Source organism: Oncorhynchus kisutch, linkage group LG2, assembly GCF_002021735.2.
Source record: "Oncorhynchus kisutch isolate 150728-3 linkage group LG2, Okis_V2, whole genome shotgun sequence".
In the NCBI taxonomy this organism is placed as follows: Eukaryota; Metazoa; Chordata; class Actinopteri; order Salmoniformes; family Salmonidae; genus Oncorhynchus; species Oncorhynchus kisutch.
In genome coordinates this window covers 23,422,687-23,566,268 of record NC_034175.2, presented here as the reverse complement: position 1 = coordinate 23,566,268, position 143,582 = coordinate 23,422,687, and the positions used below count along the sequence as shown (strand labels likewise).

Genomic DNA, 143,582 nt, shown 5'->3' with positions numbered 1-143,582 from the left:
CAAAACAATGCTGGAGAAGTATAACAAAAGGAAACGTCTTCACAATTCTTTAGTATGTTCTAATACAGTATTCCAATCATATTTGTTATGCAGTCTAATGGGGCTCATAAGGTCATTTAGCAAACGGCGACTGCATGCCAAATAGAAGCAGAGTGGAAATACGTGTTTAGATTTCTTGATTTCATTAGTTCATCATGCTACTGAAAAAGATACCAAATGTACAAGCTTCTCCATAATGGATCTCTCCACTCGTTCCAACTGAAGCACTCTCCCCCGCCTGTAGATTTCAAGGAGCATCTGCCAAGGAGGGGGCTGTGATGGGGGGTAATCGGCACGCTTGAGAGGGGACCCCCCCCACCCCAAAAGAAAAAGACCCAGTAGGGCTCCTTTGTGCAGCTGTTCAGTCGTTTTAGCACAAACCCCCAAGAGCCACCTGTCACTGCAACTAGAAAGGAGCGTGTGTGTGTGTGTGTGTGTGTGTGAGTGTGTGCTGGTGAGCAAGGGGCTTGTGTGTGTGCTGGTGAGCAGGGGGCTTGTGTGTGTGCTGGGGAGCAGGGGGCTTGTGTGTGTGCTGGGGAGCAGGGGGCTTGTGTGTGTGCTGGGGAGCAGGGGGCTTGTGTGTGTGCTGGGGAGCAGGGGGCTTGTGTGTGTGTCTGTGCACATGCTTGATTGTTTGTTTGCATATCTGCCAGTTCATTTTTTGAGGAGGGAGTTTCAAATGAAAAGAGAGGAGACAGAGATATTCAGTTGGACTTGGCTTGGGATGAATCCAGAAACCTATTCAACAATCTTTCATTTGTTTTATGATTTGGTCCCAGTAGTATACCCAAGAGCCTTTTACAAAGATAGGAGATGAATAGGAGCAAATTAATCACTTTCTGTTGCCTGTGGAGGTCTTTGCCACATATACGAAATGAAGATGAATTGAAGACAGATGTGAAAAATAACCTATAATAGGATCGAGGGAAGAGCATGACGTTTCATTTTCAGGAGATGAAGAGTAAATTAAGAATGTATATCCTTCTGCCTTGCAGTCAGGCATAGATTCATGTACAGTGGAGAGCAATATGCTTATAAACGTGTGTGATTACTATTAAAAATGGGACAAATACTTTACATTTGATGTTATTAATTTGATATAACATAAGAGCTCATGTTACATAGACTGGGCTGGAGATGCTCATAGCTCAATGTTGCACAGTGCAATAACCTAACAACCATGTTGGCAAAACAGGTTGACTTCGTATGTTCTCTTTCTGTATACTAGAATGTGCTACTGTGAGTGCTGCAAGCTGGAGCCCTAGAACATTGTACAGTTAGACCTTTCACCATGACTTCCCTGCATGCAGTATTTGGAGAGATTTGGGGGTTTAGTGCAACGGTTTAAAAGGTTTATTCACTACCTTTTTAGAGCTCCCTGCTTTGGCTTTGTCATTGTAATCCCAATGTTTCTGCCAATCTATCAATTTTTCTGTACTCGCACAGAACAGTAAAGAGCAACTTGCAATGGGTAATTAAATGAGGAACAATGTTTTCTCAATTAGCTCTCTCCGTGATAAACTACTCTTTATACTTTGGACTGCGTTGTAACTCCCCATGGCGAAACAAGGATGACTAGCATGTGAACAATTCGATCAACAGTACAAAAGCACTCTTTGCTTATTTCATCCTGTTTATTCAACTTGAGAAAACTTTTAACATCCGTGACTGTTTCACATGGACTGTAGCTGAACAAATGTAACATTTTCAAAACATAGCTTTATTTGTCACATGCTTTGTAAACAACGGCTGTAGACTAACAGTGAAACGGTTACTAAGGGGCCCTTCCCAACAATGCAGAGAGAAAAAAGAGAAATAGTAGAAACAAAAAAAACAAAAAAAATGAGAAGATTAAAGGATCAGTGTAGAGTTTAGCACACAGAACAACATTGTGTTTATGCCATTTGAAATGTGTCAATCTTTGCACAGGAAGCAAAGGAAATCTGGTCCCGGATCTGTTTGTGCTGTATAACCAACTTATGGTTGTTATCAAGGCTATAGAGCACAAGCAGATCTGAAACCAGGCTAAAAGGAACTCATTGGTTTCATCACAGATTTCTCGGTTGTGATGACAAGAAAAACACACTTTTAAAGAAAGGTTTGTAGATTTGGCCATTCTATAGGCCCATAATACATAACTGTGACAATAACAGTCGAAGTAATATAAACGTTTTAGATGGTCTCCTACCTGGAAGTTACTGATTAAGCTTTTTCATTTTAAGAGCCTTTTTCTACTGCCCTCTCAAACCCAAGCTTGAGGGAGAAAAGCAGTCCTTTCATTCTATGTGCTGGAGCACACTTCTTTTTAGATCCCCTTTTCAAGAGATCTGTAAATGCACCTAATCTTTTGTACCCCCTCTTTCCAGGGTATTCAGACCCCCCATCCTTTCATCTGTCTCTCAATGACCCCACACACGCAGTCACGCACAGGATTAATATTTTGGATAAATCTTTTGAAAAACACACATTTGCTACAGCCTTGTAGTGCCAGTGAACTTATTGCAACTGAATTATCTTGATAGATCCACTGCACACCCAGGGCATGATGTAAAGTCCTCACTCTGTCTTAAAGAACATGGGTATGACTGTTTCTCTGTGCGCTGAAGTAATGGTTGGTGATAAGGCTACACCAAGGAGTCAGTGACATTTGTTATAAAGTTGGCCTCCAAAAATACAGTACCAGTCAAAAGTTTGGACACATCTACTCTTTCCAGGGTTTTTCTTCTTTAAAAAAAACAATCTTTAAAAAAAAACTATTTTCTACATTGTAGAATGATAGTGAAGATCAAAACTATGAAATAATACATATGGAATCATGTAGTAACCAAAAAAAGTGTGAAACAAATCAAAATATATTCTACAAAGTAGCCAACCTTGAATGAGTAGGTGTGTCCAGACTTTTGAATGGTACTGTACATGAATAACAAATGAATACAGAGTCATTTTGTGCAAGATTACAAAAATGACACATTCACAACTGTGTGTAAAAAGCCAGATTCTTCTCTGAGGAAGAAACATTAGATTAATTGGCACAAGTGCAAATTATGATTAGACACCGTCCCAAATGGATTAAGTGTCTTCCTACAATGCCCAAATCTAATTTATCTTGGGGTAAAGAAGGCAAAACACTGTTTGAGTAGCTCTAACTACTGAACAGCGAAGCCACCTGATTGTTCCAGAACACCTGTAAAACAGAAACACAAGTTGTCCTATGAAAGAAGCTTTGAACAATGAATAAAAAATAATTCCATGGTTGAATTACATTGGGTTGACTCGATTACATTCAGTAGACTCACCTTATTTTGGTGGAACACCCTCAATGTACTTTTAAAGGTAGTCTCATCCGTGGTCCATTCTATACAGCAGTATACTTCTGGCGTTCTCTCTCTTTATTTGCTTGAGCTGACAGCGTGATAGGAAAATGAAAGGGCCCAGAAGAAAGCACACGGTTGGAGGAGTCAGGAGGCCTATGTTCTTATAGAAAGCATTTCCATGTGGTGGTAATGAGCCATTGGAAACAAGGTGGGGGTAGAGAGGGAGGAAATGGCCTGACATGAGGGCTTCCATTAGCTTTCTGCATGTAAAGGGGTCAACATAGAATTCGCTAGCAGGCCTGGCAGAGCTTAGCGCAGTGTCGCAATGGTCGTTTTTCGTCACACGTTTTAGGAAGCGTCTGTGCAAACTGGTGAGACATACGAGAGCCTTTACAACCACTCGATGCAGTGCAGTTGTATTCGGACAAACACGCAAAAGACAACAGCTGGAAGGAGATATCACGGATATCACATTTGATCACTGATACTGATATCAAAGAAACATGGAGAAAGATTTGGGACCGGTATGTTCGCAATCTGAAAAGGGTGAAGGAGATGAGGAGTGGGGCTGCCGCTGGTGTGTGTGTCCCACCGATTGTCTGACACCTGGATTGGTTTCGTGTTCACATGAAACACCGTCAGACAGACAGCAATAATATGCCAAATACGGTATGTGCTCTTGTCAAATCCAATCTAATTGCATTGGTCGCATACACATATTTAGCGGATGATATTGTGGGTGTAGCGAAATGCTTGTGCTCTGTCATGCAGCCGGGTCCTTTTGTACAGTGTGTGTGTTTCCAATCCTATGTAGATAGACATAGTTAGATCGTGTGGAATTTGCTCTTTTCTGGCTGGGAGAAATTGTGAGTGGGAAATATTCAGTGTTGTTATCATACTGATTATCAGGGCTAGTTCAACAATCTGAAATAAGACAGTGTGGTGTGTATGTGTGCCAATTAGACTGAGATGTTTAAAAAATCTGTCATTTTGAGTAAGCACTTTAACACAAAAGGAGCCTATGAAGATATTTTAAGATTGCTTGCAATTTTTGCCAATGTATTCACCATCTGCTTGTAGGTGGTGGAGTGGGGTGGTATTTTGGACAGCCCAGAAACAGAGTTGAGCCCTGATGGCCCATCTACAGGTGGTTCATTGCCCTTTGGTTCGCCATCGCTCTACCCGGCCTGGTTCGTCACCTCCTCGGCCCTTTTCCCCAACACCCAGGCCCTTCTCACCAGCATGTTTTTTTTATATAGACTTATTTCCTAATTCATTTCCCCTTTCATCACACTTTTCACCTGTGTATTACATTGTTTCTAAATAAATATCAAAAAGGTCTGCAAATGTATTTGTCTGGTTATTTACACTCAAATATTACTGTTCTGAATCAGTAAACTTCTACTGCTTTGTATTGTACATGATCTATGTAGATGAGGTTATTGTATTGGGGGTCTGTCCTTATTGCCTACAGCTGGACACTCATTCTCACCACTGTGCCATAGCAATAAAGTAGCGTGTGTAGCGTGTTGATGACTGCGTCGTCAGTGTCTGCAGTGCAAATGTAATTGTGGAGGGCCATGCAGGCCTTCACAATGGTCTCAGCTTTCTGTGGGGCAACCTCAAGGGCTCGTTCCAGGGTCCACCATCTTGCAGCAAGGATATTGTGGATATTCTTGGCTTCATCAAGGCCTGAAGAACCTTTGAATAAAATAATGATTTCCATTAGTATTGAACAACAACACGATGGCTATCAAATGTGTTCTGTAACAACCGTGTGGCCTATGCTTTGAACATAGGCCTTTATCCTTTTACTGGGAGAGCCAGATCCCTTTTATGCGAGACATATAATTACAATGTCTTTAATGGTATAATTGTCACATCATACTGTATGTACAGTACAGTCACATGTATTTAGCATATCTTACCTGGATATGGTTGCACTAGGTTCACCATCAGAGGGGAAGCTTTGTCACCTACAAAGACATATGGGCTCAGTGTTTGGGTCCGTCGGCAAGCACTCTGGCCTCGGTAGCGGCAACTGGCTGAACTTGCTCCAGACTATGCAGCAACGTTGATCATGGTGAAGCCCATTTTGCCAAAGAGGGATAAGCAACAAAATCCTCCTTCAGGACATGCATCATGGCACAGCGCACTTCCGTGACTATGATACAAACTGTTGAGATTCCTAACTTACAACAATACTTTGCTGTGTGCTGCCAATCGCCAAAAGCCGAAGGGTCACAGACAGCCTTCCTGCATTAATTACGGGCAAGCTGTGAGTTCTCTCGCATACACGATGTGAGGGGCAAGCCGCTGAAGCGAGCCGTCAAATCTGGCAACAGAGAGCCAAAAGTATTGATAATGTCTTTCCTCGTCAATGCTTTGCAAAGGTTGGACAAGAGTCTTGTATTCTCCATCGTCCCCTCTTGTAGGTTTTCAGTTTTTTCTCCTCCTGAGTAATAAGAGCAGTTCAAGCTCTGGCTGTTCAAACTTTAGCAACTACAATTCATAGAGAGACATGTTTGCTTCTGTGGCTAGCTAGCTTTCGTAAACAGGCAAATGACACCAGGTCCCGAAGTTCAAATGTCGTTGCTAGCTAGAGTCAAAAAGAGTGCCTCGAGGGGCCTCCCGGGTGGCGCAGTGGTTAAGGGCGCTGTACTGCAGTGCCAGCTGTGCCACCAGAGACTCTGGGTTCGCGCCCAGGCTCTGTCGTATCGGCCGCGACCGGGAGGTCCGTGGGGGTGACGCACAATTGGCCTAGCGTCGTCCGGGTTAGGGAGGGTTTGGCCGGTGGTAGGGAAATCCTTGCCTCATCGCGCACCAGCAACTCCTGTGGGGGGCCTGGCGCAGTGCGTGCTAACCAAGGTTGCCAGGTGCATGGTGTTTCCTCCGACACATTGGTGCGGCTGGCTTCCAGGTTGGATGCGAGCTGTGTTAAGAAGCAGTGGTTGGGTTGTGTATCGGAGGACGCATGACTTTCAACCTTCGTCTCTCCCGAGCCCGTACGGGAGTTGTAGCGATGAGACAAGATAGTAGCTACTAAAACAATTGGATATCACGAAATTGCGGAGAAAAAGGGGTAAAATTCAAAACAACAAAATCTAAAAAATAAATAAGAGTGCCTCGGCCACGGCTTGGTAAGCTACTCTGGCTTACCCCAAGCCCCCTAGTGGATATACACTACACAAGGCAGACTTATTCTCTGGGTGTAACGCAACAAAAATAGTCTACGCACGTAAACCATGTAGCCTTTAGACTTCATTGCATCGCACACACTTCACACTGCACACAGGAAGAGGGGTTCCACCCTCCCTGCACACAGGAAGAGGGGTCCCACCCTCCCCTCTCTCATCCCTCGCTTATTCACTCACTGCTCAGGAAAGGGCTTGATTTGAGAGTTGCAGCTGCACTCTCTTCACCCAAACACACAAAGAGAGAGGGAGAGACCCTCAAACTCAGACACATGCACAATCACTAACAGGAACAAGTAAACAAGAAAGCAGGCCAGTAAGCAAGCAGAAACACACACATGCAATCACACATCGCTCAATAAATTGCTACTGATTGCTTTGAGAGGCGAAGGCCCGATGCCCAGCAGTTAATTAAGGAAATTGGGGAATAGGGGGGTAAATAAATGCCACTGAGATTTTGAAACTATCACTGAGGAAACAAATGAACAACAAACAAACAATAGAAAAGCAGAGTAAATACAGATGATACATACTAATAGCAGACAGACAGATCACAGATCTTGCCATGAAATTATGGAGAGCCTTTGCAGGGAGGCTGAAAAGCGACTGATACCACAAAGAATGAAAAAAAGCCACACAAGATAACTTATCTACAGACAGATAACACTCGAAACTCGCCTGATCTGATTATTTCTTTGTACAGTTCCCATTTGAGCATTATAGTCTTTGAACATATTGGCTATGGTTGTCCCTGATGGGTAATGATATAGGCCACAAGCAGGGTTGGGTAGGTTACTTTCTAAATGTAATCTGTTACAGTTACTAGTTACCTGTCCAAAATTGTAATCAGTAATGGAACTTTTTGATTACACAAGCTCAATAACTTAATCTTTCGTTCAGTTGCTTTTGGATTACCTAAAAGAAGACAAAAAAGGTTCCAACAAACACATTTGGTGTGTCATCATAGTCGTCTCTGGCTTGTGGTCAGACTCACTCAGGTAGAACAAACTTAAACTTGCACCTTTTTCCAATACTATATAGAATGTAATTGAGGAAAGAGAAAGGTGTCAATGTATTTTTCAAACATCCTTTCTGAATTTAAAAGTAATCCAAAAAGTATCTGTAATCCAACTACAATATTTTCACTGGTAATGAAACTGATTACAGATACAGTTTTTGTTGTTGTTGTCAGATTACATGTAACTGATTACATGAAATCAATTACTCCCCAACCCTGGCCAGAAGATAGTTAAAAAATGCTGTCATTTTGTAATGTGTTTGTGTGTGTCTGTCTGTGTGTGTGTGTGTGTGTGTGTGTGTGTGTGTGTGTGTGTGTGTGTGTGTGTGTGTGTGTGTGTGCAAGTGACTGAGAGGGCACTTGTTTTAGAGGGCGCAGTGCAGTGGCCACAGACCTATTCTGGTCTCTATTCCACAGAGCCTAGTGTCCACCGACACAATGAGTCTGGACTCTGAAGGTCAGCTGCTGTGAATGGCCGAGGTCATCAATGGCCCCTTAATGAAATAACAATAGCAGGAATGTCCAGAATGTCCCTGGAGAGCGTACGCCCAGCCAGCTCGTATAGTCTACTGAACTTGCTATCTCTGAATGTTGCCAATGCTTTCTGTGATGCGTGGGTAGAGTAGCATCAAGGAAGCTTGGTCAAGACAATAGTTAGATGTCAGCCTATATGCTGGATTTCATGGTGTCTGAATTGATTTTCATGCTAACCTGAAAAGCATCAATTGCACAATTGCTGCTATACAAAACTATTGGTCAGAATAAGTGTTTGGTTAAATGTTTTTTTATTATGTGTTATAACCTGTAATACAACCCTGAAATACTTACGAGCAATAGACACTGATGTTTGTACAATGCCTTTGAAAATGATAAGTATAATTCCACAATAGCAGTCCATTGAGCATGTTAAGACCAGACAGATACATACGAGCTGAGTCATCCGAACACATGAGTTTGCTTTTAAATTACAGGTCTAGACGTGCAAAATACCCATTTTGTCCTGATATTTACTCTGGCTGCCCACCTCTGGAAGTGTTCCGGAACAATCAAGTGCAACGTGTCTCCAGTAATGTTTCCATTTTTATGTTGTGAGAGGATAGCCTAAATATCCTATAATTCACATTCTATACTATGTGTAAAACCGTGCAGGGGTGGGCAACTCCAGTCCTCGAGGGCCTGATAGGTGTCACACTTTTTCGCCATCCCTAGCCATTACAGCTGATTAATCAAATTGCATTCTAAACTGAAGATCATGATTAGGTGATTATTGAAGTTAGGTGTGTTAGCTGGGGCAGGGGCAAAACTGTGACACCAATCCGGCCCTCGAGGACTGCAATTGTCCACCCCTGTAAGAGCATATAGTCACAGGGCTCCATACTAACATTTTCAGTTGGTGACAGGGCTAGCTTTCAGTAGCACAGGGAGATGGCACGCTGGTCCAGTGGAATGCGGAAGTACCGCATGCATAGATGCTATCTGAAATACTCTAAGAAAATAGGAGATGCTAATCTGGTTAGCATCAGTTATAATGCCAATTAGAATGCTACGGGCCAATCTTTCCCAATTGAAAGCAGTTCAGCCAAGCCTGAATTAAAGCAATATTGATACACCATAGTTACATTTTGGGAGGTATTATGACTGGATTATAACTCCCGTCAAAATGTTGTGAATGATATATATTCATGTCATTACACTCAAAAGTGACTTCGTCTTCAACCAGTGAATACTAGCGATGCTAATAGCACAACCTGCACAGGAAATGTATATTTTTAAGGAGTATGCAGTAGCTTGGTAACGATACCGACCAAATTATGTTGTATCGGACATATCAAATAACATTCCCAGCTAATGAGAAAACAGTCATGGTATTTAGTTTGAGAGAATGAACAAGATTTAACAAGGCAACCATGGGGCTAATTTGAATGGTCTCCAATGCCATATTTTTAGGGATTTTTACATCCGTACACTATTACAACCCATGTGACCACAGTGAAACGTCACTCCGTGATAAGGTATAGTTCCTCACGGAATAAAGTTTCAGTGGCAGGGGAGGCTCCTCAGAGGAGGAAGGAGAAGATCATCCTCCTCAGTGAATTTCATGATAGAACATTTTAAAACTTTAAAAAACGTATCCTTTTTAGATAGAATTACACTAAATATAATCACGTCACCAAATTATTGATTAAAACACACTATTTTGCAAAGCCTCAACAGCAGTCTGTAGGGTAGCACCATGGTGTAGCCGGAGGACAGCTAGCTTCCATCCTCCTCTGAGTATATTGACTTGAATACAAAACAAAGTGATATGAATATATTTAGTATAGTTTTATCTAAAAATAATAACTTCTTTAATGTTTCACTATTTATATTTTTATTAAATTCACAGAGGATGGTCCTCCCCTTCCTTCTCTGAGGAGCCTCCACTGGTGGATGGATGGCAACCTTGTTGTGAAACAGAAGGAGAGATGCTGCTTATAAACATAGCAAGGTGACTGGGGACAATTGTATGATTAAACAGTACAAATACGACCTACGCAGATCGATCAAGATGGCGAAACACAAGTATAGGGACAAAGTGGAGCAATTCAGCGGGTCGGACACGAGGCGTATGTGGCAGGGGCTTCTAACGATCATGGATTACAAAAAGAAACCAGTCATGTCGCAGACACCAATGCCGCCCTAGAGGACATGCTTATCACCTTTTTCTCATGCTCCGAGTATAACGACGACTCTGAGCTGCCAAGGAGAGCCCTTGAGGACAACGAGGGTTACGTGCTTATGGTTTCCATGGAGAACGTATGTAAGTCCTTCAAACGTGTTAACCCTTGCCGGCCCAGACAGCAACCTAGCTGCAGACCAGCAGACATTTTCTCTCTCCAACTCAAGTCATTATCCCCCATTATCCCACTTGACCCTCTCCAATTCGCTTACCGCCTGACAGATCCACAGACGACGCAATCGCCATTGTACTGCTCACTGCCTACACTCACCTGGACAAAAGGAATGCATATGTGAGGATGCTGTTCATTGACTACAGCTCGGCCTTCCATACCATAGTGCCCTCTAAAGCTCATGGCCCTGGGTCTGAACACCTCCCTATGCAACTGGGTCCTGGACTTCCTGACGGGCAGCCCCCAGGTGGTGAAGGTAGGGAACACTACCTCCTCCACACTGATCCTCAACACGGGGGCCCCACAAGGGTGAGTTCCCAGTCCCCTCCTGTACTCCATGTATACCAATGACTGCGTGGCCTCACACAGGTCCAACTCCATCATCAAGTTCGCTGACGACACAACAGTAGTAGGCCTGATTACCAACAATGACAAGACACACTACAGGGAGGAGGTAGGCACTCTGATGGCATGGTGCTAGGTAAACAACCTCTCCCTCAACGTCAGCAAAACAAAGGAGCTGATTGCGGACTTCAGGAGTAACCAGACTGGGCATGCTACCATCTTCATCAATTGGGCCACCGTTGAGACTGTCAAAAACTTCAAGTTCCTCGACGTACACATCTCCAAGGAACTGAAATGGTCAAACCACACAGACACCATTGTGAACAAGGCACGCCAGTGACACTTCAACGTCAGGAGGCTGAAGGAATTTGCCCTGACGCTGAGAGCCCTCAGTGTTCTACAGTAGCACCATCAAGAGCATACCGTAAGATTGCATCACAGCCTGGTACGGAAACTCCACCACTGCCGCCCGCAAGGTGCTACAGAAGATGGTACGCTCAGCCAAACGTACAGTACCATTGGGTGCACACTGCCTACCCGCCAGGACACCTATGACACCAAGTTTCGCAGGATGGCTGAAGAAAATCATCAGGGACCTCATCCACCTGAGCCACTGCCTGTTCTCCTAGCCTCCATCACCCCTCCCCCACTCCCCCTGCTGCTCCCCCCATGGACATTTACATCCCCACCCCTCCGTAATGAAATGGCTACCCGGACTATCTGCACCGACTCTATTTTGCACAAAGTCCATATACACTCACAGGACTCTATCCACATACTCACGCTGAGACACTCTTACACAAACACACACACATGTACACATTCACAAATGTTATACACTGCTGCTACTACCTCGTATTCCTGCACATTGATATGGTACTTGCTCTCCCTATATATAGCTTCCTTCTTGTGTTTTATTTCTCTTGTTTTTGTTTTTCTTATTCTAACTCCGCATCATTTGGAAGGGCGTGTAAAGCAAGCGTTTTCACTGTAAGGTCTACACTTGTTGTATTCAGTGCCTGTGACAAATAACATTTGATTTCACATTCAAACTTAATAAATAACCAGTCCTTAGCTAGCTAGTTATTCCAAACTACATCTGTTCTGAAACTATGTCAAGATGACACATATGTTCCCAAAACACTGAAAGTGTCCAGTTGTGCAGAGGATTCTAGAATGTTCATTTTAGTTTGCAAAAAAACATTCACCTGATGTTACAAGAACATTCTCAGAAAACATTTAGTCTGTTCTTTAAAGTTTCCCAGAACGTTTCTTTAGGTTATGGGAACATCGTGGGGACATGACAAGACATGTGCTGACATTCAAATTATGTTTGTATCAGGGAGCAAAATACATTCCTATGATGTTGCAAGAATGATGACAGAACAGCCTTACTAAGTTCTTTAAAAGTTCCCAAAACATTTAATTAGGTTGTGGGAGTTGTTCCCAAAACACAAAATATGCTCAGTTGTGATGACATTGATACAATGTTTAACATAGGTTGCACAGGACATTCCTAGAATATTGTTAGAATGTTGACAGAACACCAGGTCTAAGTTCTTTAAAGGTTCCCAGAACATTTCATTAAGTTATTGGAGTTGTCTGAGATGTTGCAAGAATATTCTTGTGATTTTCACATAGGTTGCACAGGACATTCCCTTTATGTTGTAAGAATGAAATAAGTTGTTATTTTATGACATGTATAGCATATTTGTTTTAGGTTGAACATAATATTCCATTGATGTTCACGCAATATACATTTTACCTTGCAGTTACTCATTCACACACAACCATCTTTTTTTTTACACTTCATATGTTGACAATCTGCACATGTGGGGTTAAACCTTCAATGTTTGGTTCCCAAGCAAGGTCTTTTACCTTAGCCAATGTTATGGGAATGTTCCCGGTTTGCTGGGTTTCCTTTTATTGGAGAACTTGTTCTGTGCAGCCTCCCACAAGATCTTCACCCCCTCCCCCGGATGCAGACACATTACTTTATATGAAAAAATACAAGAATGAAATAACAGAAATCAGAATAGAGTATGTAATGAATCAGTAATTTAAAGAAAGATAACTGAAAGCCAACATTTCATTCAGTGCATTCAACAAACTCACCAAAGATGGCATCCATCCTAACATTGTCAAGCTGCGGTGCTGGTGGGAAGTCAACATTTGACTGTGATGACTTTGACACAAGCCCAGATAGTGACGACCGTAGCTAACGTGGCCAATGTATTCCCTCCCACTTGAGTAGGATAGCAGCCTTTCTTTTTTTTAACTTTCTACTGCAGGTCCTCAAATATCGCATATGTGATGCCGCATTACGTCACTAAGTAGATCGGTATTATAATGCAGTTAAAAATATGCAATGAAGTCATTCTTTATAGCAGTGTGTTTGTCTAGAAGTTGAATGTGGTGGGCGGTAGCAAGCTATCCGCTTTAGATTTCGACATGATCGATCTCTGTCATGGGAAGAGGAGCTGGTTTTATATATTGTGTACATTTATTTCTTCTAAGCACATTTCTGTTTTTTGGCAATGTCTGACAAACTGCTATCAGTTATTTGTAATCTAATGATTCAGTTATCGAAACGTGATACCATCAATGCAAGCTGTAAAATGACTCCCAACTTAGAACACAGCAACCTTAGCAATGTGCAGTGCCTTCAGAAATGTATTCACAACCCTTGAACTTTTCCACATTTTGTTGTATTACAGCCTGAATTTAAAAAGGATAAAATTGCAACTTTGTGTGACTGGCCTACACACAATACTCCACAATGTCAAAATAGTTTATATATATATATTTTTAAATGTGCTTAACAAGTCACATAATAAGTTGCATGGACTTATTAATAGTGTTCACCATGATTTTTGAATGACTACCTCATCTCTGTACCCCCACACATACAATTATCTGTAAGGTCTCTCAGTCGAGTAGTGAATTTCAAACACAGATTCAACCACGAAGACCAGAGAGGATTTCCAATGACTCGCAAAGAATGATATCTATTGGTAGATGGGTAAACATCAAAAAAGCAAACATTGAATATCCCTTTGAGCATGGTGAAGTTATTAATTACACTTTGGATGTTGTATCAATACACCCAGTCACTACAAAGACACCGCCGACCTTCCTAACTCAGTTGCTGGAGAGGAAGAAAACCACTCAGGGATTTCACCATGAGGCCAATGGTGGCATTAAAACAACATTGTAGTTACTCCGCAATACTAACCCGAAAAGAAGGAAGCCAGTAGAGAATAAATATATTTCAAAACATGCATCCTGTTTGCAATAAGGCACCAAAGTAAAACTGCAAAAAATGTGGCAAAGAAATTAACTTCATGTCCTGAATACAAAGCATTATGTTTGGGGCAACACATCACAGAGTACCATTCTTCATATTTTCAAGCATGGTGGTGGTTGCATCATGTCATGCTTGTTATCGGCAAGGACTATGGAGTTTTTTTAGGATAAAAAGAAACGGAATTGTCCCGGATCCCTCCGGAACTTTCATTGCTCACACCTGTCCCCTATTCCCACTGATTGGTATTTGTATATATGTGCCCTTTGGATTCCATTGGGGGGGTCGATTATTGTTACAATGTCCATTGGTGCGTGTGAGTACCTGTGCTATGTGTTTTGGGCTTTCATGCCCTTGTGGATTGCGCAGATGATTATGGGTCTCGTCCCATGTGTTAATCATTCTGCGTGTGTGTAATTTATTCGAGGTACTCATCGCTCTTTTGCTTGGGTTTCAACCCTGTGTTTTTGTTACGTGTTTGTTTGGTCTTTGTCCCCTGTGCCTTTACACGGCACGCCATAATAAAAAATAAAAAAACTATTACGCATTCCTGCGTCTGTCTCCCGATCCTTCATGCCAACGTGACAGGATAATCGACCATTAAGGGAGACAGCGAGAATGGCCCTTCCGACAACGCTGCGAATGGTCCGCAACTTCGGCAGCGGCAACGAGCCCGTCCGACAACGCAACTTCGGCAGCTGCATCGGGTCCTGATCGACCAGCACTGTGTTCCTGTGATCGTCAGCGAGGCAGGTGTCGTCCCACTGCAGGGAGCACATTGTGTGGGGGGGGAGGTCTACGTCACCGGCCTCTAGGAACTGAACTGTGTCATGATGCTCACCTGGTCCCCATATTCTCCCCTGATTAGTAACTGTATAAGTGTGGCCTTTGTTCACCATTGTCTTGTCGATTATTGTTCCAATGTCCGTTGTGCCTGTGAGTACCTGTGCCTTGTTGTTTTGGCTTTCGTGCCACTTGTATTGCGCAGATGATTACGGGTCTCGTCCCATGTGGTATCATTGTGCGCTTGTGTATTTATTCGAGGTACTCCTCGCTATTTTGTTTGGGTCTCAACCCTGTGTTTTGTATATTTGTTTGTTTGGTCTTCGTCCCTGTGCCTTTACATGGCACGCTGTAATTTGGGTCAATAAAAAAAAACTATTACGCATTCCTGCGCCTGTCTCCCGATACCTTTATACCAATGGGACAGGAATACAACTATGCACAGGCAAACTGCCTGTGCACAGGCAAAACCTGGTTGTTCAGCTGCTGGGTCAATTTACCAACCCAATTTGCTGGGTTTATGTCACAACCCAACACACTGGGATTTTTTAACCCAGTAATATAGTCTAATTTCCCCAGCAGTTGGGTCAAGCCCTCAACCCAAGGTGCTGGGTTGAATTAACCAAATTCTGTGTTTGTCCAATATTGACCCAGCGCTGGGTTGTCGAAATGACCCAAATTGGGTTATTTGTAACCAAGCATTTTTTAGAGTAACAAAATATATATATTTTTAATAATATGAATCGTCATGTTAGGCATAACTCAATTTTTTACCTTTTAAGATGCCAAAATATAAATATTTTTCAGTAATTCTTTTCAGTATCCTAATTTTGTTTTATTTTGATTGTTTCAGTGCATGTGTTCAACAAGCTTTGGATGAAGGAATTGGCCGCCATCTTCGAAGTTCTCTCAAAAAGACAATAGTTCTGAAATGGGTTTGATTTAGTTTTCGTTGTTGAATCATTCATATTTTGTTAATTCTCTTTTAAACTTCCATTGGTTAATCTATTGCTCAATTATCACTTGGCACATGTAAATCATTCTGTAGTTGTCCCTTTAAACATCCTAAGGTCAACATCCCCATAGTGTTCACACTTCTCTCATGTAAATGTTGTAGTTACATTTACTTGTCTTTGCTATTTTCTTCATTATCATGCTAATGATTTCAAGTTGTATAAAATGTATGTTGTAGTAAATATATACAGTATATTTACTATATTTAGTATGTTAAGTTTTTAAAATTTTAAGTAAGTTAATTAATTTAAAGTTATGTGATTCGGTTTATTTACATGTATTTCAATGTTGTTTAACACGCATTAACGAAAAACCTGATCTAATTTGCACATTCATACTGAGTTCGTAGGAAACAAAATGTTCGCCACAAGTTTCTCAAAATTGTTTGCCAGAAGTTCACAAGTTACCCCAACAGTTTGCAGCAAAACTAATTTGCATGTGAAAATATGAGTTTTCCGCAAATTTGTTTGCCAGAAGCCATTTTTTTTGGTAAGGGTGTACCGTACTAAGTAAAGCAGTAGGTACGTGGGAAAAAAATTACGCACAGTTCAGACTAATGTGACACAATGCGACGCCGAACGTGTTGTCTGTTGGACAACAGGGTACAGGAGGCGAACACCAGACAACACGTGGTCCTGCATGGCTCCATGCACTCAGTCCACCTTGCCTGTCCTCAGGGTCCCACGCCATACCCACTTTCTACCCCCTTCTTCCCTCCATCCTTCTTCTGCTTCAATGCACTCCATGTTTATATGACTGCATTGCTTCATTTCACCAGACCCCCTACCCCCCTTCACATGCACACAACCCCCCTCAGCAGCAGGTTAAAGAGCCTCCCTCAGTGACTCCATTACCATGACAAACCAGAGAGAAAGAGAGAGAGAGAAAGAGGCAGAGAGAGGGAAAAGTAAATGAGAGAATGGCACCTCCTTCCTTTGACCTCTGGTCGCAGCTGAGTGTTTGGATTGTCCCTCCTCTCTTACTGTCCCTGATAGAGTATTCCTGAACCTCCATTGGTCAGCACATTTATGAATTGTTGTGCATCATGAAATGTAACTGCGTGTATTTAGATACGCTCTGAACAAATCATTTTATTGGAACGGGAGTATATCAGTGCTTTTCATCTACAAGGATGATCAAGAGAAGGACAGATTCATGTTAGGAAAGACAAAATGTTTTTTAAGGAATTGATGAATGTGCATCATTTTCATAAAAAAAAACGAGACAAGGAAGCATGGTGCACTGGGTTTATAGACTGAGCTATTAGGTAGGAATGCTCACATTTGCTTTTCCGTCTGCGGCCAACTGTTGGGCTTAGGTCACTAAGCCCCCCAAAAATGTATTGATTAGATGTCATATGGGCGGACAACTGTCAAAGTGTCACACAGGCACAGCAGGTTGAGATAACTAAGGGGAAAGGTCAAAAGGTCAAGCCCCGGTGACTGTGACTCCCCATTTCCAATTTCCCATTACCATCACACACACACACACACACACACACACACACACACACACACACACACACACACACAATGGGTACATTTGGACAGCTGGCAGATGAACACATTTTCAAATGGCAACGTCTGTAACAGCAATTCATTCTCTCTCATCACTGTCCATATATCATGCAATTGCCACCAACATGGTCATTAAAAAGTCCCATTCCCTGTTAACTGTCCGCCGCGAGACTCAGTCAACTAACTGAAATACGGGCCAAGGTCCCTCAACCATGGGAGTAATCACATTCTTATCATCGTAAAGGGAATGACGACACTGTAAGGAGGGAGCGCACACGCTGCCTGCCATATGCCCCCGCTACACAGTTATAGCGTACACACTCAGAAGATAAGAGTCTGTGCATGTGTGTGGAATATGGTGTCCGTATTAGGACCGCTTCCACCTTGGGATACGATCTCATTAGGAGTGAAAATCATGAGGATGATGTCCCTGACCTGGTGTGCATCACATACACACAAGATCTCAGTAGAAGCAATGTTAGTGATTTTGAAAATTGTCTGTTGTTTGCAGTATGATTTGGCAGATGAGTTGGTTATTTACCAGCTGTGCCCCCCAATATGACCCATGAGGGGTATGTACTGAAGTGGGTGCAGTCTTTCAAATACAGAGTACAGAATACTCTCCACTTTTATACTATTAGTCCAAACAGATGTTTACAAACAGTACACCAGAATTATCTATTTTAGGATAATCCCCCCCACCCCCCCCCCCCCCCCGTGTTAGTCCCCAGTGGTTTAGACCGGACTCTTAAAGAGATCCCAATCCCCATTGCAATCCCTTTGTTAGAGATTCTCATTATTCGCCTATCAATGGATTAGCCCCACCTTCCAGCCAGCACTGCAGAGGGGGAGGACGAGGAGAGAAGAGGATTGAGGAGTGTTAAGAGCTGTAGGTTATAAGCAATGGAAATAGAGCTAACCGTTGCCCTTACTTTACCTATAAACTCAGTACTGTCCTTGAACCTATTAATGGAATAAATACTGTATCAAATATGAGAGAAAGAAGAACGATGTAGGCCTAGTATTCTGTTTTCAGTAGATACAGACAGTCAATTGGGCCTGTCCAACAACCACTGGTGCAGTGTTGGCTGCTAAAATTAGTTTACAGAATGTTCCGTCACTCAGAGTAAATAAAAACCTTTGAAAAGGCCCCACTATCAACCAACCATCTTAAATTCAATTTCCTATCCGCTTTTCTGTAAATTAGTTGTCTGTCCCACATCAGATTGGACGCAATCATGTTACACAGAGAAACTCAAGATAATTCCAATACAATCCTACAGGAATGACTTCTGACGACAACAAACCATGTTTTATCCCATTAGATGGACATGCTTAATACCACTGAGGTACAAAGCCTGCTACAGCAGCGACTCAAGGGCTTCTTCTAACTTTGCATTCAAGTATCCTATGAGGAGTGCCTTTGAGATGACAGCTGCAGTCCCCTAAAATGATAAGACACTATAAAGGGATTATTCATGCTTATACCAAGTCTTACACACACTATGAAAGGTTTACTGAAATTAATATTGGAAAGTAGCAGACAAAGTTTGCCTGCTGACAACTTGGTCCAAGGACACAGCAGCGAACACCTGGCTTGATTTACTGTTTATTTGTATAAAAAAATATATTTTACCTTTATTTAACTAGGCAAGTCAGTTAAGAACAAATTCCTATTTTCAATGACGGCCTAGGAACAGTGGGTTAACTGCCTTGTTCAGGGGCAGAACGACAGATTTTTACATTGTCAGCTTGGGGATTCGATCTTCCAACCTTTCAGTTACTAGTCCAACAGTCTCCCGCCTCTCCAGCGCTGTCGGAGCCTTTCTCCTCTCCTGCGCTACCGGAGTCTCCTGTCTGTTCAGCGCTATCAGAGCCTTCCTTCCCTCCTGCCTGTTCGGAGCAATCAGAGCTGTCAGCCTGCATGGAGCAGTCAGAGCTGTCAGTCTGCATGAAGCAGCCTGAGTTGCCAGTCTGCAGGGAGCTGTCAGTATGCATGAAGCAGCCAGAGATGTCAGTCTGCAAAGAGCTGTCAGTCTGCAAGGAGCTGTCAGTCTGCAAGGAGCTGTCAGTCTGCAAGGAGCTGCCAGTCTGCAGGGTGCTGTCAGCCTGCATGGAGCAGTCAGAGCTGTCAGTCTGCATGAAGCAGCCAGAGATGTCAGTCTGCAAAGAGCCGCCAGTCTGCAAGGAGCTGTCAGTCTGCAAGGAGCTGTCAGCCTGCATGGAGCAGTCAGAGCTGTCAGTCTGCAAGGAGCTGCCAGTCTGCAGGGAGCTGTCAGTCTGCAGGGAGCTGCCAGTCTGCAGGGTGCTGTCAGCCTGCATGGAGCAGTCAGAGCTGTCAGTCTGCATGAAGCAGCCAGAGATGTCAGTCTGCAAAGAGCCGACTGTCTGCAAGGAGCTGTCAGTCTGCATAGAGCAGCTAGATCCGCCAGTCAGCCATGATCTTCTAGATCTGCCAGTCAACCAGATTCTTCCAGATCAGCCTGTCAACCAGAATCTTCCAGATCTGCTAGTCAACCAGAATCTTCCAGATCTGCTAGTCAACCTGAATCTTCCAGATCCGCCAGCCAGCCAGGATCTACTGGAGCCTACTACCTACCTGAGCTTCCTCTCAGTACTGGGCTTCCTCTCAGTACTGGGCTTCCCCTCAGTTCCGGGCTGCCCCTCAGTCCCGAGCTGCCCCTCAGTCCTGAGCTGCCTCAGTCCCGAGCTGCCCCTCAGTCCCGAGCTGCCCCTCAGTCCCGAGCTGCCCCTCAGTCCCGAGCTGCCCCTCAGTCCCGAGCTGTCCCTCAGTCCCGAGATGCCCCTCAGTCACGAGCTGCTCCTCAGTTCTGTGGGGTTCTGGGTGAGGAATATTAGGCCATGGTCGGCGGCGAGGGTGGATTATCCCAGGACGCGAAGGGGAGGAACTAGGACATTAATGAAGTGGGGTCCACGTCCCGAGCCGGAGCCGCCACCATGGACAGACGCCCACCCGGACCCTCCCTATGGTTTTGAGGTGCGTCCGGGAGTCCGCACCTTGGGGGGGGGGGGGGGGGGGTTCTGTAACGCCTTGGTCTTAGTATTTTGTGTTTTCTTTAATTATTTGTTCAGGCCAGGGTGTGACATGGGTTATTGTGTTGTCGTATTGTTTTTTTTGTAGGCATTGGGATTGTGGTTGATTAGGGGTGTTCGAGTGTAGGCTTGGCTGCCTGAGGCGGTTCTCGATCAGAGTCAGGTGATTCTTGTTGTCTCTGATGGGGAACCGTATTTAGGTAGCCTGAGTTTCACTTTGTATTTCGTGGGTGATTGTTCCTGTCTCTGTGTAGTTTCACCAGATAGGCTGTAATTAGGTTTCACGTTCCGTTTGTTGTTTTTGTATTTATAAGTTATTTCATGTGTCACTTTTCCATTAAAGTCATGAGTAACCACCACGCTGCATTTCGGTCCGACTCTCTTTCGACAAACGAAGAACGCCGTTACAATTAGGAATTTGGGGCACCACAGGAAAAGTTGTTTAATGAGTTACTATCTCCCAACTTAAACTCTAAAAGATATATAGATATCTCTTACATCAATAACAGTCACTTGTTAATCATTAATACCTCAGTCTCATTCTGAACATTGCATATTCCTTGATATCTGCAACAACCCTCGCCTCATTGATGAATCAGCAATACACAATTTGACTTAATTATTTATTTACTAACTAAATAATAACACCGAATACACATACACACTTACATGAGATAAAAGTCCGTAGAGGACTGACAAGATATGATGGCTTGTTACACATCTGGAGAGGGAGGGGTAGGTAAAAGAGAGGGAGAGACAATGAGAGAACACTTGGATACATGTGGAACCTATGCTCAAAGGAACAGTAATACCTTGCACATGAACCACCACTCATTCGGATAAGAAATGCAATATATATATATTTACGCGTAGATTACTTTCTCTGTCGTCTCTCTGTTGAAACCAATCGATCCGTCTATGGGGAGTGGCTCGATGTAAGGCTCTGGATGTCCAGCAGAGGCCACAATGGCCTTCTTATTTGTAGAGCTTCTCTGGTAGTGAAGCGTTTGTCAGAACAAATACTTCAGATGTACCAACGGTTGTCGGAGATGGGTTTCTCCTTCCCACCTTGTGTCTTTAGGCAAAGTTCTAGACTACTTTACATGCCAGCTGCAGACTGATATGATCTAGTGAGTTCTAGTGAGTTCTAGTGAGTTCATCTTCTTGTGTAGAGGTTGAGAGATTCAGTTTCTAACCATTTCAACGTGTGGACCACGGCCTCACGTCTTTTGGTCTTGTAGTGGTCTCAATGATTGATTATTCAGGGTTCAGCTCCCGACCACTTTACACACCAGTAGTAACCTGGAAATTTACTGGTCTCGTCATTTTCAGCCGTGTAGCCACCACTCCACGCTTTCTGGTCTTGTAGTTTTAACAATTTGTGATGTCCGGCTTACACCGTCCATCCGCTTGGTTGCACTGTACATCAACTGGTCTAATGTAAATTGTGTTACCAAGGTTTTATCCTCGGGTAAAAAGGGGGCGCTTCATCATGCCGACACAATGTCTGTGCTAAATTGGGCATGGGGACTGACTGGACGTAAGTTTATATGAAAAACAATTTTAATTTAGAAGGCTAAAATCGCATTGCTATCTTCACAAAAGTATTCTCATATTTAATCATATATTTTATACAACACTTAGATGTAAAGTTTATACATAGAATGCGTACACTTTCAGACAGTGACTTTGTAGTACCATCCTTAATGGCATCACAAAATAATAAACAATATGGCATGTTTATCCTTTAGATCCCCACAGACCATTCTTAACATTTGGATGTCAGGAATAATGTTCCAATGTTTCCCTTTTATTGATGTAAAAGTTTTGGTGGCAAAGAGTTTCATTAATCCCCCTCAACCAAACTTTACAGTTGGCACTATACATTTGTGCATCCACCAAACCCAGATTTGTCCGTCAGACTGCTAGATGGTAAGTGGGATTAATCACTACAGAGAATGTGTTTCCTCTGCTCCAGAGTCAAATGGCTCCGAGCTTCACACTACTCCACCCGATGCTTTGCATTGCACATGGTGATCTTAGGCTTGTGTGTGGCTGCTCGGCCATGGAAACCCATTTCATGAAGCTCCTGACGAACAGTTCTTGTGCTGACGTTGCTTCCAGAGGTCGTTTGGAACTCAGTAGGGAGTGTTGCAACCGAGAACATGATTCTTAACATACCACTTCGCGGCAGAGCCATTGTTGCTCCTAGATGTTTCCACTTCACAATAACAGCACCTGCAGTTGACCGGGGAAGGTCTAGCAGGTCAGACATTTTACCAACTGACTTGTTGGAAAGGTGGCATCCTATGACTGTGTCACATTGAAAGTCACTGAGCTCTTCAGTACAGGTCATTCTACTGCTAAGGTTTGTCTATATAGATTGCATGGCTGTGTGCTCAATTTAATACACGTTAGCAACGGGTGTGGCTGAAATAGCCCAAATCGACTAATTTGAAGGCTTGTCCACATACTTTTGGCCATGTAGTTTATGTTAGGAATCCAATATGCCCACCATAAACACTCAAACACCTTGGTCTGGATATATAAAAAGACAGCAGACTGCTTGGCATGGCAACACCAGGTATTCCAAGTGACAAGCCTCTTTGAGAATCAATGAGGCAACTGGGAGGCTCCAACAAATGGAAAGAGATTCCAACCCTGACACCCTCTCCCTAGCTCTACAACTTGCCCCCACTGTGGTATAACTTGTCCCTCCAGGATTGTTAACTCTTAATAAGTCACCTCCTTATCATTTAGAAGTTAGCTTTGATTCATTGCTTGTCCAATACGTCTGCCTGAATCCAACATGACCGTCTGCTGGCTCACTGCAATTGTGATGCATATTTGAATGTTCTGGTGCACTCATCTTGTTTGTGTTGAGCTGGCACATTGATTCTGCCAGACAATCATGTCCACCATCCTGGCTGTTTTATGCTGGGGTGACTCATACATTGGTATGGGAAACTGTGCAGTAATCCCAACATTATTATAAGGACAAACAAGAGGTAAAACCTGCTGTATGTGATAGTTTATGGTGGCTGGGGATTGACTGTGAGATAGTGGTCTTCGGTAACCATGCTTGATCAGCTCCACCTCCTCTGCAACCATTTTACTGTCCATCAAAGCCCATCTTCAAATGTATACATGTGTGGAGCTGTGTTATGTCCCTCACAACCAATGGTTCTTAGGTCATAGAGTGTAGCTAGGTCAAAGACTAACTAACCTCGAAGTAACCTGAGGTCACTCTCACCAGTTCTGTCACTCTTCACATCTTCTGGGTGAGCCAACCACCCACAGTTCATATCATCATATGTAGGACGTGACCTGCAGGACTTTTTGCCACATTCAACATAAAAAATCTTGACCCACAGGCCAATTAGGCATTGGAAAGATCTAAAGGCAAGTCTGTTGTGACAGCCCTTTCACAGACTTCCTTCACAACCAGACAACCAACCATTCCATCTCTGGAGTGTCCTCGGCATCATTCAGGCTTGGATAACATTCCAGTTAGTCAATGGGTCTCTTTGGTATGCAAGGTGCATCTGCTGACTGGCTATAGCGAACTACAGAAATAGAAACTGATCACCCCACAGCCCCAATACCCTGTGTGTCATACAGCAAGGATAATACCCTTGCCGCTGCAGCTTGCCCAGCATGACCAGTTAACTGTGCAAGCCGGTCAGGCCCCCAGAACTACAACCACGACTGGCTACTTTGTCTCCTCACCCTTAGAGGACTCACTCATGTCCTGGTCGCCTCAGACTTTGAATCAACCTTGCATACTTAGTTTTAGTGGAGAAAAGAGGGTTGTACATATACACTACTGTTGTACTACAAGTTGCTTTCCTGTAACGTGGTTACGCTACTGTGTGCTTGTGTCGTGAAAGGCTTGTTATTATAGTTTGTGGAATTGCCCGTTGATATGCTGTAAGTGTGTGAATGAGATTAAAATATGAACACACATTGAACAACTAGCTGGCTTCGGCTACTCAAACTCAACAGAGGCATGGCAGTACCACTCATAGTCCTAGATATACCAAGAGCTGTATGAAACAATTTAAAGACAGAAAAACACAATAGAAAATGAACAAGGGCTACTATATGCAGGCGAAGGTGTTGGAGTGTAATCCCGTTGGCTGTATTGGATTCAGAATCAAATGTATTCACACCAACAGTCTTTATAGGCATGACTGTTGTATACAATTCAATTCTGTGACAATTCAGATGATTTGACTTAACTCAAATTATGGCAGCCATATTGGATTTTGGACGCCAAAATATAAAGATAATCTGTGATTATTATTAATTGCAAGAGTAGGGGCTAAAAAAACAAAAACCTTTAAGGAACCTTGGACTCCAAAACATTTAATTTCGATGTCTGAGCCCACTTGTATTCCTTAGAGCCGATTACAATAGCCACAACAACATGAGAAAACATGCAACTGAATTCCTTTCTTTTCAGGCAGCACCATACAGATATTTCTGCTATAGTATCTGTGTGTTTACAGGTCTATATTTCCAAGATGCATGGAAAAACCCTAATGCTGTTTGTTTGTGTATGTAGGGCAGACAGCTGACTACCTGTATTCCAAATTTGAGCAATATCAGAGATTGCAATATTGGGCTACATTATTTAGCACTTTTTGAGTTAAGGGGTTGTGTCACAATATTTATCAATTTAACCACTTTTGCACAAAAATATTTTTATACAACCATTTGGTTGTGTTTGTTATACCTCGGGTAGGGGTATCTCAGCATTTTGGGGGCCTTGCCACTATCCTAAATATGAACTCATTCCAGATAATCAAAGGAAATGTATGCCATTTCCTAAAGACGCTCCTTCTTCTTTTTGATGCTGATCTTCCAAATCTTTTGAAGAAAGGACATTTTCTTACCCTTCTTTTTTTGTACCTGGTTTGGCTGTGGGCAGACTGGGATCGGCAACAGCCTCATCCCTGGAACCACTGGGCTGGTCACTTGGGTTGGGATCAGATTTCTTCTCCTTGGGAATCTTTTTTGAGAACTTGGTTAGTGCAATAAACAGTTTCTTTACAGCTCGGCATCAGGAATTAGCAGCCCAGCTGTCTGAGACAGTGTGTCTGCCACATGTTTAGCTATCGCTTGCATGAAGAGATTGACTACTCCTTGGCAGATCTTGGAGAGTGGCTTAGAACACCCTGAGCTGGCCTGGCCTGTATGTGAATATGAAGTGGTTGTCAGACTCGCAATGGGTCTGAGAAAGGGAAAGCAGAAGGCCACATCAGTATCTACTGGTGGAAGGAGGAGGACTTGGAGCAATTGCTCTAGAAGGGACTAGAAGAGACGGCTCTATGAAGGCATAGACTATCTCCCAGTATCCCTCTGCTGACAGCTCCCTCTGGATCTCACCTGCCTGCCTTCTGCTGGGCAGACAGGTCACTGAAGACACTGGGGTGCTGTTCTGCAGAAGGAAGCTGCAGATCTGGTCCACCAGGTGGTCTATGAATGTCCCGGGGGATGCCTGTAGATATAAGGATCTGAACGCTTCTCTCAGCTGAAGCTGCATCCTTCCCTGTAGCCAATTTATTTGCCATGAGGTTGGATACTGCCGTGTTGGCCTTATCGAACGCCTCTGACTGTGAGACTGAGCTGGTTGTGCCACTTCCTGCCCTTTTCTCCAGTGCTTCAATGACCCTAAGGGTTATATCCGTGAGTGAGTCTTACAGATGACGAGGTGCTTTAGACAGCCTGGAGAAGGAGCTGAAAGCTGTCTCTTCTCATTGTGTTGTCACAAAGTCCAACACTAGCCTTTTCTGGCTTAATGGTCAGGCTGCTACTGCCATTTTGAGAAGTGGCAATGGCCTTCAGGGTACCATCAGAAGAGAAGATCGTAATGGTGGTTGTTGGCTGGTCATATGAGATTATGGGCGTGGTGGAAGAGGTTGTACAACTCATGATAGATTTATCCCGTTCTTCAACAATTCTGAGGAACACTTCTTGTCTCATTCAGGCGCAACACAGGGGAGTTTTTCAGGGGTGCTTTGATGTATTTCTCGACAGAGGCATCATTGTTGAACACAGATTCCAACGCTGTAGAACATGGAACCCAAACCACTGTTTGTGAGCAGGGAATGATCTGAATCCCTGCCTTAGTCTGAGGTCAATAGTGTTTTGATCCACTTGCCTTTGTTGGAGTTGATACTGTAGTTGCATCACTAATGCAACTCTGCAGACTAACAGCAGGTGCAACTACCTCCATTGAGTCAAAAGCTGAGGATTTAGGGGGATGGATGAACTTGTCCAAAGCTTGTTCAACGTGTCGGCCAAAGCTCAGATGAAATTTTTTTTGCTCTCCGAGTTTCCAACATCCTAATTGTGAGCCTGGTCTTCTTCCGTAAGTGGTCTGCAACAGACATTCAAAATCAACATCATATTGTTTTGGAATAGGTTAGGTAGTTTAGACAGCACAATACAGCTCACTACCACTTCCACACTCATTTCCCCCAGGGGGCAGGAGCAAACTTGTCCCGGTGCTGAGCCTGGTTGATAAGCACACCAGGTGCTGTCAATTAGGGTGATTGTCAGTCAGTGCCCCAACTTGCATGCCGTGAGGCTGCTGGTTTGTTTGGTGGTCATGAGGCCTTTCGTTTTGTTTAGTCATACCCGTTTGTAGTTTTCATTTTTGTATATATTTGTTTCCGTCACCATCTGAACATAATAATCCGCTTGGACTCGCCGACCAAGAGGTCAATAGAGACAGCGCTAGGCCCGGACCAAGGAAAGGCACATGTACATTCAACACCCAAGCACATTATGCTGATTTCTCACATAGATGCACATCTTACAGACCAGTTAACTAGTCCTAAGACCCTAGACATAACGAGTGCAGCAAAATCAGTAGGCTGGTCATTGATTTTAGTAACAATATGCATACTTGTCAATAGAGTCCTCTGTTCAACCAGATGTTGGACCAGTTTATAACTTAAAAACAATCTACTTCTGTCTATTTGTGTTAGTTAGGAATAGAGAACACTTGAACTAACCCAGAATTTAGGTTATTGAGTGCTGAACAGAGGAATGCTCTATCCTTTGTTAGGTCTGGTGATTGGGAAGAGGATGAAGATATTTTGGTATTTTATTAGGATCCCGATTAGCTGTTGCAAAAGCAACAGATACTCTTCCTGGGGTCCACACAAATTATGAAACATGACATATTAAAGAACATTAATAGACAAGAACAGCTCAAGGACAGAACTACATACAATATATTTTTTAAAGGCACACGTAGCCGACAAATCAACACATACACACAAACTATCTAAGTCAAATAGGGGAGAGGTGTGCCGTGAGGTTTTGAGCAATATGAGATGGAACTGAGTTCCAGGCAATAATGGCTCTATATAATACTGTACACTTTCTTGAATTTGCTCTGGATTTGGGGACTGTGAAAAGTCCCCTGGTGGCGTGTCTGGTAGGGTAAGTGTGTGTTTCAGAGCTGTGTTTAAGTTGACTATGCAAACAATTTGGGATGAATGTTTCTTATAAAAAGAAGACGTGATGCAGTCAGTCTCTCCTCAACTCTTAGCCAAGAGAGACTGGCATCCATAATATTTATATTTGCCCTCTGATTACAATGAAGAGAAAGACGTGATGCTCTATTCTGGGTCAGCAGCAGCTTAACTAGGTCTTTCCCTGCAGCACTCAACCACACGACTGGACAATAATCAAGATAAGACAAAACTAGAGGCTGCAGGACTTGCTTTTTGGAGTGTAGTGTCAAAAAAAGCAGAGCATCTCTTTATCACGTACAGACCTCTCCCCATCATCTCACATAAAACATCTCCAATCCAAAGTTAAATCTAGAATTGGCTTCCTATTTCGCAACAAAGCATCCTTCACTCATGCTGCCAAACATAGGCCTCCAACACTCTACTCAACAAATTGGATGCAGTCTATCACAGTGCCATCCGTTTTGTCACCAAAGCCCCATATACTACCCACCACTGCGACCTGTAGGCTCTCGTTGGCTGGCCCTCGCTTCATACTCGTCGCCAAACCCACTGGCTCTAGGTCATCTACAAGACCCTGCTAGGTAAAGTCGCGCCTTATCTCTGCTCGCTGGTCACCATAGCTGCACCCACCCGTAGCACGCGTTCCAGCAGGTATATCTCACTTGTCACCCCCAAAGCCAATTCATCCTTTGGTCGCCTCTCCTTCCAGTTCTCTGCTGCCAATGATTGGAACGAACTACAAAAATCTCTGAAACTGGAAACACTTATCTCCCTCACTAGCTTTAAGCACCAGCTGTCAGAGCAGCTCACAGATCACTGCACCTGTACCTAGCCCACCTATAAATAGCCCGAACAACTACCTCTTCCCCTACTGTATTTCTGTATTGATTTATTTTGCTCCTTTGCACCCCAGTATTTCTACTTTGCACACTCATCTACTGTCAAATCTACCATTCCAGTGTTTTAATTGCTATATTGTATTTACTTCGCCACCATGGCCTATTTATTACCTTTACCTCCCTTATCTCACCTCATTTGCTCACATTGTATATAGACTTATTTTTCTACTGTATTATTGACTGTATGTTTGTTTTACTCCATGTGTAACTCTGTGTTGTTATATGTGTCGAACTGCTTTGCTTTATCTTGGTCAGGTCGCAGTTGTAAATGAGAACTTGTTCTCAACTTGCCTACCTGGTTAAATAAAAGGTGAAATAAAATAAATAAACAAAATAAAATCTTTACAACTATTGAATCTATATGTTTTGACCATGACAGTTTTCAATCTAAGGTAACGCCAAGTAATTTAGTCTCCTCAACTTGTTCATCAGCCATACCATTCATTACCAGATTCAGCTGAGGTCTAGAACTTAGGGAATGCAATGCTCTTAGTTTTTGAAATGTTCAGGACCAGTTTATTACTGGTCCTGAACATTACCCATTCCAAAACAGACTGCAACTCTTGGTGATGGAAAATCCTTCACATGGGAAACTGTCCAACATCATCAGGACATCTCGGACTTGGCTCCTCAAGCCTCTACTTAGAACTTGGCTCCCATTGAGGTACAATAGGACACTGGAAATGAAAGGGACACTATCTGTATAGAGAGCATCATTTATAACTCTTACATTGGTCATCATCAGTCATTGACTGAGAACACTTTGTTTACTCCAAAAAATTATGTTGGTTTGTATTACTAAAATGGTTATTCACCTGACTCGAAACATGATGTAAAGCCTAGCAACAAACCCTAGAGACACTATTGACCTGGACCTATCAGAGAACAGAGGCATACATTTTAATTGTGCAATAACTTCTCAAATATACTCTGTGCAGTCCTTATCTGCAGAACACTATTAGGTGACATTGTAAAAAAAAAAATCTGTGCTTATTGGGTTTGAGAATAGCCTAATTAGAATAGCCTCATTAGATGTGTTTGCCGAAGGCAAGAACAAGTATTGGAATCCAACAGCGAGGACAGCGGAGTCCCTGCCCATCTTTCGAAAGCACCTAAAAACCTACCTCTTCAAAGAGAATCTTAAATAATAACCCTCCTCACCTCGACCCACCCCCCCCAAAAAACGACTTCCTTCCTACACTTGAACTTGACTTCCCCCCTTTCTAGCTCTGACTTTGCTGACAATTACTTAATTGAGGAAAGGTGTACTTACTATGCCTGTGATATGTGGTTGTCTCATTTAGCATCATGTAAATGTACAATTTTTTATTCGTAACTAATTTCTCTGGGTGTTTTTAATCATGTACCCATGTGCCCTTATGTGCTACATGCAATAGCAAAAGGGTAAAACACTCATTAAGAGAAGAATAGAAAGGAGAGGACATAAACATTTATCTAAATAAACAACAGACAATACTGATATGCCATTGTGGGTATTATTCATACATTAAAGTGAACCAAGCCCATTGTGGGTATTATTCATACATTAAAGTGAACCAAGCCCATTGTGGGTATTATTCATACATTAAAGTGAACCAAGCCCAATCCCTAAATGATTTTAATATCCCTTATGACTCAGTGTTTGAGTAGATGTATACTTCACTAGCCCTCTAATATTTCCATCACTTATTGTAGTTAAGAAAATAATTGACTTCATTGTCCCATCTCACCAATTGCATATAGGACCATAGAGAATACTGGGGAATAATTACACAACTAAATGGATGAAACACACACACACACACACACACACAGTGTGTGTAGCCATATGGCCTAGGATAAGAGGAAGGCCCAAACACTTGTCTCCAAGGTGATGTCAACAGTATAATAACAGATGGGGAAGCATGTGTGGAATTTTACAGTGTGGGCACCACTGATTCACTTCTTCCACCAGACTGTGTGTTTGGATCTCTCTCTATCTGTGAGTGTGTGTGTGTATATGTGTAAGATTGAGTGAGCAGGAGCGTGTGTACACTCATACGTACACAAATATGATCCTCTTTCCTTCTATTGATCTTTCAGCTTATGACAGCATTTGGGTCTTTCTATAAACTAGGGTATCAGTGACTGTTTGGAGCTGTTACACAGTCAATAATACCCAGCTTTTTCTTCACGTGAATAAATTAAGATATAAATAAGGGAACTTAAAATCAGTTGATAGTTGATTAGGTACACCACCCCGTTCACAAAAAAAGTTTGCTCCTACAGACAGTGAGTAACGTGGCCATGGCTTGCTATATAAAGCAGGCAGATGGGCAGAGGCATTCAGTTACTGTTTGAACGAACGTTAGAATGGGCAAAACTAGTGACCTAAGAGACTGAGCGTGGTATGACCGCCGGTGCCAGGTGAGCCGGTCCCAGTATCTCAGAAACATCCTGGCTCCTGGGGTCATCCGGTGTCCATGAATCCATCCTGTCTGGTGCCAACGGTACCGACAGTACTAACTGTCATGGCATTATGTGATGGAACCATGGTAACACATGAGCCAAGTCATAGAATATGGAAGTGATCACACATCACAGGAGCTACCTATCAATCTATACTGAACAAATATATAAAACACATGTAAAGTGTTGGCCCCATGTTTTATGAGCTGAAATAAAAGATCTCAGTAATTGTCCATATGCACAAAAAGCTTATTTCTCTCATATTTTGTGCACAAATTTGTTTACATCCCTGTTAGTGAGCAGTTCTCCTTTACCAAGATAATCCATCCACCTGAATGTGCAGTTTTGTCACACAACACAATGCTGACTGCAGGAATGTTCACCAGAGCTGTTGGAGTTTAATTGAATGTCCATTTCTCTACCATAAGCTGCCTCAAAACATCATTTTAGATCATTTGGAAGTAGTGTCTAACCGGCCTCTCAAATGCAGACCACGTGTAACGACGGCAGCCCAGGACTTCCACCACCAGCTTCCTCACCCGCAGGATCATCTGAGACCAGCCAACCGAACAGCTGACGAGTCTGTGGGTTTGCACAACCGAAGAAACCGTCTCAGGGAAGCATGCTCGTCGTCTTCACCAGGGTCATGACCTGACTGCTGTTTGGTGTCGTAACCGACTTCAGTCGGCAAATGCTCACCTTCGATGGCAACTGGCATGCTGGAGAAGTGTACTCTTCACGGATGAATCCCGGTTTGATGGCAGACAGTGTGTATAGCGTGTGGGCAAGTGGTTTGCTGATGTAAACATCGTGAACAGAGTGCCACATGGTGGCGGTGGGGTTATGGTACGGGCAGACATAAGCTACTGACAGGACAACGAACACAATTGCATTTTATCGATGGCAATTTGAATGCTCAGAGATACCGTGATGAGATCCTGAGGCCCAATGTCGTACCAGTCATCTGCCGCCATCACCCTGTTTCAGCATAATAATGCACCGCCCCGTGTGGATAAAGGTCTGTACACAATTACTGGAAGCTGAAACTGTCTTTGTTCTTCTATGGCCTGCATACTCACCCATTGAGCAAGTTTGGGATGCTCGGGGTTGATGTTTACGACAGCATGTCCCAGTTCCCACCAATATCTAGCAACTTCACACAGCCATTGAAGAGTGGAACAACATTCCACAGGCCACAATCAACAGCCTGATCAACTCTATGCAAAAGAGATGTGTCGCGCTGCATGAGTCAAATGGTGGTCACACCAGATACTGACTGGTTTTCTGATCCACACCCTTACATTTAAAAAAAAAGTATCTGTGACCAACAGATACATACAGTATCTGTATTCCCAGTCATGTGAAATCCATAGATTAGGGCCTAATTCATTGATTTAAATGGACAGAATCCCTTATATGAACTGTTCAGTATAATTCATGAGTAGAATCAAAACCTGTTTAAACCCTTTGTCATATTTGGAATTTTTCATAGATTTTTACAAAAAAATGTGATAAAACTACCTTTCTTTCCTTACATTTATAATACTGTTTGTTGTTATATCATATACTAAGCGTTTAAGAAATGAATTACACATTGAACTTGATTCTGTAAAATTCCTGGATATTGCTGTCGGACACTTTTTTTGTATGGGGGGGAACTCAGAAGTGCACTGTAACCTCGTAACATTTTGTACCTCCCTGTGTTAGTGTGAAAACAGCTTTGATGGGCACACACACATGTCGAAAATAATGCATACGATTGCAAAATCAAATGCATTTAACAGAAAGAGTAACTTTAACATAATTACAGAGGCACAAAAAAGTATGTGAACCTTTTGGAAGAACTGGATAAGTTCAATTCTGCATAAATTGGTCATAAAATTTGATCTGATCTTCATCTAGGTCACAACAATAGACAAACAGTCTGCTTAAACTAACAACACAATTATATGTTCCCATATGTCTTTATTGAACACACCGCGCAAACATTCACAGTACAGGGCGGGGAAAGTATGTGAACCCTTGGATTTAATAACTTGTTGACCCTCCTTTGGCAGCAATAACCTCAACCAAACGCTTCCTGTAGTTGCGGATCAGACCTGCACAACGGTCAGGAGGAAATTTAGAACATTCCTCTTTACAAAACTGTTTCAGTTCAGCAATATTCTGGGGATGTCTGGTGTGAACTACTCTCGAGGTCATGCCACAGCATCTCAATCGGGCTGAGGTCAGGACTCTGACTGGGCCACTCCAGTATTTTCTTATTTTGAAGCCATTCTGTTGTTGATTTACTTCTGTGTTTTGGGTCAATGTCCTGCTGCATCACCCAACTTCTGTTGAACTTCAATTGGCAGACAGACAGCCTTACATTCTCCTGCAAAATATGTTAATAAACATGGGAATTAATTTTTCCGCCGATGATAGCTATCTCTCCAGGCCCTGAGGCAGCAAAGCAGCCCCAAACCATGATGCTCCCTTCACCATACTTTACAGTTGGGATGAGGTTTTGATGTTGGTGTGCTGTGACTTTTTTTCTCCACACATAGGGTTGTGTGTTCCTTTCAAACACCACAACTTTAGTTTCATCTGTCCACAGAATATTTTGCCAGTAGCACTATGGAACATCCAGATGCTCTTTTGCGAACTTCAGATGTGTAGATTTTCAGATGTGTAGATTTTTTTTTTAAGACAGCAGTGGCTTCTTCCGTGGTGTCCTCCTATGAACACCATTCTTGTTTAGGGTTTTACTTATTGTAGACTCATCAACAGATTTATGTAAGTCTTTAGCTGATACTCTAGGATTCTTCTTAACCTCATTGAGCATTCTCCTCTTGCAGTCATCTTTGCAGGATGACCACTCCTACCGAGAGTAGCAACAGTGCTGAACTTTCTCCATTTATAGACAATTTGTCTTACCGTGGACTGATGAACATCATGGCTTTTAGAGATACTTTTGTAACCCTTTCCAGCTTTATGCAAGTCAAAATTCTTAATCTTAGGTCTTCTGAGATCTCTTTTGTTCGAGGCATGGTTCACATCAGGCAATGCTTCTTGTGAATAGCAAACTCAAATTTTGTGAGTGTTTTTTAACAGGGCAGGGCAGCTCTAACCAACATCTCCAATCTTGTCTCAATGATTATACTCCAGGTTAGCTGACACCTGACTCCAATTAGCTTTTGGAGAAGTCATTATTTTTCCCCAACCTACACTGTGAATGTTTAAATGATGCATTCAATATAGAGAAGAAAAGTATAATAATTTGTGTGTTATTAGTTTAAGCAGCTTGTGATTGTCTGTTGTGACTTAGATGAAGCTCAGATCTAAATCCGGATAATTCCAATGGGTTCACATACTTTGTCTTCCCACTGTATGCAAAATAGTTGTTTGTTGCGCATTTGATGTCTAGCTGTTTAGTGTGAGGGGGACATTATCGCGCTACATCATCCGATTCAGGATTTGTTTTGTTGAACGACAGTCAAGCGATAAAGAGCTCCTGTTTTATCGCATGTGATTGAACAGCCGCCAAAGTGCAGGAATTACTGTTGATCTCGAGGAGTGACAGAACATGTCTGTGTCCATGTTGTTACGGCGGTCAAGATAATTAGCCTACTCCGTGGACAACATTAAGTCAGGATTCCTGAGATAAGAATACAGTCCGTGTACGTTTTGATCGTTTGTTTTACAGAGTTAAAATGCAGCAATTGGGAATCGGTCAATTGTTTCGTTTTAAAATTGAAAAAAAACATTTCAAATGACTTTTGGGCCTCCCGAGTGGTGCAGTGGTCTAAGGCACTGCATCGCAGTAATAGCTGTGCCGCTAGAGATTCTGGGTTCAAGTCCAGGCTCTGTTGCAGCCGGCCGCGACCGGGAGACCAATGGGGCGGCGCACAATTGGCCCAGCGTCGTCCGGGTTAGAGGAGGGTTTGGCCGGCAGGGATGTCCTTGTCCCATCGCACACTAGCGACTCCTGTGGAGGGCCGGGCGCAGTGCACGCTGACAAGGTCACCAGGTGTACGGTGTTTCCTCCGAAACGTTGGTGCGGCTGGCTTCCGGGTTAAGCGGGCATTGTGTCAAGAAGCAGTGCGGCTTGGTTGGGTTTTGTTTCGGAGGACGCACGGCTCTCGACCTTAGCCTCTCCCGAGTCTGTACGGGAGTTGCAGCGATAAGACAATTGGATACCACGAAATCAGGAATTTTAAGCAGGGCTATACATTATAGAGAAGTTGACTAAAGCACAAACAGACCTGGCTACTAGGCATGACAAAGAAACATGCAGTGTCCATGTTTCATGTGACATTTTGAATGACATGTAGATGTTTTGTTGTTGCTAGGTGGCATTAGTAATTATGCCTACCAAGACTTTTATTCCTGTAACTACAAATGTGAAACAGAGAAAAATCATATTTAAACATATTACATTTTTAACATGAACATTGGCCCCTTTCTTTATCGAAAGACCCATATACACCTATTACAGACACCACCAGTATGTGGTATACACCTATTACAGACACCACCAGTATGTGGTATACACCTATTGCAGACACCACTATTCCCACTTATTTAAATGACCAATCACCAGAACACATTCTCGCAAAAGTGTATATTTACCATCAATTACATAACTTTTCTTCAGGTCCTAGGCCCTGCGAAGAGCTCAGAAATGGTGTACATTAAAGGAGGTACATTTTGTTTTATACTACACACCAAACTAACAAATGAATGTGAAGTATCATGGAGGCACGGAGTGTCTGTTGAGATAAAAATATGACAGCTGTTGGCCCTAAATATCCCCCCTCTCCCCTCCGAATATCAGGGAATTGTCAATGGTTTAGAACCCCATTTCAGCCAATCAGATTGCAGATTTCTCCAAACCCGTTTTACAAGTACAGTTATTCACAATAAGAAATGACAGAAAACATATCCTTGACTGTTCATCCATCTTTCTGTAACCATTTCAGTTTCAATATAACATCTTTGGGGAAATACTAAGGTAGGTCCCAATTTTTATGACATGATTATCTTGTTCTCAGAAAACCGTACATGCGCACACACACTGACACACACACTAATTCCTGAATCTTAACTATGAGACAAATTCACAGACTCAGTAAATTTGTACCATGTTGTGTTTATAGGACCAGCCTATTAGTGGAACACGTAATGACCCATCAGAGAATGGTGTCCTCGTCCTCTTCAGAGTGTTGAGTGCTGAGCTGAGATTTGAGCTTTGACTTCCTCTGTGTTGTGATGGCTGCCCAGACACGACACAGCATCCCTCCTCTGTGGACGAAACAGTACCAGTAAAGAATACAACCATTACAGTACAGGACCCTTTATGTGTGTGGGTGGGCGTCACATCCATACACCCTCCTACTGCACAGATCCCTAGTCACACATTGACACATCTCAGCGATTCACAGTACTTTGAATAACGACATAAACATCCAAACAGAAAACAATGGGGTTTTCCTCATTAGCGTAGATCAGTTTCCTGTTTCTGCTTTAAGGATGTGCGAACATGATTGGAGGAGGAAGTTCACCTTATGGCACAGTACATCAAGTCATCCCTGCAGGCCATGGTGAGGAGACAGTCCAAGGTGAACTCGTGAGAGAGTAACTACAAACAAAAGCACAGCGTGAATTCTACTTGCGCAACATCAGTGAGAACAAGCCTCACGCAAACACGGACTGAAACCGAGCTACATTACTTCCTATTTTTTCAGATTTTTCGTGGTATAGACTTTTGTGATTTGTCATTTTATTATAATGTGCTTAAGGCACTTTTCACCAATTAGATGGTTTATTCCATGCATGTAGTTACCCATAAATCAATAGCCACACCATATTCTAATAACCAATCCCACATCATTAAATCACAAAGTCATTTTTGAAGTTCCTTACCTTGTCTATGGTGTCCTGATCTACTGGGATAGCCTTCAGCCAGCAAACCAAGGACTTGACTTCTGGGTTCAAACTTATCTGCAGGGACAACTCTGTATCTACAGGAGGATGAGAAGACAAGTCGGTATGATCTGGTCACCAGTTTGCACCATCATGCTACTAAGCTGAACATTGTTAGTATTTCAAATGCAGATTTTCAGATATGGTTAAGGTGTTCGACTGACAGTCACATGGACTGAGGTTTTGAGTCCCGGTCGGGGCTATTCGCGACAGTATACGTTAACATGGGTGTAAAGGAAGTAAACCTGACAGATACAAAGCAAAAGCGTTAATTAGGGTCTTATAAACAAAAACAGGCCAACATTTTCCGATGCCAGTTTCTAATCATTATTATGACTGACACATCTGGTTCCAAGTCTCGAATCTCAGCGGCAATGAGCTACACGCCTTAAACTCAAACCAGTAGAGCAGAAATCCACTGTCTGAGGGTGAGGTGTGGAGAGAGATCTAGAAACACAGGGTGTGAATCACAAAGCCTACAAAGTGTCTCAATGGCATTCCATCTCTCCATTTTAGGAACATGACAGTAGGCAGGCTGTAACTTGTGGGACCACTGTCATACCACAAGCTTCAACCTCCATTGTCTACATGTATACAAAAAACACACAGGATTTTAACGCCTGATATTCATTATTTATTAGGCAGAGTGCTCGGCCTTGCTACATACTAAGGTGTGGCAGAGTGACAGAATTTGGCTCACTAAGGTACTTCACCCAAACGTACAATGTTTACCAACACACTAGCCTTAAATGGGCTGACATTAGCAACAGTCAGACTGCTTTGGGACGGAGTGGGATCTGAAAACATTACCTGTGGGTTCTGATGTGTTCCTGGTAGTGTCGATCTGATCCTGTCTCCTCTGGACAGAGTTCCTCAGTAGCTCCTGGTATTCCCGCTCTTTCTCACTCAGCTGAGTCAGCAGTCTGAAACACACAATTAGTCATTATGGACCAGGCCTGAAGTAACAGTAAATTTTCCTATTTACACACATCACTTCACTGTCCATGTTGTAACTGGTTGCAATGTAATCCTTGGTTGTGTGCTGGCACTTTTCACTGAATCTGTAGGAATGACTATTTTCTTTACATTTTAAAGCCAATTATATTAAAGTTGAAATGAATGGAAACCCCAGGTTAAAAGGTGGAATAAAGAATAACATGACAATACAAATGCATTTTTTTTGTCATGCCAATAAAGCAATGTAATATAAACAGCTAAGTAAATGGCACTGAACCTGCGAGTCTCTAGCCGTAGATCTGTCAGTTCCTGGCTGAGGGGACAGTTAGTGTTGTACTGGAGGCCATTGGGTAAGCAGGGGCTTTCTGAAACTTCCTCTATGGTCTCTGTGTCGGCTGGCGCCGCCACCTGGTCATCTGAGAAAACTGCAGGCAAAAGCTTTACTAGCTCACTGGGCCGCTGCCCTCTCTCTGGGCTACTCTCCTCCGTCTCAAAGGAAGACTGCAGCTGGAGCTTGAGCTCTGAAAGACATTGAGGTGTGTGTGTGAGCAAGAGTGTGCATGTGGGCGGGGATTTGGGAGGTGGTGAAGCCTTTGAATGGCGGGGATGGACTCAATTCCAAATCCCAGAGTCATATCATGAAATTGAACAGGAGTTCTATGAGGAATTTGTATGTCCAATACAACAGATAGAAGTTGAGATGGAATTAGGCCTGACTCTGCTGGTTCTTACCTGGTAATAGTACAGTGATGGCGTCCTGCACGGCCTGCCTCAGCAGGTTATCCAGAGCAAACATCCAGTGAGGTTTCACCTGCTGCTGCCTCAACACCTTTTTCACCTGCACACACACACACACGCGGGAGTGAGAAGAACAGATTAGCACAATACTATTGGGTGTGATGCATAGCCTGTGGTAAAACTCCTGGCTATTTACACATATACGACTCCCCCTGTTCAATCCCCCGTCCACCCTGGCCTTGTGATTACTATCTGTCTAATACTTGAGGAACCGTGTTTGAAATCTATGGCCAATCCATGACAGTAAGCAATCTTTTACGTGCCAGGGAGAAATGGAAACTGGCAGGGCTACTGTCCTCAAGGACTGGCGAAGCAACTCCTGGGTAATGTTCATTAAGTACCACATGAAAAAGAACAGGGAGGGACTACTCCAATAAGATGTTTTGTAATGTTTTCTGTTGCATACCCGAATGAACACAACGGTGACCTCCAGTGACCTACCGCATCCTGGAAGCTGAAGAGCACAGCTCGCAGGTTTTTGAGAGGTACTGCGGTAGCAAGCAGTGTGGAGCGCAACTTCACCAATCTGTTGGTCAGGTGCCTTCTGTCTGGAGAGCGGATGTTCTCCCGCAGGCAGCCAATCAGCTCAGAGATGTGCTCTGAGGTCACGGACCCAACGTCTGTTTGCTTAGAGGCAAGGAGAGAGGAAACATTCTAAAATAATTATCGGCAAAGAAACCTACAAGTGTAAAATGTAGACATAAACACTCATTCTTTCACACCTAACATGTACAGCAGACTCCTGATAAGGGTAAACTCAGTTAAGTGCCTTGTGGCCCTGTGTAGCTCAGTTGGTAGAGCATGGTGCTTGTAACACCAGGGTAGTGGGTTCACTTTCCCGGGACCAACCATACGTAAAATTCTGCTAAGTGACATTTATTATTATTATATTATTTCACCATACATTGTCTTTAATTGCTCTGGATATATTCATGCTCCGATCGGTTGAGTGCATGCCCTCATAACCATCCTAAGCCATTGCATTTATCAGGAGTTGACTGTATTAGGGATAGATCCTTCTCAAGGCCCATATAAAAAAATTGTCAAAGAGTAGAAGTACCGATCTAAGATCAGGTCCATCCGGTCTTATTCATTATGATCTAAAAGGTCAAACAGATCAGCACACCTACTCTGACACATACAGCCCAAGATCTCTCTCTCTCTCTCTACCTGAGGTAGTGTGTTCTGGATGTTGTGCACTACGTCGGTGATGTACTCAGTGAGGATCCTGTGCAGTGTGGCCCTCCTCTCGCTGTCCTTCCTCAGTAGGAACAGGCCCAGGTTCTCCCCTGACGTGGCTGGACTAGCCGTCGTGTTCACAGCACTGGGCTCCTCTGACACCCTGGCCACCACAAGGTGGAGACGAGATACACCAATGTCACATAGATAAAACAATCTGCCATACAAATATGGTCTTTGGCAATATTTAGCATGGGCTCCATCTCAATTGCTTGAAAATCTGACCTCTCCTCTACGCCTCCCCTCGGTCTGTAGCGATTGGAAAATAAGACAATATGGTGGAAGCTCATCATGGAGCAGTTGGATTTTTCAGACAATATAGAAAAAGACATGGTCTACCTTGAGATGATCTATTGCATTAACAGTAAGGCAATGACCTACAATGAAGTTGTTTCACAAATCGGATGTAATCGAATGGGGAACCAGAGGGTATAGGATGTTTTGACCTACGGCAGGAAGCCTCTGGTGCTGGGTGGGCTCTTTTTAATGTCCGTTCCTCTGAGGGGGGAGATGGTCCTCCGGAGGTCCCAGGAGCACGACAGGTCCATTGTGTCTGTATCTGTCACAGGTATAGACACTGGGACAGACATACTGCGCTGGTAGTTGTCACCTACAGGACACAAAGCAGGGCAGAGTCATTACCTCAGTAATGGTGACGGATTGGCGACGAGCATAGCCTTTCTGAATTAGGAAGACTATGCACAGACAAGGGCAATAATAATTAATATTTCAGACAATTATAAACCAACTTTGATGTAATGTCCTTAAAACAAGTCAAAATGAGGCTCAGTAGTGTGTGTGGCCTCCACGTGCCTGTATGACCTCCCTACAACGCCTGGGCATGCTCCTGCTGAGGTGGCGGACGGTTTCCTGAGGGATCTCCTCCCAGACCTGGACTAAAGCATCCGCCAACTCCTGGACAGTCTGTGGTGCAACGTGGTGTTGGTGGATGGAGCGAGACATGATGTCCCAGATGTGCTCCATTGGATTCAGGTCTGGGGAACGGTCGGGCCAGTCCATAGCATCAATGCCTCCCTCTTGCAGGAACTGCTGACACACTCCAGCCACATGAGGTCTAGCATTGTCTTGCATTAGGAGGAACCCAGGGCCAACCGCACCAGCATATGGTCTCACAAGAGGTCTGAGGATCTCATCTCGGTACCTAATGGCAGTCAGGCTACCTCTGGCAAGCACACGGAGGGCTGTGCGGCCCCCCAAAGAAATGTCACCCCACACCATGACTGACCCACCGCCAAACCGGTCATGCTGGAGGATGTTGCAGGCAGCAGAACGTTCTCCACGGCGTCTCCAGACTGTCACGTGCTCAGTGTGAACCTGCTTTCATCTGTGAAGAGCTCAGGGCGCCAGTGGCAAATTTGCCACTCTTGGTGTTCTCTGGCAAATGAAAAAAGTCCTGCACGGTGTTGGGCTGTAAGCACAACCCCCACCTGTGGACGTCGGGCCCTCACGGAGTCTGTTTCTGACCGTTTAAGCAGACACATTCACATTTGTGGCCTGCTGGAGGTCATTTTGCAGGGCTCTGGCAGTGCTCCTCCTGCTCCTCCTTGCTAAAAGGCGGAGGTAGCGGTCCTGCTGCTGGGTTGTTGCCCTCCTACGGCCTCCTCCACGTCGCCTGATCTACTGGCCTGTCTCCTGGTAGCGCCTCCATGCTCTGGACACTACACTGACAGACACAGCAAACATTCTTGCCACAGCTCGCATTGATGTGCCATCCTGGATGAGCTGCACTACCTGAGCCACTTGTGTGGGTTGTAGACTCCGTCTCATGCTACCACTAGAGTGAAAGCACCGCCAGCATTCAAAAGTGACCAAAACATCAGCCAGGAAGCATAGGAACTGAGAAGTGGTCTGTGGTCCCCACCTGCAGAACCACTCCTTTATTGGGGGTGTCTTGCTAATTGCCTATAATTTCCAACTGTTGTCTATTCCATTTGCACAACAGCATGTGACATTTATTGTCAATCAGTGTTGCTTCCTAAGTGGAGAGTTTGATTTCACAGAAGTGTGATTGACTTGGAGTTACATTGTGTTGTTTAAGTGTTCCCTTTATTTTTTTGATATATATATATATATATATATATATATATATACTGCTCAAAAAAATAAAGGGAATCGATAGATCGATAGATAGACCAGACTCTGGCACTGATGATGACTATAAAAATGATGACGCTAACTATGAGGATGAAAATAAAGCTACCTATGATTATGACGATAACAATGATGATGACTCACCAGCATCCGTAGGCAGTGTCTCAGGCTCTGGCTTGGCCTTCCTCCGGGAGGTGGTCTTGAGGAAGGAGTCCTTGAGCAGCTCAGAGGCCGTGGCCCTGTTGTCTGGGTCCGGTGTGAAGCAGCTCATGATGCAGACTTTGGCCTCACCTGACATACACTCCGGCACCTCCGGGTGGATCTTGAACATACCAACCTAGAGGGAGACGGGAACAGAGTACATACTCTTCAGTGTTGTGTTCAGTAGGGGACACAAGGTAAAACGTTTTGCAACGGAAACTGACAGTTTCTTATTGGACAAGTACAGGTAGTCCCTCCCTGTTTTAGTATATCTTCAGTTTGATGCTTTCTGAACACAACCCTGGATTCAGCTGGTAAAATTCTGTACTGTCCAGTATTCACCAGGTACTAACAAGGTATAGTACCTTGAGTATGTAATAACATACTCATTGTCAAACCTTTAGGTTTTGAAGAAAAAGAAACGCACACCTATTAAGACGAGGTGCTGGCTAGCGGAGTAGAAAACTTGAAAATAAAAGAGAGCCGCACACTCTAGGAGCTCAGATGCAAAAATGTAATTACCAACGTTTCATCAGCCAAGCTGTCTTCATCACTGCGGGATGACTTGTTTATATAGTGTCAAAAGACACAGGTGTCTGTAATCATGGCCAAGAGTGGCCTAATATCATAGGTTAATTATCAAATATTAAAATAGCATACAAAGAACAGCATACAAACAACAAATGGATAGCATACGATCATGAATTCATTTTCGACTACACAAGCTGTTAATGATGATGGCATATTCAATGAACTGATGAAAACGAACCAAGCGCTCCAGGACAAGTTGTCTACAGAAATAAAGGAACTTAAAAACAAGTAATTCAACCAAGACAAAAAAGACAGCGCCTCATCGGCTTCCAGTGGTAGTTTTTTATTCAACGAGAGATTGGACGGACGGAAGGGCGGAGGTGGCCGCAGGCACGCGCATCGACGAGATGGACGGACGGACGGGCGGAGGTGGCCGCAGGCACGCGCATCGACGAGATGGACGGACGGACGGGCGGAGGTGGCCGCAGGCACGCGCATCGACGAGATGCCGCACCCGACGGGGTAAGAAGAAACGACTATCAGAGGCAGAGGAGACCGTTCACACGGTGCCAGAACCCACGGGACTGAGTGTCTTTCATTTATCAAGCGAGATATTGAGCCCTGCCCATGTCTCTTTGCTTAATAAAGGGTTATATTTTGTGCCTACAACCCAGTGCAACGATGTTGATGTTAAGGTAGACATGTTTAAGTCTTTTAGAAACATCTGTGTAAGGGAATACTTTAGCTCTCCTAATTCTGACACTTCTATTGAACCAGTAGGTTGCTCTCCTGCACATATTCCAACTCCTTTTAGAAGCAAGAGTTATCTTATACCTCCAGCCAATCGCAATCACTCTATCGAGACATATTGCAGACTTGTGGAAAAATATGTTGGACATCTCCTTAAGAATAAACAGGGGTCCAAATCTTTCCATAATTTACCTAAGGATGAAAAACAAGCTTTGCTTGATTTACAATCCGATACGTCAGTCCTTATTCGTCCTGCTGATAAGGGTGGGTCGGTTGTACTCATGGATAGGACAGTTTATGTAAATGAGTGTCATAGACAGCTGCTTGACAACACCTTTTACAAGAAACTCAGAAGTGACCCTACTTCCCAATTTCAGAATACTATCTTTACTTTCCTAGATGGGTATTTAAGTTCTGGTCAGATAACAAAAAAAGAAAATGACTTTTTGACTATTCAACACCCTAAAATTGCCACTTTCTACACTTTGCCGAAATTACACAAGAATGTTACAACCTCCAGGATGCCCTATTGTAGCAGGCATGGATGCAGTAATGGCCCCTCTATCTACTTCTGTTGATTTTATTAGACCACTCGCAGAACAGCTCCCCTCCTTTGTAAAGGACACCAGCAGTATGATCTCTATCATTGAATCTCTTGATCCTCTCCCTGAGAATACCTTGTTAGTTACTTTTGATGTTGAGTCGTTATACATAAATATTCCACACGAGGGCGGTATTGAAGCCATGGAACATTTTCTTCTGCAACGTGACCCTAATGAACAACCTTCCAGTGCATGCATTATAACATTGGCTGAAATAGTACTCACACACAACTATTTCATGTTTCTAAATGATTTCTTTATTCAGACGAAGGGTACTGCTATGGGATCCCCCATGGCTCCTAACAATGCTAATTTGTATGTGGGTTACATGGAGAAACAGTCAATCCTCTCAAATGTTTTCTTGCCTAAAATTATTTGGAAACGGTATATTGATGATACATTTTTTTCTATGGAGTGGTGATGCAAAACAGCTCCAGGCCTTCCATGCTTTTCTTAACTCCTGTTTTGATCATTAGAGATTTACTATGCAATCTGATACACGTCAAAACAGTTTTCTTGATCTTCTGATCTTGTGTGAAGATAATGTTCTATACACTGATCTTTACAGGAAGCCTACTGATCGTAACAGTTTGTTGAGGGCTGATAGTTGTTACCCACTTCCCTTGAAAAATAGTTTGCCCTACAGTCAATTCTGTCGAATCAAAAGAATTTGCAAAACACAAAATCAGGTTTCGACAGAAATATGGCTGAGACACAAAGAAAGTTCAAGGAGAGGGGCTACAAAAATGATCAGATTAATACTGCCATTGAGAAAATTCTAAACAAAACATGACCTTTTTCAAGGTCAGTCTCGCAAAAAGACGCATTCTTGTGTTCTAACTACCCGCTATTCAAAGCGTTCTGAACAAACTAAGGGAATCGTTCACAAACATTGGCACATTCTAAAATCCGATGAAAGTCTCGGTAATGTGTTTTTGGACCTTCCCTTGGTCGTATTCTCGCGGGGCAGAAATCTCAGAGACCAATTGGTACACTCTGATTTACCACCCCAAGATATTCCTGAACAACATCCATTTGCGCCCCTACTGGATGGAAATTACAAGTGTAATGGCTGTGCTCAATGAAATGGCACTTATAAATGTAGATCCTTCAAACACCCACAAACAGGGAAATCGATCCCAATCAAATTGTGGGTTAAACAAAGCGTGAATTAAAAGTACGTATCTCAGAGCATCGTAGCACCATTAGGTGCAAAAACTTGACTTACCCAGTTGCGGCTCACTTTTTGGAGGCAGGCCACTCGATATCGTCTCTGCGTTATATTGGCATCGAACATGTCACCTTCCCTAGGAGAGGGGGTGACCTTGATCATTTATTGTTAAAACGAGAGGCTGCCTGGATCTTTAACTTAAAGACCCTTGCTCCCTTCGGTCTCAACGTAGACTTTGATCTGAAGCCGTGATTGTGACTTTGCCATTGTAATTGTTTGTAAGCTTGTGTAGTCTAAAATTAATCTATGATTGTATGCTCTCCATTTGTTTTATGTATGCTGTTCTTTGTATGCCATTTTAATACTTGAGAATTAACCAATGATATTAGGCCACTCTTGGCCATGATTACAGACACCAGTGTGTCTTTTGACACAACATAAACGAGTCATCCCGCAGTGTTTGTGATTACACCCCGATGAAGACAGCTTGGCTGTCGAAACGTTGGTAATTACATTTTTGCATCTGAGCTCCTAGAGTGTGCAGCTCTCTTTTATTTTCTAAGAGAAAGATTACCTTGAACATGGCTGCCTGTGGGCTGCCCAGCTCGTGGAAGGGTGGTTTCCCCGTGGCCATCTCTATGATGGTACAGCCCAAGGACCAGATGTCTGCAGGCTTCCCATAACCCCGCGGGCCCTGGTCGATGATCTCTGGAGCCATGTACTGCAGGGTCCCTAAGAACACCACACAGAGACATTTAGACACCTGCCTACACAAACATGTAGACAACACATGTAAATAATATTCATACCAACAAAGTCAAATATAAATGTTCATATGCAAAAAGCATGGCCACATACCCAACCACACTCATACACAAGCATCAAACATACACCCACACACACCTGTAAAGGTCTCTGTGCAGGGGTTGATTCCAGCCAGTCGTTTCGAGGTGCCAAAGTCAGAGATCTTGAGAACACCACTGTAGGTGTTAATCAACACGTTGTCACCCTGTGAGAAAATGACTTGTTTCTTACACCAGATACTCTTTCCCCACAACACATTGTGACACATTAGTAGTTAAGCAACATACACCAGGTTCATGCTCAGTAGGCCACAACGTAGCAAAGCGTTTTGAAAAGGAAAACAAAAAGGAGCGTTTCTTAAGTCCAGGAAATGCCTTCCTGTTTCACTCCATTTTCCACCGTTTAGTACCGAATGAACACAACTACTAACTCTGACCATGAGAATTTAAATCTGCTGTGGCATTGGTACTTAAAAAATAAATAAAAAAAAGTTTTTATTTAGCAACAAACCTCACCTTGATGTCTCTGTGGACTATCTGGTTGTCATGGAGATACTTAAGCCCTTCCAGGATCTGCCTGGTGTAGAAAATAACGGTGGCCTCGTTGTCTTTCAGGGGTCCCCATTTGGAACGCAGGAGAGAGGACAAGCTTCCTACATGGGAGAGATGACATTGGAATGGGTTACGGTTAGATATCTAAGGGATTCTATTTAGGATTTGCAACACCCGTGGGCCTCGTTTCCCAGTTGCGATGTAACTTAAGCATTACGATGACATACCAGATGCATCATTATATAGACGAGCCAACTTGTTTCCCGAAGAACCACCCAGCGAGAACGTTCGCTTAGTGCCTCGTTATACCATGTGTCAACACTGTTAGGATCAGATATCTCCATTCAAATCTGAACATTAAAATGATTCCACAATACTGACCAAGGATCAGCCCGTAGAGAGTTAATAGCCTATTTTCAGACGTAGGTGGTACTGAGGCAGCTTTATTATGCTTACCCAATAACATTGCACTACATCACAGATTGGGCACATCGTTGACCACGTTGTCACACGTCATGAAAAACTTGGTCGAATAGCCTAGTCGAAAAATAGAACTCAATTGATGGAAATAGCCTACACAGACCCATGTAGGCTAAGCATCTTTTAATGCAGTCATCTTGGTTTTCATTCGAAGCATAATTGTATTCTTTACTTGTTTGTAACAATTTCAAACACTTTAGCAACTTTGTATTTGTAGTCAACTTAGTTCTGAAGGTAACGGTAGTCAAAGTCAGACAGAAGAAAAAAAATCAAGATGTTTATGCTGTTTAGCGAAAACCTGTGAATAAAGTGAGGCGAAAGGGCAAAATAAATGCATATAATGATGCACTTTGGCTTCGCTATGAGTGGTCTGGATCACTAGATGTGCCACATTACTAACGAAGGAACTGGGAATCACCTCGGCTACTAAAGAAGGTTCTAACGATGATCTTAACATTATGAACGCTCTGGGAAACAAGGCCCCGAATATTCACAATGATAAAATGTCGGAAGCTGAAATAAAACATGACTTTTTAAAGTATTTTCACTTTAAAAAAATATATATATTAAAACACTGGTACATCAGTGACTTGATTACATTGTGAAATCCATTTTTCTCAATCACTGTGATACTGGAAACACCCACACTTCCTGTGTCATATTCTGCCTGCAGCTATAGCACTGAATTAGACACACACATGCATGCATTCAGACACAAACACACACCAAAAAGACCTCCAGACTTCCTGGAAACATTCTTGCACTGGCTCTATGCACACTCACTGGACTCTACCCCCACACTCAAGCATACTACACTGACACGCCAACACACACACACACACACTATTCTGTTTATTATCTATCCTGATTGCCTAGTCACTTTTACCCTTACCTGCATGTACATATTACCTTAATTAACTCAACTACCTCGTACCCCTGCACATTGACTCAGTACCGGTACTCCTTGTATATAGCCTCGTTATTTTATTGTGTTAACATTTCCTTTTTTTGCTATTTAGTTGTAATTTTTGTATTATTATTATTTTTTTTAACTCTGCATTGTTGGGAAAATGTTTCTAAGTAAGCATTTCACGGTAAAGTCTACACCTATTGTATTCGGCCTGACTGAAACATGGTTTAAGCCTGATGAAATTACTGTGTTAAATGAGGCCTCACCTCCTGGTTACACTAGTGACCATATTCCCCGCGCATCCCGCAAAGGCGGAGGGAGGTGTTGCTAACATTTCCGATAGCAAATTTCAATATACAAAAAAAAATTATTTTGAGCTTCTAGTCATGAAATCTATGCAGCCTACTCAATCATGTTTTATAGCTACTGTTTACAGTTCTCCTGGGCCATATACAGCATTCTTCACTGAGTTCCCTGAATTCTTATCATGGCAGATAATATTCAAATTTTTGGTGACTTTAATATTCACGTGGAAAAGTCCACAGACCCACTCTAAAAGGCTTTCGGGGCCATCATCGACTCAGTGGGATTTGTCCAACATGTCTCTGGACCTACTCACTGCCATACTCATACTCTAGACCTAGTTTTGTCCCGTGGAATAAATGTTGTGGATCTAAATGTTTTTCCTCATAATCCTGGACTATCGGACCACCATTTTATTACGTTTGCAATTGCAACAAATAATCTGCTCAGACCTGAACCAAGGATCATCAAAAGCCGTGCTATAAATTCTCAGACAACCCAAAGATTCCTAGATGCCCTTCCAGACTCTATCCACCTACCCAAGGACGTCAGAGTACAGAAATCAGTTAACCACCTAACTGAGGAACTCAATTTAACTTTGTGTAATACCCTAGATGCAGTCGCACCCCTAAAAACAAAAACATTTGTCATAAGAAACTAGCTCCCTGGTATACAGAAAATACCCTAGCTCTGAAGCAAGCTTCCAGAAAATTGGAACGGAAATGGCGTCACACCAAACTGGAAGTCTTCTGACTAGCTTGGAAAGACAGTACCATGCAGTATCGAAGAGCCCTCACTGCTGCTCGTTCATCCTATTTTTCCAACTTAATTGAGGAAAATAAGAACAATCCTAAATGTATTTTTTGATACTGTCGCAAAGCTAACTGAAAAGCAGCATTCCCCAAGAGAGGATGGCTTTCACTTCAGCAGTCATAAATTCATGAACTTCTTTGATGAAAAGATCATGATCATTCGAAAGCAAATTACAGACTCCTCTTTAAATCTACGTATTCCTCCAAAGCTCAGTTGTACTGAGTCTGCACAACTCTGCCAGGACCTAGGATCAAGGGAGACACTCAAGTTTTTTAATACTATATCTCTTGACACATTGATGAAAATAATCATGGCCTCTAAACCTTCAAGCTGCATACGGGACCCTATTCCAACTAAACTACTGAAAGAGCTGCTTCCGGTGCTTGGCCCTCCTATGTTGAACATAATAAACAATGTGTACCAAACTCACTAAATGTGGCAGTAATAAAGCCTGTCTTGAAAAGGCCAAACCATGATCTCCCATTCCTCTCAAAATTTTTGGAAAAGGCTGTTGCGAAGCAACTCACTGCCTTCCTGAAGACAAACAATTTAAACGAAGCGCTTCAGTCTGGTTTTAGATCCCATCATAGCACAGAGACTGCACTTGTGAATGTGGTAAATGACCCTCGTCAGACCGAGGCTCTGCATCTGTCCTCGTGCTCCAGGTCCTTAGTGCTGCTTTTGATACCATCGATCACCACATTCTTTTGGAGAGATTAGAAACCCAAATTGGTCTACACGGACAAGTTCTGGCCTGGTTTAGCTCTTATCTGTCAGAAAGATATCGGTTTGTCTCTGAGGATGGTTTGTCATCGGACAAATCAACTGTTAATTTTGGTGTTCCTCAAGGCTCCGTTTTAGGACCACTATTGTTTTCACTATATATTTTACCTCTGGGTGATGTCATTCAGAAACATAAAAAGGTTAACTTTCACTGCTATGCGGACAACACACAGCTTAACATTTTGATGAAACATGGTGAAGTCCCAAAATTGCCCTCACTGGAAGTCTGTGTTTCAGACATAAGGAAGTGGATGGTGGCAAATGTTCTACTTTTAAACTCAGACAAAACAAAGATGCTAGTTCTATGTCCCAAGAAACAAAGAGATTTTCTGTTGAATCTGACAAGTAATCTTGATGGTTGTACAGTCATCTCAAATAAAACTGTGAAGGTCCTCAGCGTTACTCTGGACCCTAATCTCTCTTTTTGACGAACATATCAAGACTGTTTCAAGGACATCTTTTTTCCATCTACGTAACATTGCAAAAATCAGAAACTTTGTCAAAAAATTATGCAGAAAAATTAATCCATGCTTTTGTCACTTCTAGGTTAGACTACTGCAATGCTCTACTTTCCGGCTACCCGGATAAAGCACTAAATAAACTTCAGTTAGTGATAAACACGGTTGCTAGAATCTTGACTAGAACCCAAAAATGTTATCATATTTCTCCAGTGCTAGCCTCTCTACACTGGCTTCCTGTTAAGGCAAGGGCTGATTTCAAGGTTTTACTGCTAACCGACAAAGCATGGGGCGGCAGGGTAGTGGTTAGAGCGTTATACTAGTAACTGGAAGGTTGCAAGTTCAAACCCCCAAGCTGACAAGGTACAACTCTGTCGTTCTGCCCCTGAACTTAACCCACTGTTCCTAGGCAGTCATTGAAAATAAGAATTTGTTCTTAACTGACTTGCCTAGTTAAATAAAGGTCAAATAAATGTAAAAATGACATGGGCTCGCTCCTACCCATCTTTACGATTTTGTCTTGCCATACATACCTACACGTACGCTACGGTCACAAGATGCATCCCTCCTCACTGTCCCTAGAATTTCTAAGCAAACAGTTGGAGGCAGGTCTTTCTCCTATAGAGCTAAATTTTTATGGAATGGTCTACCTAACCATGTGAGAGATGCAGAATCGGTCTCAACCTTTAAGTCTTTATTGAAGACTCATCTCCTCAGTTGGTCCTATGTAGACTGGCCCAGGAGTGTGAAGGTGAACAGAAAGGCACTGGAGCAACAAACCACCCTTGCCGTCTCTGCCTGGCCGGTTCCCCTCTCTCCACCGGGATTCTCTGCCTCTAACCCTATTACAGGGGCTGAGTCACTGGCTTACTGGTGCTCTTCCATGCCGTCCCTAGGAGGGGCGCGTCACTTGAGTGGTTTGAGTCACTGATGTGATCTCCTGTCCGGGTAGGGCCCCCCCCTTGGGTTGTGCCGTGGCGGAGATATTTGTGGGCTATACTCTGCCTTTTCTCAGGATGGTAAGTTGGTGGTTGAAGATATCCCTCTAGTGGTGTGGGGGCTGTGCTTTGGCAAACGTGGGTGGGGTGATATCCTTCCTGTTTGGCCCTGTCCGGGGGTATCGTCGGACGGGGCCACATTGTCTCCCGACCCCTCCTGTCTCAGCCTCCAGTATTTATGTTGCAATAGTTTGTGTCAGGGGGCTAGGGTCAGTCTGTTATATCGGGAGTATTTCTCCTGTCAAATCCAGTGTCCTGTGTGAATTAAAGTATGCTCCCTCTAATTCGCTCTCTCTCGCTGAAGACCTGAGCCCTAGGACAATGCCTTAGGACTACCTGGCCTGATGACACCTTGCTGTCCCCAGTCCACCTGGTCGTGCTGCTGCTCCAGTTTCAACTGTTTTACCTGCGGCAATGGAACCCTGACCTGTTCACCGGGCGTGCTACCTGTCCCAGACCTGCTTTTTATAACTCTCTAGAGACAGCAGGAACGGTAGAGATACTCTGAATGGTCGGCTATGAAAAGCCAACTGACATTTACTCCTGAGGTGCTGACCTGTTGCACCCTCTACAACCACTGTGATTATTATCTTACCCTGCTGATCATTATGAACATTTGAACATCTTGGCCATGTTCTGTTATAATCTCCACCCGGCACAGCCAGAAGAAGACTGACCTCCCCTCATAGCCTGGTTCCTCTTTAAGTTTCTTCCTAGGTTCCTGCCTTTCTGGGGAGTTTTTTCTAGCCACCGTGCTTCTACACCTGCATTGCTTGCTGTTTGTGGTTTTAGGCTGGGTTTCTGTACAGCACTTTGTGACATCAGCTGATGTAAGAAGGCCTTTATAAATACATTTCATTGATTGATGTGACAGTTTCATAATTAGGGGAGCAGAGAAAGATGAGCAAGACTGGAAGTATTGATGAGAGAATACAGTACCAGTGTGTGAGTGGTGGAGAGAGACTGAAAGAAGGAGAATGAGTAGAGAGGCACAACAACAACCGAGAAGTGAAGACTGAAACCATTAGCAGTATGGCAGTTTAAAAAGGTAAAGCAGGACAAGATTACCAAAACTTCCATCAGTGAGAGAATGAATGAATACTGTACATACCAAGTGAAGGAATGATAGAAAGACTTGTCTAAAGACTACACATTTGTAGTAGAGAGGCACAAAAGTTGAAATTAGAAACAGTGAATTATCTGGTTCTTTATGACCTGGTTTATGGGACCATAGAAACAGAATGAGATTTAATATAGAATGAAACAGATTCTATTTCTATGCACTGTACCTCCAGGAACCTCCTCCATAAAGATCTTGATGAAGCCGTCCTGACTCATAGAGCCCAGGTACTGAACGATGTTCCTGTGCTTCAGCCTCTTGTGCAGAGCCATCTCCTCATGCAGAGGCTGGGAGTAACTGAGATTCACACACAGATGGGGGGAGAACCAACAGTTAGCATTGGCACTAGATTGGCAATAGCATTAGCAAATGGGACAGTGTTCATCTGCCGTTATAACAACATTGCTACAAAACATAAACAATGTTAGTGCTGGTTGTGCCGTCATTGAGAAACAACATAAAATACACTCCAATATTGCAGTTACGCTGACATGGTGTAGCTGTGACCTTCGCGTACTGTATGAATTTGATGAGAGATTTACAAGCACCCGTCATGTGGTGCTTTAACCTATGTGGCCATTAGTTCTGCAGAGGAACTAAGTACTAACATTTCTTGAACTATGGGGCTCAGCTCTTAGTCGAGGTCGAAGGCTCGTAAACAAGGAATGGGGAAATCTAAATAGACATCCCATCTCTTCAGGGAGTAGATTCCAGTGTAGCTATGGGGACACTGGGCAAACATGACATTTGGCATGCTGAGGAAAACATCTGCGCATTCATTATTCTCATCATTAATCGTGAACCGTTTCGCTCACATTGTATAATATATTACACATATTAGGCTAAAATAATAATTTGGATTTATGGTATCATGTGCAAAGAAAAGCAGCCTGGTCCCAGATCTGTTTGTGCTGTCGTGTCAACAAGTATGGTCATTGTTTGACAATACAGCAAAACAGAACTGGGACCAGGCAAAAAAAAAAGGGGAAATGTAGCCCGGTCCCAGAACTGTTTGTGTTGTTGTGCTGTCGTGTCAACAAGTATGGTCATTGTTTGACAATACAGCTAAAACAGATCTGGGACCAGGCGAAAAAAGAAAAAGGGGAAATGTGTTTTCCATACGTGCTGTCTTTCTCTGGGATCTCCTTGATGGCGATGCGGACTTGGTTGCTCAGGTCCCTCCCAGCATACACCACGCCATAGGTTCCTTTACCCAGAACCACCTTGTCTCTGTTTTCGCTGGTTTCATAGATAAACTGCAAGTCGTAAGGGAGGTTTAATTCAACAGGATGACGGGTGTGAAACTAAATGTGCGTGTGTGTGTTTCATAAAAAAAAATGTGTCTAAGAGAGTGTGTGGGTTAGAAATAGTGTAAAGAATTTCACAAGCAACCACAACAGAAAAGCTTGAGTGAGAGCACAAAGCAATGGAAAGGGATGTATATTTAGAAACCTTCTGCTGCTCTGAACTGCAGTGAACTGAAATACTATTTGAAATGATTTCAAATAGTATTTGAACCCAGGTTTGCTGGAGTGACATGCTGGACTGAATCCAATGTTCTGTGAATACCAGGAACTTAACACACACAAAAATGAGGGGTCGGGAATACGGTAACCATAGCACTACTTGGGCGACGGTTAAGGGAAACTTTTCGCCTATTGACCCCATCATGACAGGGCTTGTTTGTGTACTGGTAGGTTAGAAGGGGGAGGGTGTCAAAAAAAGAAAAGCAGCCTCGAGAGGGAGGATTCTACGGCCCTATCACAATTTGGGTCTCCACAACTCCTTGAATCATTTCTCCTCACCTCCTTTTCAACCGTATTTTAGGAGAAGGTCCTATGTCTCACCCCTCGAACCCTGGTTTCCAATGCATTTTAAGGAGGAGGAAAGAGAGGAAATATTAATTGAGAAAGAACCTAGCTGACCTCCAGTAATCCTCCAGTGAGCTCGCTGGAGTACTCCACTGGGGCTTCTGTCTGGGTTAGAAGAGAATTGACCATCTCACAGAACCTGATGGAGAAACAGCACACACAAGAAACTAAATCAAGTGGAAAAGACTGTTCAAATACATGTGAGCATGTCACATATCAGTCAGTCATATATTCATAGAGCTCACAGGCAAATCATAGATAAGACCTGCAGAAACGTACACAAACAAATTCAGTACGCGGCACTGTTATCAATGTCATGAAGTATTAAAGGAGACCTTTCGATTGCCTGTTATTCACCTTTCACTGATTCCACAAACACTACTATGAAAACAACTTCCTACTTCCTTCCTTCTCAGAAAGTCTTGGATAACACCTGGGATTTACTGTATCCCAATACACAACACCTAGCTAATACTGTACTGTATTAGCACACAATGTAAAATGCACATCCCTATCAATTCACACCAAAAGGGGAGAGAGAAGCAGGCTCTATTTTCACTAGGCCAGAGTAAAATAAACATTAACAGTTGTCATGTCAACACAATCAAATCATGTGATAATGGTTGAAAGAACAGGCCCAATCTGTATGTAGGTTCTGTGTGGAGAATGTGGGGAATGAATCAATGGTTGATATGGTTGGTTGTTACACCCCTTCCTGCTAGACAGCTGGGCTAAAGGCTGCCTTTTGGTGTGCGTTTGTGCGTGCGTGCGTGCCTATGTACACATGTGTTTGTACGTGTGTGGGACTCACCCCTTACAGTGCAGCTCGCTGGGAAAGCAGAGTTGGAAGTCATCCGAGTTCTCCAGGACATACAGGAAGCAGCTACGCTCGTCAAACTTGGAAACACTGTGCAGGTCAAAAGGTTAAAGAGGGGCATTAAGAGCTACACAACACTTCAAAGCTAACAGCGGCGCCACAATGAAATAACAAGTATTCTCAAAATACCAACGCAGGCAAACAAAGGAATATGAATAAAGACAAGGAAAGCCAACAATGGCACATTCAATATGTCTCTCCAATTTAGAGGAGGACGTTTTCTTTCCATCTCGTATAGATTGAAATACTGATACGTCTGAAGCCACCAGGTGACAGTAGGGCTGGGCGATATATATCGTGTGACGATAGACGGTTTTTTATCATTTCATATTATGCTCTAGCGTTTACTTCGTTGTGTAGCAAATCACACAAGGCAATATTTTTCATCAAACGTGCCGTGTGGAAGGAAATTTGCAACACAAACAAACATGGAGGGGAGTGAACGTGACACAGAGCACGGAGACACGGAGTTCGTACCTAAAAGAGGGGCTACTTCGGTCGCATGGACGTGGTTTGGGTATGAAAAGTCTGGTACGGACTAGAAAAACGTCCTCTGCAAAATATGCCGCAAGCCGGTTATGACGACAGGCTCAAACACCACTAAACACCTGTGTAAGAATCATGTGAAACAGTGGAGAGTGTCTACCGATGAGACCCAGAAAAGTACAGTCAAGTGCTCAAACAAACCCCCGAGTCAGACATTGCAAGAGGCTTTTGCCCGCGGCACACCATATGGTAAAGAATCACGAAGATGGAAGGAGATAACAGCTGCCGTTACAACTTACATCTGCAAAGACACGGCCCAAATTTACACGGTCGAGAAACGGGGGTTTCGGGAGTTGGTGCTAACGCTTGACCCAAGGTACCAAATGCAAAATGATATGTGACACATATTAATGCCAAAATAACATGCAAAACGGGCAAGACCCTAAAAATATTTATTATATATTTTAGGCCTATATTTATTTTGTTTGCAACATCAGTTGAAGTGTTTTCTATTTACCTTTTTAGATTTTAAACATTCATATTTTGTTACATGTTTAATTGAAAATTTGCACAAAGGTTCTAAATAAAAGGAGAAATAATCAAACATGATTAAGAACCTTTTATTTGTTGGGTATAATTCTAAATGTAATAAGAAATAGGCCTTTACATGTAGTCATTTTATATCAACTATTTATTCATTGAATTTCCAGAAAATGTGCTATATCGTGATATGTATCGTTATCTGGATATGAAATGACCTATATCGGGATATGAGATTTTGGCCATAATCGCCCAGCCCTGGGTGACAGTGTTGCAAATATAAACTGAAAGAAAACAAATCTATCGCCCTGGAGGCAGTTCGGTAGGCAAAACAAGGGTAAAGTACACAGTGACCTCCATAGCCAAATAGACACAGACACACACACACACACATCCAGTCAAAGTCGTTGAAAACAACACAGACAAAAACACCCTGATGGCCAGTGGCCAAGTCCACCAGACAGATAGTGTTTAGACTCAGACCGCAACCTGGCTTCAAATACTATTTGAAATGCTTTCAAATACTTTAGCTGGGCTTGATTGAGCTTGCTTGGCGCAATGGAACCAATAGAGTAGTCGCAAACCTGCAAACTCCACCCATCTGGAACTCCCGGCAGGCTAAAGGAAACGCTGAAATAGTTCAAAAAGTATTTGAGCCTAGGTCTGGTAGACTAGCCCTGGTGATGTGTATGGGCTGCAGGCGTGAACATGACACACCCACACATCACAGAGCCAGGAACTCAGCCCAGAAATATTAGCACACTCTGTACTGTCTGTTACCGTACCTCACTCCCCGGATTTGCGAGGCTGGGAAAGTCCACTGGGCTTTCTGGCCTTTCTATGGAAGGGAAGACATGGCAAACTGTCAAAATGCTGACTCAACAGTCTAAACACACACACAAAGTGTGCACGCGCCTGCACACACACGCGGGTGGCACACATCCTCATTAGGCGATTATTAGGCATGTCTTCTTTCCCGTCACTGACGTGGTGCCGTTTTGAAAACACTCCACGCCTATTCTGGTTAAACACACCATTCCTGAACTACCATTTTCTATGTCTTAACAGGTTGAAAATTGTAGACCTGTACAGTATAACTCAGTAGTTCAATATCTACAAGGCGGTAGAGGAGTCTGTTCACCTGGTCCCAGATCTGCTTGTCCTGTATAGCCAACTCTTACGGTCATTGTCATGCCGAACATGGTCTGTACCTTCAGGGGTGTGATGTGGTTGAGCCGAACCGTGCAGCTGTCATCCTCCTCACTCACACACACTATAGTGGGCTGGAGCACTTTGGTCTGTTCCAAGATCAGAACCTGAGGAACGGCAATGGTTAATGGCAATAACAGTTTTTGGCATTAAAAGGTTACTTTTCCAAATACTTTTGCTACTGTACATTGTCAACATGACAAACTCTCCCGGCAGGGTGACGCCAAGTGCCAACATCATTAGCAATTATCTGACCATGACCGTGCAGTTAAATGCATGTAAAAGCTAATATTTTTTACTTCACTGCATTTGAATGCCCAGAACTGTTATATTCTAGGCAGAGAGAATCTATTGAGGTCTCACAAAGCAATGTGGGTTTGAGGAACTGGGAGTACTTGGAACGGTAGTGTCTGACAGAGTGACTTGGAAACATGCCGCTATGCTCTAACTAAATAAAGCTGAATGTACTGGGAGCTGTGGTGAGGACTTACTGGGCAGCGGTCAGTGGAAACAGTGGGCTTGCAGGCTTGCAGCAACAGCTCCATCCAGAAGTCCACAGTCTCCTGTTTAGACGGTTTCACCTCCGGGGGCTTGGTGAACTGATGGTACAAGATGAACGTCTCCATGATCGAGCCCACATACCTCAAAAGAAAGATGCGAATAAGTATTTGAAAATCAAAATCAAAGTTCAAAACATTGACCTTAAAAGAGGTCATACCAAACTTTTGCTTAGTGGAAAGGTGTCCCCTAAATGGCCAGGATCTTTAATATTAAAGGTCCAACATAGTCAAAATGTTTTTCATCAAATGGATGATATTTAGATGAAACCAAATCAAAGTAGGATGAACAAAGTAGGAAAAATGACAGTTGCTGGTACATTGATCAAGTCTGATCATAAAGTTACTGGTCCCCTCCCCCCGTGTCAAACACTTGAATTCAGGTGGCAGGATAATTTAGGGTTTCATGTGACATCACATAAAGCCCTCAATTTAATACACCAATGGTAACGTCTTATTCTCTTGCCTAATTTAAATAAGTACCGACTCGTAACCATCAACATAGAAGGTGTGGTTTACATAGCTAGCTAGTCTACTGGTGCTAAAATTTGACTGCAAGGTGACATCAAATTACAGGTTTCTCCTATTCATCTATGCAAAGATAATTTTAGGTTCCCCCTTTCATCTGTGTCTGGTGTTTGCTAGTTACTGGCTAGCTAGTTCTTCAGCCAGCATGGAACAAAAGGGGGGGGGGGGGGGGGGGTCGTTCAAAACTCAGACGCAGTTGTCATGTCAACATTAGAGTGTTGGACTAGTAACCGGAAGGTTGCAAGATCAAATCCCCGAACTGACAAGGAAAAATCTGCTGTTCTGCCCCTGAACAAGGCAGTTAAGAACAAATGCGTATTTTGTGGGTTAACTGACTTGCCTAGTTAAATAAAGGTAAAATAAAAAAAATATGTCAGTTCTGCTGCAAAATGCAACAGAAGACACATGCCAAATGGGAGATCCTGACATTATTGATAGTCATGGTTTATGAATATGGTCTGGCAGTCAACATAAAAACACACACACACATTATATATATATATATATATATATATATACACACAAACACACACACATACAGTTGAAGTCAGAAGTTTAAATACACTTAGGTTGGAGTCATTAAAACTCATTTTTCAAATACTCCACACATTTATTGTTAACAAACTATAGTTTTGCCAAGTCGGATAGGACATCTACTTTGTGCATGACAAGTAATTTTTCCAACAATTGTTTACAGACAGATTCTTTAATTTATAACTCACTGTATCACAATTCCAGTGGGTCAGAAGTTTACATATACTAAGTTGACTGTTCCAGAAAATTAAGTCATGGCTTTAGAAGCTTCTGATAGGCTAATTGACATCATTTGAGTCAATTGGAGGTGTACCTGTGGATGTATTTCAAGGCCTACCTTCAAACTCAGTACCTCATTGCTTGACATGGAAAAATCAAAAGTCAGCCAAGACCTCAGAAAAAAAAAATAGTAGACTTCCACAAGTCCGGTTCATCCTTGGGAGCAATTTCCAAACGCCTGACGGTACCACGACCATCTGTACAAACAATAGTACGCAAGTATAAAAACCATGGGACCACGCAGCCATCATACAGCTCAGGAAGAAGATACTGGAGGAAACAGGCACAAAAGTATCTATATCCACAGAAAAACGAGTCCTATATCGACATAACCTGAAAGGCCGCTCAGCAAGGAAGAAGCAACTGCTCCAAAACCGCCATATAAAAAAGCCAGACTACGGTTTGCAACTGCACATGGGGACAAAGATCAACTGCACATGGGGACAAAGATCAACTGCACATGGGGACAAAGATTGTATTCTTTGGAGAAATGTCCTCTGGTCTGATGAAACAAAAATAGAACTGTTTGGCCATAATGACCATTGTTATGTTTGGAGGATAAAGGGGGATGCTTGCAAGCTGAAGAACACCATCCCAAACGTGAAGCACAAGGGTGGCAGCATCATGTTGTGGGGGTGATTTGCTGCAGGAGGGACTGGTGCACTTCACACAATAGATGGCATCATGAGGCTGGAAAATGATGTGGTTATATTGAAGCAGGAAGTTAAAGCTTGGTCACAAATGGGTCTTCCAAGTGGACAATGACCCCAAGTATACTTCCAAAGTTGTGGCAAAATGGCTTACGGACAACAAAGTCAAGGTATTGGAGTGGCCATCACAAAACCCTGACCTCAATCCTATAGAAAATTTGTTGGCAGAACTGAAAAAGCGTGTGCGGGCAAGGAGGCCTACAAACCTGACTCAGTTACACCAGCTCTGTCAGGAGGAATGGGCCAAAATTCACCCAACTTATTGTGGAAAGCTTGTGGAAGGCTACCCAAAACGTTTGACCCAAGTTAAATAATTTAAAGGCAATGCTACCAAATACTAATTGAGTGTATGTAAACTTCTGGCCCACTGGGAATGTGATGAAAGAAATAAAAGCTTAAATAAATAATTCTCTCTACTATTATTCTGACATTTCACATTCATTAAATAAAGTGGTAATCCTAACTGATCTAAAACAGGGATTTTTTACTTGGAATAAATGTCAGGAATTGTGAAAAACTGAGTTGAAATGTATTTGGCTAAGGTGTATGTAAACTTCCGACTTCAACTGTATATATTTTATGAGGCATACCCAGACCTCACCCTGTCCAGTTTCAACTGAAATTGTCCAAGATGAACTAGCTACAAGATCAACTAGCTAGCTAACTTCATGATCTCACTGCAACACTGCTCATTACATCCAAATTGCTTGTCATAAGTATTTCAAAGAACTGTCAGTCAAGGCGAGCTCCCCCCACTCAGCCTATTAACTCCCTGCCCACTCAGCCTGTCTTTTCAGTCTTACTGATAGTTAGACATGAGAGAAGAAGTGCATTTCCTCAAATTTGGAGCATTTTTAAAAATCGGGGAAAAATATAAAGGCTATTTTACATTTAATCCGGATGACTGTACTTGCCCTTTAACAGGATATTTTGAAATGTGGCCCCTCATCCTGGTTTCTAATCATCTCAATCTCAAAAAGCAGGTTCATATAAACATCAGTGTTATTGAGGAATCTGTTAGAATGATATGCTCATATATTTCACATCAAGAATTCCTGCCTGGTCCCAGATCTGTTTGTGCTGTCTTGAATGTTTGCAGTGACAATGACCATAGGATCTAACAAGATGAACTGTGACTCCTCTCACCACATGGGTGCATTGAGCCGGTAGAGTTTCTCTGAAGCCTCGATGACCTTCCTGTGTTCGTTGGCCAGGATGCTGGCTCCCAGGTAGAAGCCTACGTCCCAGTAGTCCTGCATCTTCTCCAAGCTGCCCTTCCTCCCCAGCAGGCTGCTCAGGGTCACACCTGGAAACACACACAACAAACACAAACACACACAGGCGCAGACAGACAGAGGTTGGATAGTGAGAATATTATATATTTTTTCCTCAAGCTAACAGTATGGCATCGAAATGTAACAAAAGAAGACATGACATGGCACAGAAGCCCAAAAAGAATAACAGTGACATGCATTAATAAATAATGTAGGGGTGTAATTATTTAGTGTCCTTATGCAGACTGTTAGTAATGATGATAGTGATTGGCAGGGAGTAGGACTGCACCAACAATTAGCCCACATTCACTGTGGTTGATTACCGGCATGGATTAAAAAAAAACAAGGCAATTGTAGTTTACTTAAGCAATTATACAAAACAAAACATGAACACACTAGTTCACTTTGACAGGCTACTGATTCAGGGCAGTAGAGTGTCGGTGAGAACAATGTACCTATCTTGCGCAGCTCGATGGAGGTGTCAAATTCGTGGCCGGCAGCCATCAGGAGGACAACGTTGTTGATGCCAGCGTGAAGGGTTTGTTCTGTCTCGAAGGCTTTGCCGTACCTGGGGGAGAATTCATGAAGGGAGATTAAAATGGATTAATTAATAAACATATATTGCTGCCTAGTCAATGAGCTGACCTAAGCAATGTTTTGCTTAATAACAGCGTATCATATAGGATCAGGTGTGTCAGATGTCTTAAGCCTGACACAAGGCGTCATGACTGTTTATGCCATCTGCCATTTCTTAATTCTAACAGTGTTATGCAGCATTTATGACAGAGAACTCAAGTAAAGTGTAACTGAAAAGGATGGAGGGAACTCAAAGGAATAACATAACATAGACTGATGTCGAGCCCTAGTAAGGAGGACTTGACTGGAGTGAGTGAAGGGATGCTGTGTGTACGGGGTGGATATTAGGACGACCGACAAGTCCGAGTGGCTTTGACACAAACTCCAAGGCTGTACTAATATGGACACCGTAATGGAAGGTCTCACCAGTAGCAGGCCTGGTCTCGACTGCGATGGTCTTTAAAGCCTGAGCTCATGAACATGTCTTTGTAGATACGGCCACAGAGGCAGTGCACGTCCGACGCCACCCGGTCACCTGACTCCACAATGGGCAGAATCACCTCCAGGGCCTTGGCACGGTCACCTGGACGATTCCTCCTGAAGGTCGAGGATTAGGAAACATTATGACAGATGGAATCCTCAGAATGAACAGCCTGTGTCGTGCTGAAAGTTAAAGTGTCGGGTACATTTCTTGAAGAAAATCTGTGTGCTTGCTTCAGTCGTCTAAAATAATAAAGATAGGGGGAAAAACAGTACGGTGCTTTCAGCAAGCCCCCTAATTAAGTGTTAAAATGGGGGTTGGCTCCAACCCATTTAGTGTCGTATACACATTATTTCCTTTTATGATATCATGTGAAAGACTATCGTCAAACAGAATATGTGAGCAATACACAAGTGGAGGAACAATGGTACCTGTTTAAAGCAAATATGTAGTGAAAATTGATATTCTGCTGGGAAGCCACCAAGCACGTGGGCAAGTTGTTCAGGCTCTCTACCAGTTTGATAATGGCATCGTAGTCCTGAAGTCAGAAAGAGGACTGGATTAGAGCAAACCCTTTATCAACATTACAATGACACCTCTGATTTCAAAGCATTATAAATTAGGCATAGCTGCAGACACCTTTAATATTTTTAAACAGACATACAAAGTGAAGATCCTCCGTCAAATTGATTTACTTTAACCCCTGCAGTACTAGTTATACATGCATGTAGGGTTGGGCGATGTCAACCTTTGTTCAAACATGATTAAGAAGCCGTGACAAATGGTGATATAAAATGAATATCCCCCTTTATTTGCCAAGCCGAAAATATACACAGCACCAATCAAAAGTTTGGACAACTATTCATTCAAGGGTTTTTCTTTATTTCTACATTGTAGAATAATAGTGAAGACATCCACACTGTGGAATAACACATATGGAATCATGTAGTAACCAAAAAGGTGTTAAACAAATCAAAATATATTTTAGATTCTTCAAAGTAGCCACCCTTTGCCTTGATGACAGCTTTGCACACTCTTGGCATTCTCTCAACCAGCTTCACCTGGAATGCTTTTCCAAAAGTCTTGGAGTTCCCACATATGCTGAGCACTTGTTGGCTGCTTTTCCTTCACTCTGCGATCCAACTCATCCCAAGCCCTCTCAATTGGGTTGAGCTCAGGTGATTGTGGAGGCCAGGTCATCTGATGTAGCACTCCATCACTCTCCTTCTTGGTCAAATAGCCCTTAGAGTCTGGAGTTGTGTTGGGTCATTGTCCTGTTGAAAAACAAATGATAGTCCCACTAAGCGCAAAGCAGATGGGATGGCGCATCACTACAAAATGCTGTGGTAGCCATGCTGGTTAAGTGTGCCTTGAATGCTAAATAAATCACTGACAGTGTCACCAACAAAGCACCATCACACCTTCTCCTCCATTCTTCACTGTGGTAACCATACATGCAGAGATCATCCGTTCACCTACTCTGTGTCTCAAAGACAATGCGGTTGGAACCAAAAATCTTAAATTCAGCCTCATCAGACCAAAGGACAGATTTCCACCGGTCTAATGTCCATTGCTCGTGTTTCTTGGCCCAAGCAAGTCTATTCTTCTTATTGATGTCCTTTAGTTGTGGTTTCTTTGCAGCTTGAAGGCCTGATTCACACAGTCTCCACTGAACAGTTGATGTTGAGATGTGTCGGTTACTTGAACTCTGTGAAGCATTTATTTGGGCTGCAATTTCTGAGGCTGGTAACTTTAATGAACTTATCCTCTGCAGCAGAGGTAACTCTGGGTCTTCCTTTCCTGTGGCGGTCCTCATGAGAGCCAGTTTCATCATAGCGCTTGATGGTTTTTGAGACTGCACTTGAAGGAACTTTCAAAATTCTGGAAATTTTCCAGATTGACTGACATTAATGTCTTATTCTCTGTCAATTCTATTTGCTTATTTGAACTGTTCTTGCCATAATATGGACTTGGTCTATCTTCTGTATGCTAACCCTACCTTGTCACAACACAACTGATTGATGCAAACGCATGAAGGAGGAAAGAAATTCCACAAATTAACTTTTAACAAGGCACACCAATTAATTGAAATGCATTCCAGATGACTACCTCATGAAGCTGGTTGAGAGAATGACAAGAGTGTACAAAGCTGTCATCAAGGCAAAGGAAGGCTACTTTGAAGAATCTCAAATATAAAATATATTTTGATTTGTTTAACACTTTTTTTGGTTACTACATGATTCCATGTAGTAGCCTATTCCTCTCTGTTGGAGCTGTGGCATAAAATAAGTGTGTGTCTGTGTGCCGACATATATTATGGGTTGTAAATCATGAAGGGTCCGGCTGCAGAGCACGCAACTCTGCTGTCCCCAGAACTGGATAATTATTCAATGATTTGCATTTTTGCCTAATCTTCCTCTCTTATTAGGCCTAGGCTTCTTTCTATATGCTGAAGGTAGGTTCTGTACATTGCTAATAATAGGCTATTGAAGTAGGCCTATTTTATTTTATTTTTGTATTTTTTATTTTACCTTTATTTAACTAGGCAAGTCAGTCAATGATCAGTGGGTTAACTGCCTGTTCTGGGGCAGAATGACAGATTTGTACCTTGTCAGCTCGGGGGTTTGAACTTGCAACCTTCCGGTTACTAGTCCAATGCTCTAACCACTAGGCTACCCTGCCTACTCCACACATGATTTCTTTCATAAGCTTTGCTCAGCTGTAAGTTTCCTTTGAACTTCTCATTAGAATTTTCACATCAAACTATTGTTTGCACAATTTCACTTCTTGTTGCCTGTAATATTTGCCATTCAAAATAAATGTTGTAGAAAATCACCTATAGATTCTGACTTTCACAATTGTTCCTATTTGAAAGCTGTAACTTTAGGACATTAAAACACTTTATTAGAACAGCCTCCTTGGGAAATATCTTTTATAACTTTAACTTGTCTAGATTCTTTTGATAGGCTATTTTAATTAGTAGGATTTGGCTTTTGGCCATTTGGTTCGCAACGGCAAGTAGGAGGGATGAATAACTTATTTTAGACTAAGGTTTGTTGAAACTACTAATTCTATTTGTCTAACTTGCTCTTGTATGAGCTACCTCTCATTGTTACCTTAGGACTATCATGTTAAGTTATTCAAAAACAACTTGAAACTGTCTGAGAAGTCTGTTAAATAAATGTATTGTTTGATCAGGAAGTAGTACAGCGGGAGGAGGCGGGAGAAAGCCAACATGCATAAAAACAGATGTCATATTCAAGTCAAATGGAGAGAAAATACAACATTTGGATTTTAAAATAATTAGACACTGCATTGTCCCCTATAAAAAATAATGTATAGGCTTCAGCTATATGCTTATTGAGAAAGAAAAAAGATATGTTTCTGAAAGGACATTCTGCGCTGCTTTGGTGAAAATCTACATTGTTCTTTTGCATTCTGTAACTTCTTTGTAACATATTTATTGAAATAGGTTATGCAGGCTATAGCAAAGAAATAGCCCACTTGGCATGGCCCTGCTGTGGGCTGCCCAGTCCGCTCTTTTCTGCGTGGAGCCAAATCAAGTTGAAACAGGCTATACATGGTCTGTCACAGCACGATGTCATCACCGTCAGCGATAGCTGTCAATCGTCTTCGATATCCGATACTATCGTAATATCACCCAACCCTAAAAGTCCTTGCCTACAACTGAAACCCCTGATAAGATGACTTTATTTTTTACTTAGAATGACCTTGGAGGGCTGCTATCTAATCATTGTTAGCATTCAATCCCCTTTAAATATTGGTATTTGTGTTCACAGAGAAAGAGCATTGTTTCAATGAAGGTAGTCAACCAAACACAGGCAACCATCATGCAGACTGTAGATCCGCCACACTAACACACAGGTTTTAAAGGTAGATTTGGCGATGCATGAAGTAAACTGCAGAGTTGGGCCAATTTCCACACCAACTAAAAGTATGATGCACGAGGCTAAACTTCTCAGCTATTTTGGTACCGCAGCTATAACATTTCAGCAGTTACTCTGTGAGTGAACTGTCTTGCGTCCCGCTTATCTGCAATATGTGTGGTTCACTCTTCTGCTCGTGGTAACTTCATATCGCCGATTCTCTGTTTAAAACACCACAAAAGCATTCCACAGTCATAAAAGTGAGCCCATGCCCCCAAAAAATTATACTGCCCAAACACAACAGCCACCATAAAATAAACAAGGGCAGTCTTGACACTGGCAAACACAGAACCACTGAGCACTAGGTCGTGTTCATTAGGCACCAAATGGTAGGGACTACCTGGACTTGTCCGATAAGAAGAGCTCGTTTTCATTTTCTATTACACAATGCTTTGCTACGGTGTAACCTAATGAACACGATCCAGGTCCCTGTCCCTCGCTCCCATAGCTAAGCCCACCTGGACATCCCGGTACGACAGCAGTAGGTTCATGATGATGTCTGGGCTGAGCAGCTCCACCGTGTCAAGGCGCTTCTGGATGCGACCCAGCTCCAGACTCAAGTCCTGGCCACTGAAGCGCTCCCGAGCCGTGCGGATCTCGTGCCGGATGGACTCCCGGAAGTACTCACTAATAAGAGAGTCAGTTTTACCCTTACGCAAGGAACTTAACCCCTGAAAATGCTTGTGATCCAGGGGCATATATTGTATATAGCACAAATGACTGATAATAGCTCATGTCTAACTGAAAAACATTTGCAGTTGGGCAGTCTAGACATTTCCAAGCTTAACCATGTACTTTATTTGCTGCTACTCTACCACCCAACCAAGCTATCGAACCAAGCAGATGGGTTGAGCAAAAAAACGTAGTGAAAGACACAACGTGGGAGTCACCCCACATAGCCTGGTTCCTCTCTAGGTTTCTTCCTAGGGAGTTTTTCCTAGCCACCATGCTTCTACACCTGCATTGCTTGCTGTTTGGGGTTTTAGGCTGGGTTTCTGTACAGCACTTTGAGATATCAGCTGATGTACGAAGGGCTATATAAATAAATTTGATTTGATTTGATAAGGGAATATTTAGACATGCAGAGTGGGAGGCATGACAAGCTGACCTGGCATGAACGTGCACATTGTCCAGCAGTTGGATGAGCCTCTCTACCAGTGGGGTAAGGAGGGGTTCCAGTTGGAAGCTTGGCTGCATCAGTTCTTTGATGCCGTTTACGAGGGTCGCGTCGCAGGCAAACACTTTGCCCTGTGGCAACACTACATACGGGATGAACGTGTAGCTCCCACACTGCTCCTGAGGGAAGACACACATATATGGGCATTAGCATACGAGCTCTCAATCACAAGCGTTACCTATATGCAACATACAGTGCCTTGCGACTTGATTACACACAGGTGGATTGTATTTATCATCATTAGTCATTTAGGTCAACATTGGATCATTCAGAGATCCTCACTGAACTTCTGGAGAGTTTGCTGCACTGAAAGTAAAGCTGCTGATTAATTTTGCACGCCCAATTTTTCAGTTTTTGATTTGTTAAAAAAGTTTGAAATATCCAATAAATGTCGTCCCACTTCATGATTGTGTCCCACTTGTTGTTGATTCTTCACAAAAAAATACAGTTTTATATCTTTATGTTTGAAGCCTGAAATGTGGCAAAAGGTCGCAAAGTTCAAGGGGGCCGAATACTTTCGCAAGGCACTGTACATAAACATTATGACCAAATCCCAGCACACGATTAGCAAACAGAAACATATACAATATTCACCTTGGAACCACTGTATTAACACGTGTTAAAATATTAGGAAATGTTTTTTTGCTTAATCCCATCTCTGCAAAAGCTGTATAAATATAAATGAGTTGATGTTCCATTGTCATGTGCCTGCTTGAGAACTTATGACAATGGAGTACTCATCTTGCTACCTTATCCATTCCAGAGTGGTATCATGCTCTAACAGTGGTGCTGCTTTAAACACACATATCTACTAAACACACACATCCGCTTGATAGGCCTAAGGAAATCCATTGCCCTATAAACCTATAAAAGATTGCAATTCAACCTTTGTTCAACAATCCATAGAAAACAACCTTAGGATCAACCTATATCAGGAAAATCAGGGCTATAAAGTCACAAATCCTTTAAAAAAAAAAATTAAAAAAGTACAGCAGTAGATATTGGCAATATTATGCAACTGGTGGTGTGATTGTTGTGGCAATGGAAGGGACATCTTTTTGGCACTGTAGCCTACTTCTTCCAAAATGTCACACCTTAAAATCTGTTTACAACCCAATTTCCCCCCAAAGTGAGCTGGCAAAAGGCTCACTTGGTCCACTTGGTCCCTTCGTCAATCATGTAATAATTGTAAACTCTCACGATGCCCTGCGTGTACCTTGAGTGCTTGCAGGTCACTGTCCTGCTTGTAACAATACAGGATGATGTTATTGGTCATGCTGAAGCTCTCTCTTACGCCCAGGTGATAGAAGAGTGACTGCTGGCAGCAAGTGTCACTAATTTCCACCACTGCCACATCTGTCAAAAGAGAAGGGTCAAATTGGGTGTCGAAATTCGAAAACACACGTGCAGCCCCGGTACACACTTAAAATACCTGTGTGTGCAGAACACACACTAACTTTTTAGCCAACAACAATTTAGAAGAATGAAGTAGTGTGGTGTGGCAAATGCCTTGCTGACAGTCGACATGACTATACTTGCCTGCATTGTAGAATATATCAAGAATGTCAGTCGTCCCAAGCGATATCCTCTCGAAAGGAATTGTTTTGAACACCGCGTGCGTGTCCGCGCAGGCTTCTTTCACAGACTTCAGTGACAGGTTCTCTTCTGTCTGTGGCAGGGATGCATCCTCAACCACAATGTATACAACAGCAACAGCCCTAGTCCGGCTCCGGGGTGAAATAATGTGCTTATTCGAGGTGCTGAGATCAATAGCCAAAGGGTCCTGCCATAAACTTCCAGCTGATACCCAAACAGGATCCTTTCTCTTGACCTCGTGCAGGCTCATACGCCTGCGTTCGGTGGTATACATTTTCCCAAATATTCAAGGACGCATATTCCAGTGTGTCATAGACAGTGCAGCTCTGTTCCTGTAAATCCTCCAGGTGCGTCTCGTCTCCAGTGACATTCCGCGAACAGTTCCCTACACGCTTTCAACCCCTCCCATATCCCCCGCTGCGAACTCGCCCAACGTCCACACGCAAACTTCAAACACAGGACACGTTACAATATGGAAATAAACAAACGTCTTTCTCATTGGTGTAGCAAGTGTTCATGTGCACCTGAACATCGCATCCACTTTGCTATTTTATTAGGATCCCCATTAGCTGTTGCAAAAGCAGCAGCTACTCCTCCTGGGGTCCACACAAAACATAATACAGAACATCAATAGACAAGAACAGTTCAAGGACAGAACTACATAAAACATTTTTAAAAGGCATATATATATGTAGCCTACATATCAATGCATACACACAAACTATCTACCGGTAGGTCAAATTAACTGTTGGGTTTACAGAGGCTCCTCTATGACCTCTGCTGGCGTAGCCAGAAAATCGTTTGGTGCGCCTGCAGAAATGTTGCTATTGAGATACATTTGTCGTTTTATTGCTAATCTCATGCTATTCTACACATTTTGCTATGATGCTGATAGAAAATATTTATATTTTAAAAGCTCATTTCCTATAATTCTACACATTTTGCAGAGGGAGAAAGAAGTGTGTTTATTTCCATATTGTAATGTGTCGTGTTTGTGTTTGTTTGTCGTGTAGTTTGCGTGTCTCAGAGCTCCATGTCTTATCTGTCAAGTGCGTGCATAATGGGAGCACTGGCCACTCCATAAGTGATACTTTTACCACCTTTAGGCCTGTAGAACTATTGTTATTAAACATCTATGGCCTGGTATACCCCAACCTGCTATAGCTGGTTTAGTAGGCTAAGGACTGGTTAAGGCTTAAGTTTTCAATTTAGATTGAACTCTATATTTTGAGAGTCTGTTCATTTTGTAAATGTGTAGATTATGTAAATATTCATTCATTGGATTTCATCATTCACTGGGAACCACCTTTCACTGTGAAAAAAAACGGGACACCATGTTGCACTTGATCCTGCTTCTTACTGCCTGTAAGGCTGCTTCAACATTGAGTCTCTACTACAGCATCAGAGAAAATTCAGCATTTTTCATGCTCATTTCCTGCAATTCTACACATTTTGGAATGGGGCAGAGACTTTTTGTTGTTGCAGCTTTAAAGCTAATATCCTGCAATTCTACACATTTTGGAATGGGGCAGAGACTTTTTGTTGTTGCAGCTTTAAAGCTAATATCCTGCAATTCTACACATTTTGCCATGAGGCAGAAAACCAGAACTGTGTTATGTCCAAAAACATTTCAAGGGGAATACAAGAAGTATTGATGGAGTACTATGGGAGCCTCCAAGACCCATGTTGCCCAGGGTTAAAAACATACATTGTAGAAAAGGCGCTAGGCTTTATGTTATATTTGTTCTTAATATCGACATTAATAGTAGAATGATAGTGTTTCGCAATATTCTTTCCCCAAAAATGTATCGGTCCACACAAAATTGCATTCAAGGGTAGAGCTTTCTTATTGGTCAACAAAAGACGACCATATCGTGGTCAAATTGACTGAGTTTCCTTTCGCTTCAGTACAGGTTAGCTGACGTCACAAAAACGGTGCGCAAGCTTAAAGGGCAGCAGGCCGCGTGTTATGGTTCTGGATGGCCAGATAGCTAGCAACAATGACAAGAAACTGACATGTGGTGAATCCTTAATGGCTCGTTTCAGCTCAGTTGATCTTGTTCTTAATACCATGTCTTATTTGAAAGGGGTTTTGACTGATGTCACATCTATGATAATATGTCCCCAAAAAATACTAACTAACCAACAACCTAAGGACGTATTTGAGAAAGAAACAAGTGCTCATTGTGCAACTTTGTGTTTTCAATAAACATTGGAGATGGACTATGTTGACAAATGCCGTCAAAAATCTGCCAAACCCGTGTTTTGCCCCATAGTTGCGCACTTGTTGGTTTTGTTGCTAAACAATCAATCCCGTCTATATCCCCAAAGTAAGATTCCACAGCCACAAAATCGGCTACAAAAAAAATAAAATAGGTTAGGGTTTTAATTTAAGGTTAGCATTGCGGTTGTTAGGGTTAAATTAAAATGTTAAGAGAAATTGTAGAAAAGGGTGGGGATTATGACTTTGTGGTTATAGAAACGAGTGAGACCAATTGACTGGGGCCAGCAAATATTGTCAAATTGACTGAGGCCAGCAAATCTCGTCGTGAAATTGACTGGGGCTGTGCGATTTCTACACGTTTGACATTTGCTGGCCCCAGTCAATTTGACAAGAGACCGTGTCTTTTGTTGACCAATAAGGCTGCACCATTAGAATGAAGTTGCGTGGGCCCCCAATATAGTTAAAAAAAAAAATATTACATTGTATTGCATTACACCCTCTAAACCTATTTGATAGATACCAGTCTTTGGCCAAAATATGTTCAATATGTTGTGGTTAGCAATATTCATGTAATCATTCATCTGGCAGTACCTCTGTGGCCCACACTTTGAGAACCGCCAGGGATATTCAACTCTTAACCTACGAGTCCGGAGCCCGCTGTTCTACCTGATAATTAAATTGCACACATTTGGTGTCCCAGGTCTAAATCAGTACCTGAAAAAAAATGCTGTGTAACTGGCTTTGAGGTCCAGAGTTAAGGTTGAGGGGTCTACGTGATACTATTACTGATGATATGACAGAACGTTACACAAAGCAGAGCGATATAGGACTGCAGGCGAGGCTAATAAACCTGAAATAACCGTGGTTATCAGAACTTTGGATACAGTAGTCTGTAGAGCTTGCGAAATTTACCTCTGGTTTATAACGTGATGTGGCTTACCGTGTGGTTATGATGGCTTACTTGAACATACAACCGTCAAAGTTATGGTGAACAAATATCAACAAAACTAAGAGTCTTTCACAACCTTTATGTACAATACAAAACATCTAAAATTGAACTACAATGGGGTTCAAAAAAGTAAAAAACTAAATTGTCTTTGTAGTGGGAATAGTCATGCTGTACGATCTTTCTCCAGAAACCTCCATAGCCTACAGTCAATTCGGTAGTAAAGAATGGGTAAACGAGAATACACTGCGACACACACATTTTTTCCTACGTCACAAGCAGCACACATTTAAAGCAGATACATACACGCGTATGCTTTCTTCACTCCTTGTTGCAATGCTCAAACCCAAATACAGTACACTATATGATGAATCCAGCGTTCACATTCAATACATCCAGTGTATTTACAGTTAAGGTCTGGACATAGGCTAGCCTTCAGCAATATACTCATTTGTATTCAAAAATATAATAACAAAATCCTTTTTTGTAAAGTAACTTCTTTCTGGCATTGAGCACTTGTGTTGAACGTAAGCAGTCAGATATATGGGGGGGGGGAATCAACCACACTACTGATCTTAAGCTAATGTCCTGAGAATAGAGTACTGAGACCTGTTACTGCAGGTTAAAGCAGGTTTTTATGACCGCCAAAGAGACCACAGAATTCTCCTACCCCCCTTTTTATTTGTTCCGTTAACCCTGAAAGCTGCTTAACCCAACACACCATCTATGCAGTTCATTGTTCCATCCGTGTTAAGGAGATGGCCAACAGGTGGTAGGCATCAGTGAACATTATTTTCCAACAATACACTTGACTGGATAATGCGTGGCCCTGTCAGAATAGTTGAAAGAACGCACATTTCCTTCCTTGTTTCCCTGAGGTAAGCACATATTTACTAAGCAAAATCCTACTATTTTCAACAATCCAACCAATTAAGCTCTGTAATTACTTCAAAAAGGAAAGTAGGACGGAAGCGTGCATGTCGCAACTATTTTGAAAAGGCTCAGAGGTCTTGCATTCACGCGTCCAGGCCCTCGTCATCTTCCTCCGCCCTGGCGTCCACCTCGGCTGTGTCGGAGAACTCATGTAGCAGGACGTACTCTCGGCTACTGAAGCCAAACTTGAGCACGTCCTTCTCCTTGAGCTCGTAGTACCGCTGCGCCTCGATGCGCTGGTTGTTCAGGTAGGTGCCATTGCCCGAACCTAGGTCAATGATGTAGGGCTTCACCCGCCGCCCGCCAGTTCCATCCAAACGCGTGAACTCCACCAGCCTGGAAATCAGCAGAAGCAGAAAGAACTACATTACCCAGAGGTTGAAGGTGTCCCGACCTAGAGATTGAAATCACATAAACTCAACAGAACTACATTAACCAGATGTCATAAGTGTCAGACCTCAACAAAATGTAGGGAAATTATGTAAGCGGGAAAATAGCATAATTTCAAAACAGAGACCATTTTCGAAGGATTAGCAGACTAATGTCATCCCGAGGGCCTGATTTGAACAAACAAGTGATTGTCAGATCTCACCTATACTGGAACACAGCGTGCTGTTTGGAGCAGGATGGGTGGTCGATGGGAATATCAGCAATCTTCCTCTGCCGCCCCATCAGGTATGCACTCTGCCTGTGGACGTACATGACCGGGAGCTGCTCGTCGTTCTTGAAGGGGTACAGTCGCCACCTGCGCTTGGGGATGCGAGCCTCGGGGGGCTCGTTGTACTTGATCACTTCCCCCCTGAACGTGTTGGTATCTTCTGTGAGCGCACCGGACAGTTCAAAGTTGGGCTTCTCTTTATCGACTGGGGGGCTGTCTTTGCCCTCGCCACCCTCTTGGGTACCTTGTCCGTAAGCTTGTCCCCCGTCATCGTTTTCCTCAAACCGGTGCCGGTTGTCCTGTCGTTGATTGTCGTGCTGCTGTCTCTCTGCCTGCTGCTCCTGGAAGGAGCGGGATTCTCGCTCTCTGGGCCTGTCTCCACCTCCACCCCGCTCTCTCTCTCCTCGTTTTCTCTCCCTGGGTCTGTCAGACTCTCTGGGTCCGTCAGCCTGCTCCCACCTACTTCGCCGCACTGGTGGCTCCGAGGGCTCTGGCTTGTCGTTGCGGTCGCGCCTTCTATGATCATCGGCACCTCGGTCACCGCGGTGGTCACCCTGCTCCTGTTGGGGAGACAGTGAGACAGGAATATTAGCCTAATTCCAGAGTCAAGCACCGGGACAAAATTAGTTGGTAAAGTGTTTTTATTTAAAGAACATATTTGCTGCATTGAAAGTTTTACATTAATGCATTTCCCCAATTGCTACATTTACTCATAAGTAGTGACAGAATCACCCGCTTTATTTTCACATCGGCACCGCGGGGAGGGCTTCGGCTCCTGCCGGTGTTTTTGGGCGATCTGTCTCGTCTTCCCAACGCCCTTCTACCTGGCGAATGACCTTTTGCCCTGGGTGGCGATCTAGTCAATCAAATCAACAAGGAAAGGCTTTAAAACCAATAGTTAATTTAACACCAAGGCTAGCTAGCTAGCTACAACGGACAGCTCCTATTGTATTCTTCTCTGAGCGACATCTGACAAATATTTCGGAATACGGGATTCGACATATAGGATGGCCGCTGAGCCAGAGAAAAGTAAATATTGTAATAATACAATTTTCAATCTGGGATATAGATTTGATGAAAAACAGAAATTCCCAAAGCTGTTACTTCTTTATGCACATTATTTATAACACGCACCGCACGCATAGCCGTTGAGAAAAATATAATCTGTCGGGCAGCAAGAGGATGCATCTCTCAACTGGTTGTTGCATAGAGCAGCTCACAGAAGACATTTCAACTTATGCTAACTACCAGTAAAAGCTAAGGCAACAATGGGTATGCAAACCGGGTATTTAAAAAGTCTGGTCCGAAGTCATGGTTAAATCTTTGATGCGCAATTCAGTCATCAGGCTCTGTTTGAATGAACATTTCAAAAACCTTCCCAATTTGTTTTGCGAACTCTGGCATCACAATTAGGCTACATGGTACAGTATAGAAACACCATTAGCCAAACTGTCTCTTGCTAGGTGCGCAATTGAATTGAAAGGCAATACCCTCCTCAAACATCACATTTTTTCGTGACCTCAAACGTGGTCTCCTGATGTGTTTTAAGCAGTTTGGGACTTAGAACATCACATTTGTATCGTTTTCTATATATAAAAGTGTGATTGAGGGTGAAACCCAGACAAAAATAGGAAAACCCAGAAACTGGGAAAATGGACTTTAGCAAATATATAACTGATTTTAATAGGGTCTTTATAGAGTACTGCTGACTGTTAAAAATCACAAATAACACCCTTTGATATTACGTTAAGGTTTTATAAACAATCAATGTAAATATTATAATGTCAAGTTACAATGCAATTAGTAGTGTGTGGAGGGTAAGTTATTATAGGCAACTTGCTCAGCTTGCAAAATATGTATACAATCAACTGATATTTAAATTATGCGCGCATTATATTTTTCCTGTGAGATCTTGGCCCGGGACAGTGTATCATTTCTTCCATTTGGGCCAGTGGCTTTCAGTTGGCCCTGGGCCGGTGTGCCACCGGCAAATTTACCATTTATAGCTAGTCTGATTAATCGGTCTGTAATATAGAATTGGTATATACAGCCTGACACTAATGACTGCAAAATCATGTAAATGTTCCTTAAAACGTCTTTGGGATGATAAGAATTTTCGCAGCTTTTTGTAAAAAATCGCGCAACATTTCAGCGTCCTGCAACTCATGCCAGGAATATAGTATATGCATATGATAAGTGTGTGTGTATAGAAAACACTCTGAAGTCTCTAAAACTGGTTAAATCGTGTCTGTGGCTATAACATAACGTGTTTAAGGAGTCAAAATGCGTCGAAAAACGGTTCCCCGAAACACAAAAAAATATCCATCCGCCAGTCAATGTATTGTCTAAGGCTGAAAAAAATACATGGAAACCCCCTGTAAACGCCTACAGCTTCCACACGATGTCGCCAATGCTGTCATTTTCATTCTGCTTTATCCTTGGTTTGGTAGAGTGACGCATTTCCTTTCTTTGGGCTCACCACAGGATGTTTTGAATGTGAAAACATGGACGATGATTTCAAGACTTGCTGCTATCGAATACAGATCGCCCCGTGATCAATTTAATCGATTATTAACGTTTATTAATACCTAAAGTTGGTTTAGAAAAGTAATTTGAAGTGATTTGTAAAAGTATATAGGAAACTTTTGTAATTTTAAAAAGTGACGTTGCGTCTTGTAAAGGGGCATTTTCCTGGATCAGACCGGTCTTCAGCAAATCACATTTTGAGTATACAATGATGGATTTAATCGGGAAAAAGACCCAATTGTGATGTTTATGTGACATATATAGGAGTGCCAAGAAATAAGCTCGTCAAAGGTAATGAATGTTTTATATTTTATTTCTGCGTTTTGGGTAGTGCCGGCTACCGCAAAATCTGTTGTTTTGTTGACGGTCTGGTATTCTGGGGGGTGTTTGCTATCAGATATTCGCTTCTCATGCTTTCGCCGAAAAGCATTTTACAAATCTGACTTGGTGGCTAGATTCACAACAAGTGTAGCTTTAATTCACTACCTTGTATGTGTGTTTTAATGAAAGTTTGAGTTTTATCGAAAACTTTCGGTGGCGCTCTAAAATATGCGCTGATTTGATCCCGCAACAGGAACATCCTCCCTAACAAGTTAAAAAATTTCCTTTAAACGAACCATATATCTACCAGCTCTCTAAAAAGTTGGGTAAACAATACTTTCCTGTGGATATTTTCCCAAATTTGGAGAAGATGAAGGACAAACCATTCAGGCAACCAGTAATGTTTAAATGTAATTTTATTCAACATTCTGGAGGCATGAGTTTCGGTCTGCGTCCCAATTATCGGTGTATTACTGTCTGATTAATCAGACTTAACACATACAAGGCCCTCCCTCATCCTCCGTTGGGCAAATCCGACCGTGACTCCCTTCTCCTGCTTCCTGCAACAAACCAAATCTCAAAACAGGAAGTACCAGTGATGTGCTCAATGTGGAGGTGGTCGGAAGCAGACGCGAGGCTACAAGACTGTTTTGCTAGTACAGACACTTGTGATATGTGGCAGGGCCTGCAGATGATACGGGATTAAAGGGAAACCCAGAGTGGCCCAGCGATGCAGAACTCCGGGGCGGCAGGGTAGCCTAGTGGTTAGAGCGTTGGACTAGTAACCGGAAGGTTGCAAGTTCAAACCCCTGAGCTGACAAGGTACAAATCTGCCGTTCTACCCCTGAACAGGCAGTTAACCCACTGTTCCTAGGCTGTCATTGAAAATAAGAATTTGTTCCGCCTGTTCAGATCATGCAATGACATGCACTTCACAATGCCCTCTCCCACCTGGAGTGTGCAAGAATGCTTTTCAGACTACATCTCAGCGTTCAACACCACACTTCCACCAAGATCATCATCAAGCTAGGGGACCCAGTGACTGAACCCACCAACTCTGCAACTGGATCCTGGGTAGGCAACAACAACTGCCACGCTGACCATCAACACAGGCGCCACTCAGGTCCCCTTAGTCCCCTCCTGTACTCCCTGTTCACCTACACGACTACAACACGACACTCGTAGGCCTGATCACTGACGCCGATGAGTAGGCCTGATCACTGACGCCGATGAGTAGGCCTACAGGGAGGTCGATAGAGAATTAGAGTGTGGTGCCAGGAAAACAACCTCAACTTCAGTAAGACCAAGGAGCTGATTGTGGACTATAAGAGAAAGAGGGGAGAGCATGCCCCCTGTGGTTCCTTAGCATCCACATCACTAAGGACTTTACATGGTCCACATGCACACCTGCAGTCGTGAAGAGGGCACAGCAGCATCTCTTCCTCAATAGCCAGTTAATGGTACCAGAACTATCTGCATTGACCCTACACACACTCACTAGACTACACTGACACTTCCACACAGACAATACAAACGGCACACACTTTTACACTCATCATTTGCTGCTGCTCCTCTTTATTTTACTCATCATCTATCCTGATGCCTAGCGACTTCATCGTCTTCATGTGCACATCTACCTCAAATAACTCGTACCTATGCACATTGACCTGGTACTTGCTGTATATACTGTCAAATCAAATACAATGTTATGTCACATGTGCCGAATAATAGACCTTACCGCGAAATGCTTAATTACAAGCCCTTAACCAACAATTCAGTTAAGAAAATATTTCCTAAATAAACTAAATATATATACAAATATATTTTTATTAACAAAATCAAGCGAGGCTTTATACAGGGGGTACTGGTACCGAGTCAATGTGCAGAGGTACAGGTTAACGTAGCGCCATTCTTGTGTATTTTATTCCTCGTTACTATTTTATTTTTTAAACTCTGCATAATTGGGAAGGGCTCGTAAGCAAGCATTTCACGGTAAAGCCTCCAGTGTGTGACAATTATATTTTAACTGTTTCCAGTCAACTAACATTAAATGAGCTAGCCAATTGAGGGAAAACTGGCGGCATTCAGTCATTTACATTGCCCACTACCACCTCATAAGAACTAGGTACAATCATGACACCGTGTTAACGTTCAGAAACGTCAATAAATCATCACTTCCATAAGTCTTTCAAGACATAGGGAACTTATCAGCAAGAAATTCAAAAATACAAAAACACTCAATAACAGTTTTGCAGATCCATTCAGCTATGGTGGCCTCCACCAGATGAAACTATGCTTACACGGGTGTTGGGCTGGAGCATGCTAGCTAGATAGCCAATTAGCACAGGTGGTCGGTCGCCTCGTCTTCAGAAACAAGCGCTTTAACGTGGAGACATGTCAGTGTGGGAACACTGCGTGTATCAATTTAGCCTTTTGTTTTTTGAAAAGTATTATTCATATTAAAAATATGCTTCCAAAGACCGCCAGCGACGCGTGTTAATGTTCAGATTGAGCGTCGGTGCTCATAACAAAACTCCCCGTACAGAAGACGCCGTTGTTCAATGACTTGTGTAATGTAATGGAACAAGAGTCGTGACCAAGGGCTAATGGAGGGTTAACGTTACACGACTAAAGCATAACAATAACGCCTACTAGTAAGCTAACTAAATCGTTAGCTTAGTGGCTAGCTAGTTGCTATTATTGAAATTGTGTAACATCATAGCCTTGCAACCCTACGGTGTAATTTGTGTTCGCTAACTACAATACTATACACCCATGAAATCAGGCTACCTGCTCGTTCGTCTCCTCTGCGAGGGTGGGCTTGGGCTGCCGTTGGACCCCGAACTCGAGCGGCGTGATGTCTGGGGCCTAGCAGGGCTGAGTTTCTCTTGTTTGATTTTCGGTTTTGAGTCCCGCACCGGGGATTCCACTCTTTTATGCCGTCTCTCTTTATCCATTATGAAACTTAACCAATAGTTGTAAATCGACTAAATAAAGTTCATCGCGAATACATATGTATAAAAAGTGAACAACAAACTCCACTGCAAACGCTGAGAAAGTTCTCTATTCTGCGCAAGGAAACGCTTTTCCGCTTCCGGCAGAACGCTTTAAATATTTTTCACCGTGACTATGGACTAGTTCACTTTAGTTCCGTTGTAATATTGCAGACATATTCTATCATCTTTTCAATAAGGTCATACACCTACACAATGTTATACTTAAATGTATGTACTTAATTTTCCTTCCCCATTTCATAGCGTCAAAGGCTTGAAACATCTCTGAATCATGCCTTCGAGCAGCTCGGATAGGTTAGTGAGTAGCGCATGGAATTAAGTTGCCATGGTAAAAATAAACAATTAAACGTCTTCAATTCACTTTTCAACAACACACATTCCTTGAGACATTACCTGCTACAACAAAACACTTTATGTGTAGTGTAATCAAAGTATCACAATGATTCCTCCGGCTGATTCTCTGCTGAAATATGACAACCCAGTCTTGGTGAGCAGAAACACAGAAAAGAAGTCCCCAAAGGTAGGATAACGTTAACAAAACACGTTTTTAATGCTGGCTGCTAACGTTAGTTACAGTAGCTAAATGTATCCATACAGTGGTATCTAACATACATTATGTCCACTGTCATTATTTTGAAATCAATGGCATGCCAATGTTCCTAGTGAGCTGTGAGAGATGTTAATCAATTATTATTTTTTCAACAAATTGGCTGAAGATTGATGTTCTTCTAATCAAAATGATGTGTACTGCAAATTCAGGCACGACCCCTGAAAGTGGCCCCACAACAGCCTGCCATGACTGGCCCTGTGCCACCTCCACCCAAACCCAAGACCCCCTCAGCCGATACCAACAAACAGCAAACCGAGGAGATCCTCAATGCCATCCTACCACCCAGGTATGACATGACACGGACACATCTTTACTGATAACACCCTTCTCCCTATTTTTTACTCTTAGGGAAATTAACCAATATTCCCGGCTTCGCAAAACCTGAAATTTGTCAACCCTGTGTTAATCTCAGCTCTACCACTGTTACAGGGAATGGATGGAGACCAACCAGCTGTGGGTGCAGCAGGTGTCCAGCACGCCGTGTACCCGCATGGACGTGGTGCACCTACAGGAGCAGCTGGATCTGAAGCTGCAGCAGAGACAGGCCAGGGAGACGGGCATCTGCCCAGTCCGCAGGGAGCTCTACTCCCAGTGCTTCGGTAAGGAGAGGGGGAAGCGAGATGAGATGCATGGATGGTAGTAATAGTAGAAAAGTGTGTTGGATACAAATCCTAAAAGCTGGGCCAGTTTCCAAGAGGACCAAGATTAGGCTAGACTCAAGCTGGTTCTGAACTAAAAAGCAATTTCACTGGGTTTATTCTGTGTCTGGGAAACTGGTCCTAAAGAATGTTGCACTGTGAGTTTGTGTTTAAAACTCTAAGCCATTGTTTGCCTGTAGATGAGTTGATCAGACAGGTAACCATCAACTGTGCTGAGAGAGGACTGCTGTTGTTGCGTGTGCGAGACGAAATCCGTATGACCATTGCTGCTTACCAGACACTGTACGAGAGCAGTGTGGCCTTTGGCATGAGAAAAGCCCTGCAGGCTGAGCAGGGCAAGTCTGACATGGAGAAGAGGGTAAGGAAATGGGTCACACACAAACATTTTACACTTTTCTAAAAATAAATTTGCATTTTCCAACCTTTGCATCATTGTAGATTGACCTTTACATTTAGAATGCTTGACCGGTCTGCAGTGTCACTGGAAAACTTTTCAAGCAACCAAGCTAGTGTAGACCAGCAGAGGGAGCCATCTTCCTAGCCCTCATGGCTGCATTTACACAGGCAGCCCAATTCTGATCTTTTTCCCACTAATTGAGTCTTTTGATCAATCACATAATCTTTTCACAGATCTTTTTCAGAGTTGATCTGATTGGTTTTAAAGATCAAATTATTGAAAATAAATATCAGAATTAGGCTGCCTGTCTAAACCAACCCCCCCACCCCAAAAAAAAGACGTCAGAGAACGCTCCGCTTTTACCACAGATAAAGCTAAAGATAGTGAATGAGGAGAAACAATGGACTGCTGCACCATTGAATGATTAAAAACCTTTATTACCCCAAAGTGAATTTGATTTGAATCTACTTGTGTAGATCTCCGATTTGGAGAACGAGAAGCGGGACCTGGAGAGACAGGTTAACGAGCAGAAGGCCAAGTGTGAGGCCATTGAGAAGAGGGAGACTGAGAGACGGCAGGTAGAGGAGAAGAAACACACAGAGGAGATTCAGTTCCTGAAGAGAACCAACCAGCAGCTCAAGGTAAAAGCGCTCAGTCATCATCATTGTGCGGTCTTGCCAACTCCTATGAGCATTGTCGCGCCAAATAAGGAAGGCAGGATTTTTCTAACTCATAGAAAGTCTTTGAAATGAAATCGATCAATTGATGTCAGTTGAAATATACTTCACAAAAATATACATGCATCATCAAATGTGTTGGTACCAGCTGAAATTATCCCAGAAACTTTCCACATGCACAAAAAGCTTATTTCTCTCAAATGTACACAAATTTGTTTACATCCCTGTTAGTGACCATTTCTCCTTTGCCAAGATAATCCATGCACCTGACAGGTGTGGCATATCAAGAAGCTGATTAAACAGCATGATCATTGCACAGGTGCACCTTGTGTTTGGGACAATAAAAGACCACACGCTCCCTCAACATTTTTGAGGGAGCATGCAATTGGCATGCTGACTGCAAGAATGTCCACCAGAGCTGTTGCCAGAGAATTTAATGTATATTTCTCTACCATAAGCCACCTCCAACAATTTAGAGAATTTGGCAGTACGTCCAACCGGCCTCAACCGCAGACCACGTGTAACCACGCCAGCCCAGGACCTCCACATCCAGCTTCTTCACCTGCGGGATCTTCTGAATCCAGCAAACCGGACAGCTGATGAAACGGTTTGCACAACTTTAGAATTTCTGCAGTCAGCTTATCTGCATGCTCGTTGTCTTCACCAGGGTCTTGACCTGACTGCAGTTCAGCGTCGTAACAGACTTCAGTGGGAAAATGCTCACCTTTGATGGCCCCTGGCACGCTGATGAAGGGTGCGCTTCACAGATGAATCCCAGTTTCAAACTGTACCACAGGCATTGAAGAGTGGGACAACATTCCACAATCAACAGCCTGATCAACTCTACGCAAAGGAGATGTCGTGCTGCATAAGGCCAATGGTGGTCACACCAGATACTGACTGGTTTTCTGATCCATGCCCCTACCTTTAAAAAAATAAAACATCTGTGACCAACTGATGCATATGTTATCCCAGTCATGTGAAATCCATAGATTAGGGCCTAATGAATTTATTTAAATTGACTGATTTCCTTATATGAACTATAACTCAGTAAATATTTGAAATGGTTGAATATTGCGTTTATACTTTTGTTCAGTGTCTTCGGAAAGTATTCAGAACCCTTGACTTTTTCCACATTTTGTTAGGTTACAGCCTCATTCTAAAATCGCTTTTTCCCCCCTCAATCTACACACAATACCCCATAATGACAAAGCAAAAAAACAGGTTTTTAGAAATGTTTGCTAAGTAAGTATTCAGACCCTTTACGCAGTACATTGTTGAAGCACCTTTGGCAGCGATTACAGCCTAAAGTCTTCTTGGGTATGACGCTACAAGCTAGGCACATCGGTATTTGGAGAGTCTCTCCCATTCTTCTCTGCAGATTCTCTCAAGCTCTGTCAGGTTGGATGGGGAGCGTTGCTGCACAACTATTTTCAGGACTCCAGAGATGTTCGATCGGCTGGGCCACTCAAGGACATTGAGACTTGTTTGGCATTCGCCAAACCCAGGTTTGTCTGAAGTGTGATTCATCACTCCAGAGAAAGCATTTCCACTGCTTGAGTCCAATGGCGGCGAGCTTTACACCACTCCAGCCGATGCTGCTCGGCCATGGAAAACCCATTTCATGAAGCTCCCGTTGAACAGTTTCTTGGTGCTGACGTTGCTTCCAGAGGCAGTTTGGAACTCTGTAGGGAGTTCCAAACTACACGCGTCAGCACCCGGCGGTCCCGTTCTGTGAGCTTGTGTCCTACCACTTCGTGGCTGAACCGTTGTTGCTGCTGGACATTCTACTGCCAATGTTTGTGTATTGCATGGCTGTGTACTCAAATGTATACACCTACCAGCAACGGGTGTGGCTGAAATAGCCAAATACAAAAGTATATGGACATCCCTTCAAATTAGTTTATGTATATTTGAGATATTTTTAACGTTTACATTTCTTATCCTTTACAGGCCCAGCTGGAGGGGATCATTGCCCCAAAAAAGTGACTCCTCCATTCCACAAGTGATCTATATCCAGCAGATTTCAGATGGTCCAACACAGCATTATGTAATAGAAGTCTACTTCATAACCATAAAGCCTTGCATTACTATAGCAGAATAAAATGTAAAAATGAAATAATTTGTTCATATTCTTTATTTTATGGTATTTAAAAAATTAAAAAAATAAACCTTTATTTTACTAGGCAAGTCAGTTAAGAACAAATTCTTATTTACAATGACGGCCTAGGAACAGTGGGTTAACTGCCTGTTCAGGGGCAGAACGACAGATTTGTACCTTGTCAGCTCGGGGGTTTGAACTTGCAACCTTCCGGTTACTAGTCCAACGCTCTAACCACTAGGATACCCTGCCGCCCCGGCCTAGCCTTTTATGGTATGACATGTATATTTGGATAAAAATTTTCACCTGATGTTTTTTTCCTCCAAAAGTGCAGTACATAACCTGGATGCCAGTGGTTCTGCTCTCTAGCCAACTCCTTATGGAATGGTCATGCCAAATTTGACAGTTCGCAAAATAAAGAAAACAGACTGGCACCCAGGCTATGCAGTACAAGTGTACTTTTTTGGGGGGATGACAGACCCATCCTTTCACTTCTCAGTGAAGCTCCATATGAGTTTAAGTAATAGTTTGACGAAAGTAATCAGTCACTTCGCTGAAGGTCACTCAGGATCAGGTTAATGCATCAAGCGATTCACTTGATTAAGAGGTTAATCAAAACCTAATTCACTCAATGCCCCTTCCCCAAATCACTTTATATCAAGATACCAAGGGTAGGTACCAAGACACCTTAAAACAATTCATTACAATGACAGGGTCATTAAAATAAATATTTATTAGAAATGTCCCAGTTTGGTCTCTTGGACCCCAGACTAGCGCTTCAATCTCTTGGCTTTCTTGCCCTCGCTGGGCACCGTAGGCATCTTTCTGTTCTTGTTCTTGACGTTGTGTGTTTCGTAATAGCGCATTCCAACTTTCTTCACCTTCTGAGCACGATCCGCTGCTCTCCTCTGCAAGGGGGGGGGGGGGGGGGGGGAGAGACAAATGAGGGAGATTTAAGCCTGAGGAAGAACAGTGCCTTTCTTCATTCCATTAACAATAGCGGTAGGGGAGCGGCCATCCATCGAAGGCGTCGTCTAGATAGATAGGCCTGTTTGATGTCAAACAGCTGGGTAAGTGAACACACAGTACCTGCTTGGATGTTAGATTTCTGTTTGGACGCGAGCTCTTCTGCCTCATCAGTTTTCCTCTTCTTGCCAACCTGTGTTACAGCTGAGGAACAAAAGGTTGGCCAGTAAGTGGATGACCCGTAGGCATGGAATTCCTAAAACACTTAATAGGACATTCCCATTCTATTTATATGGTTTGATTGCTTGTTTGGTTTCAGTTTGACAGTGGTCTTTGGCCAAATACCTACTCTAATTATACATTTTATCTGCTGCTATCCATGAAGACTTGTATAAAGTCTGTACTTTGTGTAAAGGAAAGTGCATATTTTGCTAGAAGGCCCTTGTATTCTTTGATGGAATACATTTGCTGGGTTAAAAGAAAATAAATCCCATGACTGAAACTTAAGTTGATCTCAGATCAAATGTCTGCGGAGGGAAGTGAACCTCCCCTTTCATGTAAAAAAAATTATAATAATCATGACCATTATGCTTTTAGGGAAAGAGGATAATTTTGTACATGTATTAAACTGCAAGTTTGACCAATTCCAGTCCTTTTCAATTGGAAAAAGAATCCATATGACAGAAATCTGTGACAACTTTAACCCCTGCATTTGGGATGTCAGGTAAGCCCACAAAGGAAAATCACTAATAAGTTGAAATTAAGTTGCTACCTTTAGGTTGAGGTTTATTCGCCGCCTTCTTCACTTTCATGTCTGTGAGCACTTTGTCAGATAGTGCCTTCGGAATCCTGAACAAAAAAAGAACAGTAGAAAGAGTCGTCACATATAACCTCATTACTCCCTGCACATCCAGACAGTTTAGTCCAGTTGGAATTCGCTGAGCCGACAATGGAAAGCAAATTGGCCGCAGACGACTCTTATTTGACGTTGTTGAGTGAGGGCGTGAGCTGAAGTTCACCAGCGAGAGAGACAGTTGGTGAGTCCGCGGAACATGACATAAATGGTGATGGAAAACACCATCTATCAGACAGAACGGTATGAGCAGCTGCCAATCCCCAGGTGCCTGGACAGTGAAAAACGAGGCATGTTTCACCTCAAAGGACCTAGGCACCCTTCATCTCTCTATGGCTTCGTCCCAAATGGCATCCTATTTCCTACATGGAGCACTACTTTTGTAGTTCACTATATAGGGAATAGGGTGCCACTTGGGACAGAGCTATGCCGGTCTTTTGGACAAGAATCGGGGTTGATGTGGGTTTATTAGAAAATAATAAAGCACATCTTCAGAACAAGACTGAAATGATAAGTGGTGGGGAGAACGGAGAAGACAAACCGGATGGCGGAGAAGCGCTTGAGTCTGGCCCGGTCCAGGTACTGCTTGTACTTTGCAATCTTCCCATCCAGCTCGCGGATAGTCTCACGCGAACTCTTTTTTTCCTCCACCGACTGGGGTGGTGGCAGCACACTCAGCATCTCCAGCTGCTGTCTCCCCATCCCCCTTCATCTCCGTTTTCCTCTTCCTCATCCACGTCCGAGCCAGACAGGTCCGAGAAAACGAGGTAGTCGGTCTGCACGGGTGCCAGGTCTTCATCGTTGAACTCGGGCGCCACATTGATCTTGCCGAAGTTCTGCCGGACGTTGGAGAGAATCTTCTGCACCGGCTCATGTTTGTGTTTCTGCTGCTGCTGGGCCTCCTGCTCGGCCGACACTGCAGCCACCACCTCCTCGCTCTGCTCCTCTGTTGCACCTTCTTCCTGTACACGCTCTGTAGTTTCTGGTGCCCCCTCCACTGGTAGTACATCCTTGCCCTGAAAACAACACACCAGTCAGTACAACTTTCATAATCATGGCTAGGTTCCGATTCTCCTGAAGTGTGCACTTGCACACTCATTCGACATGGATTTAAAAATGATGGAAACTCACTCCAGCCAATGCTTACACCAATCCAATGGGGAGAGTGCAAGTGCACACTTCAGGAGAAAGGTAGAGAATCGGGATGCATGCAGACCATGTGTACATTTCAGATTGAGTGGACAATATTGCCCACCTGCCATCTTGTTGCTCACCTGAGAGGACCACAACAGAAATAAGACATTGGGTTTTAGCCTCAATCATTTTAATGTCTGCATTGTTGTCCCTGGCTGGAAGCAGCTTTATATATTTTTACTTGTCAAATAAACCAAATGTAAAAAAAACTACTTGAGCAAAGAAAGTCAATGTGACCATGCTTGCACTCTCTGTCCAATCTTGGCAAGGCGTGTGATGATATTTTACACTTAGCCAGAGGGTGGCAGACTATAACCAGAATATGTGCTAACATTGCTGTTGAGAATGTCTCTTTATTTTCGTCTGCGAGGGAGAGGGTTTTACTCCAGCTGTTCGTCCACCTCTCACCTCATGCTCTCCCTCACAGCCAGGGGGTTTTACGAAGAAGGGGATGCGTCCTCTCTGCCAGTCGTTCAGCACCATTTTGGAGACACAGGGAAGGTCTGGCTCACCCCCCTGCAACAGATCATGCATTAGGGAAACATGAGAAGAAAATAAAGTAGAAATAAATGGAGCGTCCTAACATAGACTTTATGTGCCACTTGGGATTGATGGGTTCCAAATAAGCTTAGTAAGCTTTAGGGTCAAGTGTAGAATTTCAGACGGATCAAAAAAATGGCCCATACAAAAACAGAGTGTATGTTTGGGAAGATCATTTTTTACCACTGACCTACAGCTTGTCAAATACACAAAGGATAAATCCTGAATATAACACACCTTTCAGGACTAAAGTATATTGTGACATTCAAATTCCCTTAACCACAAAGAGTTATAAAGATAATTCAGACAGATGAAAGATGGTCAGAAATGAAGACAAGCAGCCCAGGCTATGTAGCCTGGTGGTCTCAGATCTGTGCCGTCTTGCCAATCCCTATGGTCATTAGCATGCCAAACAACAACCATAAGAGTTGGCTATGAAGCACAAACAGATCTGGGGTGACCAACAGCCTACAGACAATTACCATGTACTGTGACTTCAGCCCCCATTGATACACTCCAGGGTTATGTTAATTAAGTACCAAACGAGACAACTGACTGCGACAGGGAGGGACTATCCGGTCGTGTCCAATAAGAAACACTTTTTGTTTTCAGTTCAAATGTTTTCCCTACAGTGTGCTTGAATTAATATGACACAAGCCCTGACCTTAAGGAGTTTGCCCATGCGCATCGGCAGTTTCTCCAGGAAGTCCTCTGGGGAGCGCCAGGTGGGGATGCGGTACGTCTTCTGGATGTACTCTGGTTTGGCCCGCTCTAGCACTGCCGGGATATGCTCCTCCGGGTTACGGATCTTCTCCACTTGCACCTGGGAAACAGCAGTGAAGCATACAGTGATACAATTGTTAGGTTATAAATGCTACAGGTTTAGACATGGAAGTACATAAAAAAACTATCAGTGAGAAAGTTAAGACGCACAAATATCATACCCCCAAGACATGCTAACCTCTCACCATTACAATAACAGGGGAGGATAGCATTTTTGGGAGGGGGTGATATTTGTTCATCTAACTTTCTCACCCTTCATTATTCATTCAGGACTATCTGTAATCATGGTACCATCAATATTAATATACAAGTGTTTAGAAACATTCTATTCACCATGAAAGTGACTCAAATGATACATTATTTAACTTTCATTTCTATTGGGCACAAAATGATCTGAAACGCAACTAAAACAAACAGAAAATGCATCCAACAAGTTTGGCATCACATGCTTGATGAAATCATTGCATGCTGGGAATATGGGACCAACCTTTGACGACCTTAATACACAAGTGAATTTGTGCCAATATTTTTTGTTCCCTTAAAAGCAATTTCCAAACAGATTACCCAACATGGATGAAAATACCCTCAAATTAAAGCTGACCATCTGGGCCCCCCGGGTGGCGTAGTGTGCCACCAGAGACTCTGGGTTCGCCCCAGGCTCTGTCGAAGCCGGCCGCGACCGGGGGGTCCGTGGGGCGACGCACAATTGGCCTAGCGTCGTCCGGGTTAGGCCGGTAGGGATATCCTTGTCTCATCGTGCACCAGCGACTCCTGTGGCGGGCCGGGTGCAGTGCACGCTAACCAGGTCGCCAGGTGCACAGTGTTTCCTCCGACACATTGGTGCGGCTGGCTTCCGGGTTGGATGCACGCTGTGTTAAGAAGCAGTGTGGCTTGGTTGGGTTGTGTTTCGGGGGACGCATGGCTTTCGACCTTTGTCTCTCCCGAGCCCGTACAGGAGTTGTTGCGATGAGACAAGATAGTAACAACTGGATACCACGAAATTAGGGAGAAAAGGGGGGTAAAAGAATTATATAAAATAAAAACAATTTAAAAAGCTGACCATCTGCACTTAAACCATTTCAAATCCAAATTGCTTGAGTAAAGAGCCAAAACTATTTCCCACTGTCCCAATACTTTGAGCTCACTGCATAACCCTGCCTGCTCAAATAAAATAATAAAAATGCAGAAAAATAATAACATACCACTCCTTTCAACACAATGTCGCTCTCGCTGTCTTCAGAGGGGTAAACTACACCAGGGCAGTCGATGAGGAAGATGCGTCGCATCAGGGTGATGTACTGCCACACCTGGAAGAAGAGACCGGGCCCAAGATCAGCTAAGTCACAGGGTCTAATGACTTTCTACTCAGAACCTATTCACAAGAACTCACCGGTTTGGGACAATTACATTTAATTTGATAATGTAGCAGAAATGAAGACCCTACTGCATAAACAAACAAAACAGATCTTAATCTACTATCCCCCATAGTACAAAAGTTGAACTATTGTATTCTGCCATTAGTGGGAAAATACCATTAAGGGACCCACAAATGAGATTATGCATTTAATGCTTTTTTATAAAAAGGTGCATTTTTATGGTGAAAATTCCCTTCCTCAAACTTGAAACTTCGTTCTACAGCTGCACCATGGTTGCATTACCGCCTGATATGGCAACTGCTTGGTATCTGATCGTAAGGCACTACAGAGGGTAGTGAGTACGGCCCAGTACATCACTGGGGCCAAGCTTCCTGCCATCCAGGACCTATTTAATAGGCGGTGAAGTGGAAAGCCCAAAATATTGTCAGAGACTCCAGTCACCCAAGTCATAGACTGTTTTCTCTGCTACCACACAGCAAGAGGTAGCAGAGCGCCAAGTCTAGGACCAAAAGGCTCCTTAACAGCTTCTACCCCCAAGCCATAAGTCTGCTGAACAATTAATCAAATGGCCACCGGACTATTTACATTGACACCCCCCCTCCATTTGTTTTGTACACTGCTGCTACTAGCTTTTTATTATCTATACATAGTCACTTCACCCCTTCCTACATGTACAAATTACCTCGATTAACCTGTACCCCCACAGACTGACTCAGTACCGGTACCCCCGTATATAGCCTCGTTATTGTGTTACTTTATTTGGTAAATATTTTCTTAACCAACAGTGCAGTTCAAGAAGAGTTAAGGACTTGTAAGGAAGCATTTCACGGGAAGGTCTACACTTGTATTTCGAGCATGTGCCAAATAAAGTTTGATTTGAGTATGATTTAAAGTCACAAAAAAAGGTATGCATTGTTTCTTGCCTTACACTGGGCATCATTCACAAGTGATAGGCTAATATTGTAACTCAAACTATTCTTGATTTAAATATTCTTTACATATACTAACTAAAATCTGAAATTTATTTTGATTTACAATGGACCATTACCATGCACCTGTCTCGAAACGGGGGGGGATGCATGTAATCTATGCTTAAATATCAAATGGAGGATGCTTTTCCAGTGGTTCATTTTCATGCCCGCCAGATAGGCTGTACTCCTGTTGCAAAGACAAGCAATGTGCTTAATACTAGGAAAGTTGAGATATAAATATAGTAGACCTAGCCTTTAGAAAGCTGATGGCTTCTATTAAAAATAAGAGGATCCATCACTCTGTTTTCTCACACAATTGCATTGCCTATAGAAATGTTGCAGAACATGAGCTCTCATGAAGTGGTTGATGATATTTTTGATGACATTTGCATTGTCAGAGTGATTAAAAAGGACAGAGTGCTGAGTACCTGTCAGTTAACGAGTTTGGTAGGCTACTAATGATCATCAGCCACATCAGAGCTTGGAGAAGCCTAATTAGCATGACTAAACGGTCAAAGAATTTGACTACCTTCAAGGCTCGTGACCGCTGGTGTGGCGGTAACACGGTCACCGTAACAGCCCTAATTAGGTCTACCACCGTCGTGTCGTCGGCAAACTTAATGTGTTGGGAGTCGTGCGTGGCTAGGCAGTTGTGGGTGATTTGGGAGTACAGGAGGGGACTAAGCACGCACCCAGAGGGGCCCCCATGTTGAGGGTCAGCGAGGCAGATGGGGCAGTCTATCAGGATCTAATTTAAGTCTGATTTAGGTTGTTTGTTTATCTACTTGCCCAGAGTCAGACAAACTCATGATTACGATTTTTATATATATCTCTGCGTGCATTTTGGAGATGGAAGTTAGCTTAGCACAGGAAATCTCCCGGTACAGTAGCCAGCTCCTCTCAAAAGCAGGGGAATAAACCTAACTACACCAAAACTGTGTGGTTGGTCATTTATAGTCTTACAAATATATGCATAGTAATCAATATTTTACACATTTGTTAATTTCAATGATCATCAATCAAACAAAACTAGATTCTATCCACTGCCTCATTCTCTGACCAGTTGTTGCATAGAGATTTAGAGACAGCAATGTTGTATTGGTTTCAATGACTCTGCCCGTGTGCTTACAGACACTATAAATAGGACAGATAAAACATTACTAGCTCTATAAATCTCTATGCAACAGGGAAATAATGAGGAAGTGAATAGAATCTCAGATCTTATGAATATCAGTTGAAATTAACTAGATTGTTTTATCAATGATAGTTAACCTCTTGAAGCTAGGGGGCACTATTTTTATGATTGGAAAAATAACGTTCCCAAAGTAAACGGCCTATTTCTCAGGACCAGATGCTAGAATATGCATATAATTGACAGATTAGGATAGAAACTCTAATGTTTCCAAAACTGCCAAATATTGTATGCGAGTATAACAGAACTGATATTGCAGGCGAAACCCTGAGGAAAATCCAATCAGGAAGTGCCTCTTATTTTGAAACCCTTCTGTTCTTACGCATCCCTATTTCCCATTTAAAGGGATATCAACCAGATTCCTTTTTCTATGGCTTCCCTAAGGTGTCATCAGCCTTTAGACATAGTTTCAGGCTTTTATTTTAAAGAATGAGCGTGAACGACCACATTGCGTAAGTGGATAGGTGGGGGCTCTCAGAGTGAGTTGTGCGCAAAAGAGACCATTGTTACTCCCGGTCCTAGTGAAAAGCCAACTGTCCCGGTTGATATATTATCAAATAGATATTTGAAAAACACCCTGAGGATTGATTATTTAAAAAAAAATTGACATGTTTCTGTTGACATTATGGATATAATTTGGAATTTTTGTCTGCGTTGTCGTGACCGCTCTTTCCGGTGGATTCCTGGGCATAACACACCAAACTAACGGAGGTATTTGGATATTTAAAAAAGAATTATGGAACAAAAGGAACATTTGTTGTCTAACTGGGAGTCTCGTGAGTGAAAACATCTGAAGATCAAAGGTAAACGATGAATTTGATTGCTTTTCTGATTTGTGACCGGGCTACTTGATGCCTAGTGTACATAATGTTATGCTGTGGATAAACTTACAAACGCTTGTATTGCGTTCGCTGTAAAGAATAATTTCAAAATCTGAGACTAACAAAAGACTAAGCTGTGTTTTTTCATGAATATGAATATTTTCTAGTAATATTATTTGACTGTGGCGCTATGCTATTCAGAGTTGCTGATGACAATTATACCGGATCCAGGATGGGTGGTTTAGAGAGGTTAAGGATACTATAGTTATCACGTTTCACACTGAATTTATAAAAACTACAAAATGGTAAGACCTGTTTTATTTTTTTTAAATTGGTGCCACTCTGCACACAAGCTTGTTAGCTAGCTCTGGTCTAGCTTTCAAAATCCAGGCAGCATTATCTGTAATGTACTGGAAACAATGTCATGACTAAGAGCTGACTCTGGTCAAACTTTAGTTAAGCCAAATCTCTGAAATTCAAAGACATTAAAGTAGGTATAATTCTGTAGGCCTAATTCAGATAATGCATGTCATAAGAACAAGATGCCCAGTGCTCTCGTCACCCACAACATTTCAGACCCTACACTACGTGCACAATTATTAGGCAAGTGAGTATTCTGATCTTAGCATTATTTCTATGCACATTTTCCAACTCCAAACCATATAAACTTGAATGCTAATTGGATTTAAATCATTTTCAGGTGATATGTATTTGTGTAATGAGGGAGGGTGTGGTGAATAACACATATCAAGGTGTGCATAATTATTAGGCAGCTTCATTTACCTCAGGTAAAATGGGCCAAAAAATAGATTTAACTGACAATGAAAAGTCAAACATTTTAAAATTCCTTTCAGACGGATGCAACACTCTTGAAATAGCTAAACTATTGAGGGGTGACCACCGGACAATCAAACATTTTGTTGCGAATAGTCAAAACGCACAGAGAAGAAAAGACGCAAATGAACCGCAAAACACTTGAGAAGAATTAAACGTCAAGCTACCAGGAACCCATTATCCTCCAGGGCCACCATATTCCAGACTTGAGAAGAATTAAACATCAAGCTACCAGGAACCCATTATCCTCCAGGGCCACCATATTCCAGAACTGCAACCTACCTGGAGTGTCCAGAAGTACATGGTGTGAAGTGCTCAGACACATGGCCAAGGTCAAGAAGGCTGAAACACCACCACCACTGAATAAGATTCACAAGTTCAAGCGTCAAGATTTAAAAATCTGTCTTATGGTATTTTTTTTGCCCAAAGGTTTTATGGACAGTTGAAATGAGAGTGACTCTTGATGGACCAGATGGATGGGTCCGATGGGCCCATTACTGGATCAGTAATGGACACAGGGCACCACTTTGAGTCAGGTGCCAGCAAGGTGGAGGAGGTGTACTGGTATGGGCTGCTATCATTAAGGATGAGGTAGTTGGACCTTTTCAGGTTGAAGATGAACTGAAACTCAACTCCCAAACCTACTGCCAGTTTCTGGAAGATTCTTTCTTCAAGCAGTGGTACAGGAAGAAGTCCTCAGCATTCAAGAAGGCCATGATCTTCATGTAGGACAATGCTCCATCACAAGTACTCCACTGCTTGGCTAGCCAGCAAGGGCCTCAAAGATGCCCGAATAATAATAACCTGGCCCCCTTCCTCACCTGACTTAAATCCTATTGAGAATTTCTGGGCCCTTCTCAAACCTGAGGGAAGACAATACACCTCTTTGAACAGCATTTGGGAGGCTGTGGTTGCTGCTTCAGCAAAAGTTGATTGTGAACAGACAGACTCTATGGATGGAAGGCTCATAGCAGTTCTTGAATATTTTTTGAAGGCCAACATTTTTATTTAATTGTCATTTTGTGTTACTTATCTGTTACACTTATTCTAAAAATGTAGTATAAACAAGTGAGTTGGGGAAAATTATTTTTGTAATATAGTTGCCTAAAATTTGTGCACACATATTCCCCTAAGAAAGACAAAACTCACTTTTCCTTTGTTAAACACTCAGGTAAATAACAGTTGATTGACTGAAACCATTGTTTGATCAACAATAAAATGAATCCTGAGGAATACAATGCCTAATAATTGTGCACGCAGTGTACACTTGTCTGTCCAAAGCATATACATAGCTTGCCCTCTCCATAGCAAGCGGCTCTACACATTGGTGAAGTAATTTAACGTTGAGGTACATTTTTAAAAGTATCGATAGAGGTTTCAAAAGGAACACAAAATAACGGACGAAACTGGAAAATTATTTCAGTTCCAACCCCTGGTAAGACGGTCTCCTGCTTTTGAAAGGAGCTGGCTACTGTACTGAGAATCACATTGCTTTTCTCTTCTGCCTGAAAACCAATACTCATATCCCCATTTGGACGAAGGAAGGAAACATTTAACAAGCTTTTTTTTTTTATTCTTTTTTTTAACACAGAAACAAACGCATTGCACATCCATTCAAACAACCGGGGCGTGAGAGAGTTAGAGACAGGAGGGCCAGCCTAATGCTGAACAACCTTGTTTGGCCAAAGACAGGCAGACAGACGCTAGCAGCCTCTGGCAAAAGCCACCTTGCATTGGGCGATAAACTCTCGCTGATTACGCGCCGATCTGATAGATCCCAAAGAGGAGATAAAAAAAAAAAAAACTTGGATCTCGTTTGCACGCTCACAGCTCTGGCAACAGACGGCCAACTCCGATAGTATCATCCTCAGTGGGGTTTCCAGACCTCCAGATCCACCGTTTGGTTCCAAACAGGATGAACAGGTCCAGCGAGAGGAAATGAAGGATGAGGGTTATTGTTTCTTGCTTTTTGGCCATGTCTCTGCCAGGTATCAGACGTGTATAATCGAGGCGGAGGGTTTAAATACATATACTTCAGCGCATCGTTGGGAAGTTACTTAGGATATGAGTAGCACACTGATACACAAAATGTAGCCTGCAACATTATATTCTGTGCTCTCTTAGCAATCAAGGGAATTGCGTGAGATCGTCCCCCCCCCCCCTGCATTGGCCATTATTGAGATTACATGGACGTATGTACATAGCTCATCATGACACCCCAGGTATCAATATGGGCTTATGTTCAAGTGTTTTTATTTAAAAAAGGGTATTTTTGAGGGGAACGATACCATACCTTGGTCTCACCGGCGAGGGGTGCCACGTTGCAGACCTTCTTGGAGCGTAGCGTGTTGATGACAGAGCTCTTTCCCACGTTGGGGTAGCCGATGAACCCAACGCTGATCTGCTTCTTGTCTGTGTGGAGCTGAAGAGGCAAAACAAGTTAAAATAGCAGTTTCCTGAAAACCAGTCTATACTTAACCTGTCTTCAATTCCGGACAGCAACAACTCCAGACCACACTTTGATGTAGGCCAAAACCAATAAAACATGTGACCATGTAATCTAAAAAAGCTTGTTTTCACCAGCAAAAAAATAGCTACTGGAAGCAGATAAGTCTACACCATGGATCAAAAATCTGTCAAAACCAAGAGGTAGGTATAAATATTAGTCTCCTCTGAGCATCCAAGGCCCCGTTTTATGGCCCGTGCGTACCAAAAATAGCTCGGCAGCAGATGTGAGGACCCCGTGCGGAGCCGTATGCTCATAAGGGTGGTTAGAGTCGGGTGCCATGACAAAAGCTGGCCATTTGTACCAACTTCTGCTCCTTAGGGACCTACTTTTGACCAAATGGGGAGTGTAGTTCGGTCCGTATGGAGTGGGGAACTCGTGTGTGTGTGTGTGTGTCTGTGTGTGAGAGAAGGTGGTGCGCCTACCTTGCCAAACTGCCTGAGGAGTTGGATGAGGGAGCCCTTGCCGAACGAGTTGGTGAGGCTGGCATGAAAGGCCAGGGTGGGGTACTCGGCGGAGAGCACGGCTACCCAGCGTTTCTGGTTCGAAGACAACAAAACAGACAGACCTAAGTTAGACAGACATGGACATATATTTACTCTATATGAAATGTTAGTTTGCACAGCACGTGTGTCAGTATGAAAGGAAAGTAAGTCGATAGTAGTCTACAAAGCAGGCAAATATCAAACATCAAATATCCTGCAAGTATGCACATTTCAGTTGGCCATTGAACAATTTATGTCTAGAAATGTATCATTTACTCTAGGGGTCGGGCAGCATCTTCTCCGATGCTGATGGGTAAATAATATACTTTTGAGCGGGAATGAGGTGCGGTTCCACAAGATTAGCACTGGAGAATAACCCATTTAACACAAGGCACAAACCATGTGTCATTTCAATGGAAGGCTGACATTCCTTCATAATGTGTGCTGAACAGTGCATCTCTAGTGTAATTCCACTGGCACGACAGCAAAATCCTGCAGCACATCATGAAAACAGTTGGCGCGGACACCATCCTTCCTGCTTTGGTGACCGCCGAATCCACACACACACGTTATTTGAGGTCACAAGCTATCCTACGTCAAGGTAGAGCAAGCATGATACGGGATTGGGAAAAAAAGAAAAGTTGTGGATAACTACTTCCATAAAACTCCTGAGAACATCAACTCACTCCAGAAAACAATTGACATGGAAGGCATTGCCAGTCTTGATCATATATTAGTCTTTTGATCAAACACTACTGAGCCAAACCAAACTGAGCTGGTTTATTTTCCATCCGCCATAGTTGCTGCAACCGTGTTGAAAAAGACAATGTGAAAAGAAACAGACAGCTCAGTACAGTTTGGGTCGGCAATATAGCGTGAACGGGGTACATGTGTCGGCTTGGCCAGAGGTGTGGACTCGAGTCACATGACTTGGACTCGAGACGGACCCAAATCACAATGATGACTTGAGACGCGACTTGATAGAAACTAAAACTTGAGACTTGGGAGCCCTAAGACTCTGGACTCAACTTAGACTTGGAAATGATCTGGGCAGGTTGTCACTACTCACCATGCAGCATCGCACTTGAAATAAAACTGATTGGCTAGTGAAATGCACACTCTGCCCTCTGATTGGACCAGCAAGCTGTCAATCAACACAGGTCGGGTGGGGTGGAGCATCAAGCAACAATTACATAGCTGGTCTTACGGTATGTCAAAATTGCTTGGAATTGATAAGAGTTACGAACCTTGCATTAGGAATTTGTTGCTAAATTAATTATTACATAATCAAAATAATGAAAAGGGCTGTCTGGTAGCCTCAATAGATGGTCACAAAATCATGTGTCTGTAGAACTATAAAAAAAGTTATTTCTGCACAAAGCATAGTTCTGAGATATTGAGCATCAGATTTCACATACTAGATATCAGAACCGTTTTGTAGTGAATAAGATTTTTTTAAACCCATTAAAAAGGTCCTCACCATAAAAAGGTACAAGTGTCACATGATCTCAGTATATATACACACACCTGTTCTGAAAAGCCCCAGAGTCTGCAACACCACTAACAAGCGGCACCATGAAGACCAAGGAGCTCTCCAAACAGGTCAGGGACAAAGTTGTGGAGAAGTACAGATCAGGGTTGTGTTATAAAAAAATATCCAAAACTTCCCACGGAGCACCATTAAATCCATTATTAAAACAATTGAAAGAATATGGCACCACAACATACCTGCCAAGAGAGGGCCGCCCACCAAAACTCACAGACCAGGCAAGGAGCGCATTAATCAGAGGGGCAACAAAGAGACAAAAGACAACCCTGAAGGAGCTGCAAAGCTCCACAGCGGAGATTGAAGTATCTGTCCATAGGACAGTTTAAGCCGTACACACCACAGAGCTGGGCTTTAAGGAAGAGTGGCCAGAAAAAAGCCATTGCTTATAGAAAAAAAATAATCAAACACGTTTGGTGTTTGCCAAAAGGCATGTGGGAGACTCCCCAAACATATGAAAGAAGGTACTCTGGTCAGATGAGACAAAAAATTTAGCTTTTTGGCCATCAAGGAAAACAATGTCTGGCGCAAACCCAACACCTCTCATCACCCCGAGAATACTATTCCCAGGGTGAAGCATGGCAGTGGCAGGATCATGCTGTGGGGATGTTTTTGCATCAGCAGGGACTAGGAAACTGGTCAGAATTGAAGGATGACACTAAATACAAGGAAATTCTTGAGGGGAAACCTGTTTCAGTCTTCCAGAGATTTGCGACTGCGACGGAGGTTCACTTTCCAGCAGGACAATGACCCTAAGCATACTGCTAAAGCAACACTCAAGTGGTTTAAGGGGAAACATTTAAATGTCTTGGAATGGCCTAGTCAAAGCTCAGACCTGAATTGGTCCACTCACACAGACAGCATCGTGAAGAAGGCGCAGCAGCGCCTCTTCAACCTCAGGAGGCTGAAGAAATTCGGCTTGTCACCAAAAGCACTCACAAACTTCTACAGATGCACAATCGAGAGCATCCTGGCGGGCTGTATCACCGCCTGGTACGGCAACTGCTCCGCCCTCAACCGTAAGGCTCTCCAGAGGGTAGTGAGGTCTGCACAACGCATCACCGGGGGCAAACTACCTGCCCTCCAGGACACCTACACCACCCGATGTTACAGGAAGGCCATAAAGATCATCAAGGACATCAACCACCCGAGCCACTGCCTGTTCACCCCGCTATCATCCAGAAGGCGAGGTCAGTACAGGTGCATCAAAGCTGGGACCGAGAGACTGAAAAACAGCTTCTATCTCAAGGCCATCAGACTGTTAAACAGCCACCACTAACATTGAGTGGCTGCTGCCAACACACTGACACTGACTCAACTCCAGCCACTTTAATAATGGGAATTGATGGGAAATGTAAATATATCACTAGCCACTTTAAACAATGCTACCTTATATAATGTTACTTACCCTACATTATTCATCTCATATGCATACGTATATACTGTACTCTATATCATCGACTGCATCCTTATGTAATACATGTATCACTAGCCACTTCAACTATGCCACTTTGTTTACATACTCATCTCATATGTATATACTGTACTCGATACCATCTACTGTATCTTGCCTATGCTGCTCTGTACCATCACTCATTCATATATCCTTATGTACATATTCTTTATCCCCTTACACTGTGTATAAGACAGTAGTTTTGGAATTGTTAGTTAGATTACTTGTTGGTTATTACTGCATTGTCGGAACTAGAAGCACAAGCATTTCGCTACACTCGCATTAACATCTGCTAACCATGTGTATGTGACAAATAACATTTGATTTGATTTGATTTTGACCTCAATCCAATTGAGCATTTGTGGTATGACTTAAAGATTGCTGTACACCAGCAGAATCCATCTAACTTTAAGGAGCTGGAGTAGTTTGCCTTGAAGCCACGGTCCTTAGAGGGAGATGGCAAAGACATAGGTTACTATAAACCTGGTATCGTTTGATTGGTCAATGGTAGTTGTTTTTAGGTTGAAAAGGTTACACCTCAGATGGAATCAATGGAATCAAGGTCTCTTATCCTGTATCCAGTCCATGGAGGAAGTTTGTATGATCAATTCTCATTTCCTAGGCTTCTATGTCTCTGGCCTAATGGGCATCTTTGTTCATGCTTTGTCTTCAAAGTTAAGATCTATATACTTGGACAAATGCTTGTAACTTAAGCTTTATGCCTCATTTTACAAAGTAATTAAATACACTTCTATTTAGAATTCCATTCAGACATTTCTTGATTGCCTTTTACTGTAACTCAACTGTAGTCTCTTGCATATAGCCATTTATCTTTTGGAGCAAGATACATATTTGAATAGGCTAATTGCGTCGTCTTACTATGAGATGCACGGGAGGTACACTGAACAAAAATATAAACTAAACACGCAACAATTTCAGACTTTACCGAGTTACAGTTCCTAAAAGGAAATCAGCCAATTGAAATAAATTCATTAGGCCCTAGTCTATTGATTTCCCATGACTCGGGAATACAGATATGCATCTGTTGGTCACATATACCTTCAAAAAAGGTAGGGGTGTGGATCAGAAAACAAGTCAGTATCTGGTGTGACCACCATTTGCCTCATGCAGAGCGACATCTCCTTATCATAGAGTTGATCAGGCTATTGATTGTGGCCTGTGGAATGTTGTCCCACTCCTCTTCAATGGCTGTGAGAAGTTGTTGGATATTGGCGGGAATTGGAAGACGCTGTCGTAAATGTCAATCCAGAGCATCCCAAACATACTCAATGGGTGACATGTCTAGTGAGTATGCAGGCCATGGAAGAAATGGAACATTTTCAGCTTCCAAGAATTGTGTACAGATCTTTGTGACATGAGGCCGTGCATTATCATGCTGAAATACGATTTGATGGCGGCGGATGAATTTCACGACAATGGACCTCAATATCTTTCCAAGGTATCTCTGCGCATTCAAATTGCCATCAATAAAATGCAATTGTGTTCGTTGTTCGTAGGGTTGCAAAGGGTCAAAAACTTTCCGGGAAATTTCTGGAATTTTTCCATGGGAATTTAAGCAAAATTCCCCAACAACAAAAAAGTTAGCTTATAACAGTGAACATTTTTTTGTGGGATACACAAGGCAATTATAGGTCTTGTGGTATATTTTGGTTAAACTATCCCCAATTAAATGGAATACAACCCTCTGCATGCACAGTGAATTCTTCCATCATAGGTGCAGTGCACTCTTCCATCACATATACAGCTGATTCTCAAGATCTTGCACACTAATGAGATGCTATTGAGCCCACACTACTACACTGTCTGAGCCAAGGACGATATGCTTTCTGGTAAGTTTTGATTACAATACTGGTGGGGTGAATATATTTTATGACATACATGATTTTTTTGCTAAGTAGTAGATTGTAACCTATAGCAAGGTGTGTTTAATTTCTAACTTGTTTACAATTTCTGCTAGTTAGTTTTTTCTAGAAGAAAAAGAAACGCACACGTATTTAGGCGAGGTGCTGGCTAGCGGAGTAGAACTTGAAAATAAAGGAGAGCCGCACACTCTAGGAGCTCAGATGCAAAAATGTAATTACCAACGTTTCATCAGGGTATAATCATAAACACTGCGGGATGACTTGTTTATATAGTGTCAAAAGACACAGGTGTCTGTAATCATGGCCAAGAGTGGCCTAATATCATTGGTTAATTCTCAAGTATTAAAATGGCATACAAAGAACAGCATACAAAAAACAAATGGAGAGCATACAATCATAGATTCATTTTAGACTACACAAGCTTACAAACAATTACAATGGCAAAGTCACAATCACGGCTTCAGATCAAAGTCTACGTTGAGACCGAAGGGAGCAAGGGTCTTTAAGTTAAAGATCCAGGCAGCCTCTCGTTTTAACAATAAATGATCAAGGTCACCCCCTCTCCTAGGGAAGGTGACATGTTCGATGCCAATATAACGCAGAGACGATATCGAGTGGCCTGCCTCCAAAAAGTGGGCCGCAACTGGGTAAGTCAAGTTTTTGCACCTAATGGTGCTACGATGCTCTGAGATACGTACTTTTAATTCACGCTTTGTTTAACCCACAATTTTTACCACAAGGACAAGTTCTAAGATAAATAACTGCCTTAGTGGAGCACATAATAACCCCTTTGATTGGGATCTGTTTCCCTGTTTGTGGGTGTTTGAAGGATCTACATTTATAATTGCCATTGCATTGAGCACAGCCATTACACTTGTAATTTCCATCCAGTAGGGGCGCAAATGGACGTTGTTCAGGAATATCTTGGGGTGGTAAATCAGTGTAACAATTGGTTTCTGCCCCGCGAGAATACGACCGAGGGAAGGTCCGAAAACACATTACCAAGACTATCATCGGATTTTAGAATGTGCCAATGTTTATGAACGATTCCCTTAATTTGTTCAGAGCGCTTTGAATAGCGGGTTATTTCAGCTCATGAAACATGGGACCAACACTTTACATGTTGCATTGTTATTTTTGTCAGTGTAATACACATACACGATAATTATTACCCCCCTACACGTGCATTTGTCTCAGGATAGAGTAAAAGGGATCTCTTACCGTGACCCAGGTAGGGATAAGGTCACACTTGTTGAGCACGAAGATCAGATGCTTCCACGGCTTCTCCTTCCTCATGTAGGTCTCGATGCTCTGCGAGCGCGTACCCATGGGGTCGCGGGCATCCAGCACCTGTATGATGACGTCTGACGAGTCTATCACCTGTGGGTTAAGGAGTGATATTGAGAGAGGAAGGCAGAGTCAGGGTTTGGGCATAACCAGGAGTGAGAGAGTTCGTAGCTGAGCTAAACTCATCTCGAATCACTATATTTCAGAAACATTTTTTCAGTGAAGTAAAAGCGCATGCATGACTGTCTCTGTGGTCCATTTTTCCTCTATGGCAGTGACTGAGGCTGCATGACTGCAAAGCCTAGTCAGACTGGCCTGCTTGCTCACGTATCCAACCCCATCACTGCCTGCACACCCCAGCTCGCCATCACGACTAAATAACATTTTAAAACTGATAGAGGTGCACAGAAAGAATGGAGAGAGAAAAGCAGCTGTGTAGACTAATGGCTTGTTAGGGATGCAGAGAGCTGCTCACAGCCGTCACACGTGATATTATTGGACGACGCATTCTGCTATGACATATCGGACATCACGTTCTGACCTTTGATATTCTATTTGTAGGAAGCGTAGGGATGCATTCTGTAATTCATTTTGATATGAGAAACATAGCGGCAAGTTTGCATCCCTGATACCTGCACCGTACGCAGTTTCTATTAGGAAATATCAAGGTGAACTAAAATAAACATTCCTAGATCAGATAGACAGATGCTGTACCTTGTAGAGTCTCCCCAAATCCTCTTCGACTGGCCCTTCTTGAAGATCTCCCCACGAGCCTCCTCTCTGTGTGTAGATAACATACAGTGCAACAGGTGCCACACCCAAACAATAACCACAGACTGGAACTGCTCATGTGGTCCAACATACAGTCTAAAGCTAGGCTATATTATCAAAACAAAGAAAATGGAGTATCAATCATGGATTTGGGGTAGTAGTAAATAGAAAACGGATAGTAGTTATTGGTATACCTGAAAAAGCCCAGTACGTTTGGAAGGCATTGTCACTGTCAGTCAAAGTGACATCAGTGATAGTAGCCAGTGACAGAATTAACACGCGCAAACTGCACTCACCTGACCCCATCGTCCTCTGTGACCAAGTCGCGGTCCTTCTCAGTGCTGTAGGTCTGTACCGAGACCTCAGCCTGTTCTGCCAGGTCCTTCATGTCTCCCACCATCAGATTGGGTCGTTTACGCTGCGCCTTGGGCCCGAACGTGGTCTCAAAGCCCTCGGTGTCCAGGATGTGTACCTTAGAGTTCTGCAGAAGATGGTGGTCAAGGGGAGGAGACGGGGAGAGATAATTTAGACAAAATTGTTTGACAGACTGCACTGGTTAGATAACAGGAGGAGAAACAGGGGCTTTTGCAATCTATTTGAGAGGCCATTCTATCACAGCTGCTTCCTGAGAGAAGCAGCAGGAGGGACACATTAGGAAGACAGACAGGGGGAAGACTTGACGATAGATGTGAAAGATGGATGTGGAAATGTGGGACGATAGATGCGATTATGTCTGTGCTGTACTCTCTTATTATGGTCCTCAAATGGGTGTCTGAGCTCTATAACCATAAGCGTCCTCAAAATGTCTGCAAGTTGTTCAGCTGCCTTACAGACAAACCACAACCCAGGGGGGCTGGAGAAGAGCAGTTCTGTGCTCGCCCAACAGATTTACGGCCGCCTGCGTTGTATCACAGAGTGTGGCTTTGTAATGCCGCATGCAATGCAAAATAAATGCATCCGGTAAAGCAACAGTTGCTCTCTCTCCCTCGTGTGAAGAAACAAGCAGAATAAAAACCCAACGGCTTGGAGGGGGTTACAGTTGGAACACAACTCTTGGGTGGAACAGTAGTGGAGAGAAAGCACAGTGATGTAGAATTCCGTGTGAGGTATAGGTTAGGTTGTAATTAGTTGGAGCAAACTGCAAAGCTTTATGCGACGGAGCTGGTGGCCATGTTCCAGGGGTTCCACCAATAAACAACGGCGGAGAACAAACACAGCACCTCAAGTATGCAGTGAAACTGTCAATAAACTGCATTGTCTGAGCCAGATCTGATTAGGAGTTAAATTATCCTCCGAAACAGCCGTAAAAGGTAGCCTTAGTCCCATTGCAACACGGAGAGAGAGAGAAAACAAACAAACAGTTTATGGATCTCGTCAAAAGCAACGATGTTTAAGATTTCAGCTTCACCTTGACCATCCGCCAGGATGTTTTGGAGGTTGTTCTTTCTAAAACGACGTGTCCATCACCTCCAGTTTCATTCTTCCACCCCTTCTGGTCTTGTTTTGAAGTATTCTAATGCGAAGCCTGGCTTTTTAAATTAAAATCTAACAGTAAATGACAACAACAAAAAATCCTTGGGGTGGGGGAAGCAAAAAACTCCAAATACGTGCTACAGACTGAAGACAGAAACTATGGTGAAAACATCACCATAAAAATAGAATAAGAGACCTGACAAAGACCTTGGCGAGAATACTCAGCCAACAAACGGTGAAGATCAGGAACAGATCAGAAGACAGAGAACCAGAATTGACATCAAATTAAAAATTATTTATGCAACGTATCTGGACTTGCTCACATTCCTTTGGCATGGGGCTCAATTCCCATAAAATGGCAAGAGGAAGGAGGAGTGGGGAAAGGAGGGAGAGTAAAAAAAAAAAGGAAAAGGCCATTCATTTCAAACAGCTTTGAGCGTCTTGAAAGGTCTCGCACGCATATGGAGCTATTTAGAGGGAAAAGAACACAGAAAAACTCACTCAACAACAATGTTCAGAGAGAACATGAAGAACTGGACAGAAGTATTGTTTGTAGTCTTTTGGGGCGTTTTTTTATTATAGCTAGGCGAAAATGGACTATAAGTCATATTGTGATACATTTGACCATGTTGCTCAATAATAAATACAATAACATTCACTGCACATTAGTGGCAGTTGATGATTAAAAAAGCTATTATTTCATGCAGCATATACAGGGAATGCATGACTAATATTTTTATATGAAACCTGTCAAAATAAAATCCAGAATTATCAGATTTATTTTTGGCTCTTCAGAGAATTTGACGATATCTTTGTTCATATTGGCCTATAAGCTATATTATTCACATCCTGAGGAAGTGCAAAACATTTTGCTAGATTGATAACTCAAATTATTTTTGTGTTTATATATAGCCATGTAGGATCATTTATTAATCCATCAGTTAAATGTAGGCTAATGTCCTACAACAAAACTTTCCAGCACTTGATGTAACTGAAAGAGTAAAAGCTTTTTTTTTTTAAACTAATTTGCCTGCAGTAGCACTTTCGTCAATGGTCATATGGTTGTGCTTCTCAGAATGCATCTCTCCCTCCACCATGCGCATATCTCACACAGCAGCCGGCCGCGAAACAGGGACAGGCAGATACTTTCATAGTAGGAATCAACATAATGCATAGGCTATTACGGTTGAGAAAATAATGGTTTTAGAGCAATCTACAGGAACATTGTGTAGCAAAATCACCCAGGGGCGCAAAGTTGGCCAACTACATCGAACTCTCTCTTGCAAAGCACAACTCGATACAGGCAGGTTGGATCATTGTGAAGCAGAGCAAAACGAGCGGAATAGGCCAGTTGGAGAGGAAGATCCCACCTGACCTGTCAACCCGTGCATTTTTCACCTCACAAATACAGCCTGGTTAAACCGGAATGAACGCTCAGTCTGGTGTAACCAGGCTCTGAGAAATAGGCTGCCTGAGGAAAACAGTGTAATGATTTTACAATGAGTTAACTGACTTTTTAACTGACTCAGATGACTGGTTCAAATAAAAGAATAAGATGATAGTTGGAGTTGCATTGTTAGATTTCAGTGAAGCCTTTAATTTTATTGATCATAAATTGTTATTGAAAAAAACTCACTTGCTATGGCTTTACATCACATGGTTGCAGAGTTATTTATCCAACAGAACCTAGAGTGTTCTAACGTCAGATACAGTATATATACAAAAGTATGTGGACACCCCTTGAAATTAGTGGATTTGGCTATTTCAGCCTCACCATTGCTGACGGGTGTATAAAATACGAGCACACCGCTATGCAATCTCCATAGACAAACACACGGCCCTACTGAAGAGCTCAATGACTTTCAATGTGGCACCGTCATAGAGAAATCTTCATGCTACAGCATAAAATGGACATTCTAGACGATTCTGGGCTTCGAACTTTGTGGCAACAGTTTGGAGAAGGCCCTTTCCTGCTTCAGCATGACAATGCCCCGATGTGCAAAGCCAGTTCTTTACAGAACTGGTTTGTCGAGATCAGTGTGGAAGAACTTGACTGGCCTGTACAGAGCCCTGACCTCAAGACCATCGAACACCTTTGGAATGAAATGGCACGCCGACTGCGAGCCAGGCCTAATCAGCCAACATTAGCGCCCAATCTCACTAAATGCTCAAAGCTGAAAGTCCTTGCAGCAATGTTCCAACATCTAAGTGGAAAGCCTTCCCAGAAGAGTGGAAAATGTTATAGCAGCAAAGCGGAGACCATATTAATGCCCATGATTTTGGAATGAGCTGTTCGACGAGCAGGTGTCCACATACTTTTGGTCATTATGCATCTATTTTTCTTTTACAAGTGATTTGCCACAAAGCTATAATGACTGTATGTAGATGAGTCCACACGCTACATTTCAGCAACCAAAGCCAGAGGGCTCACTGAAATTCTAAATAAGGAGTAGTGGGCATCAGAACAGGTGATTCATAATAAACTTGCTTTTCATTTTAATATAGTAAAGACATTGTATTTGGTTCAAAACATTCCCGAAGACCTAAACTGGAGTTGTACATAAAGGTGTGAGAGCAAGTTGAGGAAGCTAAACTCCTAGGTATTACATTGGATGGTCAAGTGATATTGACAAAGTCGTGGTGAAGATGGGGAGGGTTATGTCTGTTATAAAAAGATGTTCTGCGTTTGACACAAATCAACTGTACTAGTTGTTCAGGCTCTGCTCCCATCTTGATTACTGTCCGGTAATAGGGTCAAGTGCAGGAGAGAAAGACCTAGCAAAGCTGCAGCTGGCTCAAAACAGAGCAGCACGCCTTGCCCTTAACTGTACATACAGAACTAAAATCAACAACATGCATGCCAGTCTTTCTTGGTTGAGGATTGATGAGCGATTAACTGCTTCTGATCTACTTTTTATAAGAAATATTACTGACGAAAATTAGAGGTCGACTTATTCTAATGGCGATTATTCAAGGACCAAAAAGATTAAAATTGGACGATTCATGTTTATTTATATATACAGTTTAAGTCTGAATTTACATACACTTCAGTTAGAGTCATTAAAACTCATTCTTCAACCACTCCACAAATTTCTTGTTAACAAACTACAGTTTTGGCAAGTCGGTTAGGGCATCTACTGTGTGCATGACAAGTAAGTTTTCCAACAATTGTTTACAGATATATCACAATTCCAGTGGGTCAGAAGTTTACGTACACTAAGTTGACTGTGCCTTAAACAGCTTGGAAAATTCCAATAAATTATGTCAATGCTTTAGAAGCTTCTTATAGGCTAATTGACACCATTTGAGTCAATTGGAGGTGTACCTGTGGATGCATATCAAGGCCTACCTTCTAACTCAGTGCCTCTTTGCTTGACTTCATGGGAAAATCAAAAGAAATCAGCCAAGGCCTCAGGAAAAAAAACTGTAGGCCTCCACAAGTCCGGTTCATCCTTGGGAGCAATTTTCGAGCTGACAAGGTACAAATCTGTCGTTCTGCCCCTGAACAGGCAGTTAAACCCACTGTTCCTAGGCCGTCATTGAAAATAAGAATTTGTTCTTAACTGACTCGCCTAGTAAAATAAAAAGGTTAAATAAAAAATAAAAATTTTTTTAATTAAAATGCCTGAAGGTACCACGTTCATCTGTACAAACAATGGTACGCAAGAATAAACACCATGGGACCACGCAGCCATCATACTGCTCAGGAAGGAGACGCGTTCGGTCTCCTAAAGATGAACGTACTTTGGTGCGAAAAGTGCAAATCAATCCCAGAACAGCAGCAAAGGACCTTGTGAAGATACTGGAGGAAACAGGTACAAATGTATCTATAGCCACAGTAAAACGCCACTGCTCCAAAACCACCATAAAAAAAAGCCAGACTACGATTTGCACCTGCACCTCAGGGCAAAGATTGTACTTTTTGGAGAAAAGTCCTCTGGTCTGATGAAACAAAAATAGAACTGTTTGTCCATAATGACCATCATTATGTTTGGAGGAAAAAGGGGAAGGCTGGAAAATTGTGGATATAATTGAAGCAACATCTCAAGACATCAGTCAGGAAGTTAAAGCTTCATCACAAATGGGTCTTCCAAATGGACAATGATCCCAAGCATACTTCCAAAGTTGTGGCAAAATGGCTTGAAGACATCAAAGTCAAGGTATTGGATTGGCCATCACAAAGCCCTCACCTCAATCCTATGGAAAAATTAAAAAGTGTGTGTGAGCAAAGAAGCCTACAAACCTGACTCAGTTACACCAGCTCTGTCAGGAGGAATGGGCCACAATTCACCCAACCTATTGTGGGAAGCTTATGGAAGGCTACCCAAAACATTTGACCCAGGTTAAACAATTTCAAGGCAATGCTACCAAATACTAATTGAGTGTATGTAAACTTCTGACCCACTGGGAATGTGATGAAAGAAATTAAAGCTGAAATAAATAATTCTCTACTATTATTCTGACATTTCACATTCTTAAAATAAAGTGGTGATTCTAACTGACCTAAGACAGGGAATTTTTACTAGGATATAAAATGTCAGGAATTGTGGAAAAACTGAGTTTAAATGTATTTGGCTAAGATGTATGTAAACTTCCGACTTCAACTGCATGTATTTGTAATAATGACAATTACAACATTTTTTACTTAATATAATACATCAATAAATTCAATTTAATCTCAAATGAATAATGAAACATGTTCAATTTGGTTTAAATAATGCAAAAACAGTGTTGGAGAAGAAAGTAAAAGTGCAATATGTGCCATGTAAAAAAGCTAACGTTGAAGTTCCTTGCTCAGAACATGAGAACATATGAAAGCTTTTAACACGAGTCGTCAATATTCCCAGTTAATAAGTTTTAGGTTGTAGTTATAGGAATTATGACACGTTGACTATTTATCTCTATACCATTTGTATTTCATATACCATTGACTATTGGATGTTCTTATAGGCACTTTCGTATTGCCATCACCCGCTTGAAGTCATAAAGAGCTCTGTGAATCAAGAATTGCTAAGAGCTGCTGGCAAACGCAGTAAAGTGCTGTTTGAATTAAGCCTGCTGCTGCCGCCTACCACCGCTCAGTCAGACTGCTCTATCAAATCATAGATTTATTGATAATAAACACACAGAAATACAATCAATGGTCATTAATATGGTCATATCCGGAAACGATCATTTTGAAAACAAAAAACATTTATTCTTTCAGTGAAATACGTATTTTATCAAAGGGGTGGCAACACTACGTCTAAATATTGCTGTTACATTGAAGGTTGTGCAATGTTATGTCATAAATATGTAAAAATCTGGCAAATTAATTCTGGTCCTTGTTGGGAAGAAATGGTCTTCCCACAGTTCACAATGAGCCAGGTGGCCCAAACTGCTGCATATACCCTGACTCTGCTTGCACTGAACGCAAGAGAAGCGACAATTTCCCTAGTTAATATTGCCTGCTAACATGAATGTCTTTAACTAAATATGCAGGTAAAAAAAAATCAAAACTACTTGTGTATTGATTTTTCAAAGGCATTATGAATGGGTACATTTGTGCAACGAATGTGCTTTTTTCACGATTGCGGTTTTGTTAAATCGTCATCCGTTTGGCGAAGTTGAAGTAGGCTGTGATTCATTGATAAATTAACAGGCAACGCATTGATTATATGCAATGCAGGACATGCTAGTTAACCTAGTAATATCAACCATGTGTAGTTAACTAGTGATTATGTGAAGATTGTTTTTTATAAGATACATTTTTTATATATTTTTTTACCTTTATTTAACTAGGCAAGTCAGTTAAGAACAAATTCTTATTTTCAATGACGGCCTAGGAACTGTGTTCAGGGGGAGAACGACAGATTTGTACCTTGTCAGCACGGGGGTTTGAACTTGCAACCTTCCAGTTACTAGCCCAATGCTCTAACCACTAGGCTACCCTGCCGGCCCTAATGCTAGCTAGCAACTTACCTTGGCTCCTTGCAGCCACAAGGTCATTTTGATGCTGCACTTGCGTAACAGGTGGTCAGCCTGCCATGCAGTCACCTCGTGGATTGCGATGTAAATCGGCATCCAAAAAGGCCGATTGTTATGAATAATTGTTATGAATAATTGGCATGGCCGATTCAAGTTATCGGTCGACCTCTAGTCTATATAATCAAATAACATTCAGCTCAGATACCCAAGAAAACATGCCAACAAGGGTTTCTTCAAAAACCGAATTCACTGCAACGCACAGTTTTATACAGAGCCATGATCGCATGGAACTCACATCTCCAATTATTCAAGCAAAACTACCTAAAAACAGATTAAAAAGCAACTCATGGAACAGCGGGGACAGTGAGGAGCCACTTTTTTAAAAATGTATTGTTTGTATAATGTTGTATTTAAAATGTGTGTGACTTGTCTATCAGTGTTTTGAGTTTGTGGACCCCAGGAAGAATAGCTGCTGCTTCTGAAAAAGCTAATAGGGATCCAAATAAATAACATTTTATGTTCATATCACACAAGACTGACAGACCGCTACAGCTTTGCCAGATGGGACAATATTGAATAACATTGCGTGAGATCGAACACAATTGACACTCCCTGTAGTCAAAAACATCACCACCACAAATATGAAAGCACACAGTGTGGAGAGTGCCGTCTGCTCAGCATCAAGTAGCCAACTCCACCCCAGTATTGAGTCACTTGGTGTCCTAATTTGACCGGGGTCGTATTCATTAGGCACCAAACAGAAGACTAAAAGTCCTGAATCACTTTTAGTTCAGAGTCGCAAAACATTTTGCTACAGTGGGCTAATGTAGCATGGTCTACCGAAACGTTGGTACTTTTCGATACTAAAAACATGAACGGTTTGATACTAGAATTTGTTACTTTCGGCACTTGTGTCAAATGTGTCTCAAGTCATATACGGATTGAGAGGAGCTAGTCTGTCTAGTAATTTGTCTGAATCTTTTCAAGGGGGACAGTAGTAAGATAGCCAGGCTACTTGCGCATGCAGCAGACACAGCGCAAGCCACATTTGAGAAGCAAGCGGGAGAGAGAAAATGCCAACAACATGGCTTCTTCAAACTAAAACATAACTCCACACCCCCATGTTGTTGACGAAACGGTCTCCAGAAGTGAACTATGGGAATACTTTGCGTACAGAGCAGATGAGGGCCAGCCAACAGAAACAACTAAGCACAAGGTGCTACAAAGCAGTGCAGTGCAAGGAAGGTTTATTCCAAAACGACCAACAATTTTTTAGTGTGGAGAAAAAGTATGTGAACCCTTTAGAATTACCTGGATTTCTGCATAAATTGGTCATAAAACGTGATCTGATCTTCATCTAAGTCACAACAATGGACAAACAGTCTGCTTAAACTAAAAACAAACAATTATAATTTGTCATGTCTTTATTGAACACACAGTGTAAACATTCACAGTGTAGGTTGGAAAAAGTATGTGAAACCTTGGATTTAATAACAGGTTGACCCTTCTTTGGCAGAAATAAACTCAACCAAACGTTTTCCGTAGTTGCGGAACAGACCTGCACAACGGTCAGGAGGAATTTTAAACCATTCTGTTTTACAAAACTGTTTCAGTTCAGCAATATTCTTAGGATGTCTGGCGTGAACCACTCGAGGTCATGCCACAGCATCTCAATTGGGTTGAGGTCAGAACTGACTGGGCCACTCCAGAAGGAATATTGTTGATCTGTTGTTGATATATTTCTGTCTTTTGGGTTGTTGTCCTGTTGCATCACATAACTTCTGTTGAGATTCAATTGGAGGACAGATAGCCTTACATTGTCCTGCAAAATGTCTTAATAAAATTGGAAAATAATTTTTCCGGTCGATAATAGCAAGCTGTCCAGGATCTGAGGCATCAAAGCAGCCCCAAACCATGATGCTCCCTCCACCATACTTTACAGTTGGGATGAGGTTTGATGTTGGTGTGTTGTGCCTTTTTTTCCTCCACACAGTGAGGTGTGTTCCTTCCAAACAACACAACTTCAGTTTAATCTGTCCACAGAATTGTTCCAGTAGCGCTGTGGAACATCCAGGTGCTCTTTTCCGAACTTCAGACGTGCAGCAATGTTTATTTTGAACAGCAGTGGCTTCTTCCATGGTGTCCTCCCATGAAAACCATTCTTGTTTAGTGTTTTACGTACTGTAGACTCGTCAACAGAGATGTTAGCATTTCTGTAAGTCTTTAGCTGACACTCTAGGATTCTTCCTAACCTAATTGAGCCTTCTGCGCTGTGCTCTTGCAATCATCTTTGCAGGACGGCCACTCCTAGGAAGAGTAGCAACAGTGCTGAAATGTGTCCATTTACAGACAATTTGTCTTACCGTGGACATTCTTTCAGAGATACTTTTGTAACCCTTTCCATCTTTATGGAAGGCAACCATTCTTAATCTTAGGTCTTCTGAGTTCTTTTGTCCGAGGTTCACATCAGGCAATACTTCTCGTGAATAGCACACTCAAATTTTGTGATGTTTTTTTTAATGGGGCAGGGCAACTCTAACCAAAATCTCCAATCTCGTCTCATTGATTCGACTCCAGGTTCATTGACTCCAATTAGCTTTTGGAGAAGTCTTTAGCCTAGGGGTTCACATTTTTCCCAACCTACACTATGAATGTTTAAATTATGTATTCAATATAGACCAGACAAATACAATTTGTGTGTTATTAGTTTAAGCACAATGAGTTTGTCTATTGTGACTTAGATGAAGATCAGATCAAATTTGATGTCAAATTTATGCAGAAACCCAGGTAATTCCAAAAGGTTCATACTTTTTCTTGCCACCGTACACGGAACATTTGCATTGTAATGTTATTCTAATAGCAACTAAATTTGAATGACTTGAGTGAGAATGACGAACATACAGTACCAGTCAAAAGTTGACACACCTACTCATTCAAGTGTTTTTCTATATTTTTTACATTTTCTACATCAAAACTATGAAATAACATACGGAATCATTTAGTAACCAAAATATATTTTATATTTCAGATTCTTCAAAGTAGCCACCCTTTGCCTTGATGACAGCTTTGCACACTCTTGGCATTCTCTTAAATAGCTCCATGAGGTAGTCACCTGAAATGCATTTCAATTAACAGGTGTGTCTTCTTAAAAGTTCATTTGTGGAATTTCTTTCCTTCTTAATGCATTTGAGCCAATCAGTTGTGTTGTGACAAGGTAGGGGTTGTAAAGAACATAGCCCTATTTGGTAAAAGACCAAGTCCATATTATGGCAAGAACAGCTCAAATAAGCAAAAAGAAACGACAGTCCATCATTACTTTAAGACATGAAGATAAGTCAATCCAGAAAATGTCAAGAACTTTGAAAGTGTCTTCAAGTGCAGTCTCAAAAATCATCAGGCGCTATGATGAAACTGGCTCATGAGGACCACCATGACTGCTGCAGAGGTTAAGGTCATTAGCGTTACCAGCCTCAGAAATTGCAGACCAAATAAATGCTTATTGAGTTCAAGTAACATCAACTGTTCACTGGCTAATTGACCAAGAAGGAGTGATGACGTGCTGCATCAGATGACCTGGCCTTCACAATCACCCAACCTGATCCCAATTGAGATGGTTTGGGATAAGTTGGACCACAAAGTGACAGAAAAGCAGTGCTCAGCATATGTGAGACAACTCCTTCAAGACTGTTGGAAAAGCATTGCTCATGAAGCTGATTGAGAAAATGCCAAGAGTGTGCAAAGCTGTCATTAAGGCAAAGGGTGCTACTTTGAAGAATCTAAAATATATTTAGATTTGTTTACCACTTTTTTGGTTACTACATGATTCCATGTGTTATTTCATAGTTTTGATGTCTTCACTATTTTTCCACAATGTAGAAAATAGTCTAAATAACTCTTGGGGGTAATTAATATGGTGTTTTATTTTTTGAAAGAAATTGAAATATATTATTTTAGATGTTGTACTAGATATGGGTTAAATAAAAAATAAAAACTAGCCATCAACATATTGTTCAATGCTAAAAATAAATAAAGGCCAGTGGTTATTCTGTGACATTTTTTGCAAATGTATTGTTTCAGTGTCCTGATACTAAACCTGGTATCGATGTCAAAATGCTGGTATTGTGACAACACCAGTGTGCTCAAATGAATGCGCCCCTGCTTGGTACTCACGTGTGCCTTGACTCTGTCGTGCAGGAGGGACATGGGCAGCCTGCTCTGTTTCATTACCACGCGGTATGGGTCCTTCTTCACCGCACCCATCTCATCCTGAAACTTCTGTAGGGATGACTGCTTGATGACCCGAGTGTTTGCTGAGACAGTGGAGACCAGAGGGGAAGAATTAACCAGTGTGTGTGTGTGTGAGAAAGTTGAGGCTGCCATCTTATCTCTCCATACACAGATATTTAAAAAAAAAGAAGGCATAAAACAGATTTATTCTTACAAATCAAGAGTTTGCTAGACTATATTGACAAGAACTCCACCATTCTGTATACAGTTTCAACTTGCTTCAACTAGCCAATCAATTGTTAGACAAATTGCCATTATACCTGTCAAATCAATAATAAAAACAGAGCCAAGAGAATTTGTGGATTAACTTGAGACAGTGTGGCAATTGCAGTTAACAGCACTACTCACCAAACCATTTGATGTTGGGCTCCACTCTGGCCTGTGTCCCATCAGCCACTGTGGACTGGTACGACAAACGCTTGATCACCTGGCCTCTGTTGTTGCTAATGGCAGAGGAAATAGTCAGTGGCCACAAAAGCAGGTGCATGGAAATTATATTACAGTCAAATATATTACAACAATCTTTTTTTTTTTAAATGAAGAGGAGCTACATATAGAATACCAGGGTGGCAGGGTAGCCTAGTGGTTAGAGCATTGGACTAGTAACCAGAAGGTTGCAAGTTCAAATCCCCGAGCTGACAAGGTACAAATCTGTCGTTCTGCCCCTGAACAGGCAGTTAACCCACTGTTCCTAGGCCGTCATTGAAAATAAGAATTTGTTCTTAACTGACTTGCCTAGTTAAATAAAGGTAAAATAAATAAAAATTTAATTAAAACTGGTGTGGTTGATCTGGGTAAAGTGTCAACTGCTGACCTGAGAGTTACACTAGCATTAAAGGAAAGAGTTCAAATGGAAGTGTCACATGTTGTTTTCTCTCCACCACCATCTCTGCTTTTGTCTGTACATATTCAGACGCCTGACAGTTGCCCGGTCCCTCATGCTGTTGCCTGAACCTGCAGGAGTCTTTGGTCGGTCTGTAAAAGGTAGAGTCATAAGGTTATGGTGATATATGCCACACAGTGTTAGAGATTATAGGTGTGTGGTGGTATTTTGGGTTAATTAATTGTCAGTGTCAGAACAATATTGGAAATCCATATAAGAAGTGTAGTTCTCAATTGTGTTATGGAAGTTAAGTTGTGTTTTTGGCAAAAGGTTTAACATAATGTGTAGCTAAATTAGCTAGTTACTGAACTAATTATGTCAGTGCCAAACATATTGTATACGTTTCCATTTCTAGCTAACACGAATGTCACATATGGACCAAATGTGTCTGTGTTAGACGATACAGACAGATCTATCAGAGAGAAAGTCTATCGCGTTAGCTAGCTAACATTAGCTGTAAACAAACAGTAACGTTACATAGAGCATGGACTGTAACATACCAGGATTACTGCTGGCCGCCGATGTGTTTATCGTGCTTTTCCCCTTGAACCGTGGCTTCACCATCTTGACAGGTTATTTGACACACGTAGAAAACACTCAAAATGTCAAGTTATAGCTTCAACTTCTTCTATGTACCCGAACCACGTGTCCTAAACCAGTCCCGCAGATTCCGGAAGGACGTTATCAGAGAGCGACAATACATGTGTTCTTTATTATTTTAATTTTTTTTTTTTTTTTTGTGTGTATATATATATATATACAAACAGGCAATGATACCATATGGTAAGGGGTAAAACAAATGACCTTAAAATATACACACATATTGATTGTTTTCACAGCTTTCTTATTAGAAGAATGTAGAATGGTCTTAATGTACTGTTCAAATTCCTTACAGAAAACACGGAAGAGTATTTTTTTATTAGTGAATTTACCTTTATGAATATGAAATTTTGCCATTAGCAAAATTAGATTTATGAGGGTAAAACAAATTACAGATTATACAAAGACCTTAAAATATACACACATATTGATTGTTTTAACAGCTTTCTTATTAGAAGAATGTAGAATGGTCTTAATGTACTGTTCAAATTCCGGAAGAACACGGAAGAGTGTTTTTTTATTAGTGAATTTACATTTATGAATATGAAATTTTGCCATTAGCACAATTAGATTTATGAGGTAAAATTATGAATGTCTTTTTTGAGATTCTTCAGGTAATGATTTGCAGGGTAATACTTATTGTTCATTCTGAAAGAGACCTCTTTGACCTTGTTAACAAGCAGGTATTTGTGTGGTAATAACCAGACTTTTCCCCAACAGATATTTTAGACAGATGTATTCCAGTAAGTTGTGACATAAGGAATGGATACAATATCCCTTTGAAATAAAGCACATATAGATCTGTTCTGAGGGAACAAGGAGAAACACATTTTTCCTACTGAAGAGTCAACTGGATTAAGCGAGGGTAGGTCAAGAAGGTGAGGTCTGGTTACACCTCTAAATAACATGAGAGTTCCAAATGGAATAGCATCAAAGACTATGGCAAACTCTCTAGCTGTAACAGGGATATTGTAATGAGATATAAATTCCTCATAATTGAATAACATTCCTTCTGCATTAAAAAGTTTACTCACCAGCAGGATATGATTATGATTAAATCAATACTTTTTTCTATAAAAAATATCCTTCCAAATGAAATACCTATGCAGGAAAAAAAATTATGTTTATATATTAACGACCACGCTAAGAATACTTTTTAATTTTGTAGGAATCTTATCAATGTTATCCAGGCTGCATCACATCCGGCCGTGATTGGGAGTCCCATAGGGCGGCGCACAATTGGCCCAGCGTCGTCCGGGTTTGGCCAGGGTAGCCCGTCATTGTAAATAACAATTTGTTCATTACTAGCTTGCCTAGTTAAATAAAGGTTAAATACAATTTTAAAAAACAATAATTGCAAAGTAACATAAAATTGAAGCCACCAAAACGGGAGAAGATATAATGAGGGATGAAATTCCAAATTGAAGTTGGATTCTATAAGAAATGTTTAGCCCAATTTATCTTAAAAGTATTATTCAAAGTAGGAAAATCCCAAAAATTGAGACCACCATATTCATATGTGTTCATAACGACAGATTTCCTAATATAATGTGTATGATTTTTCCAGATGAAGTTGAAAAGCATCTGGCCGACCACTTTACCTATTTTGTTGTCAAGATGGAGGGACTGGGCTGCATATGTAAGTCTGGAGATACCTTCAGCTTCAGAAAGCAATGCTCAACCTTTCAAGGATAAATCACTTTGCAACCAATGGTTCAAAAAATGGTTCAATGGTTCAAAAAAACTTGTAGTTTTTTTCAATAATATGAAATGTAATGAGCATCTTTCCTGTTGATCCTTAGATATGGTAATCCCAAGGTATGTTACTTTTTACTTGAATGGAATATTGCATATAGAGGGTATCACACTTTAGCAGCAAACAATTGACACTTATTAAGGTATAGGCAAAGAGCAGATGCTTTGGAAAAAAATATTTATCGGCTGCTCTAGGAATCTGATCAGCATCTTTCAAAAAGTGGGTGGTGTCATCTGCAAGCTGACTTATGATAATATCTCTGTCCGCAATAGAGATCCCTTTTATATCGCTGGATTTAACAAAACTTGTAAGAAGTTGGGTTGCAAGCAGGAAGAGGTAAGGCGACATTGGGCAACCTTTCCTAATTCCTCTTTTCAAATCAAATCTAGGAGAAATGCCATGCTTTAATGTAATGGAACTGTTCCCATTCATATAAAGAGTTTTAATAGTACTACAAAATAATTCCACAAAGCCAAATTTCTCAAGGGAGAGAAATAGAAACTCATGTTCCACTGTATCAAAGGCTATATAAAAGTCTAAGAAGACAATAAAACTCTCTTCGAAGATTAGATCAGAATAGTCAATAAGGTGTAAAACAAGTCAGATATTATTAGATATACAGTGGGGCAAAAAAGTATTTAGTCAGCCACCAATTGTGCAAGTTCTCCCACTTAAAAAGATGAGAGGCCTGTAATTTTCATCATAGGTACACTTCAACTATGACAGACAAAATTAGAAAAAAAAATCCAGAAAATCATATTATAGGATTTTTAATGAATTTATTAGCAAATTATGGTGGACGTCGGGCCCTCATACCACCCTCATGGAGTCTGTTTCTGACCGTTTGAACAGACACATGCACATTTGTGGCCTGCTGGAGGTCATTTTGCAGGGCTCTGGCAGTGCTCCTCCTGCTCCTCCTTGCACAAAGGCGGAGGTAGCGGTCCTGCTGCTGGGTTTTTGCCCTCCTACGGCCTCCTCCACGTCGCCTGATGTACTGCCCTGTCTCCTGGTAGCGCCTCCATGCTCTGGACACTACGCTGACAGACACAGCAAACCTTCTTGCCACAGCTCGCATTGATGTGCCATCCTGGATGAGCTGCACTACCTGAGCCACTTGTGTGGGTTGTAGACTCCGTCTCATGCTACCACTAGAGTGAAAGCACCGCCAGCATTCAAAAGTGACCAAAACATCAGCCAGGAAGCATAGGAACTGAGAAGTGGTCTGTGGTCACCACCTGCAGAACCACTCCTTTATTGGGGGTGTCTTGTTGTCTATTCCATTCGCACAACAGCATGTGAAATTTATTGTCAATCAGTGTTGCTTCCTAAGTGGACAGTTTGATTTCACAGAAGTGTGATTGACTTGGAGTTACATTGTGTTGTTTAAGTGTTCCCTTTATTTTTTTGCGCAGTGTATATATATATTTTTTTTTTTTTCTTCCCAGAGTTCCCAGTTGTCTTGAACACACTGAAGTCGGAAGTCGGAGATTTCCGAGTTCCCAGTTGTTTTGAACGCTACATGAAATCTCTCACTTCACCTCTTCCTCTCTGACCATGTGATGCTCAAGTAATGGTCAGTGCTATCCGGGATCATTAGGACTTCTCCACCCTCACCTTAAACATAACCCTTAACCCATAGCCATATAGTTTCACTAATAAAGGACTATTAAAAGCGCAGCGCACTAAATCAATTTTTTTTATTCAGATTTCTCAGGGGATGTTGTAGCGCCCTCCCGCGGCTATGTCCTAGCCCATCTACAGGGTTAGGGTCACTGTTCCCACACAGCCATGCATCCATGTTACCTGTGCTAATTAGTTATCTAGCATGCTAATGGCTTAAGGCCGCCTGAAACATGTCAGTGACCATGTTTACATGCACACCAATATCATGTTATTATTCAGGATACTCAAGTATTCTGTTTTTGAGTTGACACATACTGTATAAACCTCATCTCATTTACAATAACCCGAAAAAAACATGTATCCTGGTGTTAAAAACCCCAGATAAGATGCCTGTGATATGCTGATCTAAAACAGGATACTGTTGCATGTAAACATCTTATCCTGTCTACTGTTGTATGCGGCCTGCGGTCTGTGCAGGCTCAGTTTCACATACCATGGATGTTGTGTGATGATGTTTTAATCTGATTGTCAAACAAATCACGTTACCTGTGCAGTTCAATCCAACATAATAATTTAGCCTACTATAATTCATTTACTACTGGCTACTTTCACCCCTAATTTAGACAACTTTCTGCTTATAATTTCTAACATTTGCTAGGCCATAATATAATTTCCGACATTTGGGAGGCCATTTGTTTGTCAACTATAGTTTGATACTGTAACGGCTTTCGTTGGTGGAAGGAGAGGAGGACCAAAATGCAGCGTTGTAAGTGTTCGTCATGTTTTAATAGAACAAACTGAACACTAAACAAAAATTATAACGAAGAGAAAACGAAACAGTTCTGCCAGGTGAACAGACACTAAACAGAAATTAACTACCCACAAAACCCATGTGAGCAAGAGCTACTAACGACAAACAGCTGTCCCTGATTGAGAACCATACCCGTCCAAAAACAAAGAAATACAAAACATAGAAAAAATAACATAGAAACCCTTTCCTAGTCACACCCTGGCCTAACCAAAATAGAGAATAAAAAGCCTCTCTATGGCCAGGGCGTGACAGATACATGCAGCTTCTCTTCTAACAATACGTGTTCCCCCAGAAGAATGTAGTGCTCACCAGAATAATGTCTGACAGCGATAGAATTTAATGCATCAGTAATCTATACTGAAGAAAAATATAAACGCAACAATTTCAAAGATTTTACTGAGTCACTGTTCATATAACGAAACCAGTCAATTGAAAAAAAAACATATTAGGTCCTAATCTATGGATTCCACATGACTGGGCAGGGGTGCAGCCATGGGTACCTTGGAGGGCATAGGCCCACCCACTTGTCAGCCAGGGCCCACCCACTGGCGAGCCAGGCCCAACCAAGAATGAATCCCCCCCCAGACTATCCCGCAGGTGAAGAAGCCGGATGTGGAGGTCCTGGGCTGGCGTTGTCACATGTGGTCTGTGGTTGTGAGGCCGGTTGGACGTACTGCCAATTGCTCTAAAATGATGTTGGAGGCAGATTATGGTAGAGAAATTAACATTAAATTATCTGGCAACAGCTCTGGTGAACATTCCTGCCGTCAGCATGCCAATTGCACACTCCCTCAAAACTTGTGTATGTGGCATTTTATTGTCCTCGGCACAAGGTGCACCTGTGTAATGAGCACACTCTTTAATCATCTTCTTGATATGCTACAACTGTCAGGTGGATGGTTTATCTTGGCAAATTACAAATGCTCACTAACAGGGATGTAAACAAATTTGTGCACAAAATTTGAGAGAAATAAGCTTTTCGTGCGCATGGAACATTTCTGGGATCTTTTCTTTCAGCTCATGAAACATGGGACCAACACTTTACATGTTTCGTTCAGTGTATATTACACTACATGTGAGAGGTTATAGGCCTACAGTCAGAGTTCATATTTAAGTTATTATTCCATTTAACCCATATATTTAAATGAGGTCAATTCTGTTTATTCATAGATACAGGGATACTCATGAGCGGGATATCAAAGGTGCATGTAAACAGCTTATCCCGAATAACACCTTAAGTGGGATATGAGCTACTGTAATGAATACTGTCTGCTGCAACTGTGAAGAAGCCAATTAAAACACTCTATAGTAAGTGTATATTTTTGCATTTGTGAAATCATTTTGATGTGACATGAAAGTAAAGGGCTTTATGTTTCGAGAACCGTATAGCAATTGAGAATCAATTCACATTTAGATGGAGCTTTTGGCTGTTTTGGCTGGCAGATCCAGTTACCTATGAAAATAACATATAACATCCTTGTACCTTAAGGAGTAGCGGTAGGTTCCTTAAGAGTAGACCTACATCCTAGGCTATGTCCTATGCAGTTTTGTCCAAAAATCGTTTAGCTGGTGTTCTAAGGTCTTCTGCTTATTTTACATTCCCAAACAAATTCCCAAACGGGTGCTGTTTAGCCAAGCGAAATACTAACAATGCAAACCACGTCCCAAAACGACCAATAAAATACATGTTCTGTCTTTTTCGAGGTGACCTCCCCCTCACCTCCCCCGCCCTGTACCCCCCAAACTAAATGTTTCACCTTTTTGTAGAATTTGTAATTTTTTCACCTTTTTGTAGAATTTGTAATTTTTTTTATCACCACCTGAGAAAGCAGTTTTTTATGTAGACCCTATTTTATATAGTAGCTTGTACTGGTGATAATAGCTACTAAATGCTATAATTCTGCACATTGCTGCTTTTTCCAGAAGAGGGTGCAATACAGTTGTATTGGTTTGCTTGCCTGGGTCATAGAGGATTGTGCACAAAAGTGTACAGTAAGCCTTTTACTGTCAATCCTATACATCTATTCCTATTGCAACTGTTCTTCAGGTTATAAATTGGGATTATAAATAGCCTTCCCATTTTAGTTTTACAGTTGCACTTTATTTAACCACACAACAATTTATTTTATACCCTACCCATTTGTACAGTTTATAGGCCTACACATCTATTTATATAGGCCTAACTACCAACTTTGGACTGTTTGTCATCCATCCTACCTGTCTTTTTGCTGTTGTTTCCATTCAGCATTCTTAACTGAAAACACTGTCATTCTGATTACTTATCCACTCATTTATTAAAAAGTTAGCCTAAATGCATCAGTTTCAGCTCAAATGCAAAAGTTGGTTAGATTACATTGTTATTCTGCAACAATCTGTGCTCATAGTAGATACGTTTATGAAAATGTGGTCTTCAAGGTATTCTTGTGTGTGACGGTACAGCCCTGACAAATATAATAAATGTGTTTTGCCTACAGTCTATTAGCCTACAGGCTAATACACTTGAAACCTGTGCAGATACCTTGTGGAATGCGTAGATAATGGGGTCAAAGGCCTTGCACCTTGCCAATAAGAAACAGGCATACCCAGCTTAATAATGGTCCTCTGTATCCATTTTATATGACGTTTAAAGGAATTTAAAAGTGTTTTACCTTGACTATGTGTTTAGAGGTGTTTTACCCTGTCGGGAGAGACTTGTAAGGTTCCACTTTAACAGCCTACTGAGTATTTTTTACTTTCGTCATCAAGATACACTACCGGTAAAAAGTTTAAGAACACCTACTCATTCAAGGGTTTTTATTTAAAAAAATCTAATTTCTACATTGTAGAATAATAGTGAAGACATCGAAACTATGAAATAACACATATGGAATCATGTAGTAACCAAAAAAAGTGTTAAACAAATCAAAATCTATTTTATATTTGAGATTCTTCAAATTGCCACCCTTTGCCTTGATGACAGCTTTGCACACTCTTGGCAAAGATAAGATTGTGTAGAGTTGGCTACTGTGGTGGTACTACACTATATGGCACAGTGCCATGCCGTAGCATTCATTTTCACTGCCTCTGAAGGTGTCTCTGCCAGTGTTCAACTCCAGTAAGCTCGCAACAGCAGCAGGAGAAAAGTTCTGACCAAACCAAGTAATGTTCTCTGCTAATTTTCATACAGATGAAATTGGAACAGACAGCATTAGCAAAGCACTGCAAATAAATCAATAAAACACCCTCAGATCACAAAGCTGCATTTTCCCTTCAAAATGTATTGAAATCTCAAGCAAAGGCTGGGTTCTTGTCAGGACAAACAAAGAGAGAACAGACAAATGCTCCTGAATTACTTTCAGCTTTTACACCTTTTATACCCTAACCGTTAAGATTAGAGTGGGAGTGCAATTTAGGGTAATTTCTGAGTATTACTCTGGTCATATCATACGTCACAGATAATAGCCTATTCCTGTTTTATCTTTAACATTTTGTTCTTTGAGCAATAAAGTGTTGTAAATGAATGTTGCAAAGTGTAACCAGTCATTTACTACCATGTGGAACCAGCCATCTACAACATACGGAAAACATTTTGACTAAGACATTTGTTTTCATTGTAGTTGGTAGGAGACACTATACTGCCTAACAGAAGCAGAACAGTTCAATCGAGTACAGGCTAAACTGAATAGACAAAAGACAGAATGCAATATATGCTGATGACAGGTAGCCCTATGCTAGGCAGCTGGCATCAAAACCTCCTCGCTGTGGGAAAGGAGTTCCAATGACAGGCCTTGAGGTTATTATGCTGGTGGTGGTGAGGGGGGAGGTGGATGGTTGTCAACAACTGCTGCTGAAAAACAGAAAGTGAGAGAACATGAGAGTAAGTTGACAAAAATACCTCCCAAGATTTATACCCCTTGGTTGAGAGAGATGGTGATAATTGTGAGAGTGAGCCCATAGGTTGAACAGCAAGCATGAGGAATGTGCATTACCGTGCCTATAGGTTATGTGTAACGACAGATTTCCTCTTCCCAAGAGGTGTAGCAATGATCGGACCAAAACACAGTGTGGTAAGTGTCCATGTTTTAATAGTATAAACTGAACATGACACAATACATAATAACAAAGTGTATATAAACGAAACAGTCCCGTGTGGCACAAACACTGACACAGGAAACAAACACCCACAAACCAACAGTGAAACCCAGGCTACCTAAGTATGATTCTCAATCAGAGACAACTAACGACACCTGTCTCTGATTGAGAACCATACTAGGCCGAAACAGAAACCCAAACATAGAAACCCAAAACATAGACTGCCCACCCCAACTCACACCCTGACCATACTAAATAAAGACAAAACAAAGGAAAATAAAGGTCAGAACGTGACACTATTAGGTAAATAGGTGAATGACATTCCGCAAAGGAAAGAGGAGAAGAAGCAAGACGCAATGCTAATGATGATATGTTTGCATTCATTCCCACTATGCCCATTTAATAGGAAACACAGTAAATTATGTTCTGCATACTTGATTAATTTAATAAGCGTTCAGACCGAAAGTTTACTTTCGTAAACTATATACTATGTCACTTTGTATCATAGGGGTTTTGCAAAGTATTTTACATTTTCAGTAGGTTGAATTTAAACAGACAAAGGGTATGTCCCAAATGAAACCCTGTTGCCTATTTAGTGCTCCGCTTTTAACCAGGCCCCATAGGGCTCTGGTCAAAAGGAGTGCACTATTTAGGGAGTAGGGTGCCATTTGGGACGCATACAACGGGATCCTGTTGATGTTTGCCATATGAGATGGGTCTATATTCTCCTCCACTTGTGTGGTAAGGTTATTTATACCCTACTCTTCAGGCAGGTTTACAAAAGCATGTATCAGTGCTCCCAGACTCTGGAGCGTCTAAGCCGTGTCTTGGAGGGAGAGTGAGGTCACAGTGCTCTCGTGCAGACAGAGCAAGCGGCGGCAGACACAGCTAAATTACACCACTGCAATAAATTGCAGATTTAGCAAGCAATCTTGTATTAAATTACAGGATTCTGCGTGTATTAGTTTTTATAGAACTATATAACAAAGTGGGCTAGCAAGTAGGGGAGCCCCATGTGCTCTGGCCACTCATCCAGGAGCCAGTGTGAGAAATATTTGACAGATGACTTGCAGAGTGCTTCTCTTCCCTTTCTTCTTCTTGGGTCCTCTTCTGGAGCCTCATGGGAAGGAGAACTTGTTTATTTCGTCTCTGCCTCTGCCCAGGGCCAACGAGCGAGGTCATGGCACCCCTCTTGCGGGTTCGTATTGACTCAATCAAGTTCTTGGATGGATGCGGACCTCCTCCGTGGAGCGTGTTCGTGACTGACGTCACAGAAGTAGGACGTGGGATCCAGACAACACCGTTTCCCAGCAGAGCTATCAGAGCTGATCATATGTTTTATAATAAACACAACACTGGACCTGGTACTGTGCTAAGAGTCAAGGCGTCTCATAGTAAACTGTATTGTTGGGTAACACATTACGTTAAGTTGCTCTTACACCTGTGGATACTGTAAACGTTGTCTTTAGGCCATCATTGCTTTGCTTTGAGATGATTCAGTTATGTCTCAAGTAACACTGCAGGGCTAATGGTGTATTCACCTCTGATGTTGCTTCACTTAGGCTACCATATAGAACAAGGTTCAGAGACTGCAGAGGTGGTGTCTTCCAGCTAACCTAAGTATATGAGGTTTCAGAAAGGCTGGTGCAGTTTAATGAATGAGAACCAATTCCCCTTGATGGCTTACCTGTCCCTGGCAACATAGATGATATAAGACAGAGAAACCTGAGCTGCTCTATTGCAGTTCTATGGCTGTTGATGGAATGCAGGTCAAACTTAGGTCAGTGTGGTGTTCATCACAGGAACATGTAGTGTGTGGCCTCGGTCTTTATTTTGTCAGAGCAAAACAAATCACATAACTTCTTCAGAATCTGTAACTGAGGACAGATTTTGGCCTACAGGAAAATGTAATTCCAAAACACAAAGGCAGGCGTTAAAAGCCCCCCCTTCTGTACAGCGAAGCCCTGCAAAATCTCAAAAGGCCACAGCAGCATCAAATTAAAGCTGGTATAAAACCGCAGTGCCCGAAAAGCACAATGATTCGTCATAAGCAATGCAATTAGGCAATTCCTCCCTCGCTATTGTTTGGCTGGGCACTAATACGCTGTGGCAGGAATTATAAACATTTTCTTTTCGTTGAAAACATTTGTTCTCTCTATGCACTAGCTAGACAAATGCCAGATGCAGAGGATACAACGAGGCTAAAAGGTACAGTTGCCTTTTTAAAATCGACAGCATGCTGCGAGAGGGGATGATCAAAACAGGCTGGGCCTAGTGAGTTATTCCACTTCGGCTCGCCATGGCGTCGCATTGAAGTAAGCTCCTAATTGACTGTGTATGTACATTTGTAGATAATATCTCAGTGTGGTTAATTAGAAGGGTCTCGAAGCAGCTCTGCTTTGAGTCAAAATGGGATACGTGGCCCTGGTGAGGGAGTACAGCCTTCGACCGGCCTGACTAAACAAAAAGAGATTAATTGCTGATGGTCTAAGCTCTCTCTCTTTCTGAGCGCTGTGCTGTGCTGTGGAGACCCTGCTGTAGAATACCTGCTCTCAGGACAAGGCGGTTTCAGAGCTGGACTGAAGTGCTTCCGAAGTGCTGACGGAGCCACTGCTGCTTTGAGCCATTTCATCAAAATAACCCAGAGATTTGCCATCACATTCGAATGGGATCACCCATCGACGGAGAGAATGTGTAGATGCAGTTGTGAGTTGGAAACGCAGAGAAACGAGATTCCATCTTCTTTGGGTGATAGCATGTTCAGCAGAGCTAAACCCAATTGTTAAGGCGGTTCCAACATTCCCACTTTGTGTCATTATATAGCATCTGAAGATCCTCTTGAGGGCTTGTGGTTTTTGCTATGAGGCAGCGGCTATCTCAGCTCCTCAATCTCCATCTATCCACACTCGGCTAACAGGCCAAAGCAGCTACCCAGCAGCACTGTCTGCAGATCACTCATACCCGCCTACACCTCATTAAATATGTGGACAGACTATTGCCAGTTTAATGTGGGATTAGACCGGTTTAGAATTCACGGTAGGGGATCGAACGAGAGAAAGACGGGAACAAACGGTGAATCACTAAAACTAATGAAAACAATGTTGGAAAAACCCAGCTGGAATGGAATTACGGCACTTCTTGTATTTTCTTCTTTACTGAGATATGTTTTACTAATGTGTTTTATCCTCTGTTTATTTTTGCCCCACTTCCCCAAAACCTTCCACTTGTTTAGTTCTCTAGCTTGCTGTGGCCACAATTTTCACACCACATAAATCATGGCATTATCTGCTGGCAGGGGCTTTGGGAGGCGTTCTCTGCGCCCACTCTTTTAATGAATGGTGTTTATGGGGCCTAATCTACGGCATATAAACTACTGTTTGGGCTATATGTCTCCGTCAATAGGGTTAGGCCGAGTGTATGTAGTACACTTGCTGAACCTTTGCCTAGATTGTTGGTAGGATCCAATCTGCTAAACTGGCTAGAATCCAAACTGATATACTCTGTTTCACCATTGTTTGACTTCATCGGTTAATTCCATGCTACCAATTTACAGTCAGTCGTTCAGTGATTTTTCCTCTGCATTGGAATCATACTGGGAGCAACGCACTGGGCAAAAACTGGATGAATCAACTTTGTTTCCACGTCATATCAACAAAAACATTTAATGTGACGACGCTGAATAAATGGGGAAAACTGATTGGATTTGAAAAAAGTAATCAACACAAGGGAATTCCGTATTTTTTCCCCCACCCAACCTTTAACCTAAATCCAGTTAAAGGGTGACAGTTCGTTGAACTGACGTCTGTGCCCAATGGGAAGCGATGTAGGCCTCACAGTAGTGAGGAATACCCGCCATCATACTGACTCATAATGGGCGCTAATTCGCCACCTACATAGTCTCTCTTTGCCACAAATCACAAGTGAGCATCACAGTTAGTGTAAATTTGTGCATGACCACTGAGAATAAAACAGTTTCTGTTGTCACCTCTGTCACCTCTGAAGGAAGAAATTGTCGTCGCATTGAGCCTGTGATTGAATGTGTTTTATAGCGAGTCAGGGGTTTTACAAGTCATTTTCTACATTGAAAGGCATTTATTAGTTAGCCTGAAAATAGTTTTCCACTTTTGTTTAGTGTTTTATCTGATCAGATACCGATCTCCAATGAATCATGTGGGAGCAATTACGAGCAAAGCCCAAAAAGTCTAAATAACGATACTTTCAAGAGTCTTTCGATGGAACAAGATCGAAAAGGTTCAAAGCTTGCTCTCCTTCATTATTCCACACCTCTTGTTTCTTTATGTGACTGAAAACACACTCATCTGTTTCTTACGGGTAGGATTTCAAATGAAACACAATAAGGAAGGCAAGTATGCAAACTATCCCAGAGTGTTTAAAGTAACAATAAAATAATGACCTTCTGATAAGAAAAATATGTGCAGCCGAGGGTTTCTCGGAAATCCGACGCTAATCTGAAGTGAAACGCGAAAACGATTCCCCGCCCGCAATCTCAGTTTCCCGAGCCATTTGCATTCTGCCAGAGCACTTGCTCAGAGAAGCTGGCAGATGTAGGTCTGTCTATAGTCGGTCCAAAACAAACACGCTCGGACGCTCCTCACTCTCCAAAGTCCAACGATGAGCTCTCATGGAGTTCAGGCCTCTCCTTCGCACCACGTCTGTGCATCTGGGGTGTTCGTGCAAATGTAAAGAGCTTGGACTGCAGGCTATAGTTTGAATGTCAGTAACTGGATTGCGGTCATGCTGTGGTGTAAAACTGGAGGGGAAGGCTAAAAATATGTTTTGCACGGTAAGTTTAAAGAGGGCATTAAGCCATGCTTGCTCCCTGCCAATACTTCTCTCCAGTTGAATTGAAACAGTGCTGTGTTCCCCAGTGGGCACCTCCACTCTCTCCTACCCCTCTTGTTTTTCTGTGGCGGGTACTACCCACTGTGCCACCTTGTCTCCACTGTTTATCTGGTGCACTCTGCATTAGATAGAAACAACAGAGAAGACCATTGTGCCCAAGATTCGTGACACCCTGAAACTTTGAGGGGGTACCACTGAGGTCATGCAGTGAGATGTATCTACAGCACAGATGATTACAACGACTCTCTGCCCTCTCCAACGAGTCATGGTCCGGTGTGGATCAAAGAAAACCAAGAAACCACTTCCCACTTTTCTTGCCAGGAGAGAGGGCCTGGGGAGGAAGGGAAAGGGTCTGGGGCTCTGGGCAGAGGGACTATGGCACCATACCTCACATTTCCATCTTGAACTTTGTGAGAAAAGTGAAACGCCTGTGATACTAAAAACCACAAGATGCTTCAGTTAGGGTCTCTTTATCTTTTATCTTGTGCCTTTTACCCAGTAAAACAAATGGTTGGCTGATAACCTCAATCTATGAGGTAAAATATTAAGTGAGACCAATGGGTAAAGTAATACCTCTCCTGCTCAAGCACATTTGCAGAACTTTCTATGCGACACAGAGACCTTTCAGTAACTACCTACTGGGCACAAGCTGCGTAAATCAATGTTGTTTTAACATAATTTGTCAATGTATTGTGTTGTGGAATCTATGTAGAAAATACATTGGATTTGAAAAAGTAAAAGACTTTTGTTTTGAGGGTAAAATTTAAACCACAAGATTATGTCATCATGATAACACATTTTCTATGGGATAATGATAACGGAAGCCCATGAGTTTGTATTTTGAATTTCGTGGTCACACATTGAGATTCGTGGTTGCAAATACAATTCACAAATATGTCATTTCATTTCGCAAGCTTGTATCATGATGTGTGAAAAATGTAACAATGGTCGCAAACTTGTAACTTGACATTTAAATACATTCAATAGGATTTTTTGTCCATTTACGACTATAAATATTCTGCTGTTAATCAAAAATACCCCTGCAGATTTTTAATCTGTGCATGCTCAGAGTTCTATCACTTTACTAAAAGACTTGTAAGCTTGTTGAATGTTTTTTAAGTTTGTAGAAAGAGATTTGCAGGTAAAATCGAGGTTTGAGCAGCTATAGGGGTAGGACCTTTTGCTCCTGACCATTCAACCAAAAACCCAGCTGCCTATTACTGCAACTATTGCGAGATTGATCCATCAATCAAATTTCAGGAAGTATCTTGAAGAGGAGAAAATAAGTAATTTCTACAAAGTAATGCTATGAATGTTACTCCTCGGCCTGAAGTGCTAGAATAAAATGATACTTGATATTAATATTCTCATTTATATGTGTACATAGATTTTTGGTGAAAAGGCATGACAGTAGATTGTTTATCATGTGAAATATAATGGTACATTTCAGATTAACTCCATTGACAGCAGCTAACGTTAGCTAGCTACTGTAGCTGGCTTCTGACATTCAACGTAGCTTTACTATCAACTGGCTAGCTTAATCAGCCAGGTTTAGTTGCGGGTGGAAAACATATATAATATTTGCTTGTTAACCGTCTGATTCATGAAGTCGATATGAATGCCATTTTTTTGTATTTGGATCCCCATGAGCTTTTGCAGAAGCAGCAGCTACTCTTCCTCGGGTCTACAAAAAAACACAATACAAGTAACAAACCACTGATAAAATATGATATACAAATAATGCAACAGATAATAATAGAAACAATACAAAGTTGTTGTTTAATCTGTTTTTAAAGGTCATTTTGCTGGAGATGGAAGGTTCCATGTGATCGGGGCTCTGTATAATACTGTGCATTGTCATACATTTGTTTAGGACTTGGGGACTGTGAAGAGACCCCTGGTGGCATGTCTTTTAGGGTATGTACGAGTGTCTGAGGTAAATGTTATTTGATAATGCAGACAATCTGGATTTTTCATCACAGTAATATTTCTCGAAGAGAAGCAGTTAATCTCTTGTCAACACTCAACCAGGAAAGACTGGCATTCATGTCGTCGATCTTAGTTCTGTATGTGTAATTAAGGGCAAGGCGTGCTGCTCTGTGTTGAGCCAGCTGCAGTTTTGCTAGGTCTCTCTTTGCTGCACTTGACCATATTATCGGGCAGTAATCAAAATGGGACAAGACCAGAGCATGAACAACCACTACAGTTTTTTATAACATAAATACCCCTCCCCATCTTCACAACAACAATATGACTTGACCATGATAATTGACCATCCAATGTTATACCTAGAGTTTAGCTTCCTCAACTTGCTCAAATGTCACACTCTTTATACATAACTCCTATTGAGGTTTAGGTCTTACAGAATGGTTTGAACCAAATACAATGCTTTTAGTTTTAGATGTATAAAACTAAAATGTAAACGCAACATGTAACGTGTTGGTCCCATGTTTCATGAGCTGAAATAAAAGATCCCCAAAATTTTCCATACACATAAAAATAGTATTTCTCTGAAATATTCTGCTTAAATTAGCTTAGATCCCTGTTAGTGAGCATTTCTCCATTGGCAAGATAATCCATCCACCTGAAAGGTGTGGCATATCAGGAAGCTGATTTAAACAGTATGATCATTTCACAGGTGCACCTTATGCTGGGGACAATAAAAGGCCACTCGAAAATGTGCAGTTTTGTCACACAATTCAGCAGATGTTTCAAATTTTGAGGGAGTGGGAAATTGGCATGCTGACTGCAGGAATGTCCACCAGAGCTGTTACCAGAAAATGCTATGTTCATTTCTCTACCATAAGCCTCATCCAACGTTGTTTTAGAGAATGTGGCAGTACGTCCAACCAACCCAACAACTGCAGACCACGCTTAACTACGGCAGCCCAGGACCTCCACATCCGGCTTCTTCACCTGCGGGATCGTCTGAGGCCAGCCACCCAGACATCTGAGGAAACTGTGCGTTTGCACAACCAAAGAATTTCTGCACAAACTGTCACAAACCGTCTCAGGGAGCTCATCGTCCTCACCAAGGTCTTGACCTGATTGCAGTTCAGCGTCGTAACCGACTTCAGTGGGCAACAGCTGTTGTTTAAATTCAGCCCAGGATTCAACAAAATATACACAATACATATACAGTAGGGGGGCGTTGCTGGGAGGTGACCAAGAATCCGATGATCACTGACAGTGCTGCAGAGTTCCATTGTGGAGATATTTGTCCTTCTGGAATGTTCTTCCATCTCTGCAGCACTTCACCAATCAGGCCTTTATAGTAGAGTGGCCAAACGGAAGACACTCCTCAGTAAAAAGCACATGACAGCCCGCTTGGAGTTTACCAAAAGGATTTTCAGACCATGAGAAATAAGATTCTCTGGTCTGTTGAAACCAATATTTAAATCTTTGGCCTGAATGCCAAGCGTCATGTCTGGAGGAAACCTGGCACCATCTCTACGGTGAAGAATGGTGGCAGCATCATGCTGTTGGCATGTTTTTCAGCGGCAGGGACTGGGAGACTAGTCAAAATCTAGGGAAAGATAACAGAGCAAATTACAGAGAGATTCTTGATGAAAACCTGCTCCAGAGCACTCAGGACCTCAGACTGGGGCGAAGGTTCACTTTCCAACAGGACAACGACACTAAGCACGCAACCAAGAGAATGCAGGAGTGGCTTCGGGACATGTCTCTGAATGTTCTTGAGAGGCCCAGCCAGAGCCCAGACTTTAACACAATCTAACATCTCTGGAGAGACCGTATAATAGCTGTGCAGTGATGCTCCCCATCCAACCAAACAGAGCTTGAGAGGATCTGCAGAGTAGAATGGGAGAAACTCCCCAAATACAGGTGTGCCTAGCTTGTAGTGTCATATCCAAGAAGACTCAAGGCTGTAATCGTTGCCAAAGGTGCTTCAACAAAGTACTGAGTATAGGGTCTGAATACTTATGTAAATGTGATATTCCATAAAAATTGTATTTTAAAAATGTCTAACAACCTGTTTTTGCTTTGTCATTATGCGGTATTGTGCGTAGATTGATGACTATTTGATGAGTATTATTTGATTTATCCATTTTTAGAATAAGGCTGCAATGTAACAAAGTGGAAAAAGTGAAGGGATCTGAATAGTTTCCCAATGCACTGTACATCTCCTTTAGTAAAACAACAACGGTGCGTGTGGGGGCGTCGGTTAGTTGAGGTAATTGAGGTAATATGTACAGTACATGTAGGGAGAGTTAAAGTGACTATGCATAGATAATAAACAGATAGTAGCAGCAGCGTAAAAGAAGGGGGGGACAATGCAAATAGTCTGGGTAGCCATTTGATTAGCTGTTCAGGAGTCTTATGGCTTGGGGGTAGAAGTTGTTAAGAAGCCTTTTGGACCTAGACTTGGTGCTCCGGTACCTCTTGCTGTGTGGTAGCAGAGAGAACAGTCTATGACTAGGGTGGCTGGAGTCTTTGGGCCTTCCTCTGGGCCTTCCTCTGACACCGCCTGGTATAGAGGTCCTGGATGACAGGAAGCTTGGCCCCAGTGATGTACTGGGCCGTACACACAACCTTCTGTAGTGTCTTGTGGTCGGAGGCCGAGCAACTGCCATACCAGGCAGTGATGCAACCAGTCTCGATGGTGCAACTGTAGAACGTTTTGAGGATCTGAGGACCCATGCCAAATCTTTTCACTCCTGAGGGGGAGTAGGCTTTGTTGTGTCCTCTTCACAACTGTCCTGGTGTGTTTGGACCATGATAGTTTGTTGGTGATATGGACACCAAGGAACTTGAAGCTCTCAACCTGGTCCACTACAGCCCCGTAGTGGGTGTGTGCACAGTGGGTGTGTGCTCGGTCCTCCATTTCCTGTAGTCCACAATCATCTCCTTTGTCTTGATCACGTTGAGGGAGAGGTTGTTGTACTGGCACCACACGGCCAGGTCTCGGACCTCCTCCCTATAGCCTGTCTCATCGTTGTCGGCAAACTTAATGATGGTGTTGGAGTCGTGCATGACCATGCAGTCATGAGTGAACAGGAAGTACAGGAAGGGACTGAGCACGCACCCCTGAGGGGCCCCCGTGTTGAGGATCAGTGTGGAAGATGTGTTGTTACCTACCCTTACCACCTGAGGGCAGCCCGTCAGGAAGTCCAGGTTCCAATTGCTGAGGGAGGTGTTTAGTCCCAGGGTTTATTTTTTTTTTTTACCTTTATTTAACTAGGCAAGTCAGTTAAGAACAAATTCTTATTTTCAATGACGGCCTAGGAACAGTGGGTTAACTGCCTGTTCAGGGGCAGAACGACAGATTTGTACCTTGTCAGCTCGGGGGTTTGAACTTGCAACCTTCTGGTTACGAGTCCAACACTCTAACCACTAGGCTACCCTGCCGCTGGGTCCTTATCTTAGTGATGAGCTTTGAGGGCACTATGGTGTTGAATGTTGAGCTGTAGTCAATTAATAACATTATCACATCTGTGTTCCTTTTGTCCAGGTGGGAAAGGGCAGTGTGGACTGCAATAGAGATTGCATCATCCAGACAACTTTTGGCTGTCTTTTTGAGTGGGTGAAAATAGGTTGGAATCTCATTGATCAACGTATCTACCAAATATTACCCAATTCTCCACATTGAAATGACATGGGACTGGCCTTGGTAAGCCACATATTTCGTCTGTAACAACGTGGGAGAGGATGTCAGGTGAAGAGGGGAAGCGCAGAAGGAAACAATCTCTTGTCCGACTCCCAGCATGCCTCTGCTGTTTGTCCTGACCCTCCCTGTGTAAAGCTGTCTGTCTGACAGGGCCAGTCACAGCAAGGGCACCAGTCAGACACCACACAGAGACCACACGGAGACACAGACATTTACCTTTCCTTTATATTCTTCCGAGGCAGTCGTTTAAACGGTTGGTGTAATAGTAACATGGTTCAATACATTTTGAAATGGACTCTTAGAAAAAAGGGTTCTAAAAGGGTTATTCGACTGTCCCAATAGGAGAACCCATTTTGGTTTGAGGTAAAAACCCATTTCGGTTCCATGTAGAACCCTCTGTGGAACTGGTTCTACATGGAAACGAAAAGGGTTCTACCTGGAATCAAAAAGGGTTCCTCAAAGGGTTCTCGTATGGGGACAGCTGAATAACCCTATTTAGGTTCTAGGTAGCACCTTTTTTTCTAAAAGAGGAGATGCAGAAGTGAAGCTTAAAAAACCCAATTAGATATCGCAATTAGAGTTGACGTAGAGATAAATAATTATGCTTTTAACAATGATATAAAAAAAGTTCTGTGAATGTAATATCATTCCATTCTAACAGTATCATGGTTCCTCATACTTTGCATGGATAAAGTGCCCGAGTGTATAAAAACGCAATGAAAAGGGGGAAGAATTGACAAATTGTGAAAATCGTGAAGCGGTCCGAAACCGTTTTGCTCCTGAATTCCTATCTGTGGTCCGGTATTGTATGTGGTTTGGCAAAAAAAGAACAGGATATACATATATATATATAGAAAGAGAAAGAGAGAGAGAGAGAGAGAGAGAGAGAAAGAGAGAGAGAGAGAGAGAGAGAGAGAGAGAGAGAGAGAGAAAGAGAGAGAGAGAGAGAGAGAGAGAGAGAGAGAGAGAGAGAGAGAGAGAGAGAGAGAGAAATTCTCTACATATGTACTCCATACGTGACCGCGAAAAATCTATGTTGTGTGTCATACAGGGGTCGTATCAAACCTGCATGTGTATCATATTGGTAAATTTAAAATGTGGGTTGCTATTTCACTTCAATATAATGGAGAATGGCTTGAGTTTTGCATCCTTTTGACCTGAGCTCCAATTCAACCAGAATTGCTAGAAGAGCCCCATGAGAGGTCTCACAGTAGAATTGCTGATACAGGATCAATTTAGCCTTTTTCGGTCAGCACTCCCACTCTGAAACGCTTTTTGAATTCGGCTAGAGGACAATGCCGGATAGAAACCTTTTAGAGATCACAGTAAATACGGAAATTTGATTGGACAATTCTGCAACAGGCCTGTAATGACTCAAGCGAGATCAGTCTGGGAAGATTGTGGGCACACATCCAGGAAATGTTCATTAAACACAAATCTCATCAGACTGTTCTGACCTCCTGCGTTCGTTAGCTTCTGTTTTCATCAAGCTCATGAGACTATGTTGGTGTTCATCCAGACCACTTATGACGACCTCCTAGGTGGCTAGGTGAAGCTATCGTATCCGTCTCACTTTAAATGTTTGCGGAAGTGAACGCTTACAGCGCCTGTAAGTGGATCTCTGGAAGGGACAAATGGAAGAAATCATTTTCCTTCTAGGTATCGTGATACAACCTTTTGGGTGCTTACAGGATGGGGACCGTCACAACTATGTGTCCCGGGTGAGCAACAACAGATTATCACTAGGGTGCAAGTGTTACCTTTAAAGGACAGAGATAGAGACAGTGACACCCCTGGCATCCGTGTGTGTTTCTTTGTGTCTGTGTGTTTCCACCCAACCTCTTCCAGACACTGGTCTCCACATCTAACCTGCAACGACCTCCGCCAGAGAACATTAAAAAACAGCTCTGGTTTAACGGCGCCCTTCCATTTTGCTTCAAGACATGTTTACCTAAGGTCTGTCACGGTCCCCGCAGACCACAATGCTTCTGGCTTCTTTTAATGACCCCGGCAATGGTGGTTATAAAATGGGTGAAAATCATCCCCTTGTCCTGCTCTACTATGTGGAGTGCATTTCCTTTTTTCTTCTCTAATGCTACTGGGGTGCCTATTTTCCCCTCTTCCTCCAGCTGATCAAATAACAAGATTTATAGCAGAAGTTGTTATTCCCCTCCCCACACAAACACACTTTGACCTCCCTATGTCTATTTTCTCCCTTTTCGCTTTGGCCAGATGTGTATAATGTGGAATGAGCACGGATTGCTTTGTCAGGGAAAGGCTGGAAGACCAAATACAGCACGGAACTGTGGAATGGCAGTCTATCAATAACCAGTATTCGGTGTGCACATACTGGAGTGTGAAGACTAAGGACACACACAGACACCGGTTGTGGAATGTTAATCTCTGTTGAAACATCTTGCTGTCACATAGAGAGAAACAGAGCTTTTAAGGAGCTTTATTTACGTAAAATGCTGACTGAGGCAATGCTGACAAAGTAGTCTAGGGGGAAATGCGAGGGAATAGAGGTGTGGGCTGCTGCTGCTTTCCAGGCCTGATGGGGATCTCTCGCTCTCTCTGTGTATGTGCAATGAAACAGAAGCATCGCTGTAAATTAAGTGTCACTTTGCCAAGATGGAATTCACATCACCCCTGTCTAGCACTAGCTGTGGAATGGCTGCTAAAGCTTGATGCTGTCTGGCCTAGAGTCCGGGATGCCACAGCTACTCCCCAGCCTCCTCTCTTCTTTACAGACCATGATGGGAGCGGGAGGGGGGACTTGTAATATAAAACAATCGCTCCGCATGCTTCAGTTAGTGCTCCAAGTATGTCCACAAATATGCAAAAACAATGAGTTCTATGATTTACATACCTTTGAATTGGATCCAGGATCAAAAAAAGTATTTCTGGCAGAGTGACAGAGGTTGGGAGGGCTGTAACAAGACAGAGTAGTATGATTGACCTGCCATGGCACATGTTACTGTGTGTGCCTATGTGACATTTTGCACTCCATAGAGAGAGATTATGGACTAAAATGAATCCGTACTCAAAGACTAATCAAATGGATTTTCTGTAACAATTCCTGAAGCTGTGTAACTATTACAGTGATGCAGAGTCTGACCTTGATGCTTAAAATGCTATTACAAAGAGGCATGACGAGTATGAGTCAGAGGTTTTTCCCTCTGGCCTCCAACCTTGTGCTATATGGACCTGGTGAAAGATCAGAGATATTGGCGTCTACGGGGGAGTGGGAAAAAGACCCAACATGGGTGCCGTTTCCCAGAGGAACTAAACCTGGGTTGGGATGAATGTGCAGGACCAGGGAGAGCCCCCATGGTGCGGATCAGAACCTTCATGCCTGGGGAACATTGTGTAGGTATTATTAGTTCCTAGATGATTAGTTCCCATGTAGTCCGTCTGCACTCCTCCTTCTCTCTTCTCTCCCTTTTCTCTTTCTGTCTCATGCTGTCTCTCCTCTTGTCTTTGTATCCCTTGTCTGCTCGCGTGACTTCCCCGAGATGGGAAATTATTCAGTGTTCAAGAAAAGCCACATCATATAGCCACATGACTCAGCACCTATAGGTTTAGTGACTGGGAGCTTGCTAATGTCAGAGACATAGAGTTCTATATATTTTCCATTTCTTTGTGTCAGCAACTTTCAGAGTTGAGTTTTTCCTATTCAATCTTTTTCTGAGGGCAGAAACACATGTGATTGGTGGAGTTTAGGGAAGCCTGGTTAAAGACGTCCTCCAGCAATATTTTTTACTTTTACTGCTGAAAAGCGACATCCGGAGTATAAATACAGTAAAGTACACACAGTAAAAGGTAAAAAAAAATATATATAGAAAAAACTGTTTTGCAAACATCAAGGAGTTCAATAGGGCATTCAAGGAGTTGGTCTGATGGGTACCCGTGATGTCATCGGCCTCCCCCTGTGCTTGAGGAACATTAGAAGAGCAATAGAGAACAATAGAGAACTTGTGCTATGTTATGACTAACCTGAACCACCTATTGAGATGTGCCTTTTGTTCCGTAAATCAGCTGTTAAATGAGGTGAAAAGGAGACTGGAGTGCCACATTAAATTTAGGGAAGTAATCCTAATTGTTTAGGGTTAGGGATTGGGCTAAATTTAGGCAAGAAGTGATTGGTTAAATTCAGGGTAAGGTGTTGGGGGTGGGATTCGAATCAGCGACCTTGTGTATGGCAACCTGCTTGTTACCGTTATACACAATACATAGCACATTCATATTCTGTAGTCATATATATCAAGTCCCACCAAATCATCTTCTCTAAACTGCACAATCCTCATTTTATGACTTTCATTACCACGTTTCTTGTCCATAAAAAGAAACGGGTAACATTTTACTAAAAGTCTTCGGGTATAATGCTTTATAAACTTCTTATAAGCATGTACTGTATGTGCCTTTATAACAACCCTTTGCCTGTTTCCTTTAATGGTTTCTCTCTGACCTGACTGACTCGAGGACTAGATCTGGAGCAGTAGCACTGGCATCCCTGGGCAACCACAACCCTCCCTTCGTGGTGGACCCGAGGACCTGTAAATTAGAACCAAGGTTCCCCCAAGCTCCCTTTTAATAAATGGGTTGCGGCGGCTAACAGTGTTTTTCAACCGGGCAGTGCAGAGCGTTTGGCATCACCACGACTGTCTCGCTGTGCTGGACCCCATTAATTTAGCTTCGCAAAGGCATTTTGGTGTTACTGTGGTCGTTCAGCCCTGGTTCTCTCCCTGTCTGTCTGGAGATGAAGAGAGAGAACAAGAAAGAGGGAAGAGAAGAGAGGCAGAGGGACGCCTGAGTTGTGTTTATCAGACCTGGGTTCAAGTACTATTTGAAATCTTTAAAAAAGCGTTTGCTTTGGTCTGCAAGGAGTGCCAGGTGGGCGTGGTCTGCACCTAGGGGACAGGCATGCAGGCAAGCAGGCAAGCAGGCAAACAGGCAAGCACAATCAAGCACAGTTGAAGTATTTGAAAATATTTCAAATAGTATTTCAACCCAGGTCTGGTGCTTATTTTACAGAACATTGTGACAGAGTCATATTGCGTTGAACTTCACCCAAGCCCAGGGCCTGGTAGCCTATTCACGGTCTCTTTCATGCCTCACCTACTTTCTCAAACATTCCATCATTGTTGCACCATTAACTTGGTGGTGGTGGAGGTGGACACGTGCTCCCTTAGAACACTCTTTCCAGTCGCTCAATCTTGGACACCATTTTGACACGTTTAAACGTTTCTGCTTCCCTGTCATGTGATTGTAGAGTAAAAAGCAAGATCAGCAAGATATGGTAGATGATGTCGATTTGGAGGTACATTTCGATATCAGGACATACAGTGCATTCGGAAAGTAGTCAGACCCCTTGACTTTTTACACATTTTGTTACTGTACAGCCTTATTCTAAAATTGATAAAATATTTTTTTCCCTCATCAATCTACACACAAAACCCCATAATGACAAAGTGAAAACAAGTTTTTAGAAATTTAGCAAAATAAATCTAGATAAAATAAATATACCTTATTCAAATAAGTATTCAGACTCTTTGCCACGAGACTCGGAATTGAGCTCAGGTGCATCCTGTTCCATTGATAATCCTTGAGATGTTTCTACAACTTGAATGGAGTCCACCTGTGGTAAATTCAATTGACTAGACATGATTTGGAAAGGCACACACACCTGTCTATATACAGTGCCTTGCGAAAGTATTCGGCCCCCTTGAACTTTGCAACCTTTTGCCACATTTCAGGCTTCAAACATAAAGATATAAAACTGTATTTTTTTGTGAAGAATCAACAACAAGTGGGACACAATCATGAAGTGGAACAACATTTATTGGATATTTCAAACTTTTTTAACAAATCAAAAACTGAAAAATTGGGCGTGCAAAATTATTCAGCCCCTAGAACCTGCGGGGTGTAGTTTCCCAGTACTCCCTAATTTTTGAGCTTCAGCCATCTTCATTCCCTTCATCTCAATCAAAGATAGTTTATCTAATTACACTAATGTCCAGAAGGGCGCTCTCCTGCATTTGCCATAACCTGGAAGATTTCATGGCGGAGGTGAGGAAGGTATTCAATTCTCCGATGCCCGGGAGAGAGACGGCCCGAAAACGACTGAAGGGACGTCAGAACTCCCGTAGTGTGGCAGACTATGCGGTAGATTTGTGCACATTGGCCGCCGAGAGTGCCTGGAATCCGGAGCCTCTGTTCGATTCCTTCCTTCAAGGACTATCGGAGGAAATAAAAGACGAGCTCGCAGCTCAGGAGTTACCATTGGAGCTCGATTCGCTCATCGCCCTTACGATTAGGATTGATGGAGACCTACGAAAACGCAGGAGAGAGAGGTCGGGTCTCGGGAACATTCGTCCATCCACTGCTGTTTGCTCACCTCCGAAGGAATCTGGAAATCCCCGAAGTGTGCATTTCTGTGAAAAACTGAAGCCACCCGAGTTCCCTCGAGAATCATTGGCGACAGGTGAGTCAGATACTCCTGAGCCTTTGAAACTGGGCAGAGCTAGATTACCGCCTTGGGAACGTTCATGTAGGGTGAGCTCCAACTGTTGTCTGTACTGGACATTATATAGCAACCTGCCCTCTACTGCTGTAGAGAGACTCGTCTAAGTCTAAGTCTCTATGGGTGCTCATTGATTCTGGGGCAGATTCAAGTTTTATGGATGCTACTCTAGTTTCTGAATGAGGTATCCCCACTCAACTCCTCTCTGTTCCCATGGACACTAGAGAACTGGACGGCCGCTCCATTGGAAGAGTTACCCACAGCACTGTTTCGATTCATCTGTGGGTTTCAGGAAATCACAGTGAGTCCTCATTGATTCTCCTCATTGATTCCCCCCATGTTCCTGTTGTTTTGAGATTTCTTAGCTCCAAAAACACAACACCGTTATTGACTGGACCACAAGTTCCATCCTGGGTTGGAGCCCGTTCTGTCATTCCCATTGCCATAAAGCTGCACAGCCTTCCTCGAGACGTCCTCCTCTGGGCTTAAGTAAAGCCTCGGATTTCTCTGAGGTTCCCGCAGAGTACCATGACCTCCTGGAGGTCTTCAGCAAGGCATGGGCTACTTCTCTCCCTGCGCATCGTCCCTACGATTGTGCCATTGACTTTCTCCCAGGCGCCACACCGTCTTTGTGGTCGGCTATATTCTCTATCTGGCCCGGAGACCAAGGCCATGGAGGAGTATATTGAGGACTCTCTGGCTGCTGGAAGCATCCGTCCTTCTGCATCCACTGCCGGTGCAGGGTTTTTCTTTGTGGAAAAGAAGGACAAGACCCTGCGTCCGTGCATTGACTACCGAGGTCTTAATGACATCATGATCAACATTTGCTACCCACTACCACTCCTCTCCTCTGATTTTAAACCTCTCCAGGGGGATACCATCTTTTCCAAGCTGGACCTACGGAATGCCTACCACCTGGTTAGGGTATGTGAAGGAGATGAGTGGAAGACCGCTTTCAACACTGCCAGTGGACATTATGAGGACTTGGTCGTGCTGTTTGGTCTCACCAATGCCCCCGCTGTCTTCCAGGCCCTGTTAACCTCTCTAGGGTATGTGGGACGCGTCCCAC

At 42.4% G+C, this 143,582-nt stretch overlaps 3 protein-coding genes and 1 pseudogene across 3 annotated transcripts; 1 reads left to right on the top strand and 3 right to left on the bottom strand.

Annotated features, from left to right (window-relative positions):
* Positions 1-35,625: 35,625 nt before the first annotated feature.
* Positions 35,626-70,008, bottom strand: LOC109909944 (mitogen-activated protein kinase kinase kinase 5). The gene is made up of 28 exons (XM_020509042.2): positions 69,444-70,008; positions 69,121-69,260; positions 67,836-68,023; positions 67,186-67,354; positions 63,212-63,318; positions 62,726-62,896; positions 62,179-62,291; positions 61,596-61,755; positions 58,333-58,483; positions 57,844-57,948; positions 57,418-57,470; positions 55,541-55,636; positions 54,784-54,868; positions 53,981-54,114; positions 53,028-53,155; positions 46,958-47,094; positions 46,542-46,647; positions 46,213-46,370; positions 42,528-42,720; positions 40,722-40,881; positions 40,203-40,374; positions 39,474-39,659; positions 38,967-39,072; positions 38,512-38,755; positions 38,088-38,200; positions 37,218-37,315; positions 36,857-36,933; positions 35,626-36,596 (listed from the first exon to the last, which is right to left on the bottom strand). Exons 1-28 carry the CDS (start codon positions 69,772-69,774, stop codon positions 36,485-36,487), a joined length of 3,993 nt encoding a protein of 1,330 aa, XP_020364631.1. The 5' UTR covers positions 69,775-70,008; the 3' UTR covers positions 35,626-36,484.
* A 2,724-nt stretch (positions 70,009-72,732) lies between these two features.
* On the bottom strand, positions 72,733-80,202 carry LOC109909928 (smad nuclear-interacting protein 1-like). Its single transcript, XM_020509017.2, has 4 exons — positions 79,899-80,202; positions 74,994-75,117; positions 74,196-74,821; positions 72,733-73,939 (listed from the first exon to the last, which is right to left on the bottom strand). Exons 1-4 carry the CDS (start codon positions 80,063-80,065, stop codon positions 73,687-73,689), a joined length of 1,170 nt encoding a protein of 389 aa, XP_020364606.1. The 5' UTR covers positions 80,066-80,202; the 3' UTR covers positions 72,733-73,686.
* Positions 80,203-80,249: 47 nt separating this feature from the next.
* Positions 80,250-84,595, top strand: dnali1 (dynein, axonemal, light intermediate chain 1). The gene is made up of 6 exons (XM_020509029.2): positions 80,250-80,642; positions 80,882-81,018; positions 81,162-81,331; positions 81,571-81,749; positions 82,265-82,429; positions 84,419-84,595. The coding sequence occupies exons 1-6, from the start codon at positions 80,562-80,564 to the stop codon at positions 84,452-84,454; spliced, it is 768 nt and encodes a 255-aa protein (XP_020364618.1). The 5' UTR covers positions 80,250-80,561; the 3' UTR covers positions 84,455-84,595.
* A 134-nt stretch (positions 84,596-84,729) lies between these two features.
* LOC109909918 (nucleolar GTP-binding protein 2-like) lies at positions 84,730-117,303 on the bottom strand (annotated as a pseudogene).
* Positions 117,304-143,582: the final 26,279 nt, after the last annotated feature.

What these genes read in the sequence shown, in the direction of transcription:
- LOC109909944 (XM_020509042.2), bottom strand. Translation starts at nt 69,774, where the DNA reads ATGTATACCACCGAACGCAGGCGTATGAGCCTGCACGAGGTCAAGAGA. An exon ending in TACATATTTGCTTTAAACAG is followed by an intron (nt 62,897 to 63,211) that starts GTACCATTGTTC and finishes CTCGACCTTCAG; the next exon opens with GAGGAATCGTCCAGGTGACC. An exon ending in TCGCAAATCCGGGGAGTGAG is followed by an intron (nt 55,637 to 57,417) that starts GTACGGTAACAG and finishes TGACCTGCACAG; the next exon opens with TGTTTCCAAGTTTGACGAGC.
- LOC109909928 (XM_020509017.2), bottom strand. Translation starts at nt 80,065, where the DNA reads ATGGATAAAGAGAGACGGCATAAAAGAGTGGAATCCCCGGTGCGGGAC. An exon ending in CAGAGGAGACGAACGAGCAG is followed by an intron (nt 75,118 to 79,898) that starts GTAGCCTGATTT and finishes TTGATTGACTAG; the next exon opens with ATCGCCACCCAGGGCAAAAG. An exon ending in CCGATGTGAAAATAAAGCGG is followed by an intron (nt 74,822 to 74,993) that starts GTGATTCTGTCA and finishes TCTCCCCAACAG; the next exon opens with GAGCAGGGTGACCACCGCGG.
- dnali1 (XM_020509029.2), top strand. Translation starts at nt 80,562, where the DNA reads ATGATTCCTCCGGCTGATTCTCTGCTGAAATATGACAACCCAGTCTTG. An exon ending in GCTCTACTCCCAGTGCTTCG is followed by an intron (nt 81,332 to 81,570) that starts GTAAGGAGAGGG and finishes GTTTGCCTGTAG; the next exon opens with ATGAGTTGATCAGACAGGTA. An exon ending in AGTCTGACATGGAGAAGAGG is followed by an intron (nt 81,750 to 82,264) that starts GTAAGGAAATGG and finishes CTACTTGTGTAG; the next exon opens with ATCTCCGATTTGGAGAACGA.